Genomic DNA, 144,179 nt, shown 5'->3' with positions numbered 1-144,179 from the left:
GTAGACCCTAATGTAAAAGATAAAACTATAATATAAACCTCCTAGAATATAACATGGGAGAAAACCTAGATAATAACCTGAGTTTGAAGATGACATTTTAGATACAACACCAAAGGCATGATGTGTGAAAGAAATCATTGATAAGCTGGACTTCGTTAAAATTAAAAACTTCTGCTCTGTGAAAAACACGTCAAGAGAATGAGAAGACAAGCTACAGACTGAGAGAAAAAGAAATTGCAGAAGAGAAAGCTGATAAAAGACTGTAATCCAAAATATTCAAAGAACTCTTAAAACTCAACAATAAGAAAATAAACAACCAGATTAAAATGTGGGCAAAAGACTGAATAGACACCTCACTGAAGAAGATATACAGATGACAAATAAGCATATGGAGAGATACTCAACATCATATATCATTAGGGAATTGCTAATAAAAACAACAATGAGATGCCACTACATACCTATTAAAGTGGCCAAAATCCAGAACACTGACAACACCAATTGCCAGTGAGAATGTGGAGCAGCAGGAACTCCCATTCATTGCTGGCAGGAATGAGAAATGGTAGTCTCTTTGAAAGAGAGTTTGGCAGTTTCTTACAAAACTAAGCATACCCTTACCACAGGATCTAGCAATTGTGCTTTTTGATATCACCCAAATGAGTTTAAAACATGTCCACAAAAAGTCTGCACATAAATTTTTATAGCAGTTATATTTATAATTGCCAATATTTGGAAGCAACCAATATGTTCTCTTGAGCAAGTGAGTGGATAAACTATGGTACATCCAGTCAATGGAATATTATTCTGCACTGAAGAGAAATGAGCTGTCCAGCTGTGAAAAAGACATGAAGAAAACTTAAATGCATGTTACTAGTAAAAGAAGCCAATCTGTAAAGCCTACATATTATATGATTCCAATTATCTGACATTCCAGAAAAGGCAGAAACTTTGGAGTCGGTAAAAGAATCAGTGGCTGCCAGGGGTTAGTGAGGAGGGAGATATGACTAGGCAGAGCACAGAGGACTTTTCAGGGCAGTGAAACTATTCTGTGTGATACTATAATGGTGGATCCATCTCATTACAGATTAGTCCAAACCCACACTATGTATAACACCAAGAGCAAACCCTAATGTAAATTACGAACTTTGTGTGATTATAATATGTCAATGTGGGTTCATTGATTGTCACCAATGTACTACTCTGGTGCAGGATGTTGATAGTTGGGGAGGCTGCACATATGTAGGGGTAGAGAATAGAAGAAAAATGTCTGTACCTTCAATTTTGTTGTGAACCAGAAACTGTTCTTTAAAAAAAGTAATATTAAAATGACAGTAACAACAAAATGCTCCTAGCCTTCCACATAAAGAGTATTTTCCTAGCATGGTATGCCTGGCCCTTTTGGACCTGACCTTCAGGTATCTCTTATTTTATCTCCCACCACATCCCTCAATAACATCATTTGTCCATCCATCTATCTATGAAATATTCATTTATATTCTTTATGTGCCAGATATTGCAAGATGCTAAGGCAAAACAGTTAAGAGACAGACACTATTATAATATTAAAAAAAAATAAGTTGTAAACATTGATTTTTTTATTTTAAGATTTTGAATTCTTTGAGGATAGAAATTTTATCTTGCTTACCAAAAAGATAAGTACTCAGATAAAGCTTGTGGTTCAATATATAACTATATACATACATAAATAAAATTTTTCTTCATGACATTTTGAAATTTTGAGTTCAGTTTGCATATTTATATTTCCCTTTGAAAATTTTCCTCAAGTGGGCATTTATTGAAGTGTACATGCACCACTAAATTATTATCCTTACTGTTCAGTAGATCTGAGTTATAAGCCAGGAGGAAAGAGCATGCTCTATGTCACAGCAGAGCTGGCTGTTGCAGCCCAGTTTGTCTCCCTTTGGAATAGCGATAAAGTGCGTATTTTCTCTAACTGCTAGAGTTAACAGAGAAGTCTTGGAAGAGGAAATGGAGCTTCAGAAACAGAGCTTAGTTTTGATTTGTTTACCAATTAAAAGAACTAAGATATCTGAGTCAGTTCTATTTGAGATCATAATTGGCCTTTTTAAAAAACTTAAATAAGGATGGGTAAGGAAAGATATTAAAACAATCGTTAAGAAAAATCTTCAAAATATTTGTTAAACATTTAATTATAAAATTTAATTATAAAAATGTGAAACCCTTACTAGAGTTGAGAAAGTAAAATAGTGAATCTTCATGGACAAGCGCCCAGCTCTAATGATCATCAACTCATAGCCAAATTTGTTTCATCTATAGTCTCACCCACATCTCCTCTTTCTGTTAACCACCTAGATTGTTTCGAAGCAAACTCTATCTGTAAATATTTCAGTATAAAACTTTAAAATAACTCTTTTTTGGCCGGGCACGGTGGCTCATGCCTGTAATCCCAGCATTTTGGGAGGCCGAGGTGGGCGGATCACGAGGTCAGGAGTCCAATACCAGCCTGGCCAACATGGTAAAACCCCGTCTCTACTAAAAATACAAAAATTAGCCAGGCATGGTGGGGGGCGCCTGTAATCTCAGCTACTCAGGAGGCTGAGGCAGGAGAATTGCTTCAACCCAGGAGGTGGAGATTGCAGTGAGCCGAGATTGCACCACTGTACTCCAGCCTGGGCAACAGAGCAAGACTCCATTTGGGGAAAAAATAAAATAAAATAAAATAAAATAAAATAAAATAAAATAAAATAAAATAACTCTTTTTAAAAATGTAACTACAACATTATTATTACACCTACCCAAATTAATGATAATTGCTTGCTATCATCAAATATCCTGTTGGTGTTGAAATTTCTCCTTTTACCCATCATTTCTAAATGACTTAAATGTTTGAATCAGTATCAAATCAAGTTCATGTATTGCAATTGGTTGGTGTGTCTCAAATCCCATTTATTTCATAGGGGTATCTCCCTTTGTCTGTTCCCCTTGCAATTCATTTGCTGAAAATACCTTGGTTTGTGGTTTGTTTGTCTTGTAAAGTTTCTAGACTGTGCTGGTTCCATGCCAGTGGAATAGTTTAACATATTCCTCTATCCTATGTATCTCCTATAATTTGGTAGCTGGCTGCAGAGGCTGTTTGGATCAGGTTCAATTTTTGGCAGGAAGATTTTATGAACAGTGGTGTGTACTTCCATCAGGAGGCACATAATATATGATTGTCTCTCTTTTTGTGATGCTAGTAGCTCACGGTAATCATTCCCTAGATCCATTATTTCATTCAAGATTCCAAAGTGGTAACATTCTAAGTATATTATTCCTTCTATAACCATTCGTTAAAATTCTGTAAAAAGAAAGTTCCCCTCTTCAAACATTTGGTTATCCTGTGGTACAGTTCATTTTGGAAAACCAGAATGCTTGATTCTGTCCCTTTATTTAACAGTATCAAAATGATGAATTGATTCCCTGGCATCCTCCAAAGTTGACGAATGAGTATTTTTTTTCTAATGAGCTTTTGCCCCCCAACGTCATTATGAACTTAAGAACTTAAGTGTATTCGATATGCTTCAATTTGAGCATCACATATATTTCATAATCCACTGATTTCATCTTTGGGTGGGTGGATGCCTCCCCAAGTTGGCTCCTGAGTTTTTTTGACATGACTTCAATTGGCTTTAATAGCTTCCCAGCTTTCACATATGATATGCAAGGCTCGTCTTGCCCTTGACCTGAAATCGGCCATTTCTCCAACAAGCCCTATTTTGTTCTACTGGGAAATGGTTGCTTAGAGACCACTATCTGGCTGGTAGAGGAGTTTATTGGTATTGGATTGGTCACTTTCTAGGCTTTTTCAGTAGATAGAGCTAGTATATGAAATACATTTGTTTAAAAAATGTAAACAAATATGATGGTAAATGCCCTTCACCTATTTTACTTAAGATATTTAATTTATAGGACACAAATACTCTTGGAGTGACATTATTAAAGACTTCTGAACTTCAAACTACAATAGTAGGAGATCACACTTGAGAAGAGTTCCCCCTGGGAAATTGTTCTTCTGATATGAAGTCCCTTCTTTAAACAAAATGCTCCATTAAAATTTTACAAATGAATCTGTGAAGTGTAGGACTGTCCACAATATGAAATTATTTCAAAATCATCTTTAATATTAAAACAAGTATAAAATTATATTTTCTTTAAAAAAAGTAAAATATAGAAAATGCATATAGCATAAAATGATTTTGGCTAAATATAATGCCACAGAAAATAAATATACTTAAAACACTCTTGAATACTTAATTCAATATCCTTTGTAAGAAATATAAAATTCAGGAAGTATGTTAAGGTTTTTGTTCTAAAAGTTTTAACACGTGAAAAAATATATGTATATAAAATTCTAGTATGAATTTTCCTCTTAAAAAATTTGAATACCCATTTTGAAAAACAGTATTTCCAGAAAGGAAAAAGCTTTCTTTGCTATATTATACACCGTATCCTTAGCCTAACTAGTTTTTCTTCTAGAATAATAGGTGAATTAATTTATAATCTTATCAAATGTCCTGGTTATATCAGATTTCTATCAAGGAAAATATTTTTAGATGTTCTTGTTCATGTCTTTAAGATTCCGTTACATCATGTACATTAGGATTTCTGGGTCCATAATTTTTCAGCATTTTCGTTTGCACTAAATGGATGAGAGCAGAGAACAGCAGAAATAGCTTTACCCCAGAGTCAATTTCCCATACATTCTAATTCAGGAATGTGGAGGAGAGGCAAATTATGACGTCCCTATTTTTGTCACAGTCTCTTGCTCCCCACCATTACCTTCTCGCCTCTGAAAGCTTTTTATCATATCATTAAAAAGACTGCCAGCAATGTGTGCCTATATTCTGGCATTAAACTTATAACTACTGAGAACATGCACATACTTCCCCTCCAGCTAGATGATGAATAAATCCTTAAATGACATAAAAGGAGCCCAGTCACCAAGTTCAGTGCCAACCATTTCCATTTCTAAGTGCCTCTGATGCTACCTGCCTCCTGAGAATGCTGCTCAGCACTGCAATGGAACTAACCTTACACAAAGAGCAGCTGCCAGATGCCTGGACTGCAAGCCGCCTGCAAACCCAACCTGACATGGACAGCGAATGCCACACTGATAATGACACCTTGCTCCGGTGTGGTACTCAGGTTTTGTCACTCCACATTAAGTAGCATGGGGACAGACAGAGAAAGGGCCCAAACATATACATAATACAGAAAATGAATCTTGTGAGTAAAGATGAAAGTCATGTGGGTAATACAGTCTGGTAGGAAAAGGCAGGTTTTTGTTGATGCTACATATGGGCTGGGGCCTGAAGGTGGGAGGAACAGGAGGGAAGATAGCCTATGAAAAATAGATTGAAAGTCTAGTCCTTTGAGTTCTGGACTTTAATTTCTTCTCAGAAGACTTTCCTTCATTCCACTTAACCCATTAGTTTAACACAGATTCACTTCAATGCACAATTAAATTTCGCTATAGTGTGAAGGAGTTTAGAGATAAATGACATATAGTTGAGGGAGAAAACATTACAACTATAAGCTTAGGTTAATCAATTCTCTTGGCATGTCTAAAACAATAAATTCTTTCAAGTGGCCCCTGTTGACACTTCTCTTTCAGATGATAAGAACTCCATAAATGGGAAGTTTCATTTCTAATTCAGTGGCTTCTTGTTAGTTTCTTTGGCGAAGGGAGAAGGGGAAAAGAGGATAGAGTTATTGACCCCTTTGAGAATCTGATGCTTGCTAAAGATCTGATCTTCTCCCCACAGAGGCAGAGACACAGAGACACATGCATTTTTACACACAATTTCAGAGGCGCCTGGACCTCTCCTGTTTTACTTCATTTCTGCTTTCCAGTCCAAGGACAATTTCTTGCCTTTGAGCCCCTTTCTGCTCTGAAAGAATAAAGTCCAGATTGAACCCAGCAACAGAATGATTTATTTTGGCTTCCAAAAAAAAAATCATAATCTTTTCAGACCTGTCCTCACCCACCCCAGCAGTGGCTGTGGCCTCTGAGTCTACCCAGGACTTTCTCTCTAACCTGACCTTCTGTATTAGGCTGTCCTAGCACTGCTAAAAAGAAATACCTGAGGCTGGATAATTTATAAGAAATGAGGTTTCCTTGGCTCACAGTTCTGCAGGCTAAACAGGAAACACATCACTGGCATCTGCTTCTGGGGGCTTAGGAAGCTTAAAATCATGGCAGAAGGTGAAGTGGGAGCAGGCACATCACATGGCAAAGGCAGGAGCAAGAGAGAGAGTGGGGCAGGGGGGAGCCGCACACTTTTAAATGACCAAGTCTTACAAGAACTCACTATCTGGAGGCCAGCACCAAGGAAATGGTGCTAAACCATTCATAAGAAATCCACTCCCTTGATCCAAACACCTCCCACCAGGTCCCACCTGCAACATTGGGAATTGCATTTCAGCATGAGACTTGAGTGGGGACAAATATCCAAACTATTAATATATCACCTTCTAAAATGCTTTCCTGTGCTTGCTTCCTCACTTGCCATCTCTGGAATACCAGGCTCTTCTCTTAACTGCCTCAATGCTACAGGAAGTGTTCCTGGCACTTAGAAGTTCAGTTCAACCCTCCTTCCCCTTTACAATTGCTCCTGTGGGGAGCCACAGTAATGACAGGATAATGACAATTCCACAGTCTTTCCTAGCAAGCTTTAAAGCACTCAAGGCCGCTCCATTTACATTTTAACAGGAGAATCATTAGTCCCTTGATGGAGAGAGTTTAGCTCTTCAATTCACTGCAGCTTTTTTTAAGCAGTAGGGAACATTTTATCACAAACCCAGATAAAGAAGATAAAGTGTGACTTAATAGCTCCCTTCATGCATATATTTCATTAGAGACTACTCTGTTTTCATAGCTACCAAGAATCACATTATTTTCATAACTTGAAAATAAGTTAAATCAGCATATTTCTTATCCAACCATTTACTTTTTCCCACAAAAGTGACAGGATGTGAGAGTTAAGATTCTGCATATTAAAGTCCAAAGCACTCTTGGATTTTTCTTATTTTTATTGATAAATAATATAGAAAGATGATTAAAATTACATTGCATAAATATACCTTTATACATGGCATGCATAGAATACTTAATTACACATTTAACTATAAATATAAAAATCTTATTTTTCCAGAGGAGAAGTAACTTTGAACAATTCTAATTATTGATGATCTCATTTTAGGCTATATGTACCTTATTACCAAGCACATTTTGTGGTTATTTCCCTTTTTTGTGCTACTTTTTTTCTTTGTATGTCCCTTAAAGAATTATTAAGGATAATGATTACTGAAATGTGTGTCATGTTAAAAAAAAATTATTCTCACACTTTTGTTAAGAACAGTAAGGCAGACTTTACTCAGGATTCCTTCAATGGGGTTTTGCAGTAGAGGAGAGTAATTGGGCTTGTTCCAAATACAGCCAGGAAAAGTGGGAATTTACAGCCAATGAGCAGAGTTGGGGGGTTCCACGGATGGAACCTCACTAAAAGGGTAGTTATATTAATCTGTTTTCACACTGCTGTGAAGAACTGCCTGGGACTGGGTAATTTACAAAGCAAAAAGGTTTAATTGGCTCACAGTTCCACATGGAAGCCTCAGAAAACATAATCATGGTGGGAGGGAAAGCAGGCACGTCTTATATGGTGGCAAGAGAGAGAGCACATGAAGGAGGAACTGCCAAACGCTTATAAAACCACTGGATCTTGTGAGAACTCACTATCAGGAGAACAGCATGGGGGTACCATCCCCATGATCAAATCACCTCCCTCCAAGCCCCTCCCTCGACACATGGGAATTATGGGGATTACAATCTGAGATAAGATTTGGGTGGGGACACAGGGCCAAACCATATCAGTAGGGTAATTCTTCACTAAACTGACATAACAAGATTCTTCTGAAGGCAGGCCAGGGTGATTAGATGTCACCTGGGACATGGTGGAGGATGGGTACAGGTAATTTGATTAGATATGGAGGGTGGAAGACTCTGTGTAAATCGACTTGACAGGATTCTTGCCCAAACTGGACTCTACCGCAAGGATGGAGACAGAAGCCCAAGGTGGGTCTAGTCAAGCAGAGGGCTCAGAGGAGCCTTATTAAAATTTCGTCAAGGAGAAAATCTTTGTTAGTCAATACAAGATATGCCTTTTAATGTAGAACTATTCAAGAATTCCCTATGCTTTCTTCATTTGAATAAACAAATTTAAAAAGAGATTTTTGACAAGATATTTCCTCAGTAATTTCATCCAAATTTCTGGGAAACTAAACAGTTAGCTGCACTATTTCTCTTACCATGATAAAGCGTAGAAATGAAAGGAAATGAAGAGTGGAGACAGAGATAGTATTGCCAACTGGCTGACAGATCTTTGAGAATATGATTCTGATGGGGCTGAGGATATGCTATCCCCAAATATGGCACCTTGGTGTTTGAGAAAACTGCAGAAGCAGGAAGGTCTCTCTCTGACCTTCTCCCACCCTTCTCCCCTGAAGCAGGCTATTAGTTCTAGAAATGGAGTTTCTGACCTTCACCTGAATAGGCCATAAGACCTTCATGTGAGCTCTGAAGACCCAGAGAACAAACAGGCTTTGCTAAGTTCCTCCTGGTTTACCACCATTAGACCATACTTCTTTTACCCAGTCATACTTTTCCACAACTATCCATTTCTTCATCAAACTCAGGAATGAAAATACACAGGTTTCTCTGACTCTTTCGATCTTCATTTCTGAAGGCTACTGTGTCATGCAAGACTTATATTAAATAAGTTTGTATGCTTTTCTCCTATTAATCTATATCTGTCTTTTGTTATAGAAGCCTCAGCTATGAACCTAGCAATGGATAAGAAATCTTTTCTCCTCTATGGTTCTCATTGACAAGGATGATAAAGGCATTAATATTAAGTTTATTAGTGACACTTTGAATATCCCCAAACATAACAGCAAAGTTCTGAGGAGGAAAGGAGATGATCCAGGGGTCAAGTGCAGCACATCAAATCAAAGCTGTTTTCAGCAGGCAAGTGGGGAGATAGGATGCATCATAGCAACCACACTTCCCTATGGTGCTTTGAACACAGTTCTCATCAAGGGCTTATTTAATTCTCTAAGTCTCTACCTGCTTCCCTCTGGGACTGCCCAGTCAAAAGCATGGGTCTGAATACATTTTACTTGTTTTTGTGTCCCAGTGCCAGCTCCTTAATGGACAATCAGTATATACTTCCTAAATGTATATATAACATCAGTTCCCTGTGAACATTTTCTTAAGACTTTTAGTTGTTAGGTTATTTTAATTAACTCTCATATCATGGTTGCTCAATACCTACTGGGTGCCAACCTGATGGTACATGGTACATATTACTGATCCCTCTTCCTGGATTTCTCCTGAGGTGCTGTGCCTGATTAACATCTACTCACCCTTCAGTCTCAACTAAGACCCCACTTCCTTCCAAGCTCTCCCTAATCATGCTGAACCAGGTTCTTCCCTTCCAAGTATACCTGTAGCATCCTGTGCTTCCACTTTCCTTACCATGTGAAGAGACCAACAGCCCATCAAACTGGTATGGAGATACTTCAAAGTAAAGACATCTGAGCTGCAGAAGATTCAGAAAGAAATCTTTGAATTTCCTTCATCTGACAGTGTTTTATGAGAGTCAGCTGCCCCTGAAGCCCCTTTGGGGAGGTGTCCATTCAAGAAGGTAGTGGCCTTGCACAACAGGACAATCCAAAAAAATGGTGTGAATGAGCCCCATCAGAACCTTTCAACCTTTGAAACTCTAACTTCTGCCCTTCTTATTAGAGACTAATAGACTGTCTTACTAGACTAATAGTCTAAGAGACTCTAACTGTTCTGGGAGCTACTCTCTATATAAGGTACTCCTGCATGCCTAATATATTTTTCTCCTATTAATCTGTTTATTGTCACTTAATTCACAGGCCCCCAACCAGTAGGACCTGAGTTGGGAGAGGAGAAGTTTTTCCTCCCAGCACATGACACTGTTCATTACAAATTAATTTTAACATGAATATAAGCTCAGAGAGCAGAGACTGAGTTTGTCTTACACTCATTGAATCCTCTAGAAGTTTCCCTAAGCCCTTGCTTATCCTTGACTATTTTTTTTACTTCATTCACACATGAACAACAAATTAATGTACTACAGTATTTTTCAATATGGAATCCGTGTACTATAGTATTTTTTTTTCCAAAGCTAACTGAGTATTTCTCAATTGAACTAGTTATTTGATCCTTGATAAATATACTCCTTATTCTCCTTATTCAAGTCCTCACCCAGCCCTCCAAATCCATTCAATGTTTCTCTACCCTGCTGTGACCACTAGAAGGCTCACAGCTGTTTTCTGCCTCTGTTGGCCCCCTTGCCTGCTGGCCCCGGGCTGGGTTCAGGCAATGGAAAGTACCAGCAGGTGATCAGAGGGCAGGAGGGGAGAGAGAGGTCAGAACTTACCTTTTCCCCATTTCCCCTAGCCCAGTGCAGAATCTCTTAACAGCAGCTGTGTCCCTTTGTGATTTTAGAACACATACAGGGCCCCTGCTCTGCTAACTTTACTTCCTCTTCTTGTTTCTTTAGCCCAAGAGATATCAACAGGCTGTTGCTAGTCTCTGGGTGCCTCACCTTCCTGTTTGCTCTTTTAATCCTTTCGGTAAGTAGTGCCTTTATTAAAGTCTCTTCATGAAACCATCAGAGGTGGTTGCTGTTTCCTGCAGGAATCCTAACAGACACAGTAGATAACTTGGTGGGTTGTTGTTGGTTTTATTTTGTGTGCGTTGCGGGTGGCGGGGGCAGGAGTAGGGGGACAGGGTGGTGAAAATGTCTAGGATTTTTACGTTCTCTTAATGGTTGAGCATTGTCATTGTTTTGTTATGACAAAACAATGTGATTGGGAATGTTATTCACACTTTCAATGTCTAGATGTTTACACTGAGTTTCTCTGGATCTTTTCTTATCTTAACACTTTGATCTTTGTTTCTGGCCCAACAATTCAGTTGTCTCTTTTGGGAATTCTATATTCCTTGATTGAATCTCTGTGATCTTTTCCCCATATTTTTAAATCTCACTCATCACCTCAATCTTTTACCCATTTCTTCTGTGTTCTGGGAGAGTTTTGCAAATTCTTTTGTACTTCACTAACTGATTTTCTTCTATTGGCTGCTTCCATCTCTGTTTTAAATTTGGCTGTCATGATTTTCAAATTCAGGCAATCCTTAATTATTTTAGATGTTTATTCAAGTTATATAAATGCAATTCTCTCTTGAATCTTAATAAGAAGACAAATCAGTTGTTTTTTCAAAACAATCTACTGAAAATGGCTGTTCTCTGAGTTGGATCATCACCCTCATCCCCCACATTTTTTGGTTTAAAAATACATTTGTAGGCAACATGATTTTTCTGTTTACCTATTGTCCAAAGAATGCTATATGCTTGCCAGTTTTGCTTATAGTTAAGTAAAACTTGAGATGATCCCATCAAAAATATTGATATATTTGTACAAATCCTTTCAGAGGGGCATTAGGGGAAAAGCCTTCAGAATATAGTCAGTTCTTGGGTCCAGCATGGAGGCAATCAGAAATGACCTGGAGCTTGAGTTGCTGCCAGAAACCATGTTTTATTCCTTTTTGTATTTCTAGCACAATATCTGATAATGAAGATTTGATGGATAAACAAATGAATGAGTTCAAAGTTAAAGAGTTTTAAAAGTAGTCACTGGAATAAATTTTCCATATTAAGAAAAAAATTAAACTTTAAAATATTCATCATTTTAGCACACTGTCAACAAAATTGTGGGTTTAAAGAAAAGATTAATTTAATGCTTTTAAGGTCCAAAGTGTCATTTTTATTAAAATGCCATTGTTTTCTAAGTTCTGAACCAGTATTCTTCTTCTCTGTACTTAGACAGAACAAATATGCAGATGAGTCATCCAACTTGCAAAGAGGCCATGGGAGGCACGATGAGGTCAAGAAAAGAGCAAACTGACTTAGTGAGAGAGACCAAAGTTCCACTGCCATCTTCCAGCTGTATGACTTGCATATGCCATTTAAATGAAGTCTGGGTTTTTTTTAATCTGAAAAATTTGCCTTATCTACCTCAAAAGAAGGGGATGAAAATGCATCTTAAGCATGAAGTGTTATGCAAATCTTGGTTGTGGTTATTACTATAATTTCATGTATTGATTTTAAACAAAATGTACTTTGAGTTGGAAGGTAAAAAATATGAAAGACTCTAAGAATGGGGGCGGGGGGAACCAAATGATCTGTGGCCACACTGAAGGTAGAAAAAAAGGAAGTGAATTTGAACTAAAGAAGCAGAAGTTGAGAAAGTACCAAAGTCTTTGACTTTCAGAGTGACCGAACACCAGCATAGTTCACCAGAGAAGATCAGGAATGCCGTCTCTTCTGAAAGGGTACCAAAAAGAGAGTAAACAGATCATTCTATATTGATCAAGGAGTGGCAAACTGACATCTGCAGAACAAATCTGATCCCCAGATGAGCTCTATTTGTTCAACAAAGATGTTGTTGTCGTTGTTACTTTTTTTATTGAATTTGAGTGCTTTGGCGCACCTAGTCTTTCTGCCACTGTAGGTCCCACGACTTTCTGTTGCCTTATACTCAGCCCTTTAATTATTCAAGATACCTGCAGAGCCCTAGAGGCCTTTGAGGTTATCACTTCTACTGAAGGCCAATGCCCAAGGTTGCTGCCCTGCTATCTCTCCTCCTAAGTTTTCCTAAATGTGTTCTAGTGGTCACTATGCCTGCAGCCTGTCTTCTCTCCACTCCATCTAGCATATGATAAGATAAGTCCTTATGTCTAAACTTCTCAGCCCAATATATGATATCCTTTAAGAAAAGTTTTCAAACTTCCACTTTCAGTCTCATCTCCTGACTTATTTCCACACTTTTCCCTTTAAGTCCTCCAAACTTTCCATTTGCTAGAGACATCATCCTTATTTCTACTCTCAGCCTTACATTTGGTGTTTTCTATGACTTGAATGCTTTTTATTATTCAGGGCCAAGGTCAAATCTCATTCCTATGAGGCCTTTCCTAATTTTCTTTCACTACCCAAACACTCACTTTAGGAAGAATTAGTTACTCTTTTTTCTGTGTTTCCACATGAATCTATCCAATTCAAGGACTTCTTTGCATGTAAATCTCTATATCCATATTTCTCTACCACACTGTAAAATCTTCAAGGCCAAAGACTGCATCATATTTATTTTTGCATCTATCTCAGGTCCTAATACAATGGTTATACTATGATTGTAACTGAGTAAGAGTTATGGTGGATACACAATTTTCAGCAGATGTCCACAAAGGTAGATAAATGAAGAAACATAGGAAGAGTGCCTGTTATTTTCTGTTTCTTTTAGGATCAGTTAGTACTTTTATATAGGCCTTTGATTGGGCAGTGATATTTTGTGGGGTACATTGCCTACTACAGGAATGGAGAACCAGTCTTTTTTTTTTTTGAGATGAAGTCTTGCTCTGTAGCTCAGTCTGGAGTGCAGAGGCATGATCTTGGCTCACCGCAATGTCCGCCTCCCAGGTTCAAGTGATTCTCCTGCCTCAGCCTCCAGAGTAGCTGGGATTACAGGCGCATGCCATTGCACTTGGCTAATTTTTCATATTTTTAGTAGAGACAGAGTTTTACCATGTTGGCCAGGCTGGTCTTAAACTCCCGACCTCAGGTAATCCACCCCCCTCGGCCTCCCAAAGTGCTAGGATTACAGGCGTGAGCCACCGCGCCCAGCCAGACAACCAGTCTTTCAAACATGTGCCTTTGATGACACAGAGCAGGCTGGGAACAATGCTAAGTCATATCCCCCTTCTTTTGAAGTAGATAAGGCTGATTTTTCAGATTGCTACTTGCAATCTTCTTCCACACCTAAAACTGCAAAAACTACCAATTACAGCACAGACTGAAGGAAAATTGCCTGGCACACTCCAGGGCACACCAACTTTCAGCACATATATGCTCAAAGTTTGATGACCTATACCCCCAGAACGCTGCAATTCTATCTTAACAATGTCAATAAGCAGGACACTTGATTTTTCACATTGCTTTAAAAGAGAAACAAGAGTGATAGATTTGATTTGCAGACGAAACACTGAAAAAGAAAACAAACAAAACACAGTTTCGTCTTTTTTTTTTTTTTTTTTTTCCATTTTCTGGAGAACGGGGCCTCGCTATATTGCCCAGGCAGGTCTCGAACTCCTGGGCTCAAGCTATCCTCCTGCCTCTTGCCTCCCTGAGAGCTGGGATTACATGCGTGAGCCACCGCGCCCGGCCACAAAACACAGTTTCAAGAATGAAATGCCCTAAGAGGGATTTCATGATTTCTAGATGATACTCATTATACATAAGTCTGTGCGATATTCCTATGTTACAGCGATCCAGCACAATACTGGTTCTTCATGACACTGGAGTAAATTAGGAGATTAGGGTTCAACAAGGTTGTATAAAAAGGTTTGACTTTTGACGTTTGGAAGCACAGTTGCATGGGGAAATAAGAGGAATATTTGTCACAGCTCTGTAACTTAAAAAAAAAGGAAAGGATTCTTTACATAATGTCTGAATTTATTAATTCAATCAATATCATTGAGAACAGATTAGGTACTGTTCTACATGCTGGGACTAGAATGATGAACAAAACATGCAGAACCCTACACTCATAGAACTTGCATTCTGGATGAGGCTGACATTTTAGTGATGGATTCAGATTTCTTCTTTTTAAAATTTCAGAGTCTTGTAATTCCATAGGAAGTCAATATTTTGGAGAAAGGATTTTCATGTTATGTAAAACAAAGGTCAAAAAACAGTAATAAATCATTTTAGGAGAATAAGAGGGAGACTAAGAAATATCCTGAAATGCAACTAAATAATCTCTTACACTTGCACTCTCTCCTTCCATACCTACAACTGCAAAAAGCACTAGTTAGCATAGGCAGGGAGCGAGTATCTTCTTGTTTTCACTCCTCTCAGGCGTGCTTCATGGTCACTAGGTTGGTCAACTTGCTTTCTCCTAGGAACTGAGAGGAACTCTTCTGCCAACAACTTGCCTGTTCCTTTGGAGTGCACAAGGCAGAGTGGACCTGTGTTGGTCATGTTCTCTGAGACTGTGGTATAAGCTTGGAGTAACTCTTAACCTATGGGTTCTGGGGCATGGAGAAGGAGGTGAACACCTCAGGAGCCAGCCAAGTGGAATCAGAGAACCAGAGACCACATGAGCCAGCAGAGCACATCTGAACCAGGAAATGTGACTGCTCTCTGGAGCAGTGGGTTTCAACCTTGTCAGACGCAGCTTTTTTTTTTTTTTTTTTGAGATGGAGTTTTGCTCTTGTTGCCCAGGCTGCAGTGCAATGGCATGATCTGAGCTCACTGCAACCTCCAGCCCGCCAGGTTCAAGGGATTCTCCTGTCTCAGCCTCCCGAATAGCTGGGATTATAGGCTCATGCCAGCACATCTGGCTAATTTTTGTATTTTTAGAAGAGAAGGGGTTTCGCCCACTTTAGCCAGACTGGTCTCGAACCCCTGACCTCAGGTGATCCACCCGCCTCAGCCTCCCAAAGTGCTGGGATTACAGGCATCAGCCACTGTGCCCGGCCCAACACAGCTCCTTTTATAACAAATATTTTGTAATGTACCTTAAGTGAAATAAATAATATAATTTACTCCACACGTTTTTTTAAAAGTCAGTATAATGCTCTAAATATATAAGCTTAGGCATAGAGATTATACATAGAATCCCTGCAAATGCCCTAGTAGTGAATATAGACTGATAAAGATATGTTGGTCTATGGCTTAAATGCCACAGTGAGGCAATTTTCCATAATGTTTTAACTCTCAATTTACATGGTGGTTATATTCCTAAAAACTTCAATGTATATTAAAACCATGAACAACAACAACAGCAAAAACCAACTTTGAATTTATATGTAAAATGTAGTTAGGCTCTGGGCAGAATAATAAGCAGGTTCTTCACCAATATGAATGCCCACCAAAATATTTGTAAATTGTGTGGGACACAAGACAACGTTTAATTGTGTGGAACCGCCCTGTGCACTGCATCAAGCCTAATCTCCCAATCCCTTATTTTAACCTCCCAGTCATGGCGACAACAAAATACCTCTCCTCCTACAAATTTCCAAAGCCCTTGGGGTATGGAGTGCTACTGTCCCCTGGTCTACCATACTTGAGCTAGCCCAATGCTGTCCTAGAGATGGGGCCGGATGGGGTTTTCACTTGCATCCAGCCATGTGCCTAAATGAGTTGATCAAATCCATTTAAAGGGCTTGGTATGCAATTGGCATTTTCTTTCAACATTTGAAATGCACAAAACTTTGATTGGAAAATTCTACTTCTAGGGATTTGTCCTTTAACTCATCCAACCAACTGTATATACAAACAATGGCTAAAAGGCTATACATCACACTTAACAGCAAATTTCTCTGGGTAAGGAATTGAGAGATGGGAGTATGGGGTGGAGACTTTCACTTAAACTTTCTATGACCTAGTCTTTCTTTATAATGAGTATGTTTCAGTATTTATTAAAACAGTATTTTTAAATGCTATTTTTACTCAAAAATAATAAAGGGCTAAAAATTAGATGATGAACTTGAGTATGAACCCATGACTTGACTCAGTGACCCAATCAACTGAGTACATTAGTCCCAACATATTACGGCCATATCACCTAACGATGTCATCTTGACATCGTAGTATCTTTAAATCATTTTTTTAAATAAAATAAAAATAAATATCCACTCTGTTGCAATGTGCTCTAACTTTCAGAGATATTCTAGACCAGTCTTCTTCTCTGAGGTCTTTTAGAACAGAAATAAATTAGTCACGTGTCTGCCCTGGCAGAATATGTGAGGAATTCTCTAAAGTCAGACTCTTGGGGCTGCCGTGGGAAAGCTGAGCACCATTACCACTTCACAGCAGGCAAAGTGTCAGGGTACAAATGTCACATACCATCTCCAGTTTCTAATTTTTAGTATTTAAGGGACTCTAAGAGAGATAAATATTTCTGAAAAATCTTTATTTTCTCTTTTCCTGTAGTTTCTTTATTCCTTCAGTTCATTTTTCCTTTCCTTATCTCCACCCTGCCCCCAACAGGTTCCTTATTAAAACAAAGACAGCTATTAAAGGAAGAAAGAACTGCAGAAGGGGGAAAGAAAGGCTTCCTCTAGAAGGTGACAAAGGAGGGAAGATGTCAGAGGACTGAACGTGGCCTTGACATTAGGATGTTCCTCAAAACAGATCATGATATAAAGCTCAGAACTAAAGATTTTTTTTAAAACATTAACCAATGGTTCATCGTCCCCCTATATGCTCTTTGATAACTTTAACACTAGAGTTGTGCTGAGCTGATACATGAGATCATATCTGATAAATTATTAATAGCTCCTAAATTAACTTCTCGCATGGGATTTCTGCACTTACAGTTGTTCTTCTGATGCCTGAGAACCACACACAATACAGAGATAAAGTTATAATTATTTTACTCAATGCCTACTATAGGGAGAATATGCAGCCTGAACATTCAGCAACCCCAGTTTTGAGAAAAAGGATATTTTTAGAGGGTAATAAATTGCATGTTTTATAGATTTTTATGTATAAGGAAGCTATGTTCTCTTAAGTTGAAAAAGTAACCCCCAGTGGGCAACAGTTTGCAGCATGTAGTAGCAATAATCACAGGTAGATCAATGTCTTCATCCACTTGGGCTACTATAGCAAAAACCTGTAGAATTACTTGGTAATTTGGAAATAATAGAAATTTATTTCTCACGGTTCTGGAGGCTGGGAGGTTCAAGACCAAGCTGTGATGGAAGAGATGAATGCTGTGTCTTCTCACGGTGAAAGAGGCAAGGTAGCTCCCTTCAACCTGTTTTATAAGGGCACTAATCCCATTCATGAGAGGAGCCCTCATGACCTAATCTCCTCCCAAATCTTCCCACCTCTTAATACTATCATGTTGGGGGTTAAGTTTCAACATATGAACTTTAGAAGGACACTTAGACCACAGCAATCAGTTAATTCGCAGCTTAAAAATCATCGTGCCATGAACTAAAATTGCTTTCAATACTTATAATCATGCTTTACATTCATCTAGTATCCTGGCTTAAGAGTCTTTAACTTGGTTATTAACACATTACATCCTCTTTTATGGGCCTTCAATACAAAAATCAGTGCTGTCGAAGCTCTAAGATTCACAATTTATTTATTGTTCTTTCTTGAAATAAGAAGAATAATTAAAATATTCTATGTAATTTGATACAACTAAGAAATTAGTGGACCATTAAATCAAATAAATTATTGATAATAATTGTTTGAATTTTTCTTGAAGCTCTACCAATATATTTCTACCTTATTAGATACTCACAAAGACTGTATAAAGGAAATTAGAGATATTAGTGTTATTCCCATCACACAGAATAGAAAAATGAGGCCTAGAAATGGTGCACGATAGCCTGGGCCATCAGCACCAGAGCTGGGGGTAAAATCTATATCCCCAAATGTTCTCAAATCTCCACTACAGCCTGTCTAAATTAATGGTTCTTTAAACAAAAAAAATTCAAAAACAATCTGATCCTTTCAATTCTTCAATAAGGCCTAAACTGTACCAGTCTCTTTAACAATGTCTTAGATACAACAAGCCAGACAAGACATCCAAAGATAAACCGCACACCCCATTGGCTTTTGCCAATTCTCATTTGTACTGGCAGCTGCATTTCAATGAAAAGCTGGTGAACTGCAGGGAGCAGATAATGGTGGCTTCTCAAGGTATCAGTACATCTAGACCACTGTGCAAAGCAGATAATCTACAGCATCTGTTTAGAATGGGAGAGACAGCAAAGAAGTCACAGCTGAGCCCCAAGAAACCCTCAAAATGTGAGCACTTTGTTTATGAATCAGCTGCCTGCTCTATGGCTTGAGAATTAAAGAGCCTCAGCCAGGCTGTGGTCCTCTCCATACACTTAACACAGATGCAGCAACAGTGTAGCAGAAGTTGTGGGAGAAATGAAAACAGCAATCACTGATTGAGAGTCTAACTTCCAGGTACCAGCCTGGTTGTTTTATGTATATTGTTTCATTTAATCCTCATAGACCAAGATAGATGGTCATTTCTTTTTCTTTTTCCAAGTTTCTACCTGAAGTTGAAATAAACCATGAAGAACACCAAGAAGAGAGTTTACTCGGAAGGCCAAGTGATTAAGAAGTACATATCTTTTAGCAGTATGTTTCTATTCTTTGCTGTATTTTAGCATTATAATACTGCTGCTTGCCCTATTTTTTAAAAGTGAAATATTTAGACATATAATATTTATAGCCTTTTAATTGGAAAGTTTTGATGACTCGTTTGTAAGAGTTTAATCAAAGGGGAACAAAAGCTTTATTAACCTGCCTCCTCACCCCCCTTCTTTGCACGATGTGCTTGTTTATTATCTGTTGGAACATACTCCTCATATGGTTTGAAATGAAAGGATGATCCATCTCCTCATTACCAATCCTCTGCTTGGTGATGAAAAACAACAAAACATATGAACAAAGGAAAATGCCTTCCTGTCATTTCTCAGCCTTCCCTGTGCTGCTCAGCTGGGATGTTAAAGATCTGGATTTAATGAAAGAAGGTGAGAAGGTGAACGACAACAACAAAAAGCCCTAATGAGCGAATATTTAGTTATACGGGAAGATCACTGAGAAGTGGCAGCAATTTTCTTTGTACCTAATACAACGCAGTATCTCCCAAGATCAAAGAAGCCCATGGCCCTTCCTTCCTTACCCATTCATTGCCTACCCTGGCAACCCACTTCTCCACCTAGAGCAGGTCTCACAAAGTTTAATTTCTGACAGTTGAGTGAAAAAGAATCTCTTTTCCAACACCAACTTGTAGTTCTTGAGAAGCACGCAGAAGTGGTGCAGGAGTTTCTTTCAGTTGCTCGCATCGCTGGTGGAGCAACTCACGAGCAGGCATTTCAGACTTTACGCTGTGGATGGCAGAGCCCCAGCCCAGTCTGCAGGCTTACTGACACTTACCCTTTAGACTGGGAGTGAAGAAGCAGATTCCCATCTAGTAATGCAGAGCCACTGAAAAACAAAATGCTTCAAAGGAGAGCCAATAACAGCTGTCGAAACTCTAAAGCAATGCTCCGAATTAGAATGAAATCGTGTAGTCATAATATCATTCCTAAAATGTCCTTAATCAGTGAGCGTTCCAGCCCTGTAGTGTGAGCATCACACTGAAAATACCAAAGAAAACGTGAGGACCAAACTTGGACCGAACCCCCAAAACTCTAAAAGAGAGTGATGTCGCTTTCCAAACCAGGAAATCATGACTCATCATCCCCAACAGACCACCCATTTGGGGAGTGGGAGAGAAGCACGACAAACCATGGCAAGTTAAAAAAAATAAAATAAAACCAAAAACATCTTGAAGTAGAGCTCCTTTTGGATCCACAGCTATCTCACCAAAGCAGACATGTTTCCTTGATGCTCTATGGCCAGTAGAACTCTTAACACTTTGGCAGGCATAAATTGAGATCTTTCTTTGAAGTTGAAATATGCAGCCTTAACTGTGCTCTCATCCTCTACATTTCACTGAGTGAATAACCTAAATTACACATAACGGCAGTAAATTGGCTCATCATAGCCCTGTTCTAATTTTAAAAGGATAAGGATCTGAAAAACCAGGCAGCCTAGCACTGAAGGGACTACTGAAGCCTGTTCAGGGGCTGCCGGGGCATTTCCTCAGAAGGTCATGGATTCAAATTCAACCTGGGTTTGTGATGACCAAGAGCCATTCAGCACTTCATGTTAAATTTATGAGTGCTCTCAACATAATGTTCCTAATAGGGAGGCTGACAGCTTGCATTTGTCATTCTTGCTGACTGTCTCAGGAGTACAGTGGATGGCCAACCACATGTGGAAACTAAATCATTTCCTCCCACATAAAGGTGATCCTTGCAAAATGTGAACTCCAAGGTACCGGAGAGCATCTTTCCCTCGCACCGTCTGCTGTCTGATCTCTGCCCCTCTTCCAGTTGCCCCAATCCAAGGAAAAAGTACAGCAGCTCTCCTGTCTGTCAGTCTAATACCTTGACGAAAATTTAAAGATGCACATGAAGGCCCACAAGAACAGTATTTGCCAAGGAACATAACTCTCTTGGTTTTGACACAGCATTCACTTGTGGTGATAAAATGCCAGGTCATAAGTCAAATTTTGACTCCATTACTGATTATTATCCTTGAGCTCTAAATGGAAAGTCAGTACAATTCAGCTGTCAGGCTCCAGGTTTCCCCCAACCCTGAACAACAGAATAACAAACTAAACAGTTATCTCGGCTGGAGTCACTACTAGATGAGATTCTGAGTGATTGGCTCTGGCCACAGGTCACACTGGCCCATCAACGATCTTAGGTTTCTGCTTGGAATTTCATAGAATTCAGTGAAGAAACCCAACGTCAATCAGAAGATATTTGGGATGACTTAGAGACACAATAATCAGATTGTTCCTCTTTATGAAAAAGCAAAAGCTGGTGTGGCTGAGTTGAGATACAAGATTTCCATGGAATACCTTTCACAGGTTGATGCCGACCACCACGAAGGTATAGATCAACATGTGGGAATGTGCTCCTTATAGAAGGAGCACCACCAGAGTGTGTCAGTGTTGTTTAGCTGAGTGATGTTGAACAGCTCTGCCACTCCAACAGCTCACGCCCTCCAGCTACAGGGGAGGGTGGTAGCACCCAAGTGAAATCCTGTGGCCTGAAAGCATTCTAGGAGTCCAGCTCCCCCAGGTTTCTTGTGACTGAAGATGTCCTTATCACAGTCAGAGGAAGCGCTGCCTTGATCCTTTCTTTTAATTACTAGCAGTCATTTGAACCTGAGCTGCCAGGTGGAGGAGAGACTTAGAAGTTATTGTCATCTGGCCTCTTGGGAAATCAGAGTCTGCGAGGTCATAAGGAGAGAAAATTTTTGCAAATATTTCCTACTGCCAGGGGTGTGAGGTGAAGGGAAAATCTAACAACCACGACCCCTAAAAGAAAAAAGCAACAGATGTTGAAGCTTCCTCCCTTTGAATCTTGCGCTGGAGCTGTCTCTGCCATGGAGGTGGGCTAAAAATGCCTGTGAGTAGAGCCTTCCCCAAGCAGCAGGGTTAAGGCTCAGCACTAATCCCACATCTACTATCTATCTCCCAGTCATTCTTCCATCTATCGATGGGTCCATCAGACCTTTATTGATAACCTTTTCTAACCACCCACCTAGTAGGACTTAATCATTTCAGCGGTGGACTCTCTCTCTCAATGGAGTCAAATGGTCATTTGCTTGACGGAAATACTTCTAGTCTAAAGCAGTCTAGGGGGATTTTCAAAAACTGCACTAGTGCTCTGCGGGAAGCCTTTGTACGATTTGGCCTGACGTTTCCAAAACGGTTTTACAGCCTTCCCTCCTCCAGGACCTTGAACTCAACAATCTTCCTTCTTTCCCTGACAGGCTCGCTTTCACGGATTCTCACCACGTAGTTCGAATATAGGGTCCAGATATAGTACGGTTGCTGTTGGGGTCTGATCAGGGGCGGGAAGACCTGGAGGTCGGTAAAACGGAGCGGTGCGGGATGATGTCTGGGAACACCGGCAAGGTGTCATAAAATGAACGCCAAGGCGGCCACAAGAGGACGGCCGGGAACCGAACCCAGCGCCCAGCACGGGGCCCTTGTGGCCGACGTGACGTGGCTCCGTCAGGTGGAAACCGTGCGATCCTCTCCCGACCCAACTCACGAGAGATAAAGATGTCTAAATAACCACGACCGCCGCCGCACACCCTGCCGGGCCCCGGGGGCGGAGGGGAGGGGAGCGCCTCCTCGGCAGAAGCGGCGGCCCAGGCTTGTTTGGAGGTTCGCAATTCACCATGATAAATGTAAAGACCAATTAAGGTTTGATCCGTGCACACAGGAGGCAGACGGCGGCTGATAGTGGAAACAATTAACGAGCATGTCCCCTAATTCCTGCCGCGGCTGCTGAGCACACCGCGGCTCCCCAGGCGCCCGCCGCTGCCGCCCCCGAGTCCCAGAGCCCCCAGTCCGGCCCTGGAGTGGGGCGTCCTCCTCCAGCGAAAAGGTGCGAGGAGCGGGGCCCCGGGTGGCCGGGGAGGGGGCGCGCCGGGCCGGGAGGCGCGGAGCCAGCCGCCTACGGAGCCCAACTGTTTGCATCGGGGACCGGCGGGCGGGGCGCGCCCGAGTGGTCTCGCCGGGAAAGGGCGGCGGGCGCTGGAGAAGGCGCCTGGCGCGAAGCTGGGCGGCGCCCCGAGGGCGGAGGACAGGTGGCCGCGCGGCCGCAGCCAGGTAGCGAACGGCTCGGGGGCTGCGCAGCGCGGTCCCAAAGCTCTGCCCGGCCCCGGGCCCGGCTCGCTGCCGCCTGCCACGGGAGCGGCCTTGCTCGGAGGGAGGGGGCGCGAGACCGCACCCCCGGGCCTGGCGCGCCTCGGCCTCTGGGCTCCCGCTCCCCTTCCCCTTCCGGCTCAGCCCGCTGCCCCAGACGTGACCCCCGCGCAAGGTGTTGGCGATGCGCTCTGCCCGGGAGCGTGTGATTAATGGCCCCGAGGTCGTGGGCGGCGCAGGCACCAGCCCCTTCTTGGCCTGGTCAGGGTGTGAGGGTATCCGGGAGCACAGCGAGGTCATGGCAGCGGGGGCCTCCGGGAGCGCGGCGGCGGAGGAGGAGGAGGAAGAGGAGAAGTAGGTGACGCGGGCCGAAGAGGCTTGTCCCCTCTGGCCCCAGGGCTGGCGCCGCGGCGGGTCCCCCGCCCCAAGCAAAGTTTGGAGCTACGGGCGCTGCGCGCAGGTCCCTCCCCGCGCAGTTCCCTCGGCGGGGTCTGTGCCGCCGCCGCTGCCAGGGCAGGACAAAGGCTCATTAACACGTGATGGGACCGCGCTTCATAAATGGGACTGGAGCGAGAGGGAGCCAGAGACAGCGCGAGCGGAGGGAGCGGCAGGGACTGCGCGAGCGGGACGAGGCGACGGGCGCCCGGGCTGGCGGAGACGGGCGGCCCCACGCCGGGCCAGGCGGGGCTCGCGGGAGGACCCAGTGAAGAGCCTGGGAAGGGGCGAGGCTCGCCGGCGGTCGGAGCAGCGGGGCGCCAGTCCCGGTCGCTGTCGCGGGCGGGCGCTGGAGACCGGGACGCCGGCGCTCGGACGGACTGACTTGCTGACCGCCCGCCGGAGGCACACCCCACTCCACCCCACCCCGCCTCGCCAGCAGCCCGGCGCCGGCGCCGCCTCCCGCACGCTACTCCCTCTGCCACCCCTTCCTTCTCCACTTCTTTTCCGCCTCCGCCTCTTCTTGTCTCCCGCGGCGCCAGCGCCTTCCCTTGGCCCGGGCGGGGGCCTCGGCTCCCTGCAGAGCTCTCCGTAGTCAGTGGGGGACATTTCGTTCTAGCGGACAACCAGCCCCTGAGCTGGGCGAGAGGTGCCAAGGGAGCTTCTGTCCCGAGGACCAGGGGATGCGAAGGGTAAGACCTGGCAGAGTTGCGTTTGGAAATACTTTTTCCGCCTCCCGCCCCCTCGGGTACGACCAGTGTGGTCCCCAAGTGTCCTTCGTGGAGTTCTTATTCCGTGTGAGCGAATCGTGCGTCGGTGTTTACTTAGCTGTATGGCCCCAGCCTGTTAACTGTGATCTGTTCTACTTCTGGAGATTTCTACCATTTACTATTTATTGAATGTGTGTGCACCTGGCTCTGTATGCACTGATGTCTGTTTGTAGAAAATGGGTAATTGTGCATGTTTGAAAAACGGGCGCTTGAGTTGGTGCTGAATGCCTATAAACCATATTAGCTGCTAAGTCTTCCCAGGGAAATACATCGATCTCTGCTGCAAACCTAGAAACTGACTAATGTAAAATAGTAAATGTCATATAAAGAGATGTATGTCAAATAATAAACTTTTGATAAAAAGCTACAGGAACCACTTCTCTTTGAGGAAAAACAAATGTCCATGTAACTAATACCTAAAATTGAATGTCGATGGAACCATTTAACTCAGAACTAGCTGTTAGATGACTAAAGTTAATGTTGCATTTTTAAAAGACATTTCTTGTTAAGGCTTACAAATCATAAACGGATCACCTCTCAAATAAAAATATGTTTGCTGTAATAGACATGAGAAACTGTCATTTGGTCATTTGGAAGTTTAAAAGCAACATGCATGTTTCTGATTTTAATAGATTGTCTCTCAGATATTTAAAATTGAACAGATAAAAAAACAAAAGAAATGTTTAGTAACGTATTAATCATTTTGCCTCCCATCTTTTTTTATTTTCCTCCAAATAAGTGCTATTCTTGCCTTTGTTGTTGATTTCCTGATATAGTAAGCCTCCTCGGGCATGTAATCCAATAAGAGATTAGAACAGATTTACTGGTTTTAAAGGTGTTGAAAGATATCTCTGTGGGTCCCATAACTTCTCCTCATTTTTATTACCAAGTTAATATCTTTTGAACAATGGGGGAAATGCAATTTCTTAGAGGAAGCTTAGCGGACACTGAGTATTAGTGGGGTCACCACTGACATCAATTTATTTTGCAGAATATTGAGAAGCTAAGAGCAACCAACCTTTAAGGTTCCCATAGGACTTTATGTGATTTAAAGTGTTGCTTTTCTAATCCTACCCTACTGACAGTTTGCAAGGGAAGATACACTAATTGATTTTTCTCTGTCCTTTTTTTCCCTGGTACTCCTCCCCCTCCCCCGCTCTCTAACTCAGTTAAGAGCAATTTTATAAAAATAAAAGGCCATTTATAGTTTCTTAAGTGAGACAAATTACTTTCAGATTATATCCATACATGAGCAGAAGACATGCACCTCCAGAATTTTAAACATTGCATACTACAGGCACTTATTTGTAGGCACAATGGCAGTTACCATAGTGGGGCAAGAGACTTGATGTGGGACATGGTTTTAAAAAACTAATCCATTTTAGCTTATCAGGAGAACTTACTGTAAACCGACTCTTTTTGTTTCAAAGATGTCTCCCACTCCAGGCGAGGAGCGCTCTTGGCTGAGGTATGTATCAAGTGTCTGATGGGGAGAGGTCTCATTGTGTTTCTCAGTGTCCATGGGGGTACAATGATGCCACAAGGTGGAAATACCCAATTCTGGCCTTTCACAAATAAAATTACTGTGCGTGCATACTCGTTGTTAGGAAAGCAAATTAGATATTCATGCCCCTGAATTTTAATAACATTAATATATGTATGTAAAAAGAATGCTATGACTAGAACCTTAAATAAGCCATAAGTGATTATTATTTAGTGTGTAAAGTTTTAAATTCTGATGAACACCAGGTCTCACATTGAAGTAGTGCTTGGCTTTGTTTGTTATCCACTGTTTTCTGTCTTTTTCTGTTACCCATTTCCCAGTGGACCATGTTCCTCTCTGTCTTGCCTGTGAGATTGCTCTTCTCTAATAAGCCTAGCTGCAGGATCAGTGTGTTCTTTTTGGCATTTCAAAATGGTAAAATAGTGAAATTGTTAAATGTTACCAAGATGAAACTGCTGGGAATGAAATTCTCAAAAAGAACCACTGTATTTGTGGCATATTTCAGCCTCTTCCAAAAGAAAACTCTTTGATTCGGTTTACCTATTTTCCCAAGAAGGAAGCAGCCCCATTGATTGTGTTGATAAGTGTTTAGTATGCAGTGTCAGCTTATTAATTACTAAGGCAAAGCCTGAGAAACTGTTTCAAAACAGTCGTATAACACTGTTCTTTGCTTTGACTCAAAATTAACATTAACCACGGGGAAATTTAGACAGGCTTCATGGTTGTCTTGCATATTAGTGTTTGGAATTAGAAATCAAATACTTTGCTATGTAAGAATAAACTATTATGAGATGGAACTTCTAATAGCAGTTTATAGTTCACCACGCTTACCAAATGTTTCTTACCAGAAAACAGTTGGCCTAATAAGGGATTATTTCCCATAACAAGCTATCCAGGAATGCTGCAAAAACAAGAGTAACAAATTGAATTTGAAAATACCTAATGACACATAACTAGCAAAATGAAAGATTTGGTTATAGCTTCTTGAATTTATAAGAATTCTGGGTGACAGTTATTGTTTCTTTTATTCCAGGAAATATTGTGGAGAAGTCTGAATTGATCTATGTTATAGAGTTAATCCAGTCTAATCTAAGAATATACAGTGAATTAAATGCTAATTAAAGCAATTAAAGCATGATAACAGGCAGTAACCTAAAGGACAGGCTCCATCTTACTTACCAAATTCCATGTTAGCTCAGTTGCATAAAGAACATAGATGAGAGCTTTCATTCCCTGCTGAAAAGGATGCCATGCCTCCACCAGTGTAATTCTGTTTCTTCTATTTTTGTATTTATCATTTTCTAATTGAACTGACAAATAGTTAGAGTGAAACCAGGCTTTGGGTTTAAATTATTTATAATTCTGCTGTTGGCTCTAAAACAATCTGGACCCAACATTGTTTGAAACACTGTGCTAGGGCCAGGTTTACGTACTGCATATCTGTATTTTGAGAGGCAGCCTGCTTTGCTGATTTTTCTCTTATATACTGAAGACTAGTAGAGAAGTCAAAGAATAAGAGGAAATCAAAATCAGTTTATATACTTTGTGTTGCCAAAATTTTAACTTCATGTTTTCTTCCCTGAATCTCCAGTTCTTTCCTAATCTTATTCTCAGAGAAATGGTAACTTTATATTATGGCTGCATGAATGCTGCTTTTGGGGACTTGGGGGATTCAACTTTTTGCCACTGAATTGCTATTTAATACTTTGATAAGCATTTAATTCTCTGTATATTCTTAGATTAGATTGGATTGACTTTATAAATTCAGATTTCTCCAAAATGTTTCCTGGATTAAAAGAAACAGTAACTTCACCAGAATATATGTATAATATCAAAGTATATATTGCATAATTTTGGACAACTGGACATAGAAACACACTTTCATTTACATGTATAAACATTTTTATAGATGTAAATCATGACTGAAATAAAAATTTAAATATGTTGCCTTTATACATTTGAACATGTAATTCTGATTTTAAATAAATACTACAAATTTGGGGAAATGTCCGCATTCAAAGCAGCTGTGCAGATGGACACTGAAGAGTTAAAGCCGATATCCACCTTGAATGGAAACAAGGCCGTTCTTGTTTTCCAGGATAGGTGGAAATCCGTGCCAGTCCCATGCGTTCTAAGAATCTTGCAAGTATGCCAGGATGAACATCACCACATTTGATTATAATTTTATCATAAACACTGATGGGTTTAAAACAGTTTCTTTTTAGCCAATCCTTTTAGTTGTTTATTATTTTTTGGAAATTAGGGCTGTACAAGTTGGAGGAAAATACAGAAGGTTATTACCATATCTCAGAATGCATATTAAGATAGTTATATTTTTTATATATAACACATTACAACGTTACCACAAGTGAGTTAAAACTATAGCAAATTTGTTAGGGGGGCAGGTTTGTAAGGTGGGTGATTTTTAGTAGACCCTGTCACCTCTCTTGCTGCTTTTGAAATTGTTTGATGTTAGAGCAAGCAACTTCCATCTCAAACTTGCTCACATGGCATGTTTAATACATATTGCTAATAAGAGGTCAAAGTCATGACATAAAGTAGTGTAGTTATCTTTAGTTCTTATCAAAGTATTTACTAAAAGCTTTCCTGGGTTATATTTCTTGATTTAACAAGGCCCCATAATGAAAAAAAGTATATTTTTTATAATAGTTTAGAGGACAGTTAGTTGCATGTATATATTCTTGACCTAGTTTCCATTGATATTTTCCATATATTTGAAGTATTTTCCATATAGATGAAATAATAATGGCCAGCCTCTAAGTTTCACTTGGACAGGTTAAGCTAATAACTTAATCACTATGGAATTCTCGAGGTTCATAGTTTGTATGGGTTTTTGAGGGAAGAATTGTTTACTCCCAAAACCTGAGCAAATGGGCATGGCAGAGTCATTGCAGTTGTTCTGGGAATACTATGAATTCTATTTGAGCCCCAGCTGGAGAAATGTTCACACCTGCACTTTAAGAAAGCTTTGAAAGTTTTGCTTTCTTTGCTTTGTTTTCTTTTGTTTTTGAATATGTAGAGACTGGTTAGATGGAAATCATTATTTTTGAGCAAATTCTTTTTTAACCCATTGTGCTATTCCATAATATTCTATATTTTTGAATGTTTTCAAAAGTACATTTTGCATTTTTTTGAATGCAAGAATTTAGTTTGCCTTTTCTGTCAACACAAAAGGCAAATAATTTTTCCCTAAAATACAATATTTTACTACTTAATGTCTTATTTTTCCACTCTTATTTGGATTCTTAATTAATTAGGAAATTATGTTTTTCAAAATTTATGTTTAAATGAGAGGGTCCCCCTCTTTCCTTCACCATTTCTTTATTCATTCTTTTAGATCATAACTTTAGAGAAGAAAATTGAAATCAATATAAGTCCTGAAAATTGAGTGAAGTTTTAAGGAGTATTACATTCAAGCTGGCGATAAATTCTAATATGCTTTTGAAAAAACAAATTCTAGTCCAGGAGCGGTAGCTCACGCCTGCAATCCCAGCACTTTGGGAGGCCAAGGCAGGTGGATCACTTGAGGTCAGGAGTTCGAGGCCAGCCTGGCCAACGTGGTGAAACCCCTTCTCTACTAAAAACACAAAAATTAGCCGGGCATGGTGGCACGTGCCTGTAATCCCAGCTACTCGGGAGGTTGAAGTGGGAGAATTGCTTGAACCCAGGGGACAGAGGTTGCAGTGAGCCAAGATCACTCCACAGCACTCCAGCCTGGGTGACAGAGTGAGACTCTGCCTCAAAAAAAAAAAAAAAAAAAAAAAGAAAAAAAATTTTTAAAGTTTGTTTTAAATAAATTTCTACTTATATGGACGTTTGTACTAGGTAATTCATAACATTGATTTCTTCGGGTCAAAAAGCTAAAAATGATGTTTTTATTTATTTATTTTTAATTAATTTATTTTGAAATAGAGTCTCACTGTTGACCCAGGCTGGAGTGCAATGGCACAATCTCGGCTCACTGCAGCCTCCGCTTCCTGGGTTCAAGCGATTCTCATGCTACCATGCCCGGCTAATTTTTGTATTTTTCGTGCAGACGGGGTTTCACCATGTTGGCCACGCTGGTCTTGAACTCCTGATCTCAAGTGATCCGCCTGCCTCAGCCTCCCAAAGTGCTGGGATTACAGGCGTGTGCTACCGTGCCTGGCCTAAAAATGATGTTTTTAATATAGCAAGTTAACCAATATAATTGTTGATCTTTAAAAAAAAAGATCATTTAGGTACTAGACCTTTGTCACTTGTGTTTGCTTTTAACTCAGCTATATTTAAAAATTAATCAAATTTATTTATTCTTTATATGAGGGACTTAATGCCACTATGATCTGAGTATTTTGGTTTATTCCATGGCGTTTGGCTAAATGGATCCAATTTTCAGCTCATTGAAATGCATTGCTACCAGAATTTGCTAAATGTTTTCTTTAGCTTTTGTACAAGTTGTGAGCAGGCAGTATGCATGTGAAAAACGAAAGCTAGACAATTTAACATATAACTAAAACAAGTGCAAGATTGGCCAAAGAATTTTGTGTCTCTGCGTATGTGGGAATTTGACTTTGGAAGATACACAACTACTTTTGGAAATGAGATCTAATGTCTTATAAACAAAAAAGGAGAAATCTTTGAATTATTTTAGTCCTCAGCTAAAGTAACTAATTGTGAGTAATCTGTGATCCATTTTTATTGACGAAATAATTAAGAGAGAGAACAGTTTGCCCAGAGTCATATATTTAAGTGCCTTGGGATATATTTCTAAATATTTATAACTTTTAGGTATTTTTGAAATAAGTCCACTATGAAAAGTGTAAATTGCATAATTACCAGAGTAATTCTGTAAAATAATTTGCAGTAGATCCATATTACTTGGGCCTACAGCAAAATTTTCATTTTAGTTCGTTCTTTCCTGGGTTCATCTCTTAAGATGTAGTATTTTATGGTTTGGAGGAAAAGAAGAACAGAAACAAGTATTTCCAGCTTGAAAGAAATAAGCTGACATGTTAATTACTTTTACTTTTTTCTTGTTATGCTCAATAATCATGGGTTCCTTCACAGTAGTGGTGAAGGAAATGTCTTAGCAACCCTATAAAGCTTTGCATAGCCTTTGTAAATAGAATTAGGAGAAAATGGTGTGGAGTTCTTAATATATATCTGTGTATTATATCAGTACACATTACATTTTGAAGCCACTTTCCTTTGCTGGACAAAATACATAAAAAAGTTTCCTGAAAAAGTCCAGAGAAGCCCTGGATTGTAGACTAAAAAAACTGGAGAGGTTCTCCACTCTTTATTCTTATTTTCTGGCTAAATGACATTATTCTATTCCAAATAGGAATACCTCAGTTATAAAGATCTTCTGTGGGAGGTTATTTTATCTTGAGCTGGCTCCTGTAGCAATCTGTTTCAATGATCTAAAAACCTATACTTACAGAATATTCTTTCTTCTTATCTAACCTTAGTTCTTCTTAAAGGTTAAATCTACTTCACCTTCTCATTTAGTCCTTTTCATCTGTCTCCATAATCTTTCACAGTGGTTCTTAAACGTCAGAATGTGCTAGAGCCTCCTAAAGGCCTTGCTAAGAATGGAGATGCACCCCAACCCTAGAGTTTTTGTTTCCATAGATCTGATCTGGATCCTGAGAATTTGTGTTTTTCATAAGTTCCCAGATGCTGCTGATGCTTCTGGTTGGGAGACCACCCTTTGAGAGCCAATGACCTATAGACTAACCCTGCATGCACTTACAAACCATTGTGTAACTTCTCAGACTGGTCTTTCAGATGTATATTATAATTTTCAGCCCATTGGTACCTGTCTTATTTACTAATTCAATATGTTCACATCACTTTTTCTGAACACTTTTCAGTTCCTGGAATCTCTTAACTCTTAATTGTATCACACAAACCCTAAGAAGGGCTCGATCTGGAATGAATACAATAGAACAGCCTCATGGTTTCAATGGCATAAAAATTCTGCACTTGCATCCAATTTGCATACATACTTCTTAATCACAACTACATTTCCAGAGCATATTTTGCATTGCTACTGAAACCTCGTTCTTCCAGTTCTGTTTGTATGTAATTATTTACATCTTGAAAGCATATTTTTCTGTTTATGTCTTGCATTGTTAGCACACACTGAAAATTTCCTAAACATTTCGACTAAAGTAGGTGATACATAAGTACCTAGTTCTTAAAATAATGTCTGAAGGAAACCCCGGATTTACGCAATAATAAAAACTTATTTAAAATTATTTTAGTGAGAGAATGATAGGAAGGAAATTGAATTATTTAGAAAGTCACTATGTCCTCAATTTGTATGAATATTTGAACCAAGATTCATTTCTCTTGTTAAATATTCCATTTTAGTCCCTACAATAATAGAGATTAATTTTCTATTCTTTTTCATCACAGAGTTAGGACCAGTAGTGATGATTGCATATTTGGAAATTGGAAAGCTGAATGTTTTATAAAATAGAATGAGTTGGTTATTAATATTGATTGTGGGTTCCTGAGACCACCCCTCTTACTTTTAACATCTCTTGGTTTAAACATATTTGTTTTAAGTAGAACTCCTTTCCTTTTCTCATTCTTAATTACTTTCTTGAGGCAGAATTCCTGATATTCAAAATTAATTTTTATCAATATATTAAATTTTCTCAATGCCCTTTTGCCTCAGAAAAGTAATTAGAAATTTAGTTTTCATAGGCAGTAGTAATAACCCATTTTAACTCTCCGTAACATATTTTCCTATTTGTATTTTAATTAATTCAGTTGTAAAATACATAAAATGTTGTAGCAGGAGGAGAAGTTGCTCAACCAAAGCGAGAACTATGTCCACCAAATAGAATAACAAATTGATTGCTGAGGGCTTATAAAAGCCACTCCATCTAGTGGTTGAATTTTCACGTGACTTCTCTTGAGAAGTTTTGGAAACACACTCGCAAGTGGAGAAACCCATTTGGGAAACATCAATGCACAATAATGTGCATTTAGGGGAAGAAAAAAAGTCCATTATAATAGTAATTTCATATATTGTCTTTAAAGGTCTATCAACAGCATATAATTAAGATTCATTCAAGGTTGTGCATGTCACAAAAGACTCTTGATACGTCATTGCTAAGTGGCTGAACTTTGCAGTTCATAATATGTACTCAGGCTGAACAAGGATTGGAATAAAAAGTAAATACCTGATCTTTGCCCATAACTTCCACTTGCCATCAATATAATTTCTATGTGATACTGAAATAAGACATCCTGGGGTAAATAATTGATGGATTCAATATAATTTTCCCATTTGGACACTTTTTCAGATGGTTGTTTGTATGAGACCAAGATTCAGGTTTAATGCCCTCATGATCAGCTGGCTTTATGCCAGAAAAAACTATCCATGGTTAAAAGCTGTTCTGTTACGTTGGATCTTCCATGTTGCTGATGCATACCAACATTTACTTAGTAAACAGGTATTGAATACCTACTCTGTGCCAGGCACTGTGCCAGGCAGAGGACCTATAAGATAGTTCCCAGCTCTCAAGGTGTTCATGGTCTGAAGGGTTTAGACACAATAAAGACAACTACAGGATGGCTCAGCAATGCCCATCACCTCTCCTGGGAGAAAATCTCAAAGCATATAGAGAAAGAGAATTTACACAGCCCAGTACTATCTGATGATTAAATATATTCCCTTTATATGTTTTTATAACCTATTCCACCCTTTCAACTAGGAAAAGGAAGACAGAAGGGTGGGCTGTATTCGAGGTGGAGGGGTGGAGGGGAGAACCATTTTCCTTGCTTTCTTGACCTGACCCATGTCCCTTACATGGGTGTGAAGCATGGATATATTTTGGGGGTCATCTGTCACAGAAAAATGTTACATCTTGGAATATAATGTCCACAATCCTAGGCACAGACTGTATGCCCAATAAAAATGTGTTAAATCAAGCATTTGAAGGCCTGTAACTTTATATCTATTAGCCACATTGCTGTAGTAATGCAGTTTTACATCCATTGGGCACCAGGAGACGGTAACGGTCACTCATTTGTTGGAACAACAAATGGTACGTTTATATAATTTGTCTACCTTGATTCCAGCCAGGAACTTAGGAATGGGCCACAGAAAGTCTTCTTCTCCCTGGTCTAAGAAAACCTCATGGCTCATGGTGGGAAGTTGGGTGATTTTGAGTGTTTGAATTTCTCCATGTAGGGAATGGATGTTTGAAGCTTTCATTTACTAATAAGCATGTCTCATTCAGACCTAAAGAAGGTGCCCTATTCGTGTCTCACTGGCGTTGTGGAAAGTGTCATTACCATCTATATTCCTGACAATTGACTAATGAAGCAAAAAAACACCTTCCCTTACTTACAAAATAGTGGCAAAAATGACTTAGGTTTTATTTGCCAGTTACTGCCATTAGCACCAGTGACTGCAAACAAGGTACTAATGCAGAGTTAGGATTTATACCTTATAGTTAATTGGCATACTTTGTTGCTGAAGACCGTGGAGCAAGGATGACTTGCAAGTGCTTTGGGCAGCCCTTTTGCTGTCAACAGATCATTCCTTCAGATTTTAGTTGTTTACTGTATAAAATTATCATGTACACATTAGATAACGTGTACCTTCTCCCAAACCAACTCTTCTTCCCTGTAAATGAATGAAAGGGTGTCTTATTAAATGGTTCTTGGAACTCTGTGTTGAGAGCAGGGGCTTTGAATTATGCAGACCTGGATCAAATTTCCAGCTCTGCCCTGTCTAGTTAGAGACCTTGGGTAAAGCATTTTTCTCTCTGAGTGTGTGGAATAGAGATTGTAATAGCACCCACTTCATGTAAATATTAAGGAAAAATAATATATTTTTTCCATGACTGGCATATAATAAAAGTTTAAATGTTTCTTAAATGAAAATATTTGGAAATTAGGATTTTCTCTATTGTGCATTTACCCAAATTCTCTCAGATTTGAATCTGGAGAAATAAGACTTGGCTTTTAGTTGGAGTTAGTTAATTTGCATGATTACGGACTCAAAGAGAAAATATGCCTTCACTGATAGATGAAGAGAGAAGAAACTGTGAAAGATGTGCTGCGCAATTGGATATCATATAGCATACTTTTCACTGTTGCTATGGACTCCTTGATAATGAACTGCAAAAGTAAGAGCCTGTTTACTAGTTTCTACACATTTTGTGGACCAGAATAATATATCACCTTCCACTTTTAATGACCAAATCTCATATGCAAGATAAAGATAATTTTATAGAGTATTTTGAATATGGCCATGGCTTTTACTTAATTGAAAACTTTGTATGTTCTCTGTTAGTGGAAGGCTGCTTTAATAATTGCTTTCTGGGCGGGCACAGTGGCTCACGCCTGTAATCCCAGCACTTGTGGGAGGCTGAGGTGGGCGGATCACTTGAGGTCAGGTGTTCAAGGCCAGCCCAGCAAATATTGTGAAACACTGTCTCTACTAAAAATATATAAATTAACTAGGCGTGGTGGCATGCACCTGTAATCCAAGCTTCTTCGGAGGCTGAGGCAGGAGAATCACTTGAATTCGGGAGGTGGAGGTTGCAGTGAGCTGAGATCACACCACTGCACTCCAGCCTGGGTGACACAGCGAGACTCCATCTCAAAAAATAAAAAAATAAAAAAAATTGCTTTCTTTACCCAGTATGTAGAAAGATCTCTCTCTCAAGAAAAGTGCCAAGGCACTCTTAATTGGAGGAAACAGCTAAACAGAAGAGCAAAATTAAATAATAAATGGAATTTGTTATACAGATCAACAAATGATTTTATTTGTATCATTAATTCAAGAGGCTTTGTTTCTTAGCATCATCACCACGTAGTTGCTAACCCAATGAAGTTGCAAGACATCATTTTCTTGAGCCCTGAAATTGTTTTAACTAGTCTCTAAATGTGAAATCTTTGGCATATTTCACATTAAATTTGAACAGAAGTACAGTCTACTACACTCGTATAAGTCAATGTCCTAAGTTCATATCAATTGATATATGTTTATGAAAAACATAACACTCACATATAGTGTTAGTAAAGAATAGACTAGAGAAAATGGTGCATTAAATAACTTCTATTTTATGTTACAAAATATATGAAAAACTGAAGGTATGAGAGCCAATTGAGTGTTACCAATATAATGGAATTTTCTTTCATATGTAGGAAAAGGAGCTGACATTAATATAAGGAAAAAAGATTATGTATTTTTGCCTGAATTATCAGGATAATTAAGTCAATCAGTTATTTCACTTTGCTGTAGAAGATGAGGGAAAAGTGACCAAGCTTCTTTAATAATTCCAAAACTCTAATGATTAGGTAAGAGTTAGAAAAGACTCATTGCCCATTCAACTGGAGTGGAAACATCATTCATCAAGTTATGATGTTGGCCTATGGCATCTGCCGTGTATATTGACAGCATGACTTAGACATAATGCAGTTATAAGAGTCGACTAAAATTTTCCCTACTAACTTTAGAGAAATACATTAGCACAGTATTTTCTTGATCAAATTAGTAGAAAACAGACTTGTTCCCAGAAATGAATGGAAAATAACCAACAAATATATCCACTGGAAGCTGCATTCTCTTGAACTCTTCACAAGGTTCTTTTATGAGGCCAGCCAAGCGAACAACAGAACCAACAAAGTAGGAAAAACAACAAGTTAAGCAAGGGACTGGAACTTCTGCATTTGACATCCTGGACTCCTGTCAATGTAGACACTGTGCCAGGCATTGTCTCTTTAAAGCACTTAGAAACTTAGAATATCAGAGAAGGAGTATGTTGGGTTAAAGCAGTCTATAATATATCAGGGAGCACCAGTCCTTCCAATACTTCTACAGTGTTTTCAGCCTAGAACACATGGACATTTTAAACCTTTGGTGGTTATACGAATAAAAATAAAGACTCTGGATAAGCATTAAAAAAAAAAAAAAACTTTATGCAGCAGCCATACCCACAAAATTCCTTTGATGATACCATAGCTTGCTAGCTGTGATAGATATGGTTTTCTTGGAAGGAGGTAGTGGAGAGGCAGGTTTGCATACAGAAAAATAGACAAAAAGAATAGATGATAGTCTAAAAATTGAAGTGATTTTTTAAAAATAATGGATTTAATACATTAAGATATTTTTATCTTTACTATGAAGTCATGATTTATATAGCTTACACTGTTAGAATATGTTGGCTATATTTTTTAAAGCAGAATTCTAGGAAAATTCCCTTATATGTCATTCAATCATTCTTTTACTATAACTGTAATAAAAACCAACTGCTTCTTTAATAGGTGCATCTACACATCTTGCTAGAAATTTCCAATTATGATTTTCCTAGTAGCAAACAAAAACAAAATTAATGGCAGCTACATCCCCCAAAGCCTAAGCCATATTAGTAATGAACTCTCAAAGGAAGTTGTTGATGCAAAAAATAATAAGGTGGAAATTACTGTAATAATCCAAATGTAGAAATAAAGGAAAGAATTATCAAAATGCAGAGAGCAGTTTTCCTGCCATGATCCCATTAACTGTTAAAATAGCCTGTGCACAGTAGTATTTCGACATTACTGAGATCTTTGAACTACATAAAATCCATATATTATTAACTGTATTCTTTAATTCAATTGGCTTATATTGGACAGAAATTACTCTGTTATCGTATAACCACACCCATGCCCTAGCTTAGATTTTAACAAGCTAGTTTGTTTTAATGAAAGTGCTTGGTTGCATTAAAATGGGAAGCTGTGATCACACTTGCGGTGATCTTAATCTAAAGTAAGTCACAGAAACATGTTTTTTGCATTACTGGAATAAGATATGTGATCCTTTGTCTTCACTGAAGAAGCTTTATAGCTCTTCCAAGTAGTGACTAAATTTTAATCTTTAGGGCCATGCAAGTAGGTAGACTTACCTAGATGAGCTTTGATAGGAAATAGGGATTTAGTAGCAGGTAGTCTTAATTACTATTGGCAAAATGCCTTAATTTACATTTCTAAGAATCCAGAAGACTTAAATATAAGATGCAAAATGGCTTTTACCTAGTTACTGTTAATTCTGAAATCGTCACATAAAATCTAAAAACAGACTGTGGAGTCTGAGAAACTTCGATTCATCTGCAAATCCATCATATTCTAGGCAATTTACTTAACATCTCATGGCCTCCATTTCCTCATCTGTGAAATGGGGATTATAAATAAGCACCTGATAGGGTTGCCTTGACAATTTAATGATAGAATATATGTAAAGTTTCTCAAATGGCTGGATATAACAGACATTCAATAAAGGTTCCCCATCCCTTACCCATGTCTATATATATCTACTATTTGCTTCATGTTTTAAGTGCTGAGGCAAAAATAAGATTGAATAATTAAGGCAATGAGCATTCTTGAGATATAATTAGTATGTATTATATTATTATAATATATTCTTACAATATAATTAGTGTATAGTATATAGCAAAGAGCCATAATACTAAGTAATGATAATAATAATACCCATTGAAGACTTACTTTTGTGTCAGGCACTATGTTTTACATGCATTTAATTTCATCTAATTTCAGATCAGTTCTGCGATTTAGGCATTATTGTCATCATCGTCATCCCCATTTTACAGATGAAATACTGAGGCTTAGAAAGACTGATTGCCCAAGTACCATCTAACACCAATCTTGGTCTGCTAACTCCTAATTCCATTGACTAGGTGCTTTGACTGGTTGGAATCAGTGAAGAAAACAAGGAAGATGGTAATATCCCTGTCTTAGCTTAGAGAGATGGTGTATCAAAGAAAGCTACAAGCAAGGGCCCTAGACCTGCACTGTCCAGTATAGTAGCTACTAACCACATGGAGCTATTAAGGACTTGAAATGTGGCTCTCATCTGGGTGCAGTCCTTGCTCTACTACTTACTAGCTTTGCCTATAGCAACTTACTTACCCTCTGTGCCTTTCATCTGAAAATGGGGATAATAGCACCTACTTCATAGGGCCATTGTGAAATAAAGGAATTGATATATATGTAATAGGCTCAGTGTCACCAGTCCATAAGAAGCTCTCTCTATATGCTTAAAAGAGGAAAATCAGCAAGACTTAGTGGTCTACCTGATTGTAGAGGTCGAGAAAGAGGAGGTGTCATAGTAAGTCCGAGTTAGGAACTTAGGTGACTAGAAAGACTACTCACAATGCCATAAGAAATGTGAAAAAGTTCTCAGGAGTCAACTCTTGCTCCTTGCAAACTTACGTTTGCTAAACAACTCCATTTACATATGAAAGTTTTCATCCATAATCAAAGGGACACAGAAGACAGTCACAATATATGAGAGAGCTGTTCCTTACATGGTCCTGGCACATCCACAAACCTAGCTTTTGCCTTTCGACTCCCACCCATACTTAAACACCAGGCTTACTGGCCCTGAGTGACTTGCTGAGTGACCTGTGGTTGGATTCAATTTATTGCAGCATCCTTTCTAATAGCAAAAGATGATAACCTAAACCTCCATCAGTAGGAGGCTGGTCACATTCATCTAACAGATCCTTAAGGCAGCTGAATGAAGAGAGAGGTTTTATATACGAATATGGAACTGTTCACAATGTGTACTTCTAAGAAGAAAAGAAAGGTATGTATAATAATGTTAATTACTGTTTGCTAAAAAGAAAACAAAGCGGGGGTAAATACATATATTTGTTTGAATATGCATGGAGTATCTCTGGAAGGGGTAACAAGAAACTTATTCCTTGCCTTTGAGAAAAAAAACTAGGTGGCTGGGATATAGGGATGAGAGAGATTGACTTTTCTCTGTATGTCTTTCTGTACCTTTTGAATCTTAAATCTTGTGAATCTAATACATAAAGATAATCAAAATTTCTGATAAACTAGTTTCCAGTTGGAAAGTGTAAAGGGGGAGTTAGTGAATTGAGGGAAGATGGCATAAGGAATGGGAAGATGACTGGAATGGCTCGCAGGAGCTACTTGGAGATGGAGGCTCAAACTCTGGTTTTCAGGCTAAATGTCTATTGCATAAATTATTTTTTCTGTCCTCTAATTTTAAGAAAAAGGCAAATGCAAATCACTGTTTTAAGGTACCACCTAATAAAAATTCTACTGCCATTTTATTAGGTTCAGGTGAACATTTCTATGGGAACTCAGCTGTCTGCTCTCCTGCTATCATGCTATCAGGCTGGTAAACCACTTAAAAAAAAAAGATGCCATTCTGTGTTTGGAAATCTCATTCTAGTTATGGAAATAAATATGTGAACTCCTGATTATACGACGTGATGAGGCCTGTAATAGAGGGATGTGCTGGGGAACTAGTTATACCTAGTGGGAGGGGCACCTGGTCAGGAAGGTCTCAGACATGGAAGTAGCATTGGCACAGACCTGGAAAGATAAGTTTAGTAGGCAGAGAGCTTCTATCCAGATAAAAGAAGGGACAAGGTGAAGGAGGAAGGTGTGCAGGTATGATGGTGTATTCAAAGAGCAGCAAGTCACTCAGGGCCAGTAAGCCTGGTGTTTAAGTATGGGTGGGAGTCGAAAGGCAAAAGTTAGGTTTGTGGATGTGCCAGGACCATGTAAGGAACAGCTCTCACACATTGTGGCTGTCTTCTGTGTCCCTTTGATTATGGATGAAAACTTTCCATATGTAAATGGAGTTGTTAAGCAAACATAAGTTTGCAAAGAGCAAGAGTTGACTCCTGAGAAATAGCTGAATGTGGGACATATAGAGCATGTTCTAGAAGAGGTCAGGATATGAGAAAAGATATGACAGACAGACAGATGAACAGGGAACCTAAGGATACTAAGGATACTCGAGAGTTAACATTGGAGCCAGGCTGAGGGTAGGAACTCAGGAGGTATTTTAGATAAAGGAGCCCAGAAGCACTGGGCAACTGGCTTGGCTGTTGGTCTTTGGTCTTTTATTTCTGCATCCTTTATTTCTATAGCCACTAGCCTTTGCCCCTGAGACACTGCCTTGACTTGATTGGCGTTAGCAGACTGTACCAGCACACTGGGTGCCTCTGTGTGGCTTGTACCTTAGAGCTCCTGCCTCTGGTCCAGTAGGTGATGGCTCCCATCTGCTTTATTCTATGACAGTTGCAGGAGAGGTGTGCAGAACTGGTTCAGAAGCCCAGACTAAAAAAACCCTCAATTTTCTTAGTGATGATAGAAGTTACCCATGGGAGATTCGGGGCCCTCAGTTTGGCAGTGCCTCCTACTGCCATCACAGGCTACAGTGATCTTGTAAAAGGGTTACACAACCATGGAGGAGCTAAGGGAGCCTTCTGGCTTACCTGTCACATTAGTGCTGAGGGCTCTTTCTCTGTTCACCATTTGGTATGGCATTGCCAATATTCTTGTTTGCCTCTCTGTAGCCAAAGTTGCTTATTGCATATAGCTCATTCCATGAGAGTTTAGACTAGATAATTATATAGGCAGCTTCATTTAAAATGCTAATAACCTTACCTAAATAGAGCATATTTCTAGCACAATTGGATTGGGCGGCTTTCCAGGCTAGATCCCTTGATTCAAGTTACATGAACATTTTTTTTTTTTTATCAGCATTGGGAGAATCCTTCCCCTTCTTTGGGTAGAAAAGAGCTTCTTGTTTTTGTTCTATTTTGAAATACATATATCCAATCAACCAGCTTATTTAGAGCCTTCTTCTGTGTTTTAGGCATTCTACTAAATGCTGAGTAGATACTAAGATAAAGTCCCCAGTAAGATCTTCAGTGAACTTACTGTCTAGTGGGTGGGAGGAAGTAGTGGAACAGATGCAAACACAAAGAAGTATTAGAAAATCTGGTCAGTACCATGATAGAACTCTGTTTGGGTATTCTGGGAGCCCAGAAAGGGTGTTCATCGCCATGGGAAGCAGGGAGCTATGGCAAGAAGTGACATCAAAGTGATGGGGAGGAGTTGACCAGGCAGGAGTGTAAGGGGCAATGGGAGCAACAGCACTGAGGTGAGGAGCAGTCAATTTGCCGTGTTTATGGAACTAAAATTCATCTGGTGTAGCCCAAGTGGCAAGGCCAGGGCTGGCAAGAAGAAGATTGGAGAGGTGGGCGGGAGCTAGATCACAGGAAACTTTTTACTGGACTTCATCCTGCAGGTGGGAGATAGAAAGCCATCCTGTTTAGGGAGACAGGTTGTGGAGAGTATTAAGGACAAGAGCCTGAGGGTCAGAATTGGAAAGGAGCTCAGCTGGACGGAAACATAGAAGGCAGACGAGAGTTGCATGCATGTCTGGAGGGCCTGGGCCTGAAAAGGAAACTGCCCGAAAGTTTATATTTGGTTTTTAGGGCAAAGAGATTGAAAGAGGGGAGTCACATAATCAGCATACGTTTATGAAGATTACCCCCACAGCTGTGTGGCAAGTGATCAAAAAGGAACAGGACCAGAGAAGGGCAGGAAAACTGGTCAGAAAGCAGGCGCCCTAACCCTGGTGAGCAGTGATGAGATCCTGGAAGTGGAGGTGGCAGAATGTGGGAAGGTGGGCCACATGTAGCACTTTATGCCTGTTCCAAATTACTTTTCTTAAGAATCATGACACTAGGGTATTAAATAAAATTATTTTCATTGACTCTGTGTCCTGTCCCCACCTACACTGATGCTACCTATTCTTAGCATAAATATCTTTTCCTTGGGGAAACCTCCTTCAGCCCTCTAGACTGGGTGTCCCCAGAGCATCCTGTACGTCCCCAATTGTAGCTCTCCCCATGCTTTCTTTTAATTTCTGAGTCAGCTGCCTGCCTCCTCTGCTAGACCATATCCTTCATGCGGGCAAGGACTCTTTTTTTCACAGAATGTTGCTCTGTTGCCAGACTGGAGTGCAGTGGCATAATCTCGCCTCACTGCAACCTCCGCCTCCCGGGTTCAAGCGATTCTCCTGCCTCTGCCTCCTGAGTATCTGGGATTACAGGCATGTGCCACCATGCCCAGCTAATTTTTAAAAATTTTTTTTAAATTTCTTTTTATTTTTAGTAGAGACGGGGTTTCACCATGTTGGCCAGGATGGTCTCAATCTCTTGACTTCGTGATCTGCCCACCTCAGCCTCCCAAAGTGCTGGGATTACAGGCATGAACCACTGTGCCCGGCCAAGGGCAGGGACTCTTTCTTCATGCTGTCAACACTAGTGTCTAGTACAGTAGCTAGACATAATACAAGTGCATAGTGGATGCTCCATAATTTGTTAATACATGAATAAATGAATTATTAATTCAGATATTAGGGTCTCTGAATTAATAACTCATTTATTGTTTGTTCAACATTTTTAAAATTTGTTCTGAAATAGTGATTGTCTCTCCCCCAACCCCATACAGTGTGATATGTTTCAGGAACAACAAATGCCAATTAACAAGTAATATATTGTTTTAATTATTATTTTAATTGTTATAGATATCACTCTATACTTCTAATTTTTAAAAATAAACTAAAGAAATTAATAGCCCACATTTTAAACAAACATTTATAAATAGTAAGATCAGTTCTCTGGCTGTTTATTTTGAAACAAAACCAAATTGCTTAGCTTAGAATCGAAGAGCCTTAAAGTTTGGGCCTTTCCTCTTAGCTGTTCACATGGAAATCCTTGGACACTCTCCGGCCTGTCTCCTGTCACCAGGCACACTTGTGTCACCAACCTGCTCATGAGGGGGGCTGTCAGGAGGCCTCCTCCATATCCTGCTCCCCGCTGTGAAAAAGCTCAGTCTTGGCCGGGCACATTGGCTCACGCCTGTAATCCCAGCACTTTGGGAGGCCGAGGCAGGTGGATCACCTGAGGTCAAGAGTTTGAGACTAGCCCGACCAATATGGTGAAACCCTGTCTCTACTAAAAATACAAAAATTAGCCGGGCATGGTGGTGCGCACCTGTAGTCCCAGTACTCAAGAGGCTGAGGCAGGAGAATCACTTGAACTGGGGAGGCGGAGGCTGCAGTGAGCCCAGATCGTGCCACTGCACTCCAGCCTGGTGGCAGAGCAAGACTCTGTATCAAAAAAAAAAAAAAGAAAGAAAAAAAACTCTGTCTTCCTATACGCCTCATTGCAAGTTTTGTCTTTGTGACATTTTTCTTGGTTGATGTGGACATCCTAGAAGTCATGTCAGCCATGACTCCGTCCAGACCTCCCCTTCTCTGGGTGAAGAAACTTGTCTTGAGGAGCATCTCTCCCCACATGGCCTCAAGCTTCCTCAGTTCTCACTAGCTCCCTCCTCCCCCGCTACAAGTAACATACAGACCACACAACTCATCACTTGATTCTACACTGTCTTATTCTTTGGTTGTCTTTTACATTTAGTCTCGTTTGTCTGACAAGGTGAAGTCTCCAAGAGTAGGAGTCATGTGACACATCAGTGCTCTCGCCGGCCCCCACCAGCACTGGGATACCATGTGTATGTGATAGGAGAAGCCAGGCACTAAACACTTTTCTTAACGTGACTATGAAATGGACATTGTCCCCAAGAAACATTTCATTTAGTTCAGTCTTCTTGGCCCTGGAGGTCCTTCCTGGATTCACACACTGACTTCAATACAGAGGGTTTAAATAATGAAAAGGTGGTATGTTTCTGGCGTGTGCCATGCCATCCCCGAACTTTGGGGAGCTTTTCTCTGAGTGACTTACTCATTTTGTTGACTGAATCTGATGAGAACTTGACCTCCTACTGTTCAGAGACAGGAATGAGTTGCCATGACAGTACATTTGCCACATTTACAGTGTCTCTTTGTTTTTATTCTTCCTGTTTCTCACCATTCAGCTTATTTGTTTTCCCTCCTCTTAGGATTGCCCCCCTGCGGGTCTCTTTCTCAGTCATTTTGAGCTCAGCCTAATCAAAGACTGAGGTTATGAAGTCGATCCTAGATGGCCTTGCAGATACCACCTTCCGCACCATCACCACTGACCTCCTGTACGTGGGCTCAAATGACATTCAGTACGAAGACATCAAAGGTGACATGGCATCCAAATTAGGGTACTTCCCACAGAAATTCCCTTTAACTTCCTTTAGGGGAAGTCCCTTCCAAGAGAAGATGACTGCGGGAGACAACCCCCAGCTAGTCCCAGCAGACCAGGTGAACATTACAGAATTTTACAACAAGTCTCTCTCGTCCTTCAAGGAGAATGAGGAGAACATCCAGTGTGGGGAGAACTTCATGGACATAGAGTGTTTCATGGTCCTGAACCCCAGCCAGCAGCTGGCCATTGCAGTCCTGTCCCTCACGCTGGGCACCTTCACGGTCCTGGAGAACCTCCTGGTGCTGTGCGTCATCCTCCACTCCCGCAGCCTCCGCTGCAGGCCTTCCTACCACTTCATCGGCAGCCTGGCGGTGGCAGACCTCCTGGGGAGTGTCATTTTTGTCTACAGCTTCATTGACTTCCACGTGTTCCACCGCAAAGATAGCCGCAACGTGTTTCTGTTCAAACTGGGTGGGGTCACGGCCTCCTTCACTGCCTCCGTGGGCAGCCTGTTCCTCACGGCCATCGACAGGTACATATCCATTCACAGGCCCCTGGCCTATAAGAGGATTGTCACCAGGCCCAAGGCCGTGGTGGCGTTTTGCCTGATGTGGACCATAGCCATTGTGATCGCCGTGCTGCCTCTCCTGGGCTGGAACTGCGAGAAACTGCAATCCGTTTGCTCAGACATTTTCCCACACATTGATGAAACCTACCTGATGTTCTGGATCGGGGTCACCAGCGTACTGCTTCTGTTCATCGTGTATGCGTACATGTACATTCTCTGGAAGGCTCACAGCCACGCCGTCCGCATGATTCAGCGTGGCACCCAGAAGAGCATCATCATCCACACGTCTGAGGATGGGAAGGTACAGGTGACCCGGCCAGACCAAGCCCGCATGGACATTAGGTTAGCCAAGACCCTGGTCCTGATCCTGGTGGTGTTGATCATCTGCTGGGGCCCTCTGCTTGCAATCATGGTGTATGATGTCTTTGGGAAGATGAACAAGCTCATTAAGACGGTGTTTGCATTCTGCAGTATGCTCTGCCTGCTGAACTCCACCGTGAACCCCATCATCTATGCTCTGAGGAGTAAGGACCTGCGACACGCTTTCCGGAGCATGTTTCCCTCTTGTGAAGGCACCGCGCAGCCTCTGGATAACAGCATGGGGGACTCGGACTGCCTGCACAAACACGCAAACAACGCAGCCAGTGTTCACAGGGCCGCAGAAAGCTGCATCAAGAGCACGGTCAAGATTGCCAAGGTAACCATGTCTGTGTCCACAGACACGTCTGCCGAGGCTCTGTGAGCCTCATGCCTCCCTGGCAGCACAGGAAAAGAATTTTTTTTTTTTTTTAAGCTCAAAATCTAGAAGAGTCTGTTGTCTCCTCGGTTATATTTTTTTAAGTTTACCATGCTCAATGAAAAGGTGATTGTCACCATGATCACTTATCAGTTTGCTAATGTTTCCATAGTTTAGGTACTCAAACTCCATTCTCCAGGGGTTTACAGTGAAGAAAGCCTGTTGCTTAAGTGACTGAACGATCCTTCAAGTCTCAATGAAATAGGAGGGAAACCTTTGGCTACACAATTGGAAGTCTAAGAACCCATGGAAAAATGCCATCAAATGAATAATGCCTTTGTAACCACAACTTTCACTATAATGTGAAATGTAACTGTCCGTAGTATCAGAGATGTCCATTTTTACAAGTTATAGTACTAGAGTTATTTTGTAAAATGTATTATGTCCTGTGAGATGTGTATCAGTGTTTATGTGCTATTAATATTTGTTTAGTTCAGCAAAACTGAAAGGTAGACTTTTATGAGAACAATGGACAAGCAGTGGATACGTGTCAATGAGTGCACTTTTTTTCTATATTATTGCCCATGGTATAACTTTAGAAATAAACCTTAATATTTCTTCAAATATCTCTATTTAATTTTGACACTGAAATAACCGTAAAGGTTTATTTTTCTGTTACCTCAACAAGAAGAATTTGAAGACTTCAAAATATTGAGCAGAATTCATTCATACTTAAAAATTTATTAGCCCTGCATTTTCATAGGAAGACACATTATCTTCTGGACTATAGCTGTTCTAATGGATTATAATCAGAATGGAAGAGAGAAAGCATATTGACTTTTTTTGAGCGACATCTCTGACTTTCTTTAGTCTTTAGCTATTACTGGATCTCTTAAGACAGCATGTGTTAATCTTAATGTATATCGTTATCACTGTGCAGTTGCTGTTTACTTGAATAGTATTGTGTTCCTATATTCCAGGTTTAAGTAGATTTCATGCCTGGGTGGCCAAACAACAGTCTTCATTTTTTTTAATTGAAAAGAAGTAGTGTCTGGATCAGTAAAATTATACTGTGTGTGAGTGTGAATATAAATGTGTGTATGTGTGTTTCTGTCCTGTAACTGTTACAGTAATGTCATAAAGTGAGAAAACTGTGACCAAGTATAAACTTTTACCACTTGCTGCACTCTTGCACATGGATTCAGTTTCTAAAATTGAGTTCTTCCTGTAATCTTGTTGATAAAAATACTGACTCCAACCATTCAAAAATTTCACCCCATCCCTCCTTAAGAGATTGGATCAAGTATTACTAAATTGACCTTTAGGTATTACACAAGACCAGTGTTTAGCAAAAAATAATGACAGACATCCAAGTAAGGGATGTATTTGTAGTGTTATTGCCAGGAAAGGAGAGTACTTTGGTTTCTGAGCACCGAATATTGAGCAAGATGTCAGTCACTAAAAGGAAGACAGTTCTACAGAAAAACAAATGGTAACATTTTTCAATAGCGTGTGTAGGTAGTATGCACTATATACATCACGTTAAAGTAGGACTATCACACCCAGCCCATGTGGCTAAAAAAGCTGAATCAGACAGTGGATGAGACACAAAACGGCAGTGAAGAACCGACACACTTGGCATTGAGGTCTAGCTATGCTGTATCTGTGCTTTGCCCACATGCCCTTGGTGACAGCTGAGCACCCAGCTCTGTCTTGGTAGGTTTGGGCTAAGGAACAAATCTCTCCTTTGCTCGTGGTTAGCAAGATGCACTCAAGCATGAAGATAAACACAGCTGCTTTCTTCTTACACCCCGGTCTCATGCTCCTTAATGGCGCCATGGGTGCTTGTTGGGCCTTTTTCCAGTAAGGAATGATATTGCTGAAGAATCTACTTAACTCTGACAAATTTTAATTATAATCTCTTCTTATACAGATAAAACATGACTCCTACAAGGCCCCAAGGTCTACATAGTCTGAAGTGAAGTAGAGAGCTGGCATCTATCTGGTGATTTCTAGCTCTCGAGATACCCAAGCAGCCTGATGGGGCAGTTCCCCTTCTTACAGTTCACGCTCTAAGGCAGGATGTGGCTTGTGAGATACTTTGCATTGTCTGTCTGCACACCTTGAATCTGCCTGCTGGCTCCCTTACTTTACCTCTCTGTCATGTGCAGATGAAGGCTCAGGGTGCTAGAGGATTAGTAAGATCTCTTTCTAAAGACAGGAGAGATTATTTACAAGAAGAACTCACCAGGGTTTAGTTTGCATTTAAGAATTGCCAGTCTTTTGTCCTGCATCATCTTGAACATTAATCCACATGTTTCAGAGCTCACCAGGCAGTACCAATGCTCTTTTCACAGCTATGAAGAGCTAGAGAAATTCTTGTTATGGTAGAAAAATTTCACGATTCATTTTTGAAACTGCATTTGTGCGTATGCAGTGTAGATTTTATAGTGTGTTGTGCTTTCAAGATCTAAATCATATATAATAAATTAAGGGACAATGGGGCTGACAGCACTAAACTTGGTGCTTATTGATATTCTAAGAAATATCTGTGAAATATCATCACGTATGTTATACAACCTTCATTTAAAAAGGTTTAAAACTAGTTAGATTCACTTTGACACTTTTCATATCATTTCTTAACCCAAGTGACGAAAACATTGTCCCCAATGAATATACTCATTAGAATTACCATTTGTTAATATCACTCATTAATTAACCCCATAATTAGATCCATTAATTTAAATGATTTAAATTTAAGTAAGTTTTATAAGGTCTGACATCAGAGGTATCTTACTTTCCTCTGAGGATGATGTACTTGCCCTGACCATGCATTTTACCATCACACATGTCTTCAGAAAGGGCCAAATTCCCAACCTGCTCATTTTTTTTTTATCAGAGTCATGATGAATCAGTCCTAGAATGTTTCATTTGCACAAGTAGGGCTGCCTCCAAGAGGAACCTCTGATTTATTTTGTATGAAATATGTGTGAAAGGATATGAATCTGAGATGCTGTAGACATCTGTCCTACACTTGAGATGATTTCCAAGCCTCTCTAGCACTTTGAGTTAAGTCTATCTGGTATTAAATGCCAAGGACCTTTTGCTGCCTAAATCCACTCTGCAGGAAATAGGCCCAACCACCAGATGAGAATTAGGCCCTGGATGAGTAGCGCTGTAGTTACTGTCCTGTTAATTAATTTCTGCCATTTCATGTCCATAAAAGAGACCACCCATATCATGCACACAATTAGATTTCTCACACTCTAACTGTATATTTGTATGATATTTTAAAATCTCCTAAATGCTGGGCAATGGCTATTAACAATTAATTGTCTTGCACTGGCCTTCTGATGAAATGTTAACAATGCCTATTGTAATATAGAAAAAAACATTCTATCTACTGATTTGGGCTGAATGTATGTAAATAGGTTTCTAAAAAGTCAGATGTTTGAGCAGTGGCCTACAAATCAGTAATTTTCGGATGGGAGAGTTTCTTTACATTGCCGTGGCATCTTAAAAGCTATCTTCATGTAAATTGACTGTACTAGGCCTACTGGGGATCAGAGTTCCCAAGAAAGGAAACCTTTTCTTGTATCTGGATTCAAATTTATTTCCAATGTTTCAAGCGGGAAACATGACTCTTTATTGTCTGTAAATCTAACATTATTACTTTTCCTCTTAGAAGAATATTGTATTGTTAGATGTTTGTTGAGCTGGTAACATCGTTGCAACCACTGCAATATCTTCGTTAGTAATCTGTATAATACTTTGTATACAAGTACTGGTAAGATTGTTATTAAATGTAGCTTCAGTCATTAAATTACTATAGCAAAGTAGTACTTCTTCTGTAATATTTACAATGTATTAAGCCCACAGTATATTTTATTTCAATGATGTAATTAAACTGTTACTTATTCAAAGAGAAAACATCTCATCATGTCTATTGTCCAAAGTTACCTGGAATCAAATAAAAATTCTAGATTACCATGAAGAACATAAAATGCCTTTGAACTCTGCCTTATTTCACAGTCTGATGGCAAAATACTAAGGATTTAATTTCTAAAAGATTGCTGAACTAATTTATTCCTCAAAAAGCACTTATGACTACTTGAAAAGTGGGGACATATTGGATTAATCTATTTATTTTTAACATAGGAAAAACACACAAAAAGCTATTTTTTACACAATAAAGCAGAAAAGGCCACCACACCTTTAAAAAGCATTATTTCATTAAAGATTTTAACTGATTTTGCAGTAAATTAAAACAAACATACCATTCATAATGTGTAAATTGAGACTTAACAGACATAGTACAATATAAATTGAAAGAATTTATGAGCATTGTATATTTTGAACCACAGAAAAGAGATAAGTACTTTTCAACACAGTTTATAAAAACTCATAATTTCAATTTGAACAATAAGAGAAAATACCTTTAAATTTTATAACGAAGAAAGCATTACAATGAAGTTTAAATATTACTGTCTGAAATAATGTGTGTTTGCAGTCAATTTTGAAAGATTTTAATTTTTCAAGTAATTAACTATTTAAAAATAGATTATGTTGAAATATTGAGAGTAGATTATCTTTGCTTTTTAATGACTATAGTCAAAAATCGATCATTCTGCCTCTTTTAGTAAACTCTGGCTAGGTGCATAAGCTGAATGCTTCTTAACAAAAAGCAAATGATAGATATTCTTAGCTCTTAAATTTCATACTGAGACTTGATGAGAGAAAGATACTTATTCACTATCTTCATAGAGTATCTTAAGACTCAAAAACTAATCCACAATCAATATATGTTACTATCTATATTGGAATATACATTTGGGATAATGTAGAAACAAAATCAATTAAGACATGCAGAAACTCCAGTTTGCCTCAAGGATGGTTCCAACTGGAAAATTTCTGTACTCATCTCTAGAATATTCTGTAAGTTTTTCCTGGATTGAAGGTGATACATGTAAAGTTCTTGGCTCCATATTGGATTTTAGAAAATGAACAGTACACATCATCATTGTTCCTTTACTCCCTACCCCTGGAATGCTGATAGGAGAAATTTGGAGGGTATATATCTAGTTAGCTTAGGAGGTGAAATATGTAATGGGTTGGTCTCCGAACACCTCAGAAAAGCTGGTCATTAAGTACTGTCTTAACCACTTCAAAAGTTTCTGGGTAATAGTAAATAACAAATACCTGGGCTTATAGACTACAAAGTTCCCTGTGACATATCCAAAAAAAGGGGAAATGACCAAAAGAAATTGACAAATGGGAAGAGTGATTAAAATATTACAGTTGTAATCTTAGCTTAAGAGAAAAATCAGACACTGGGACTCCCAAGTGTTAAATGCAGCACCTCCTTCATTACTTTGAACATGCTCAAATATTTGTAGAGCAAACAAATAATTGTTCTCTTAACACTAAGAAATAGATGACTAATGCAGCACTTCACGTGTTTATTTTAATAATAATAGAATACAACTTTGGGTAAGCCTGATCTATTTGAAAATGTTCATATGTTCCTTACTGAGTACACAATCTTGTTGGCTAATATCAGAATCATGACAAATGTCAAAGATACCCAGTTTTGACCCAGGCAGCCACTGTGTTGGAAAGAACACTGGAGGAGGAATTACCGCTGTGTAGATGCAGACCCACTTGTAGCAGAAATGTAGAAGTGTGTGCTCACTTTCTAGCTGTTTAGACTCAAACAAGCCACAACCCCTGATTCGATTTTCTCATCTGTAAAAATGCCAGCTCTGAAAATAGCAGTAACATCAGATGGTATAAAGTGTTTTGAAGAGCTTTGAAACCTGCAAAAGGCTACAACAATGTAAAGTATTAGAATTAATCTGTGTTGGAATATTTCATTTTGGCTTATTCAGTTAATAATGTCTATACCAGTTCTTTAGCTAGTAATCAGGACAAAGACACTATATTTTATTGTGCCTACTGAGTGTCAGGCATTGTGCCAGCACTTTATATATTATTTAACCCTCACAGCATCCTTGTGATGTCTCTCTTATTAACTTCATGTTATAAGCGAAAGGAAAACTCTGTGAGGTAAAGACAAGGTAACTATGGTTAGAACCCAGGACTTCCTGATTCCAAAGCCCAAATTATTTTTATTAAGCAGTGCCTCCTTTTATTCACTTTTCTTTCAGTTAAAGCCATATATTCCACAAGTATTTATTGAAAATTTCCCATGTGCTAACAAATTTAAAGATGAAAACCACCACCTCTACCTACCAGAATGCCTAGTAAAAATAATGTAAAAATGTCTAATTCTACATATGTAGGCTCAAAGAGGCCAAGTATCTTGCCCAAGTTCACATGGGTAGTTAGTAAGTTGCTCTTGAATGCAAACCCAGGTCTTTTGTCTCTAAACTCTGGATCTTTCCATCACACCACATTGCAAGCGAGCATGGGTATGATGAGGTACATGTTTCTATTTCCTTTCCTTCCCTTTCCAGAGAGCAGCAATTCAAAAACTTTGTCAAATTTATTCTGGATGTCAAAATAAATTAAATTTGTGTTCTTTGTTACTTGGCCTCATATGAATCATCACACACCTTGGATAGCTGAAAGAGTGGCTGAGGGGAAGTTAGATTTATTTTATCTCCAGAGCCGGGCACTAAAATAATTCCTAGTCCCACCTACAGTAGCTAGTTTTCCAGCCCTTTGGCCACTTTCTTGTTTTGATTTTAACTCACTTATTTTAAAAAAAAAAAACTTCTCTTTTATTTTTAACTTGTACGTAGAATACATCATTGAGGAAATAATACTCTGATAGCCAGTGAAGTGTAAATTGTGAAAAATGTAAAATACAATTTAGCAAGTATTTACTGAGAACCTACCTCATACTTGGCATTGATAACAATGATTGGTATTTATCTCATTTAGTATGAGATGAATCATCTCATTTAATCTTCTCAGCCACTCTGTGAGGTATTAATGTTCCAGTTTGACAGACGGTAGCCTGCTGAAGATCACACAACTAGTAAGTGGTATAGCTCAGATTCACTCTTAACTATTAGGTTACTGAGACCCATAAGCCAATTTCTATATAAGTGAACTGTGCTGTGCATATATCCACCATGGTGAACCATCAAATTACTGAAGATCTAATGAAAGTAGGTGAGCACTTAAAAAGATAATTGCAACACAATGCAATCAATGCTAAAATGGAGGAGGCTATGGGAAACTAGAAAGGGCACAAATACCTGATTTAGGAAGAAGAGGTGATGCTTGAATAGAGCACTGAAGACAAAGTAGGAGCTAGCTATGAAAAGAATAAAGGGAAAAATGGGGATAAAGGAAGCTCCAAGGAGATAAATTATGGTGAGTTGGAGGTAAGAGGGGAGAGATGTAAGACAGTGTGATATGTCCAGTGAATGACACATAGTCTCATGTGTCTGGGACATGGTACCTGAAGGAGAGTAATGAGGATGAGGGCGGAGGGCCAGATAACCAAGGGTCATAGATGCTAAGGTGATTAATTATTCTTGATGCACCTGCATTGTGGTTTACAGAGGTCTGAGAAGATTCATAATATTAGTCAAAAAGGTCAAAGTTTAGATAGCTTTTTTCCTAGTTCTGCTAGTTCAGAGATTTTTTACAAAGCATTGCATGTATCTGTAAAAGTATCACTTCCTGCTTGCCCAGAAGAGAGTCCGGGGTGGGGGTGGGGACTGTATATCTTGTTTCTACATTAGCTGGCTGCGTATTTTCCCACTTGATGACATTACCATCATTGCTAGAAAGTGGATTATTCACTTGGAACAGAGGGACATCAATTAACTCCCCATACATAGCAGAGTCATCAGTCACAAAGTGTTCTTGGTCATTATTCACCTGGGCTGGGGCAAACCCTCTGATCTCAAGATGACAGGGACCATATTGAGCGCTAGCCCTTGGGATTTCCAGCCCTCTGCCCTCCTGCCCCCTTTGTAAATAAGATTATTGCTGCTGCTACTGCTTGGTTTGCCTGAAGGGATACAGAAATCCTTCAGGGAACAAACAGATAAGGGCTAAGAGGAGAATCTTTTTAAACTGTCCAAAGCAACCCAACCCTACACCTGACCCAAGTGTACTTATTTCATTCATATTGAGTAACACAGACTGCTTTTCAATTAAGAGTTTGAGTTTATAAAGGAAGGAAAAAACTGAAGACATCTTTGGATTACACTGCAAGGAGGGGAGTAAAGCTTTAAAATATTCTGGCATTAACCCTTTTCCAAATCAATTGCACATTTCACAGCTTTTATAAAGATTTTACCATACACATTTCACACAATTTTTTTATGTAAATTTTGTGTCTTTTTAAGGGAGAGGGAGCTTTGCCATGTATTTTTGGACACATTATATTACCAGCACTTACAAGCCTAATAACAATTTTTCTGGTTTGTGCTTCATTAACAATCTCTGATTATTCTACAAAGGGACACAGACCCTTTAACCATTCAATTCAGCCTCTGATTGCTTGTCATGTTAAATCCCAATCTTTCTAACCTGGGTGGCTATGAGCAATTTGTCTTATCCAGTAATCCAGTGTGAATACTTACAAGTGTTTGTACCCTCCCACTGATTGAAGAAAGCCTTAGAAAACATCCTCCAGTTCTTAAGACAGGGAAAACCCCTATGTATTTCATCATTATTTACCTAAATTAGATAGATCCAAATAGTCCTTGGTATGACCCAGAATAGGCCACACTCATGCAAAATGCCACTATCTCCCAGGGGGCCTCTCGAGAGATATGAGTGTGATGGACACGTCATCGTTGCAGCAAATATGGTTCAACAAAAATCTTGGTGCAGTTGCCCCTCCCAGAGAGCCCTCCAAGAAGATGGGGCTCCATGTGAATTGATTTCCTCCAGAGCCTCATTTCTCACAGCCATTATGATGTGCAAGTGGAGGGAAAACAACAGAGTTCCTACATGAAGGTAGGACTGTTGGTAGTGTTTTCTTTAGTGATGATTCTGATCAGTCCCAAAGCATGAGAACTCTTTGTTCTAATCATGTTATGTCCAAGTGGAGGAAAATAGGAAAAGAAATACTGATTCTTAGAAAATGATTATGAAAGTAAATTCTTTAACAAGGTGGCCTAAGGAGATGCCTGAAGTAAAGAAGCTTCTTGAGGCTTTGTGTGCATGCTAGTAGACTTCCCTTGGTGCTTAGGAACCAGAAACAAACAATACTATGGTTAAAACGTGGTGTCCACCAATGCAGTCAGCTTCCATGACTCTCCATTTCTAATTTCTCCTGCCCTGTCTTGTGGGATAGGTTACTAACTGATCACTTGCCTATAGAATTTTCATTTAGACCAGAAGAATCAGAATACACTCATTTTTGTTTATAAATGAACATATGCCTAAACAACCAAAAGAGCCTCCAGGTCTGCCTCTAAGGATGATTAGGCACGTGTGAGGGAAGTTGTCATTAACCAAAATAGGACTTCTCATCTCAGACGCAAAGATGAGAATGAATACCAAAGCCAAGGAAGAGCCATAAACCAAAAGACTTGGCAACAAGGCTCAATGCCATTGTTCTGGTTACTATCATCTCTGACTTTAAATAGTACAAAGCAATCTTAAAAGCAAATTCTTTCCTCCGTGTCCAGGGCTAGAATATTCCAAGTGTACCTAATGGATCTCAGGCAGTGAGCCAAGAGAAAGTCAAACAGTAGGCAAAAGCAGATTTACTATGTTTTAAACATTTTTTTTAAAAAAATCTGGCTTATTTTTATGGCACTATATGTTTGTGCTGGAACTCTGAAGCCGTCTGCACAAATGACAGCAAAGACAGAGCAATCATCTAGAAAATGGGAGCTAAAAACACAAGCTTTTGTTTAGGAGTAGAAGAGAAAAGATGAGGCATAAACAGCAGAAAAAGATGAAATTTATAAATGAAAATGAGCTTATTCTGATTCTTTGGATCTAAATGAAAATTCTGTAGGCAAATGATTAAAGTATTTGCAAAGATACAAGATTTAGAAACTTAATATACATAAATATTTAGAAACAAATATACATAAATACAATAACAAATAGATTTAACATTAAACAAAGCAAAAACTTCTAAACCTGACTATATGAACTGCTCTCCTTGCTTTTCTCCCATATGCGGAGAGTGAGTGTTCAAGAGGCGTAGAAACCTAATTAGGTGTGGCCCATTGAAAACTTTATGTTCAATTTACAATAAGCATTTCTCAGCTTTGAAAGTGTTTATAATATTTCCCTGGGAGAATGAGTTCCTTCATCTACCAGATATTCAGTGAAAAGCATCTTGGCAGATTTAGCTATACAGGTGTTTTAAGACAACTTGATATATTAAAATTCAAATTCATAAAAAAGATAAATGGGGAGGGAATTATTTCTTCACATAAATACTTTGCACCTGCAAAAGAGCTCATTGCACAGTGAGCCTTGAGTTGTCAACTCCTCTGGTCGATTAAAATGTAACTAAATGTTCATAAATCCATTTTACAAGAACTTTTTCTGAAACAGCTCTATTGTTCAAAGTGAGATGTTCCTACACTTTAAAACATTTTCACCTATCTTACCCTGTGATCCTACACAAGTGCTTCTTGCATATTTTTGTATTGTGCAACCCAGAATTCTTGGATAGGCATGACAAGCTGAACATGCTCAGCACTTCAGGGCATAGGAGCCCCTCTGCAGATTTGAAATTGTGTTAGGGATACAGGCAAAACCTCAGCTATTCACAATAACAGTGGATGGGAATTAAGTGTGTAACGAAATCCATAAATAATCCCTAGATCCCCGAATCCTTGATAGCCAAGTATGAAACATTCTGTCCTCATCAAAGATTTTGTCACTGATATTAACAAGTGGGGGAGAAGTTTGATTAAACTCTCATGGCTTCTCTTGCTGACCTCTGTCTACAGACAGAAATAACAGGCAGGCAAGTGGTCAGAGAGCAGCACAAGGCCTGGGAACAGAGACACTCTGCAGACTGTGTAATTAGTTCCTAAATAACAAGAAGATCATAAACAAGGCAAAGAACGCTGAGCAGATTTTACTGCCATTCAGCAATGTTTTGTTCATGTCTGTTGCATGCCCAGAAGACTAAGCACCTCAGCCTCCTATAGTGTGTTGCATCCTCTCCCAAGGCTCTCCAAAATGGCCATCATCACCAGCTACTTCCTCAGGCAATGGCTCCCTAAAGCTGCAGAGACTCAGTGAAGCTACTGTGCTGAAGCAGAAAGGATGCTAAGCCTGAGCTGAAAGCCTGACTTAGTAGCTCAGTTTAATGTTGGCTGTACTTCTTCCCTTACCCATTTATGAGGCCCCATTAAATCTTTCTCCTGGTTGCTTCAAAGGGAAAATAGGCTGGCATTGTGAGCAGACAGGATCACTTCTTTGGCCATACCCTAAGTCTGTAAGGTACCGTATTAATGAAAGTTTGTTTTGAGATGGAATCTCGCTCTGTCACCCAGGCTGGAGTGCAGTGGCACGATCTCGGCTCACTGCAACCTCCGCCTCCCAAGTTCAAGCGATTCTCCTGCCTCAGCCTCTGAGTGGCTGGGATTACAGGCGTGCGCCACCACACTCGGCTAATTTTTATGTTTTTAGTAGAGACAGGGTTTCACCATGTTGGTCAGGCTGGTCTTGAACTCCTGATCTGGTGATCCACCCACCTCGGCCTCCCAAAGTGCTGAGATTACAGGCGTGAGCCACCATGCCTGGCCTAATGAAAGGTTTTGATTGCAGGATTTGGACAATGAGATAGCAGTGGAGGTAACGTTAGATGGGCTGTTTCTTCCCAGAAGCCCCCAGTAGGTCCCAACTCTATTGTTGGATTTCACCCCAGCAGTTTGTTTGCATTCCTCCTTACCTTCCTCCAAGAGCACTGACAGCCAGAAGGGTTTGAGAGGAAAAGTGATAAACCTTTGCTATGTAGCTGAATTGCTGGGAGAATTCTTTTAAAAATATGATTCTGTCTTCTATGATCAAATTCAGTGCCACTTTGCTCTCTCCAAAGCCTCCTGGAGACTCAGTAGCAGTCAATCTATGTGCATAGAATTCATACATAATGTCAAACCCTGCAATGTATATTTTTTCCCAAAGGTTACATATATGCAAAGAATTAAAGGCACTGAAAGTTTAAAAAAAAAAAAAACAATAGTTGATTCCTAGTGGATTTAGAAATATACTTGAAATTTCTCCATGTTACTGATAGGTCTATTTCAGTCCTGATTTGAGATCTAATTTTGGGAATCAGTGCAACATAGATTGAAAAATCTAACTTGTATATTTGACTAATCAAGTTAACAGGATTGTACAATAATTCTCAACTCTCACATATTGTGTTATGATATTTTGGTAAAATTGCTTATTGCTACATTGTCTTTGACAGGCTAAAGCACTGTGCAAAGACCAGATTGCTTTACTCTATTCTTTGATGATATTTGGCATTAATCGACCAGAATTTATTTATTGATTTATATGTATAATTCCTTGATTTTAAATATCCACTATGGTTCTTGCCAACTTTCACTTCTTGCTCCAATGATGATTGTTTTTACCAAATCCTATGGGATATGAAATCACTTGTAAGGGTGTTAGGATAGAAAGTGTAGGTGACAGGATGCTTTCTACTATAAAACAACATCGATCTGTGCATTTTCTGCCTTATAGGACTAGTTTGCAAGGCATAAAATGCACAGATTGCAAGGGTTCATCACACAAGTTGTGATTTATCCAATTAGAAATTCATTCAGATTAACAAGATCCTTTATTAGTCAGCTAACACCCTCATGGTACATTGAACATATTAGTCATTTATACTTTAGTGTAAATTCTTTTAAATAATAGCTTCAATTATATGTGTTTTTTGATAAGCACTTTAACTTCACTCACCATGTGCTGGACACTGTTCCAAATGCTTCCTAAATTAGTATGAGCTAATCTTGTAATATTAATCAGAGTGTCTACCTGCTATACTCGGGACAGGTCTTCCAAGTTTAAAGTTCTTCCCTAACTTAAAAAAAAAAAAAAAAAGCAAAGTCACAGCATGCATAGAATATATTATTTCCATATTACACGAGAGTAAACTGCCAAAGCTGCATATGGCTGGAAACCACTGGCCTCAGGCCCTATGTAGCCACTCTAAGGACTGAGGAAAATAACTCAACCCTCCCAAAGCTGTTTTTTCACACATTGGTTTAGAATGTCTGACTTAGGAAACTGAGCTTTAATTTGGCAATTATATAGAATAGGGAATATTGGAGCATGAAGCATGTCTTGAGGGGAGTTAGAAAGCATTGAACAATGTGGAGCAAGAAGCCCATGGATTCTTCTAACCTGTCTGAACGTGAAACAAGAGGATTTTTCTTCATCAGTTCTTAGGATGCCATTAGGCAGATTTAAAGTTGATATGGTTCTGGTATTTAGGGAAGAGATACTGTAATCCATGTTGCTATATACATCTTCTGTGTTTAAATAATATCTGCTGTATAGATCCTGATCTATTGTCAACCTTTCCTTCAGATCTGACAGGCTCTTCTGGTAATTCTCCTGTGCACATCTTGATCTCATTTCTGAGAAGGTCTGTGGGCTGCGTTCACCACCTCAATCTAATGTCTTTTAAGTTTCCAGTTCTGTCAATCAATGAAATAAGTGCTTCTTCAGCTTTTTTTTTTTCATTTTTCTTTTTTTTTTCAGACAGATTCTCACCCTGTCACCCAGGCTGGAGTGCTGGCACCACCTCGGCTCACTGCAACCTCCACCTCCCAGGATCAAGAGATTCTCGTGCCTCAGACTCCTGAGTAGTTGGGATTACAGGTGTGCACCACCATACCTGGCTAATTTTTGTATTTTTGTTAAAGATGAGGTTTTACCACGTTGGCCAGGCTGGTCTTGAACTCCCAACTTCAGGTGATCTACCTGCCTCAGCCTTCCAAAGTGCTGAGATTACAGGCGTGAGCCACTGTGCCCAGCCTTTTTTTTTTTTTTTTTTTTTTTTTTTGAGATAGGATTTGGCTCTGTCACCCAAGCTGGCATGCAGTGGAGTGATCTCAGTTTACTGCAACCTCCACCCCCTGGATTCAAGTGATCCTCCCACCTCAGCATCCTATGTAGCTGAGACTTAAGGCATGTGCCACCACACAGCTAATTTTTGTATTTTTTTGTAGAGACAGGGTTTTGCCATGTTGCCCAGGCTGGTCTCGAATTCCTGGGCTCAAGTAATCCATCCACCTCAGCCTCTCGAAGTGCTGGGATTATAGACATGAGCAACAAGCCTAGCCAGGAATTTTAGTCTCTAAACAAAATATTATAGTAAGTCATTTTTCCAAACAAAAATGGTTAAAGGTGATTTTGATGGGCTGCAATGGGAGAAGTTCTATATTCTTTTAAAATTAGTAAGAATATTGTTGTTCATATACATGTCATTTTTTTCTACTTGAAAAGTGTTTTCCAATAATTTGTTACTTTCACTCAATTGAGTGTATTTGTTCTCCGATCTCCATGGTTCTTATTGTAGGCATGTTTTTCTATTTCCTAGTAATAACTGGTATTATGTCAGAACCTTTCACTTCTGATTTAATTGACGTAGTTCTTTGACCCAAGAAGCCAAACATCATTTACAAAATAATTGCTTTGTAAAAACCCATCAGGCAATAGCCATTACCTGCTATTTACAGCCTAGATACTGCCATTTACAAATGTAGATACTAGAATCACCTGAGAATTCCTTAGCTTTAAGGTCATATACAAACACATAGCAAATCTGGGAATTAAAACATTTTAGTCACTGTAACATCCTCCAAAGGCAATGCAGAGATGATGGGTTTGGAAAGCAACTGGAGACCAATGGGGAGGGAAATAACAATGGAAAATGCCCGAATTATTAAGTCAATGCATTGAAAATTTCCTCAGTCTCGCCGCATAACATCTGAATTTGCAGAATAAGTGAGGTTAAGTGCAAAGTTTAGAAAACAGAGGTTCTTCCACCTGTGGGAGGTTAGACTACAAAAGGCTGCTGCATTCTTTTGTCCATAAATCCAGAGAGACTAAGAGGCAGTTAAGTTTACAGGGGTTTAGGTGATTAAGAGCATACGCTCTGCAGCATGAGTGCCTGGCTTCAAAACCCAGTTCCACCACTTCATGACCTTGAGCAAGTTATTGAGCTTCTCTACCTCCAGTTTTCTCTGTTTGTACCTATCTCATAGTATAGTTTTGAGAGTTCATAAGAAATACACACAAATAGCAATGTAAGTCAACCATTTGAAGAATAAAAACTGACCAGGTATGGTGGCTCATGCTTGTAATCCCAGCACTTTGGGAGGCCGAGGTGGGCAGATCACAAGGTCAAGAGATGGAGACCATCCGGGCCAACATGGTGAAACCCCATCTCTACTAAAAATACAACAATTAGCTGGGCATGGTGGCGCATGCCTGTAATCCCAGCTACTTGGGAGGCTGAGGCAGGAGAATCGCTTGAACCCGGGAGGCGGAGGTTGCAGTGAGCCAAGATCACACCACTGCACTCCAGCCTGGTGACAGAGCGAGACTCCATCTCAAAAAAATAAAAAATACAATAAAATAATAACTAATTATTCTCACCTTTTCTTATTATCATGAACATCTGTTCTCCAAATAACCCATTTTCTAGAGTGAAAAATATGTTGAGGTAGGTGCCTTCCACTTTGATAACTTCTACCTGTATCATCAGGTATTACTCAGCTCTGTGGCAACCCATCCCTCCCCTTGTTGCCTGCACACATGGTCTGCCTTGGGCAGATACAAAGGTTGGGGTACTGGACCTATTGAATTTTTCCTCATTATGGCAAAGTTGCATCAGGAGCACTTTCATTGTGGTTTGGTTCTAAAAAAAACTCCAGGAATGCTTCTGAATTTACATTATAATATTTGGCATCTCATACTGGTTCCAATATTTTGGCCACACACACAAAATGTTTTCATTTGTCAATCACTTCCTTGTTGTTTAACTAAAGAACTATTAGGAATCTACTTTAGGACCACATTCTAATGCTGCCAAACAGCCCACCCCTGGGCTGTAAAATAACCTGGAATCCAACCCACCCCTCCACCTCCACCCACAAATCTAAATGCCTGCAGTCTCCAGGGCAGAACACTAAGAGGGGCCTTCTTATATCTGCTCTCAAGCATTTTCTTTCACTACACACATATAGAAGTATAAAAGAGCACTACACCCTTATTAAAGGAATCCATCTTCCTTTTTCTTTCACCCTTCTCCCAGCACAATCATGTGTCACAAAATGCTGCTTCTGTTAACCCTGCCATTAAGGGAAAGAGGTGTATTCTTTTTTATTATTATTATTATTATACTTTAAGTTTTAGGGTACAAGTGCACAACATGCAGGTTAGTTACATATGTATACATGTGCCATGTTGGTGTCCTGCATGTTCTCACTCATAGGTGGGAATTGAACAATGAGAACACGTGGACACAGGAAGGGGAACATCACACACCGAGATGTATTCTTTTTTATGTTTGTTTGTTTGTTTGTTTGTTGTTTTTGAGACGGAGTCTCCCTGCAACACCCAGGCTGGAGTGCAATGGCATGATCTTGGCTCACTGCAACCTCCACTTCCTGGGTTCAGCCTCCCGAGTAGCTGGGACTACAGGCACGTGCCACCACACCCGGCTAATTTTTGTATTTTTAGTAGAGACAGGGTTTCACCATATTGGCCAGGCTGGTCTCGAACTCCTGACCTCAAGTGATCTGCCCGCCTCGGCCTTCCAAAGTACTGGGATTACAGGCACGAGCCACTGTGCCCGGCCAAGAGAAGTATTCTTTGCATCCAAATGCATTCCTCCTTTTCCTTTATAGATACTGATTATGTCTAGTTAAAAGCACTATTAATACTATTCTGCAGGCAGAGTTTGGGTTGATCTGGTTGTCTAAGAACCATGAATAAAAAGATGTCTATAGGAAAACTTCCTCCAAACAATAACTTCCTCCTTACAAACAAGCCTTGGGAATGAAAGTTACCTCTAGACTAGCTTCAGCCTCAAAGATGCTGCCTTTACCTGTAACAGCTGTTAAACTTTAGTGAGGTCAGCTGCTTTCCTCTTGTTTGAGATGGGCTGTCTCGGAGAGTGAAGAACACAGCAACAGGCTATCTATCTCTTGACATGCTATGACATAGAGCTGTTGTTTGCACTGGCCTGAACTGGACCTGTGGCAGCTCTGGGCAGGTTAATCATTTGGCATCCCTTGGAATGGATTTTCATGAATGATTTTTTCAAGATGCATTTAAGATAAAAGTTGAGTGTTACTCTAAAGGAGACTCTAAGAGAAAAACCACCGGTAGTATTGTCAGAGGCGTTTAAACCAGGACGACTCCATCTTGAACTGGGGCTGGGTAAAATGAGGCTGAGACCTGATGGGCTGTATTGCCAGGAGATTAGGCATTCTTAGTCACAGGATGAGATAGGAAGTCAGCACAAGATACAGGTCACAATGACCCTGCTGATAAAACAGGATAAACAAAACCCACAAAAATACAAGATGGCAATGAAAGTGACTTCTGGCCATTCTCATTGTTCATTATACTATAATTATAATGGATTTACATACAAAAAGACAATCCCACCAGCACCATGACACTTTGCAAATGCCATGGCAGCATCCTGAAGTTATCCTACATCCCTACATCGTCTAAAAAGGGGAGGAACCCTCAGTTCCAGGAAATCCCTGTTTCTTTCCTAGAAAACTCATGTATACGCCATCCCTTGTTTAGCACATAATCAAGAAATAACCCTCCGTCTCAAAAAAAAAAAAAAAAAAAAAGAAATAACCATACATATACTCAATTGAGCAGCCAATGCCACTGCTCTGACTATGGACTAGCCAGTCTCTTGTTTCTTTACTTCTCTAATAAACTTGCTTTTATTTTACTGTATGGACTCACCCTGTTAAATACAGTGAACTCCATGTTGCTCTTCAAAGAATCAGTTTGTTAGTATGTTCAGCTCTCTTATTCTTTGTTCTCCATTTTAAAGTTTGACTTCCTGGTTCTCTTCACCCCCTTACTTCTTGTTTCAGTAAACAACTTTCCCACCAGTTCTAATCAGTAGTTCACATCTGTTCCCTGGTCACCTGGTCCATCCTGACTCATCCCAGTCATGTGCTCTGACCTGAATCATCATGAGTCACCTGTTCTGTAACCGTCCTTCCCGCCAAAGTACTCACCCCACCACTCCAGCTCGTACCCCTGCTCTCTTTAAAATAACCAATCAGAATTAGCTTAGACTGTGCGGTCCAACCCTAGCCAACAGGGCAATGACAGAGCAGTAGAGGCTACCTGCAACAGGAATAAGAACCCCTTCCCCTCCCTTGTTCAGGTGTGGTCTTGCCATTACTCCATCTGTGAGTCACACCCTTCTATAGAAGTAAAAATTGCCTTGCTGAGAAAATTAAATTTATGTTTGAGTGCTATTTCTTTTGCAGCACCAAAAATTTATTTATAACAGCCCTGAAAGCTTTCTTGTGTAAGATCCAAGAACCTTCTCTTGGAATCTGGATGGGGACTCTTTTCTAGTAACAGTATTGTCCCAATTTGTATGCCCCATCACAAAATAAAAGCCCTGCAGTTAACTGGACCTACTTTTTTTTTTTTTTTTTTAGACGGAGTCTCACTGTGTTGCCAGGCTGGTGTGCAGTGGCATGATCTCGGCTCACTGCAATCTCCACCTCCGGGTTCAAGCCATTCTCCTGCCTCAGCCTCCCGAGTAGCTTGGATTACAGGCACACACCACCACACACAGCTAATTTTTGTATTTTGAATAGAGACAGGGTTTCACCATGTTGGCCAGGATGGTCTTGATCTCTTGACCTCGTGATCCACGCACCTTGGCCTCCCAAATTGCTGAGATTACAGGCGTGAGCCACCACACCTGGCCTGGACCTACTTTCTTTAAAAGGTACTCTGTGATCTACCACCAAGCTACAATCCATTGGCTGTATTCTTGGTGATGTTAGCCTGGGTGTACAGCTGACCTTCACTTCCACTCCCGGTTAGAAAGCCTCATCTAGCAGTTGGGTGACTGTGGAGCCCCGTGCTAGAGACAGCAGGCCTATATTAAATTTCCACAGGGGGTAATGAAGAAGGGAAACCAAACAGACTATAATTAGCTATTGGTTTCTTTCTTAAAATTTTTATCAAGATTCAGTTGAAGAAACAGTCTTTTTAAACCTAAATTAGTCCTCAGAGAAACCCATGAAAATCTGAAGGCCCAATAAGAATACCTGGAGCCTAGTAATTCTCAGCAGTTCCATTCCAGGTTCTGTTAGGGTGTTTTAAACTACAATGAAGAGCTCTTTCCATTAAATTGAACAGTAAAAGCTTCACACAGTGCTCCTTAAGCATTCACTTGCATTGGAATCATCTTGAGTATTTGTTAAAACACAGATTGTGAATCCCCAAACCCAGAGTTTTCAATTCAGTAGCTCTGGAATAGGAACTGATAATTAGCGTTTGTAACAAAGTTTCTAGGTGCTGCTGATCAAGATAATGTATTTCTCTACCATTTTGGGTAACATCCATCACAATTGTAATTAAGTAAGATGATAATTAGCTGTTTAATATTTGTCTTCTCCTTCAGAATGTAAGTTTCTTGAGGGCAGGAATTGAGTCCATCTTGTTCACTACAATAATCCCACTTACTTCTATGGTGTCTCAAATATGTATTTGTTAAATGAATAAATGTAATATTTATTACTTTGCTGTCTGCTTCCATCTTTCTTAAAATCATATTTTTCTTAATAAGAATGGCAGTTATAATAACAAGAACTAATGATCATTAAGCACTTAAAACATACTAGAAATTATGCAAGTTTTGACAGCCATAGTCTCATTTAGTATCATAACAATCTTCTGAAGATTTTGTAGCATTGTTCCCTGTTTCACAGTTGAAGAAACTGAGATCCAGGGAAATGAAGTAACTTGAGACAGGTCCCATTACTGGGAGGTTACAGATCCAAGATTTAACCCAGGCAGTCTGACTCCAGGTTCTTAAGTACTGTATTACCGTGCTTCCTGTATACATCCTAGTAAAAATTACTATATGTTGTCCATGATCTGCCCCTGTTTACTTCTCAACTCTTTCCTTCACACTTACACCCAGTGGCCCAGCCATACCATGGTGCTGTATCATGCGTTTTTTACTTTTAATGTTTTTTCCCTCATTTTTGGTCTAGAAAACATCTACTTATCTTTCAAGACTCAAGCATCTTGTAACTGCCTAACAGGTTCTCCTTGCCCGCTGCCTAGACAGAGCTGATTTCTCAAGACAGGGAAATTGCAATAGAGAAAGAGTTTAATTCACACAGAGCCAGCTGTATGGGAGACTGAAGTTTTATCATTACTCAAGTCAGTCTCCTTGAAAATTCAGGCATTGAGGTTTTTAAGGATAATTTGGTGGGTAGCAGGTCAGGAAGAGGGGAGTGCTGATTGGTTGGATCAGAGATGAAATCATAGGGAGTTGAAGCTGTCCTTTTGTGCTAAGTCAGTTCCTGGGTGGGGCCACTGGACTAGATGAGCCAGTTTATCAATCTGGGCGGTGCCAGCTGATTCATCAAGTGCAGGGTCTGAAAAATATCTTGAGCATCAATCTTAGGTTTTACAATAACGACATTATCCATAGGAGCAATTGTGGAGGTTCAGAACCTTGTGGTTTCAGGCTGCCTGACTCCTAAACCATAATTTCTAATCTTGTGGATAATTTGTTACTCCTGCAAGGCAGTCTAGTCCCTAGCCAAGAAGGGGGTTTGTTTTGGAAAAGGGCTGTTATCATCTTTGTTTCAAAGTTTAACTATAAACTAAGTTTAACTATAAACAAAGTTAGTTTGGCCTATGCCAAGGAACGAACAAAGACAGGTTGGAGGTTAGAAGCAAGATGGAGTTGGTTATGTCAGATCTCTTTCACAGTCATAATTTTCTCAGTTATAATTTTTGCAAAGGCAGTTTCAACCTTAAACTCTATAAAGCTTTTTCTGACTGCCTTCTGCCTGACCCCATTAGATAGGCTTGATCACTTCCCTGTCTATACCCTCCCTGTGCCCTATTCATCTACAACATTTTATTGCCTTTTATTGCACTAGTGTTGGTCTGTTCTAGACCTTGCTCCACAAAGTCAGGGACTGGATAGGTCTTAATTGATTTTTGTATCTTCAGAACTTAATACAGATCTTCCTAGTGGGCATTAATAAATATTGCATACAATTCCCTTATTCTCATAATATTTATAATCTTTATATAAAATAAAAACATACCTCTTTCTGATATGTAACCTCTTATCACACTAAAACTTATCCCTTTTAGCGTTTTAAATTTTAATCTCTCTTGTTCTTATGTCTAGAGGTTCTATTTAGTTTTTTCAAAATCTACATAGTCTTTAATTTATTATGTTCAGATTTGGGTAGCTAATTTTGACTTATTTGTATGTCTTGATTCTCCTTCATGGTGATTCATTTCCTTGTGCAGTTTGTAATTTTTTAATTTGTGAACTCATCTTCTGCAGGGCTTATGTTTCCCTAGAGATCTTGATTGCTCTGGATGTGGGAGAGGAAAAAAACACTTTTGAGTCCTTTCAGATTTGTTTCCACTGGGGACGTCAAGTCATTGAATAGTGTAAAACCAGTGGAGGAGACATTCAGACCATAGCAACAGGTGAAAGATCAAATATCTACTAAAGAATTCTATGCCCATAATAGAAATTGAGCATCTTTTCTTTATTGATCTATATTTTTATACTCTAAGTTTTCCATGGGGTAAAACCATGTCCAAATGCAGCATGCTCTGAGATATCTGGGTGCCACGTAACAATAACAAAGCCCATGTATGAAAAGACGTTATATTGTCCACATGGAATGGGCCCCTCAACATATCCAGTCCAGGGACCATGGGTATCCTAAAAGAGCAAGAGTGAGAATCAAATCCCAAATAAGAGAATTCACATAGCTCACCTTCTTTCCACTGCTTGAAATCTTTTCTCTTATTGAATCCCTTTGGTTCTTGAAATGTTTGGTTTTGTCTATTGGCTTTTTTAAAATTTAGGCTTTTTAAAAAAAATTAATATATTGTCTCCAACTGTTTTGCTTAATTCTGACTATAATCCATTTGGGCACAGGTTCTGGAAATTTTTCATCACCTTGAAACCCTCAAGTGAGAATAAGCAACATTCTGTTAGCTAGACCCCAATGGGCCTCATCCCCAGTCTTCCTTATATGAAGGGAGATCAAACCCTTTAAATCCTTTAACATCAATGAAATACTGACAGAATGGATATTGCGAAGGTATATACAATTTCTACACCAAATATTTTATCTTCACACTAGATACAGGGAAAATCTACTCGCCTCTCCCTGCCCCCGCTGTGCAAAAAAAACAAAAACTAGAAAGTGTGACTAGTTTCAGATTTCATTACAATTGGGGGAAAATGCAAATATTTACAAATGGAAATCAGAAGCGTAAGCACTCCTGAGTATTAGCTTCAAAACATCTTGCTAATTAGGCAGCCTTTGTCATCTCCTTACCTTAAGTCAGTGTATGCAAGACCAATCTATGCAGAAGCACTTGTTTTTACGGGATTTTTTGTTAATAGTAAAAGATGTTTGTGTCAAAATGCAGTATTTAAGGTTATCTTCTCATTAAATATGACACTTGTCACAGCATGATTTCCAGCAACAAGGGAGAGTTAATGCAAATAGTTTAATATTACCATGTCTGTGATGTGTTCCATTAGTGTCACTGTGTGTTGGGTTAAATATACTACTAGCCTGTTATATCTCCATTGTCCCTTTATCCTCATGGGCTACTGCACCCAAAAGAATGAAAGTGTCACCCAGCTGTGATGTGAGTAAATGTAGGGATTGGAAACCATTCTTTTAACCTGTTATTATTTTTTTGACCAGTAAAAAGCACTCACAAAGCTTAGATTAAACAATTGACAATTCAACTGTTGACAACGCACCGTGTTCAGGGAGCAGAGGTGGCTTAGAGGATTCTACCATGCTGTCATAATCTTCCTGATGTTCTCACATGGCCCCGTTTGATGGAAGCTGCTAAAAACACCAGTTTGGAACATAAAAGTTGTTTGTCTTTCGTTTTGCCTCCTATCCAGGCTCCTATCCTTCTGATAATTTGGCTTCTTCTTTGGGGGCTCTCTGACTTTGGTCAGTAAGTGCAGTCTGAGAATCTGAAACATGTGTGGGGAGAGAAGTGGAAGGTCAGAGACCATGACAATCTCATCCAGCAGGAGTCCACTTCAGTGCATCTACTGGGGTCAGTGAAGGATGTTGATGAATGTTAGCATGGCTGCTCCTGAAACCAAATGCTTTCATTGGGATATAATATTGCTTTTTTTCCGTGACTCTGCAGGGTTTCTGTGGCATTGGGCTTTGTTTGAAAATTCAAAGAATTCTCCAATGGCAAGCTTGGCTGTTCTAAAAAATAATCAATTAAAAACCCAAGTGCTTTAGACACTATGAAAGCAAGTCACAAATGTTCCTAGTTTGCATTAGAAAAAAAAGAAGAGAGCATGAATGTTTTTTAGTACCAAGGACAGCGACAGCTGTCACCTAATGGGGTGAATTCCTCTCACAAAGAAACTCTAAGCAGTGGAAAATGCCAAGGTCTATCATTGTGTTAGCAGGTTAAACCAAAATATAATATGTTCTAAATATTTTATTGTATGATTGGTTTGATTTGATTGCTTTGTAGGAGCTGCAGAGATGTGGAGAGGTGACTGCCTTTCTTTAGGTGCTGTAGTCTTATCAGTTTTGTCACCATTTGATCCTACTGACTTCCGAGAAAGGTTTTCCCAAAGTGTAATATGTTTTGTTTTTATTTATGCATTGGGTATATCATCCTCATCTAGCTGTCTCATTCATCACTGCACCAACTTTATCAACACCTGGAAATAACATTATGCACACTGTACAGCTATATTTCTGTAGTCTTCTCTGGACGTGAATGGTGAGAAACATTCTTTCTGACAAATCTCTTCAGAAAACAAGCATGGAATATATCACCTTTGCCTAGAAGGTGAAAGAGGTTGGGAAGAGGGCCCTGAGCTGTATGTTCTAGTCAAGCTTTGCTCCTGCCATGGGAGGTGAGGATGCTGCAGAACCCTGGGAAAATAATGGCCCTTGCCTTGAGCAGAAAATGTGGCTCTAGCCCCAGAAAGCAGTCCCTCACCACACACTGCACCAGCTCTGCTTTCTCACAAGGCAGACAGGGAAGTCAACAATATTCATAATAGCTGACATTTATTGAGTATTTAGGATGTGCCAGGCACTCTAGTGTTTTGAGCATACTAACCCATTTAATCCTCACAACAACCTTTCTATAGATAGAGCAACTGAGGCATATAGAAGTTCAGACATGCATCCAAGGTTACAGAGCTGGTAACAGCAAAATGGACATTTGAATCCAAGCAGTCTGCTCCAAGCTGTTACTCTTCAAATCTTACTGCATCTGCATTGAATGTCATCATCAATGTGGAACATAGAGGTGCTAAAAAGAAAGGTCATGAATTAATCTAGTATTTTGAAAATACACATCAAGTACTAGATACATTAACAAATAATAGCACCTAAGAAAAACAATAAAGACCCTTGACCAACAGAACGAGCCAGCTAAAATAATATTGTCGTTGTTGTTGTGTGTGTATATGTATGTTTAAAAGAGAAAGATGTGGTTCAGTTCTTGTCACATTTGTTTTCCAGTATAGTCTCAGCTTTCCTTTACAATGGACCCTTAAGTAAGAGATGACAGCTGACATTCAATCAGTTTTATACTCATTGGGAGACCTTTCCCCTTTCCTTTCACTTCATTTTGCATATTTATTTGCATATATCTTCATAAGCAATTAATATGTGCCTTTTCCTTAGACCCAGTTATTTTCTTTTTTGTAAGACAGGTATTGCTCTGTTGCCCAGACTGGAGCACATTGACACAATCATGGCTCACTGCAGCCTTGACCTTCAGAGCTCAAGCTATCTTCCCACCTCAGCCTCCTAAGTAGCCGCAAGTACAGGCACACACCACCATGCACAGCTAATTTTTTTTTTTTTTTTTTTTTTGTAGAGACAGGGTTTTGCCACATTGCCCAGGCTGGTCTCGAACTCCTGAGCTAAAGAAATCCGCCTGCCATGGCTTCCCAAAATGCTGGGATTACAATTGTCAACCACTGTGCCCAACCAATGACCCAGTATTATTTTTATCTCTGTTTATTCTCTATCATTGAATCCCTTTCTTTTAAAGGGCTGATTCTTTATTTCTCCCACAGCTCACCTCTTGGTGGTTGCTTCTTCTAGGCATCATTTTAGTCACTGTCAGAAGATTTCTTTTCGGCTGTGTTGAACATTTGAACTCAGGCTTCAGGGCCAAAGGTTTTTGGATATTAATTTTAGTATCTCTACCATTGAATTATTGGGTTGTGCCATCCCCCAATCATCTGAGGATAAATTACTTGAGATAGAAGAGGGAGAGACAAAGTTCAGATTAGGAATGCTGAGAGAAGAAAAACAGAGGTCTAAGACCGGGGAGAAAAATGTGTTGGAGTGGAGGTCACCAAATGACCTAAGAGACTCAAAAGAGATTCAGTGGAGGTGAACAGGGTGGTGGAAAGTTTCTGCTGATGAGAGAAGCCTATTGCATCCTCCACCTCGATAATAGACACCAAGGAGCTAGTCCAACCCCTTTGACTACATGGGGTTCCAGGACCTACAAATATCAGTACTGTATTTGGTTTGGAAGGAAGAAGCAAACATCACCAGGGAAGCAGGACTGACTACATAACTTGTGGGTCCTGGTGCAAAATGAAAACGCAGGGATTCCTGTTTAAAGAAGTATTAAGAATTTCAAGATTACAACAACAGAGCATTACATCAAGCTTGGGCCCTTCTAAGCACAGGCCCTGTGAGACTGCACAGGTTGCAGGACCGTGAAGATGGGCTTGCTGGGAAGTTCCTATGCAAACAGAGCGATCTGTCTTTGCTGAAAAGTCTTTTATTTCACAATTAATAATTGAGTTTTGCCTGTGAGCCCAATAAGGGAGAATACACATGATGATGATAGAAACTCTGTTGAAAAACTTGAGGTAAAATATTAATTTTACAAGCAACTGTCAGAACACAAGAAAAATCATGTGATAAAGTTGTACAAGTAGTTAATAATCTTCCTAGCAGCAGAAAGCTATCATCTCTGTCTGTGTGTGTGTGTTTGGAGATAACTCCGAATTGAAAGATATCTCCCTTGAGGACACTGAGTTAAATTCCAGGGTAGAAAGAAAGAAAAAAAGGCAAGCATAATTTTGAGAGATTAAATGAAAAAGAGGAGTTGCTAGAGAAATGGGCAAGAAACGGTGTGTATGTCCTGGTATGTGCATGTGAGTTGTGTGAGAGAGGGAACAAGAAAAAAGAGAATTATAAAAAATGCAGCTATGTAAGCCAATGTAAAATTAGTATAGGTTAAGGAATCAAAACAAATGTTTAACTGCAAATGAAATTCTTAGGAAGAAAAATGTTTGATCTGTTGAGTGTATAGAAGCAGGGGTTGTGGGAAGGATGGGCTGGAAAGACTCTGATTAATTAGCTTGGAAATCCTCAAATTAGTAACTAATGAAAAACAAATTTGCTTTTTTCTCTCCTCATTAATTTGTATTATGTGAAGGAAATTACTTTGACAATAAACAGTTAAGAACTGAACATTTTGTTAAAACACAGGATACAACTGTATTATTAAATAAGTACACAGCAGTTCCTCTCAATTAGTTACTGTTTATAAAATGCAGTGAGACTCCTGGATGCAGAGTGCTCTGTAACTGTATATTATTATAGTTCTGATTGCGGTTAAAATGACCACGAATGAAAATAATACACATGCTACACAGGAATATGTGTATGGGAAAGCCACCGTGTACATTTAAAAAGGTGATAAAGATGATTGTTTCCTGGCTGAAAGTCTCCCCTGAGAGAATGACATATGAACATGCTAGTTCTGCACAATGCATCTCTATGGGCTGTGCTCTGGGGTCAGTTAGGGCCGATAGAGGTCAGAGAGAACTATTCTTTACAGTGTTACCTCCTGCTCAGCACCTGAATGAAACTGACAGGGATTCTGATAAATGCACCAGGAGGACAGGAAATCTGGTTAGCGTCACTGGGCTGCTGGTCACCTGGGGAGGCCAGAAAGGGAAACTACTGTAGACTCCTAGAATCTAGGCTTTGAAAAGCCCTGAAAAGAATCTGGAGTCTCCCTGGAAGGGCTCTAAGTATATCTCTAATAATAAAACACCAAGAGGATCAGGATGAGTGGGGTGCAGAAAAAAGATGCAGGCAGATGGGAGAGTCTGCAGGAGCACGTGGACACAAAGGTAATTTTGCCTTCGAAGAAAGGTATAATTTTGGAATTGTGCTCTCTCACTTTCTCACGTGCGCTCTCTTTCTCTCTCGGTCTCTCTCTCTCTTGCTCTCTCTCTCTCTGTGTATGTGTGTGTATAGTGTGTGTAGTATGAACTGTAGGTTTTGGCAAGAACTTGCCTTCTTTGGAAACTAGGCCTAAAGACAACATGAGGAGATTTGGCCTATTGGTTTCATAGGGATAAAAGGAAACAAACAAATGAAAGCATAAAGTTGAACGTAGGCAGAAGTAAGCTCGAGGCATTGTAGAGCAAGGAGTTCAGCAGTTGTCAGCAGTCAAGGCAAGGAACCGATAATCAGGACTTTTAAAAGGCCAAACAATTTTATGCCAATAGCTGCAGGATTACAAGGCAACATAAAATTATTGACTCACATGGTTGTCACCCAAACCCTTTTCCTTTGCATTTGGGTAAAAGGACTCCTTTTGAACTGGCCTGAGCCCATGCTGTTTTGCATTAGGAAACATGGTTGCAATGATCAAGGATGGTTTCATTTTGGATTAACACTGGCAGGGCTCTGAGCACAACAGTTGACACTGATGGGGCTTTTATCCACAACAGGTAGCTAAGTGAGGAGGCTGACTGCTCGCAGGTGGCCATTCCCCAGGGATCTGCACCTCCTTGTGGGCCAGCCTTGGGGTGTTCTCTAGTCAAAACAAGAAATATAAATGTATCCCTGCTGCAATCTAATGCTCAAGGTGAAAATGTAAAGGAGGAGGCTATAAAAAATGAAGCTGAGATTGGGAAGTCAGGTAAAAAAGTGATGGAAAGAAAACTAAAAGATCGATATGGGCTGTACAACCAGTTGCTCTCTAGATCTCTTCTACTCTGAGGTTTCATCATTCCATAATTTCCTGAGGTATACAGAGAAAAATATGCAAGTGTTTAAAAAGCAAAAAAATATAAGAAAAGTCAGAAATCTCTTTATTGATAACCCCACTGAAACAGGCTGGCTGGCTTCCTGTTGTGATCTGGTCTAGAGGAGAAGAACAAAAGCCCCTTACCGAAGCTCTAGCTTACCTAACTTTCAGCCAATCAGCAACAAAAGACCCTAGGAACTGTAAAACACGAGTTCCTGCTTCAGAAGTGTAGGGACTTTCCTGAAGCCCCAAACGCATACTTAGGACTCAAACTCAATCTATAAAGACATTTTCAAGATAGGGAGGATTTGTACATGTAAGAGGAAGAAAATGGAGCTAGGAAGAGAAAGGATGGTGGGTCACTCAAGTAGAAGGAAGTCAGCCAGAGCATGAAGGAATATACGGCGCTTTGAAAATAAGGGTCTGAATCCTCTGGGTCAACAGAATACGGAAAGAGCATGAGTGGAGAGATAGTGGACTGAATGTTTGTGTTCCCCCCAAGTTTATATGTTGAAACCCTAATGTTCAGTGTAATGATATTTAGAGATGGTGCGTTTGGGAGGGAGGGAGGTCATGAAGGTGGAACCCTTATGATGGGATTAGTGCTGTTATAATAAGAGACATTAGAGAACCTGCTTTCTCTCTTTCTCTTTCTGCCATGTGAGCACACAATGAGAAGATGGCCATCTATATTCCGGAAAGAGGACCTTCACCAGAACCTGACCATTCTGGACCCCTGATCTTAGACTTTCCAGCCTCCAGAACTATGAGAAATAATTTCCTGTTGTTTAAGCCATCCAGTCTTTGGCACTTTTGTTACAGCAGCCTGAGCAAACTAAGACAGATAGGTACTGCAGATCTGGCCTGTTTAGCCAATTATGACTGGACTTACACAAATTACACACTCTGGGAAAAAGAACTTCTACTACAGACATACATACATTAATTCATTAATTCATTCTCTCTCTCTCTCACACACACACACATATACACACCCCACCCCCATATACATATATCACACAAAGAGACCTGCTCCCACCAAAACTTTTATTTTTTATTTTGTTCTTTTTTATTTATTTTATTTTTTTTTTTTTTGAGATGGAGTCTTGCTCTGTTGCCCAGGCTGGAGTGCAGAGGCGCGATCTCGGCTTACTGCAAGCTCCGCCTCCCGGGTTCATGCCATTCTCCTGCCTCAGCCTCCCAAGTAGCTGGGACTACAGGCACCCACCACCATGCCCAGCTAATTTTTTGGATTGTTAGTAGAGACGGGGTTTCATCGTGTTAGCCAGGATGGTCTCGATCTCCTGACCTCGTGATCCACCCGCCTCAGCCTCCCAAAGTCCTGGGATTACGGACTTGAGCCACCACGCCCGGCCTAAAACTTTTAAAATAAAAGCTGTGCTTTGTTGGGCCAGGTGTGGTGGCTCACACCTGTAATCCCAGCACTTTGAGAGGCTGAGGCGGGCGGATCACAAGGTCAGGAGATCAAGACCAACATGGTGAAACCCTGTCTCTTCTAAAAATACAAAAATTAGCTGGGTGTGGCAGCACATGCCTGTAGTCCCAGTTCCTTGGGAGGCTGAGGAAGAAGAATTGCTTGAACCTGGGAGGCAGAGGCTGCAGTGAGCCAAGATTATGCCACTGCACTCCAGCCTCAAAACAAACAAACAGACTCTCAAAACAAAAAACAAAAAAACAAACAAACAAAAAGTTGTGCTTTGTCAACCTGTAGAAGATAGAAAATTAGATTTCTGGTTCTCTGGGTTTCCTTCATCTAAAGACATTGGTGTCAAAACCTCCCACTGGTATAAATGCCCCCTCACCGCTTCACTCTTGTCCTTCAGCACGATTAAAGTCCTAAGACACTGCCTTAGGAAATAAAGGAAGACTTGTCTTTCTCCTGCACCCCAGGGAGTGCAAAGCTAGTCTTGACCTGACATAAAGGAGAGGATCCAGTTCTTGAGATCTGACTAAGCTAGGTGCCCTCTCTCTAGTAAACACTATCTATGTGGCCACATCAAGATATACTAGAATTTTCACTAGAGGGGAGTTTATTGCTGTTGCAACTGTAGGGCCGTTTAAGTATTTATTCCACTCACAAATATGGCTGAGATAGGCTAGACTCTTTGGCAGATTTGAGTCTAGAGATCTAGAAAAAACAAATGGAGGCAGCCTACGGATATATGATAAAGGATATTCTGAGAATAAGGTGCCGTTTGGCAGAAAAGGCCAGGCAGGGAATGGAAAGGAGCTGTGAAGCAGATCTAGATTAGAATTCTGCTCTTTCAACTTGGTATTTGTATGCCTTGAGCCAATAACTTGCTTCCTTTATTCCTCAGTTTCCTCATTGATATAAAAAGATTAATAATGCCTGAAGAGTTGCCTGAGGCTTGGAAGGAAGAACATCTGGCACATAGTAGGTGCTCAATAATTATTGTGGAGAAAATGGAGCAGCCAATAAAAGGTGAAGGAACTGCAGTGAGGGAAAGGTGTCTTCAGTGAAATTCTGCTGGCTGAATCATGAAAACCAGAGGAAAGAAATATAATGTCCACACAATTTAGGTTGGGTAAACATGAATTTGATGTAGATGATAATACAAAAAAAAGTCAATGAAGTGCTCAGAGGAGTGGAAAAACATGCCCACAGATTGCCATAGCAGCAAGTACTAATGTATGATTGGAGGTTCTGAGAACTCTGGCTACATAGGTTTTAAATAATTTGTACGTTGTTAAATTATTTGCAAATGGCTGAGACATCAGAAGTGTTTTGGTGCTTGCATTCATGTGCTTTTGGCAATCTTTCCAAAACTTCCTGAAGAAGGGCAGATGCAGTCAGGGAGGGCTAAAGAGGAAAGGAGCAGTTACCAGATGTGTGGCTCCTAAGACACAAAAAGACAATGTAGCCATGAGCCATGGCAAGACAGGGAATAGAGTCACGTTGACTTGCATTGAAGAATCGATCTTGGCTGTGAGCCTTAAAGACCTCGGGAGACAATTAGTCACCACATACTATTTAATAATGCACAGAAAACTTGGAACAAAATCAATTCAGCCATGGAAACTGGCCAGTTACCTGGAGAATCATGAAGTGAGGCATGCTTCTTACTCAAAAAGCAGCTGATGTTATTCTCCAAAAGCCAGGCACAGGCAAGGAGAGGCAATTAAATTTTTCTATGCCCTCTGGAGACTGTTGCAAACTCTTTGGCTAACTTATTCCTATAATGTGCTGAAAGCATTGCTAATATATTTCATTTATAACTGACTCTATACATCATAGCTCCAACAGTGGGGGTTGCTTAAAACTCACACAGATACACAGGCACACAAACACATACCAGGTTACATACACACATGTATATCCTAGGTATGCTAGAAATACATTTTGGAAAGATAGAGAAGGGATTTAGAATACACAGAGGAGAAGAAACAGGAAATTTTTTTTTTCTTACCTCCTATCTCTTCTTTCCCATTTAAGTGGACTTCCCATCCTTCCCCTCATGTAACTTAGTGGAGTGTCTTGGTGAAGTGTGGAGATGTCTAGAGGATCTTCCTCCTTGAATTATTGCCAGGCATAGGGCTTGTGCCTGATTCTGGTGACCAGCCTACTCACACCAATATAGAAATTCTTCCAGCGAGAGAAATTCAGTCAACATCTGCCGCCACTGCCAGAAGCCACCACTTCTCAGACCCACCCTGACCACTTTTATGTTATGTTTACTGTTTGTCTCCCTAGCTAGAAGACAAATAAACTCCATTACAGCAGGAATCTTTGCTTTGTTTACTGATGTATTCAAATACCTAGATAGTCCCTGGCACATAGTAGGTGCTTAATAAATATTAGTTGAATAAATGAAAGTGCCTAATTAGTGCCAGGCACCGTTCAAAGAGCATTGTATTTATTTAAGCTTCACTATAACTTGTACTGGTATTATTCTGATTTTACAGACAAAGAAACTGAGGCATAGAGAGCCTAACTAACTAGCCCAAGGTTACTCAACTCCTGAGTAATTGACCCAGAATTCAAACCCATGCAATGTGATTCTACAGCCCACAATGAGCTACCTCTCAGGTGGCCCACCTAGGAGCCCGTGCCTAAAGGGAAAATGTTCTCTTCAAAAGAAGGGAGTATATTTTCTGGCTTGCTCCATAATAAAATGATCTTAGACATTCACAGAGATTCTGTTACTGCAAAGGGATTTTAATAATGCTTTCAGTGTCTTGTAGCTAGGATGAAGATTGAATATGCTAATAACTGTAAATAGCAATTCCATTTACTAAGCATATTAGGCAGTCTCTAAATTCAACAGGTATTAAAATATGCTAATATGGTTACTGAAGAAATTGTTGACCCCAAAGGATTCAATTTGGAGCAGCAAACCAATTATCTCAACCAAAAGTTACCTGCAATTGCCCTGGTTGCTTTTTGATATGTTGATGACTTAAAATGTGAACCATCCATTTATTAATTTCTGCTTGTTAAACTTGAAAAACCTGTGCCATACTTTTTTATTTACATCAATTAAAATGAGAGGCACTTACATAACATGGATGTCATTGTATGCTTGTAATTAATCAGATACTGAGAAAAAAGGCCACTAAGATATTAACATTATAAAGCACATCAGTAAATAAGTGAATATCATGGATTTTAAGGCTAGTATTATAAAACAATAAATATATTCACAAACATGATCACCTAACAATTCAGATCATGTTTAAGGGGGAAGAAAACCCAAATTAGCTCTTTCTTATTTTTTCCTATTATAGTATAAATTATTTCATTTTTCACTTATTAAATAGTTTATACTCTGGGTTGCATTTTATTGCCTCAGTAATGATACAGCACCAACACCGCAATACAAGGAATCCAAATGTATACTTTTGAGTCTGACTTCTTTTGCTCAACATAATTGCAAGATTCATCTGCATTGTTATGTTGTTGTTTATGTTTATGTTATTATGTTGTTATGTTCATTTTACTCATCCATTTTGAGGTATAGCATTCCATTGTGTGACTATACCACCATCTATTTATCATTTTATGTTTGATGTTCATTTGTGTTGTTTCTACCTTGGAGCATTATGAATATACTCCTATAGATATTTTTGTACACGTTATTTAGCATACATTTGTATATATTTCCATTGTAAATGTACTCAGGAGAGGAATTTCTGGGTCACAGGTTATTCATATGATTTGCTATAGTTGATGCTGCCTATGCTCAAGAAGCAGTCCCAAGACAAAGATTTGAATGTCGATAGTTTGTTTAGGCAGTGATTCCAGGATGCACTGGAAGTCGAAATGGAGACATAGAAAAATGAAAGAAAGCCCTTAAACAATGTATTATCCAACAAGTTACCACTGTGAGTAACGAGCTGAATAGAACATGTCTCAGTTATTGCAGCTGAGAGGTGAAGAAACTAAGGTATTCCTCTACCAAATCCCTGTCAATCAATGTCTGGGAAATGCACTAGGAGGGTGAGAGGGTGTATTCTTCAGCATTTCTAGCTTGCCTGCAGGATGATGTGCTCCACAGCCAACACAAACCTCTCAGGCAGAAAGCCAGAGGTGAGGGTTATAGGTAGCCTTTAGCAGGTAGAGCTAGTACTGCAAAGTCAGGGGCTGACAGCATCTACTATGGTAGCTGAGCTCAAAAAAAGAAAGGAAAATCCCCTGGGGCAAAAATGAAGAAAGAAATTTAAGACAGAGCCGTAATCAGGAGATGATACCACTGCTCAAATGAGCTTCAGATCAGATGTGGGCTCTGAAGGCCAGGGGCTGGGAACAAAAGACATGAGCTTGGGCTTGTGTGAGGTTGGAAATGAATTCCTTGTGTGAAACCTTGAGCCTGAAGAACTGCCTTATTCATAAAATGAAGGCTAAAAAACTTTGTCCATCAGAAACAAACAGAAGCTTGCTGTTTGTCCAAGGCTTTAGCTGAGGAGGGAGGCCAGTTGTCTATGACAAATTAAAGCCTCCAGGCCTGCACCATATATGGATATGGGTCCTGAACTAATACCATCTCTATGGCATAGGAATATTAAGCCAAAAATTAGCATGATAAATTGATGAAACTCCCTGGACCTCTGGCAGCAGTGAGTCTGAAATCACTTTATCATTATCAGACAGATTCCTTTTGCAGGCAACTGAGACTCAACCAAACTAGGAAACTCTGGGAGGCAGTACAGAACACACCTCAGTGTTGTCCCAACTGAAGGGTGAGGGGCTAGGATATTTACCTATTAACACCCATCAGTCACTGATTGAGGCCATCTCCTAGGGGATATTAACTCCCCACCTCTTTTGCTCTGCCCCATGTGCCGGACAAGCTAGTACTGGCACCTAAAGGAAGTCCTCACACAAAGTCACTAATATTTTTTCTGTTGGAAACTGCTGGGCTAGAGTGCGTGGAAGTGGTGAATGCTGAGAAGATACAGGCAGGGCACCAACAATGTCTCCTATACTACCAAACAGTCTACATTTTCACCAACTAGGTAAAAGTTCCATGGCTTCACAATTTTGTCAAAAATTGACATTGCTCCCTTTAAAACTTTGAAAAAATATTCTCAGCCGGGTGTGGTGGCTCACACCTGTAATCCCAGCACTTTGGGAGGCCAAGGCAGGTGGATCATGAGGTCAGGAGTTCAAGACCAGCCTGGCCAAGATGGTGAAACCCTGTCTCTACTAAAAAAAAGTACAAAAAATTGCCCAGGTGTGGTGGCGGGTGCCTGTAATCCCAGCTACTTGGGAGGCTGAGGCAAGAATTGCTTGAACCCAGGAGGCAGAGGTTGCAGTGAGCCGAGACCATGCCACTACACTCCAGGCTGCAACCAAGTGGGACTCCATCTATATATATATATAACTGTCTATATATATATATTTTATACATATATATATAATATATATATGATATATTCTGGTGAGTATTATTGATGGTGATGTATTATTGAGTCTCTATTTTGTATTTCCCTGATGATGACCAATAGGAGGATGGGCCGTTGGATATCCATGATTGTGAAATTGCAATGGAGTATACTAAGTCATTTTTCTTTGGAGTCATTCCTATGGACTTGACAGAATTTTTTATATTTTCAGGATATGAGTTCCTTTCAGCCATACTAATTGCAAATATCTCCACCTACTTCGTGGTTTATCCTCTCACTCTCTTAATGGTACCTTTGATGAACAGAAGTTCTTAATTTTAATTTATGCAGTAAATCAATTGTTTCCTTTACAGTGCATTCTGTATTCTGTTTAAGAAAGATGTGCTTACATAAAGTCATGAAAATATTTCCCTTTGATATTTAGATCTGTAACCCACCTGGAAGTGATTTTTTTATATATGGTATGCAGGGAGGGGTCAAAATTTACTCTTTTCATTGTAGGTATCCAGTTGGCCCAGCACCACTTATGATGTCATTCTTCTTCCACTGCACTCACCTATAGCTTAAGGAATTCTGATTGGCAGTTATTTTCTTTCAGCACATAACCAATATTTTTTCCATTGTCTCCTGGATTTTATCTCTCCTATTGGAAAGTCAGTGGTAAGTCTTATAGTTGTACTTTTCAAGGTAATGCGTCTTTTTTTATTGTAGCTGTTTTTAAGATTTTTCTCTGTCCTTGGTTTTCAGTAATCTTATTATGATGTGCCTAAATGTAGTTTTCTTTGTATTTACTTTGTATTGATGCTGCAAATCTAAATGATATCTACATCTGAAAAGGATTTTCCTTAGCATCTGGTAGGCAATTAGAGAGGAGACAATCACCTTAATCCAATCAGGGACTGAGCTAATTCATAAGGTCTGGTCTATTTCCAATTTGACCATACTCATAAGTCATACTCCTTCAGGGTCAGTGAAAGTCTGGGCGTTTTCTAGGGCTTCTTTACTTAGCTAGCCTTGAATTCTAATTGTTATCTTCTCAGTCCTGTTAAACTGCTGAAAGTTCTACTTGTATTCTCTGGTCCTTAACAGCTTCTTTCTTTCTTTCTTTCTTTCTTTTTTTTTGAGCCAGAGTCTTGCCCTGTTCCCCAGGCTGGAGTGCAGTGACAACATGATCTCGGCTCACTGCAAATTCCTCCTTCCAGTTCAAGCAATTCTGGTACCTCAGCCTCCCGAGTAGCTAGGACTACAGGCATGTGCCACCACACACAGCTAATGTTTGTATTTTTTTGTAGAGATGGGGTTTCACCATGTTGGCCAGGCTGGTCTTGAACTCCTGACCTCAAGTGATCCACCCGTCTTGACCTCTCAAAGTGCTGGGATTACAGGCGTGAGCCGCCGCGCCCAGCCTTAACAGCTCCTTTCCACTTGTCTTTTCATTCCCTTCACTAATGCCATTTATGAATCAGCAAATCTCTCAAGGAGAAAAAAATGCAGAACACTGAATTCACTTTGTGCTTCCCTTTTCTTCATAATCTGTAACCCTAAGTCCTGACTACCTTAGTAACTTTCTGGTGGCCTTCAGTGTGTGTGTGTGTGTGTGTGTGTATTTTATCCAGCTTTTCTACTTGTTCTTGGTGGAAGAATTGATCTGCTGCAAGCTAGTTCCTTATGGCCAGAAGCAAAACTCTCACTGGTATTTCATGCAGTAAACTTTGTTAAGAGATGTTTTTAACCAGCACTGCCATGCAATTTCAATATAATAGCTGATGTTCCTGATACCAACCTTATGACATTCTGATCCTAATGTATCTTCTGAATCATCAAAGATTAAATTAAAATCAGAATAATTTTAGTGTTTAAAACATGTAATGAGTTTTAATCCATTTCACAGGTAATCTATAAATAGCGTATATGAGAATTTGCCTTCAAAATATCTCTGTCAAAGTCATCTCTCATCTGTCTTACGTGGCACAACCCTGAAGAATCAATTCTGCCATATGAGCATTTCAGTGAGTTTAAAGCTACTTCTTAAAGGATGTCTTGGTCCTTTTCTCTGCACTCCAGAACCTTTATGTACAAGAGGGATATTTTCCATCTGGTTAAGCAAAAACTCATGGCAGGCTATTTAGTTTTTATACAAAAATATCATCTTTGCTAGCAAGATGCTTGGAATCTGAAGTGTATGACTCACCTAGTCATGAATTGTTTGCTTTAGAGCTCTTGTTCAAAACCCAGCTGAGACAACTGATATTCAGGAGGAATTGTCTGGGGACACGCCAATCGTTTATTTCTAGCTGTATGATAGAATTACTTGAAGAATACACACACACACACACACACACACGTGTATATGTACATACACACATATCTGGGACCCTCCCCAGACTAACTGAATTAGCACAGCTTGGAATTTTTCAGAAGCACTTGCAGTGATTCTAATGGGAAGTCAGGTATTTTAAAATACTTTTTAGATCTCCCTAGAAAACTGCATATCTAAATTATATTAGTTTTGCTCCTGGGAGAAATATCTTTACACAGCTACAATTTAATGTTCTATTACCATCTGTTATTGAAGGTGAATTTAAGAATATAAATGTGACCAACAGTTTAAATCACCTGTAAAGCACTTTTGGCAATATTATCCACCATGTATTTCAGTATTCCTTATATGAAGGACAGTTTGGATTCACCCAGAGTCACTCACATGGCTTCAGCTACCACCTATATATTGATGCCCCTTAAATGCGTATCTTGGCTCAGGCCTCAGTCCTGAGCCTATGGCACACCTCTACATGGTTGTTCTACAGGCACTGCATGCCTGACGTGTACAAATGGAGATCACTGTTAATCAGTGTTAAAGATCCCACTCCCATGAGGATCTGTTGTCCCTTTTGATTAATTCAGTGAATGGCATCTCCAACTACCTGGGAAGCATTAACACTTTCCACACTCTCACCCCCACAACCAATCTTGTGTCTAAGTTTTGCCTCTTTGATGTCTCTCACATCCACCCCTTTCTCTAAACCCTTCTATCTTCTGAGTTTGAGCTCATTATTTCTTACCTAGATCCGTGCAAAAGACTTCTAAATGGATTTTTACGGTCATACTCTTTTTAATCCATTTCCAAAATCAGCTTTCTAAAGCAAAAACCTGATTATGTCATTCTCTTGTGACCTTCCAATGGCTCCTCCCATGTTTTCAGGGTAAAATTTAAGCTTTTCAGGTTACATGAAAAGCTCTTTATAATCTGCTTCCTGCCTACTTCCTCATCCTCATCTCACGTCTTGCTTTTGCCACACTCTAGAATAAGCCACATGCTTAAATCCAGGCCTTCCCACCTAAGCTTTCCTACTTTGAAAGCTCTTTCCTTCATGCTTTGCCTGGAAAATGTAGTTGGTCATTTATAATTCAACTCAGGAATCACCTGTTCCTGAAACCTTCCCTGATTGCTATAGGATGGCCGATGGCCTCCTCTTCCATGTTCCCAGAACAGCAGTGCTTGCCTGATCACACTATTATATCCATATTGTCTGTTTACAAAGCTATCTTTCGCTTAATCTGTAAGTTCTTGGAAAGCAGGACACTTGATCTTATTATTTATATCCCCACTGCCCCTCAAAATAATAGGCATGGTACATGCTCACACAAAAAGTGTTTGAACAAACGAAATTTTTAGTATGCTTTTTTTTTCAATGAAATAGAGCTACTCTTCAAAAAAAATTATGATTCTTTTTTTTTTTTTTTTTTTAGACAGAGTTTCACTCTTGTCACCCAGGCTGGAGTGCAGTGGCATGATCTCAGCTCACCGCAACCTCCGCCTCCTGGGTTCAAGCTACTCTCCTGCATCAGCCTCCTGAGTAGCTGGGATTACAGGTGAATGCCACCACGCCCAGCTAATTTTTTGTATTTTTAGTAGAGATGGGGTTTCACCATGTTGGGCAGGCTAGTCTCGAACTCCTGACCTCAGGTGATCTGCCTGCCTTTGCCTCCCAAAGTGCTGGGATTACAGGCATGAGCCACCATGCCCGGCCATGATCCCTTTTTGACTTCATTGCCAGGAAGTTTAGAATTAAGGTCTGTTTCATTGCAGTACCTAGACTTGGACCATAGTTTTTTGTTGTTTTTGTTTGTTTTTCATTTTTTCTTTTTTTTGAGAAAGAGTCTCATTCTGCCGCCCAGGCCGGAGGGCAGTGGTGCAATCTCGGCTCACTGCAACCTGTGTCTCCTGGGTTCAAGAAATTCTTCTGCCTCAGACTCCTAAGTAGTGTGCCACCATGCCCGGCTAATATTTGTATTTTTAGTAGAAGCAGGGTTTTGCCATGTTGACCAGGCTGATCTTGAACTCCTGACCTCAGGTGATATGCCCACTCTGGCCTCCCAAACTGTTAGGATTAGAGGTATGAGCCACTGTGCCCGGCTGAACCACAGTTTTTAACCACATATCCCATTGTATCCCCAACAATTTCATCACTAGCCTCCTGTTCTTCAACCCTGGCAGAACTCACTTGCAGCCTGCTATTTTATGCATTTCTCTGTGGCAATTGGAAGCAGCATAGTATGGACTTTGCAATCAAACAGACTTTGGATTTGAGTTCTAGCCCTATTCTTCATTAGCTGTGTGATGTTACATAAGTTATTAAACATCTCTCAGCCTCAGTTACCTATTTGAAAAGTGGAGAAAATAATAGCACTTACTTTACGGGGGGAGGTGTCATGATTAAATAATACATAGTGCTTACCTCAATGCCATAATAAAAGTTTAGTAAATATCAATTATAATTATCGTTATCAACGTTACTAACACAAGGGTCAGAATAACATTGTTTTGGAGCAGCTGGGACAAAGCTTATGCAATTGGAGCAGAGGAAGCCCCTGGAGATGTGGGTGGGGAAGCAGGATGGTAGAAATAAAGCAGAGGCACAGAGAGAAATTGAGTCAAAATTCTTTGTGGCCTCAAAGAGAGAGAAGGGAAGAGAGTAACCTAATTTTTATCTTTGCAGCCCCCAATTGCAATCTCTTGCTTGAATGAGTTTCCAAACTGCAATCTAGTAATTCCGGTATTCCCTCATGAAGGGAAATATTTTAATACAAAAGTGAAAGGGTCAGACATTAAACTTTTTACTTTTTATATTTCTACTGACTGTTATCATTTGTATCTATTAGGCTTAAATCTGTGGACCAATTTTATTTTAACTGACCTCAAATATAGTGACTATGTATCCTTCTACCATACTTTCCAGCACACCTCCCATGGTTGATGTGAGGCTATTTAAGAAAATAATGAATAATAAACAGAAAAATGAGTTAAGCTTATTTTTGCCATAACACAAACATTACTGCAGTACATTTTAACATATTAATCATAAGGCAGGTTCTGATTATTTAGTATTTCCCAGAAGCAATCCAAAGCATTTATTATTTCATTTTTCAAACTCTCTTTTTTCATTCTATTGAGATTTTTGTTGATATTTTAAAGAAGTCAGAATTACATACATAAATGTTTTCATAAATGATGCACAATTTTGATTGGGATGTGATTTCCACATATTCTTTTGTTTTGTTTTGTTTTGTTCAAGATGGAGTCTCGCTCTGTCTTCCAGGCTGGATTGCAGCGGCACGGTCTCTGCTCACTGCAACCTCTGCCTCCCGGGCTCAAGTGATTCTCTTGCCTCAGCCTCCCTAGTAGCTGGGATTACTGGCACCCACCAGCACCCCCAGCTAATTTTTGTATTTTTAATAGAGATGGGGTTTCACCATGTTGGCCAGGCTGCTTTTGAACTCCTGACCTCAAATGATCCGCCTGCCTTGGCCTCCCAAAGTGCTGGGATTACAGGCATGAGCCACTGCGCCTAGCCTGATTTCCATGTATTCTTAACCACATATTTTATTTGTATGTCGCCATTTACAATGTTCACAATTATAGAGGAGAAAATGATACATGTATCACAGATACATATTCAAACAGATAATGACCAATCCTTTTGAAAAGAATTCCTAAAAATGATCCATAGGTCAAAAACAAAAGTCATTATGCATTATAAAGAGATAATTAAAGAAAAATACATAAGCCAAATTAATGACAATATTTTCAATGACTCTGTATCAGATATTTGAACATAATTTAGTTTTATTATGTGCCTTTCATGGCTTCCAATACCATGAATACTACAGAAAGTATATCATCTCTTTCCTCATAGTATTTATTGTATTGTTAGAGAAACAAGGCTAACACATAAGAAATAATTGAGGAAAATGTAGCACTGCATTCTTGTGCTATTAGGTCTAGGAATCTACACAAGATTTGATGGTTTCCAGAGAAAGAGTAAAAGAAAATAAGACATAAAAATAATAATTCTCTCATGGCGTGAACCTGAGAGGTGGAGCTTGCAGTGAGAGAAGATTGTGCCACTGCACTCCAGCCTGGGTGACAGAGTGAGACTTCATCTTAAAAAGTAATAATAATAATAATTATCTCATAAGAAAATTAGCAAACCCTGAGAACTCTTCCAGTATAACTTAAGTCTTGTGTTTCAGACTTGCGTTGTGTCTTAACAACCAGCTGGATTATTGTCTGAGTCAAATGTGCATCCCATCTCCATCTCCTCTTCAATATTTGAATAACAAACATAAAATAAAAGAACAACAATAACATTAACAAAATAAATTTACTTAAGACATTGCTACTATGGATCTAAGTTTAATTAACAGAGTTTTATCCATTAGTATTAAGTTTATCTACATGAAGCAGGGACTGAAAATGACAGTGGTTTTAACCCACTTCAATTTAAAATTGAAGTTAGTTTCACCCTAAACCAAAAGTCTGAAGATTTGAGGGTATATGAATCTGCTTCATAAGATTTTCAGAGACCCAAGCTGTCTCCAGTTTTGTAGTCCATCACCTCCATGGGGACTCTATCCCCATGGTCCAAGCAGTTATAAGTCTAGCCCAGTTTCAAAGAGTTTGAGAACAAGATCCACCTCTTGGTGAGTAGATTGACAAAGAATTTACAGCCATATTTACTCTACCATAAGTGAAAGAAGACTAAATACAGGAACAAGTTGAGTCTTACAGATATTGTTCATGAAAACCAAAAAGTCTTTTTAAAGTTGTTCTTGGACCAAGAAGATGAAGTAAGACATTATTTCACTAAGGTGGATTAGTGGCATGAATAACAGAAAGAAAATAAAATGTCTCAACTCCTATTTTGCTTCCATATTCTCTGTAAAGAAGATATGCCAATCCGATGGGAAAGGGCAAAATTAACATTGATACTGAGGCAGGAGAATAGGGGGTTGGGGCAGGGAACCTAAGGACATCATAGAACTAAATCAAACGGAAACTTTGTAAGACCAAGCTTTCTAAGACCAAGCAAATAATTTTATAACTCTACTTCAGCTATGACAGGAAACATCCTCTTCATTTGGATAGGGTGTACACCAAGTAAATAACTTTGTAATCTCACTTTGTCCTCTTCATTTACATAGGGCATACACCAAGTAACCAATGTGAAACCTTTGGAGGATACTTCCCCAGAATATTCTGTAACCGGACCCTTGAGCCGCTTGCTCTGGCCCGTTCTCACCCTGTGGAGTGTGCTTTCATTTTCAATACATCTCTGCTCTTGTTGCTTCATTCTTTCCTTGCCTTGTTTATGCATTTTATCCAATTCTTTTTTCAAAACACTAAGAACCTAGACACGCTCCACAAGCAACAATATGAAGTTATTGCAGCCCAAAATAAGCAAACAGGCACAAAGAAGGGAAGAATGTAAGTGCTGTAAGTGATATTTTCCCGTCACAAATGACTCAACTTTTGGGGTTTGTATACAAACACCTAACATTTATTGAGCACATAATGTATGTCTGGTGCATTCATAGATACTATAGATTTATCAAAAAGAGAGCAATAGGGAGCACCATCCCTGACCTCTGCAATATTATGGGTTAATAGATACTAAGAGAACATGCCAATTTGCTGAGCTGTCAGTGTATTTGATGTCTGAGGGCTTACAAATAATAGGAACCAACCTTAGCTAGTGTGCTAGGAGATTGAGTTGGTCTTAACAGAGAAATTATGGAGTCTATTGAAGAGGATGAAATTCAATAGGAATAAATTAACTTCAAAGGCACGAGTATAGGATATAAGAGAAATACTAAAAAACTACATGTGTGAGAAAGGGCAAAAGGTTTTAGCTTATTTTAATTGCCATGTGATTCATGATATGACAAGATAGCTTTAAAAAGGAGTAATGAAATCTTAAATTACATTTATACATAACTAGAATCTGGAATATGGAGGAGGACAATCCCACTCTGCTTGGATATCAGAACAGACCTATAGCATTGAGTTCAATGTCAAGGCTTTACTTTAAGTTTACTGCCAATAACCTGAAGGGATCCCCAGAGGAGTATCTAGAAAAAAATGAGGAGTTTAGGAAAACGGACATAAGGAGAGGATAATCTTTTTTTTTGTTTTTTGTTTTTTGAAACGGAGTCTTGCTCTGTCACCCAGGCTGGGGTGCAGTGACACGATCTTGGCTCACAGCAAGCTCCTCCTCCCGGGTTCAGGCCATTCTCCAGCCTCAGCCTCCCGAATAGCTGGGACTACAGGTGCCCGCCACCACGACCAGCTAATTTTTTGTATTTTTAGTAGAGACAGGGTTTCACCATGTTAGCCAGGATGGTCTCGATCTCCTGACCTCATGATCCACCTGCCTCGGCCTCCCAAAGTGCTGGGATTACAGGCATGAGCCACCGCGCCCGGCCAAGGAAAGGATAATCTTTCAGCCTCAGAACAAGAAAGCTGTTGATCGGCTATGATAATTTTCTTCAAACCTTTAAAAGGTTTTCATGTGACTCTGATAATAGGAAGAATTTTGTAATACTTAGAGATAATAGATGAATAAATGTATTTATTTATTTAGAAATTCTATAGGTTTTTTAAGTCTTATGATTTGGATGTTTGGTAGTGTTGATAAAAAAAAGTCAAACTCTGTAAAATATTTGAAGTGATTTATTCTGAGCCAAATATGAGCAACCATGGCCCATGACACAGCCCCAGATATCCTGAGAACATGGGCCCAAGGTGGTCAGGCTGCAGTTTGGTTTTATACGTTTTAGGGAGACATGAGACTTCAATCAAATACAGTTAAGAAATACATTGGTTGGCTCCAGAAAGGTGGAACGACTGGAAGATGTAAGGTCTTCCAGGTTATAGGTAGATTTAAAAATGTCCTAGTTGACGGTTGGTTGAGTTTATCTAAAGACCTGGGATCAATAGAAAGAAAATGTCTGGTTTAGGTAAAGGATTGTGGAAACCAAGGTTCTTATTGTGCAGATGAAGCCTTTGGGTAGCAGGCTTCACAGAGACTAGACTGTAAATGTTTCTTATCAGACTTAAGGTCCGTGTTGATGTTAATACCAGAGAGGTATACTGAGGCATGTCTGACCTCCACTTCCCATCATGGTCCCAACCAGTCTTTCAGGTTCAGCTCAAGAGCTCCCTGGCTGAGGAGGAAGTCCATTCAGATGGTTGAGGGGTGCTTAGAATTCTATTTTTGGTTTCCAGTAGGTTTTTACACAAATAATAAATTTGATGGGTAGAGAAATGGAAGATTTTTTAAAAACCCAAATGAAAATTGTAGAGATGAAAAATATAGTCTCAGAAAATACACTTGATAGGATAAATGCTACAGATTAGACACTGCTGAAGACTCGATCAGTGACATATATGCACATATATATGAATATTACATCTATAACAATAGAAATTATCTGACATAAAGCACACAGAAAAAATATAAATTTTTAAAAATATGAAAATATATCAGTGACCCTTATAAGGCAAAATCAAGCGGTAAAATAACATGCAATTGGAGTTGCAAAAAAGGCAAGAGCCAGATACAGGGGTAGAAAAAATATTTGAAGCAATAATGGTTGAAAAGTTTTCGAATGTCTTGAAAACAGTAAACCATAAGATTGAAAAGCCAATAAATCTCAAAAAGAAGAAATGTATAGAAAACCACACTAAGGTGCATCAGAATGAAATCAGTACTAAAGAGAAAGACTTAAACACTGACCCAGAAAAAAGACACACTCTGTACAGAGGAGCAAAGTTAAGAAAAACAATAGATGCCTTATCAGAAGCTACTTAAATTAGAAGAAAATGTAGCAACGTCTTTAAAGTATTAAAACAAAAACCCTGTCAACTGACAATTTTATATCCAATGAATATATCTTTCAAAAATGAGAGTAAAATAAAGACTTTTTCAGGCAAAATCTGACAGAATTCATTGGAACTAAATATGTATTATAAAAAATGATAAAGGAACTTATTCAGTCAGAAGGAAAATGACACAAGGTAGAAATTTGAATCTATACAAAGGAATGGTAAATAAATGGGTAAATATGAGACTTTAAAAAAATACATGCAGCTCACAGAGGCCGGGAGTGGTGGCTCACGCCTGTAATCCCAGCACTTTGGGAGGCTGAGGTGGGCAGATCACCTGAAGTCAGGAGTTCGAGACCAGCGTGGCCAACACGGCGAAACCCCGCCTCTACTAAAAATACAAAAATTAGCCAGGTGTGGTGGTGGGCACCTGTAGTCCCAGCTACTTGGGGGGCTGAGGCAGGAGAATCACTTGAACCCTGGAGGCAGAGGTTGCAGTGAGCTGACATCGTGCCATTGCATTCCAGCCTGGGCAACAAGAGTGAAACTCCAACTAAAAAAAAAAAAAAAAAGCAACTGTTGATTGTTTAAAATACAAAAGTTAACAATGTGTTGTAAAGTTTATAACATATATATAAGAAAATATGACCAAAAAAAAAAAACGCACAAAGGATGGGAGGAGAACTGAAAGTATATGGTTGTAAGGCTCTTTATTGTTTGTTTTTTTTTTGAGACAGAGTCTCACTCTGTCACCCAGGCTGGAGTGCAATGGCATGGTCTCGGCTCACTGCAGCCTCCACCTCCTGGGTTCAAGCGATTCTCCTGCCTCAGCCTCTCAAGTAGCTGGGACTACAGGTGTGTGCCACCATACCCAGCTAATATTTGTATTTTTAGTAGAGATGGGGTTTCACTATATTGGCCAGGCTGGTCTTGAACTCCTGACCTCGTGATCCGCCCACCTTGGCCTCCCAAAGTGCTGGGATTACAGGCGTGAGCCACTATGTCCGGCCAGTTGTAAGACTCTTTCACTGTATGCTAAATAATACTATATTATTTGAATAAAAATTACATTAAGTTAAATATGTATATTGTAAAGCCTAAGGTGACAATGAAAAACTTGAAACAAGAGTTATGGATAATAGGCAATAAAGGAGAAAACATAAATCATAAGAAAGTTCACTTAATCCAAGAAAAGACAGGAAATTTAAAAACCTATGAGGCAAATAAAAAACAAATACGAAGATGATTGATTCAAACTCAATCATAAAATAATTACCTTAGATGTAAATGGTCTAAATATTCTGATTAAAAACCAGAGATTGTAATGTTAGATAAAAAATTAAGACTTTACTATAAGCTATCAGCTTAACTTATAAATAGATAAAATTAATGTAAGAAAATAGAAAAAGATATATTGTGAAAACACTAACCAAAAGAAAGAAGTGACTGTATCGACATATAAATTAGATTTCAAAAAAGAAATATGAGTGATTTTTTAAAACTCACAATGATGAAGGTGTCAATTCATCAAGAGAACATAAAAATCCTAACCGTATACACCTAATAACAAGATTTCAAAGTACATGAACCAAAAAACTTGTAGAACGGAAAGGAAAAATAGAAAAATCTACAAATAAAGTTGGATATTTCAATACTTCCGTCTCAGTAATTGATAGAATAGCCAGACAGAAAATTATTTAAAATGTAGAAGACTTTAGCAACATCAACCAACCTGACCTAGTGATTGGCTTTTGAATGTTAAACCTACCTTACATTCCTGGAATAAACCCTACTTTCTTGAGATGTAGTATCTTACTTACATATTGTTGGATTTGATTTGCTAGTATTTTCTTAACGATTTCTACTGTACCCAACAACGGAATGATACACATTCTTTCCAACAGGATATGGAACACACCAGTGTTCTGTTGTGTAACAGAATGATACACATTATGTCCCCCACCCTGTACCCATAAAAACTCCAATAGTACGCCCCCATTCTGTACCATAAAAGCTCCAATAGACCCAGTATTTTCTTGCCTCCTGTCTATCACTTCTATTTACGCTGGGTTTAATTTGTTTTTCTTATTCTAGTTTAAGTTGAAATTTATATAATCAGTTTAGTGTTTCTTATTTTCTAATATAAGCATTTAAAGCTATAAATTTTTTTCTAAGCACTACTTTAGCTACATGCAACACATTTTGTTATGTTGTGTTTTTATGTTCATTCAGTTAAAAAGTATTTCTTAATTTTCCTTGGCATTTCTTTTTTGACCTAAGAATTATTTAGAAGTTTGTTGTTTCATTTCCAAAGATTTGGGGTGTTTTTAAGGTATTTTCTGTTACTGTTTTCTAGTTTAATTCCTTTATGGTGGAATACATACTGCCTTTGTGGAGGAAAAGTTAAATATTAAATATGAACTAAATTGAATGTGGACACAAATGATGGTCACCAGGTACCGGAACAGGTTGCATGAACCCCAAGTGCCGGAACAGGTTGCATGAGCCCCAAGTCCTGGAACAGGTTGCATGAGCCCCTTGAGGCATTCATTCAGCACTGTTTTGGAAAAATCTCTGTTTCAACCTATTCCTATACGTTAGCTATTAAAAAACAACAGACAATTGCAAAAACAAGTTGACCTTTTTGTGTTCCTTGAGCCCAGTCACAAGGTGCCCTCATGACTGAGTCTCGTGCCAAACAACTCATTACAAAAAGGGCTAGGGTCCCAGACGGTGCTGAAGCTTCATGAGCTCTCTCCTGTGCACTGACAAGTGGCCGACTCTGGAGCCCAGGCTGTTGCTTCCCAGTCTGGTGATGAATCCTCCATAGTCTGGTGAGTGTAAATATATATATATATCTTTTCCCTTCTCCCCTTCCCATTGCAATTTGCTTATTATATAATTTGCTTATATTAATTTGCATATTATAAAATTTGCTTATTATATCTGCATTGGCATTTATGTGGGGTAAAGGTTGTTTACCCTTGAAGGTATTGTGTGTGTCTTTTCTTCTCCCCTTGCACATCTCCCACACAGAACACTAATCTACTATCATTTCAATACTTTTAAATTTATTGACTTGCTTTATTCCCTAGAACACACCTTGTACCCTTAAAATGTGGGTACGCCATTTCCACCCCTGGAATCAAAAGATGGATCTTTGGAAAGATCAATAAAATTGCTAACTTCTAATCAGAATTATTAACACATACACACATAAGAAAGAGAGAAAAGGCATGAATTCCAAGGTCAGGAATAAAAGAGGGACCATCACTAAAGTTTATACAGACATTTAAAAATAATAAGAAAATGTTATGAACAACCTTATCCTTGTAAATTCAATATCTTATGTGAAATGAACAAATTATTTGAAAGACACAAACTAGCCAAGCTAATTTAAGAGAAAACAGATAACCTCAATAGCTCTATATCTATTAAATAACTGAATTCACAGTTTAAAACCTCTAGACAAATTAAATTTAACAAAGTTTAATTGAGCAAAAAACAATTTGTGAATCAGGCAGCCCTCAGAACCCGAATAGGTTCAGAGAGACTCCAGGGCTGCCACATGGTCTGATAATATTGATAATATTTATGGACTAAAAAAGGCAAGTGATGTATAGGAAACAAAAGTGAGACACAGAAACAGCTGGGTTGGTTACATCTGGATGTCTGCCTTATTTGAACCTGCTTTGGACAGTTGGCTGCATATGGTTAGTTATGATTCCATTACTCTTGTTACAAGAGTAGATTATAGCTGAGTGCAGTGGCTCACACCTGCAATCCCAGCACTTTGGGAGGCCGAGGTGGGTGGATTACCTCAGGTCAGGAGTTTGAGACCAGCCTGGCCAACGTGGTGAAACCCCGTTTCTACTAAAAATGCAAAAAATTAGCTGGGTGTGGTGGTGCATGCCTGTAATCCCAGCTACTCAGGAGGCTGAGGCAGGAGAATCACTTGAACCCGGGAGGCAGAGGTTGCAGTGAGCAGAGATCATGTCATTGCACTCCAGCCTGGGCAACAAGAGCAAAACTCTGTCTCAAAAAAAAAAAAAAAAAAAAAAAAGTAGGTTACAATTTGTTTACTCATTATTAGTTTATAGTGCAACATGTATAGAGAAACCTTTAGGCAAAACTAAAAATATGTTCAGAGGCAGCTTTAGGCCAAACTTAATTTAACGCCTTCCTACAAAGAAAACTTCTGGCTCAGAGGGCTTCATAGGTCCATTCTATGGAAAGTGTATCAGTGGTTGCTAGGAGCGGGGAGAGATTCTAGGGAACAAACTATAATACAAAGTGAAACAGGAGAATTTCCTGACCCTGCCTCGCAGGATGTGTGACAGGAGTGTGGCTCATTTATATGGCTACCATACATGCTCAAATCCCTTATGGGATGGGGAGCACACAGACAGACAGGTGCAGGAGCCACGGTGAGTGCCCCTGGGCTCCGGCCCCATGGCAACATCCAGAGGTGGGATCCTGCGACTTCTGAAGCCCAAGAGGGCACATGTTACAGTGCACTCTTTTAGCCTTGCTGTCCATAGATGGCTTAAGTGTTAAACAGCCCAGTGCCCTCTTGGTACCCAGGTCCTTGTCCAGCATCCAGGAAGAATCAGGTCACACACAGACTTGAAGGATGAATGCCGGTGTTTTATTGACCGGTGGAGGTGGTTCTCAGTGGGTTGGATGGGAAGCTGGAAGAAGGAAGTAGCGGGAAGACGATCTTCCCCTGGAGTTTGGCCATCCAGCAGCTAATCTCCTCTCTGACTTTCCCCAGCTGAACTCCTCTCGGCATACGGACTCTCCTTCTTGTCTCTCTGCCACGCCATTCTGCTGTTCTGCTCTTCTGTTCTTCTTGTCTCCTCGTGGAGCCTGGGGTTTGGGGTTTATATGGGTACAGGACAGGGGGCGTGGTGGGCCAAAAGGCAACTTTTGCCTTTTTTCATTTAGAGCCATTTTCACTTAGGGCCCATTTTCATTTAGGGCTGTGGATTTCCAGGCTTGGGGGGAACCTTTGCCAGGGAACTGCCCTCTTCTACCCAATATTTCCCTGTCTCCTGTCTGTATCGTCTGTATCAAAAGGAGCAGAGAGAATTGGGGAAATTATAAAAACATCCTCTGTCACAATTTTTATGGTGGGCATATGACTGCATTTGTTTGTCAAAACTCATCAAATAGTATACTTAAAATTAGCAACGTTTATTATATAAAGATTACACATCAATAAAGTAAGTTTAAACACCCATTGCATATTATGCCCTCCTCCCATGAGAGCCAGAGTTTATTTCAGGCCCCTTTACTCAGTGAAATAGCTTAAAATCCATTAGATGCCATATTTTTGCTAAAATATTTCTAAGCAAAATTATCACATACATATTATTTGGGTTTTGTTTTTATTTTTGATGCAGTTTTTTTAGTTTGGATAATGTAACATATTGACGTTTTTTAAAAAGCCAATACAATATCAACCACAAAAGAATAAAAGATCATTTATCAGGGATGTTATAGAAGAAATTCACGCACAAGGGAGAAGATTGAGCTAGATCAGCTCTTCTCCATCCTGACTGCACTTCAGAGTCATCTAGGCAGCTCCTTACAAACACCAAAACCTAGACCCCACCTCCAGGGGCTCCAATAGTTTGATTCTATTGGACTAAACCAGAAAAATTCAAAGGTGACTTCTAATATAAACATTGAAATTTCATTGCCTTTGGTTTTTCTTTTTTAAAGTTTAAATGGAGCTTGATTGTTCCCAACCTCATCCAGCCACCTGGTTGCCTTGCCAAGTGTATTTTCAAAACCATTAAGCAATATGCTGAATAGTTCAGCAATTATAACTTTAAGATGTAAGTTATAGAGGAATAGAAACACTTTAGACTACAGTTGAGACACAGTATCTCAAGAACATATGTGAGATTCCTAGATGTCCTAATCCCCCAAGGAACCATATGTAGACATATACTTATAAAACATCAGAAAGCCCTGAAAATTAATCAGTCTTCACAAAAAGAGACAGAGAGACAGAGAGAGAGAGAGAGACTGTGCATGTGTTTGTGTGTATATCAGTGTGTATCTAATGGGTTTTTATTATTCAATATACTTCCTTAAAATCTTATTTTCTATGCCTTAATGATGGTCTGGAGACCAAAATATTTTACAGATTGTCTTATTAGACTCACCATGTGACTTTGAGGAACTAAATCTTTCTCCTAATATAAGTGGGAAGTTGAGGGACTGTTTTCTCTAAAGTTATATGTCAAAAAGACTGAATTTTAAAGTCAAAGAATATGTAAACAGGAAAGTTAAAAGATACTTCAGTGGGTTGGTTTTTCTTAATTTACCTTTTCTAATGTAAATATCTTCTCTTAGTTCTTGTTTCTCCAGTCCCTCCTCAAATTCTTTTCATTTTCTTCATTAATCACAGAGTTTCAATGATATATAACCTACAGAAAATCCACTCTCTGAGGTCTGACATTGTTGAGCCAGATTTTTGGTATGGCAGCCAGATGAGTCTTTGTGTTTTTCTACTTGATTCATTGTTTGTGTCTTAGCTACTTAAGTATATTTTATGTTTCTTATATTCTTATATCATTTGATGCAATGCAGGGCACTGAATTAATAACATAGGTTTTGGATTCTAAAAAACATATTTTTTTTACATTTTAACATTTCTGAAATAAGAATATACCTATGCTTCATTTATTCATTTAATGTAATATTCTTAACATTTTCTAAGAAAATGAATTAAATGGAATATCTTAGAATTAAAGAAAGATGGCATTTTTTGGCTGATTATTTGTATCCTATGCAGAATATGTAGACTTTATCCTTGTATCAGGTCAACAACTTTACATCTATGTTCTTTACTAAAAAGACCTAAGTAGAAATAGTACATAGAACTAGTAGTAGTAAGGAATATGTACATTCCCATTATGTTAGGCAACTTCTCTTCTCCCTTCCTACCTGTCCAGCTCTATCTTTCCTTCCATACCCAAAGTCACAAAATGACATAACCAGGTTTTGCCTAATTTTCCTATGGAGCTGAACAACTCTAGATGCTTGCCAGTCCAGTCACCAACTTCACATGATGAAAACATGGACAAACTGAGAAGTTACTTAACAAATCAAAATATTTGAAATCTACCCTAAATAATAAGTAAAAACAGATCTAGAGCCCACATTTCCGATATTCCCGATATTCTTCTGTCTACTACAGTATGCCATGAATATATCCTGCCAGTGACACTAGTGTGGGCTAATAGTATTGCTTCAGAACTAGAAGGATCTTATTCAAAACTGAATATGCAGATGAATCTCATGTTTATAAAGCCAGAGTATTTGCAAAACTGTCATGCACAACACAACAACTTAAGGACAGCAGATTTTCAGCCCATCAAACTGTTTTTCTGTGTGTTTAATTATAGTTTTACATGTTATCACTGTGGAAAACTTTATATGAGAGAGAAGAAAATCATAAGAATGGCTGGGGGAAATGTTGTTTAGTATCAGAAAAGAAATCAGGCTTGTCTAATCATCTGTCTTACTGCCAGAATCATACCGTGCAACTATATACTTAAAAATTAGATATTTATTTCTTTCCCTTCTTCTCAGTTCTTTTTACACTTCAGTTTTAATATCCAAGGTGATCTCCATTGAAATCAGTATGTTAAACCACAGTAGTGTCAACTGAAGAAAGAGGAAGTTCATAAATTTGGAAAGGTGTTTTATTTCCCATAAAAGACTGCAGCCTGCAGGGTGGCTGTTCTGACAGGCTGGGAAGCATAGCTACCAGCCAGAAGCTGGAAACAGACATTTCAAGGGAGGGTCAAAGGGAACAGAAATTTATGCTGCACAGGGTGGCCAAATACACATATTCAGTAAGCTATAGGAGAAGTCATGACTATTTATGAAAGGAGAAGCATGTGCATGCACAACTGAGCTTCATGTTCCTTCATGGGTCTCTTGTACAAAAATTGGTGGTGTTAGCATGATCCAAGGGTGGAGTTTTCTGCACTCTGGCATCAAAAGGTAAAGCAGAGGACATGAAAACCCTCCCTGCACATTCTCCTTAGTCTGGCCAGAACCACTCTGTGGTCAGTGGTCTTCTATGAGGCACAAAAGAAAGGGCAGTGTCAGGCCGTTGGTTGGTATCTGTGGTGGAGTCTTTTGGAAGGGCTGCTATCTGTTTAGCTCCGAAAGACAAAACCCTCGTAGCGGTTAGTGGGGGAGGGGGTATTCAAAGTGTGTCTGACCTCCCATCCAGTCCTGGCCAAGACTCAGTTTTCAAGGTTACTCTGGGGTCTACTTGGCCAAGAGAGGGTTCATTCAGTCAGTTAGGGGACTTAGAATTTTGTTTTTATTTCTCAGTAGCTCCTCACCATTGCCATGATTTAAACAGCAAATACACATTTTGGTTTTCGTTTTTTCCTCTAGTATCTATATGTTGCTTTTCAGACCAAGTCACGGTGACATTTTTGAGCATTACTACATGGATTCCTCTTTGTTGCTATTTGCATTCACATTGGGCAAAAGTCATCAAGATGCAGTCCATAAAAAACACCAGAGTAGAGCAAAAGGTTGGCAATATCCAATCTGAAGGTGACCTTCAATCTGCCTTTTATGTCACTAGGACTTGTTACTCCTCCTGTTTCACCTCAAGTTCCTTGCTTTGGCTGAGTTTGATACGGGAAGAGGACAGAGTGTTGTCTTCTGGGTATTCAATTAAATAGATGTTACATTTTCAAGATACTCCTGTTTTCTTTTATTTAATGTAAATATAAAAGCCAATTTAAGGAAATACACATTTGCATACATTTTTAGTTTGGAATTTTTTCAAATTTCAGATGTTACAGATGTCACAGGAAACTGGAAGAAAAATAAGCCATACATCATTATTGAAATAATAAATGCCTTATAGGGGTTTCCTACTTGGGGTGATTTTGAAAACAACTCACTTAAATATTAACGGATATTGAGGAAAGGAAAGACAGAGAGAGAGAAAAAAGAGATTTCTAGGTTCCATCTGGTATAAATGAAGATGGCTTGTTTGTCCTTTGATGAAAAACCCAGCAGCTGTCTGGGAAAGGGGATCTTCCAGAACACAGGGGGGATTCGGGTGGTGGTAGGGAGAGACTCTGACACACAGGCAGAGGAAAGATGGAAACGGCCTCTTTCAGGGAACCATCCTTATCACTTCCATCAGAAGCTGCAGTGGAAACAATCACCTTCTCTGGCAGCAGCTCTGATGGAGGCACCCCCCAGAATCAGAAACAGGCAGACTAGGCGTTTGAGAGCATCCTCTGGAGACAAGAACTGGAAAAGGAAAATAGAGGGATGAGGAGGCTGAGAGTTCCTGTCATTGGTGATGACGAGGAATGAAAGTTCCCTGAAAGGAAAGTGACATTCCTGGTGGGGCAGTCCCTTGCTTTAAGGCTACTTCTTTTGACATTGTCTTGGCCAGGAAAATAATTAAGAAAAATAAAACAGTTTTCTCCATTTTTCAGAAAAGTATTTGGCATTTTCAGAAGGTTATTGTGATTAGAAGCATTTGTGCCCAATCTTGTATCATTACTAGAAATGAGGCTTGCCCTTCCCTTCCCTGCCTCCATTTTTCCATAAGGCTGCATGTGACACTGCATACCTGAAAGAAAAAAGATGTCCTGTAGATCTAAGCCACATTTCCTCCCTTCTGCAGGTTCTCCTGGCAAAGATTCGGCTGGCAGTGATGAGGTGGTAGTAGCCAAATCAGGGTGGTGAGAGGGCTGTGGGCAGTTTATCTCGGGCCTTATAAGGACAGTGGGAAACACTTGGACCCTGAGGTCCACCTGCTTTTGGTTTTCTTAAGACTCAGAGTTGAGTTCCTGAGAGAAAATAGTGACGCAGGGACAGACTGAGTGTTATTAGGCTGGACTGCAAGTAGGTACTATTCATTAGAGAACTGGGCTAGGAACACACTAGCATGGACTCTCTAGGTCCAGCCAGACCCAGTCTTGCTTCCCTTCCCTTTATTGGTCCCAACTTTCCAGAGTAGAGCCCACTGAGCTGTTCATCTCCCCTTTTCGCCCTTCTCCTGCAATTCCCATCCGATTCAGCACCTGCTGCTGAATTTAAGACAAGAAGAATTTTGCAGCCTAAGCCTCATTCCCCACAGGCTATGGGTTCATCCAGGGATGCTTCTGTGTAAAGCCACTCCATCAAATCACTTGCTCCCACACAGTTTCCCAAATTAGGTCTCTTCTTCCTTTGGCCTCAAGTCACAGAACTGGATCCAAATTTTGTTCCACTCAACTTGCTTAAGCTCCCACCACCTTCATTTAAATAATCCAATATTTAGCTTTTACCCAAAAACTGATCGAGAGAATGATTTTGTAAGGAAAATAATGTGAGGGATATCATTTGCTCTATTAACAGGCTAAATTAAGTTAGGTCCTGGGGAGGCCATCCACTTGGACCTAATTCCTATACTCATTTACATAAATATCTTCTCTAAGTATCATTCTAATGTAACACTTTGGTCTTGTCTTTGTTTATGCCCTACCTATTTCTAGAAATTAATTGAGTTCATTCACAAAGATGATTACTGCAAAATATTAACAACATGAAAATAAAAGTAGAGAACCATAGGTTATGAGGAGCAAAACAGCTGTCAAAGCCTCTACCATTACTGAGAAAGAACATAAAGCCTAGTCTTAAGTTTCTTGGCAGCAAAAACTAGGAAGGCAATATAATATTTGGAAGAAGGAAGCATACAAATTCTTCATAAGAGATAAGGTTTATTCTCCTATCTAATTCAGGGAGATTTTGTTCACAGTCATTGTCTAGGAGGCAGGGAATTGTTCAATGGATAATGTCCTTAGCCAAAGCTTTACAGAATATGAAAGGCCGGATGCCGCGAATTCAACATTAGCTGGAGTGTAATTTGCCCAGGTAGAAACAAAAACTGGGGATCTCCCTGAATTAAAAGCATAAAGTTCTGAATGTCAATCTTGTATTCAAGGAAGCATCAAAAGTCTGACAGTGTTGGGCAAGGACATAAGGAGCACAAGAAGATAGGGTAGTATAGGACCAGGGTAGACATCTAGGGCTCCCTGCCTTTGGTAAACACGCTCCAAGTTTGCATGAACTATGAACTGTGGCATCTGTGGCTTTTACAGCTCCATAGATTATTCTTTTACTATTCCTAAGCCTTTGCTCAAATCAAAATCAAAAGTCAGATCCATGGTGCTTCACACACATAGCGGAAGATGTGAGCATCTTTCTGTGTGCAGTCAGTCTAGCTGGCAGGATAGAGGTGCTCTTTGGTTTGTATTCCATAGGCTTTCAGACAAACTTAAAGTTTTCTTACTGGTCTCTACATCAAACGGTTGATGAGAAATGGGGAAGAGGACATCTGTTAGTGAAATTAGGTTCCCTGGGGCCACAGGTAGTCAAAATTTAGTCACTCAGCGTAACAGAGATTCCCAGAGACAGCCTGAAGGTGCTGAAGGTGAAATAAATGGTCCCAGGGCAATGAGCCTCTTGAGCTGCAACTAGGAAGTTGGGGAGCCCCTAATTTGAAAGTCAGGCAAGTGTGTTCTGTATGGATCCTAATTAGGAGACTACCTTCATCAATGACCTCTTGAGACCTACTAACAGGATGGAAACAGCTCTGTGTCAGAACACCTCATGGTAGGAAAGGGCCTACACTTAATGGCAACTCCTGTGTGGTTTTGTTATTGGAGTTGGTTCTGCATATGCCCAGAATTATTAAGCATTTGAAAATCACATCTTAGTAGAAGAGACTGGAAAATATGACAGCAGAGTGAGGCATTAATTCCCAGAAGCAAAGCTGCCTCTCCTCTTGTCCCTAATTTCACAGGAGTGAGAAATGATGCAAGATTTTGGGCTCAGCCACGAAGAAGGCAAATTCAGCACTCCAATGAAAGCATTCTTGGGCTATCCTGAGCTCTAATTCTACATTCCTTTTGTGAGTTTTCATTTTCAGTAGAAAAATCTGGGGCTAGGACTGAAAATTCTGTAACAGCATATAATCATCATCTAAAACGGCTTGGCATTGTGACTTGTGAGTGATGGCTCTAACTACTTCTCCAGGGTGAAATTCCTGCAAATCACTTATTGATGAATCGATGCCCCAAATGCCAGTCACCATTACAAGATGTTACCAAGAGATATGCTAATTCCTCTCCAGAACACTATTGCTTTATGTCCATTGCTAATCGTGGGAGGAAAAGCTGTGCAAGTTTCTAAGATAAAAATAATCCACAAGCTAGATATATAATAATCTTTGCCCTGTAAATTCCATTCTAACAGTCACTTGTGTTCATGACAATAGAGTTTGAAGACCTATTCTAACCTGCCAAAGAGAATTCCAAACCGCATGGATAAATATGAACTAAATATTATGAGCTTTTTCCTAAATTTGTCAGTCACCTTTTGAAGCAGAAATAACACTTTTAGATCCCTGATGTTTGAATACAACATCGCAGCCTTAATTTAATGACTAGAACTGGAGTGACCCTAAGAAATGAATATATCCTCCAAATTTATGTAAGAGTAAAGTTCTGCAATAGGAATGTTAAGTTGATAACATCTGTCAATATAAGCAGTAACTCAAACCACTGTTATTTCCATTTGCTAAAAACAAATGCAAATGTCTTAGTCTAGTTTTACTTGGACAGGGAAATGGCTCTCTGCATCATATTACGTGAGGGTTGTTTTCTTCAAATTTTTTTCTTTACTCTCCATCATCACTGAGAATTAAAACATGGTATCCAAGAAGTTCTTACAAATAAAGATATCCTTGAGAGAGTGAACACAGTAAAGCATCAACACGATAGCTTAAATTTGCAGGCAATACAACAGTTACCATTTTCACCTTTGGGTTCCTTTTGGGTTCCTAACTATGCTGTTGTCTTTGTTACCATCTAAATGGTTGTATTTTTGTGTGTCTGTGTCTGCAGAGGCTAGGAGTGCCTCAGGGTCCGGGAATCTCCTTATTCATCCCCATGTCCTCTTGTCCTTTCTTCCCCTCAGCCCCCTAGTATCTGGCAAAGTGGCAGGCAAATAGTGCTCAATAGATAGCTATTGAACAAAAGAATTTATAATTAAATTTAACAATACAGCTAGGTGATTAAAAAATTCAGGGGTGAAACTGCAAGAAAGTTATCTTCTTTTTATTATGGAAAAAATAAACTTTATTTTAAATTAAATTATTTTATTTAAAGCAAAATTAACTCTCAATAAATGTTAGCTGCAATGGAAGGGAATGAATTGGAAAGACCAAGCTGTAAAGATTCTATTTTAGCCACATGTGGTCCATCCTATCACTCTTCAACCATTTAACAATTCCCAAATATCTCTATCACACACCTTCACTTCCACTGAACATTTTCAGAAGGAAGACAAGCACTACATTCAGTACGATTCAGTACGTTGTTTTGTACTTTATCATGAAGGCCCTGAGTCTGGACATATTATTTTTCTTAGGCAGAATAATCACAGCCATCACTAAAAATCACAGAAGTAGAGCCAATGAGGGCATTGATCTATGATTATTTTGCTTATAATTGTCACAAGAAAAAAACATAAAAATTTCACTGGGACATTTCAGTGCACATAACCTAGTCCAAGACATTCAAGATAAGCTTGGCACTTGTTACCACTATGGTCACATGAACTGCTTTGACGTATTTCTAAGTGAACTTACTACTGAGGTGGAGCACCAGTAACACAACACATGCCCAGTGAAAGCAGAACAAGAACCATATTGCTGTATTTTTTTTTAGCTAGGACGGCTTTAACTCAACATGTTTAAACAATAAGGAAATGTTTTGGCATTGGCTAGATCTGCTGGAAGTCCAGAGGAAGGGCAGCTTGAAGGTTAGCATCACTTTGTTAACACAATTCTTTTCCTTCTGGTTCCTTATCTCTGGTTACACCGTATGTTAGTCTCATCCTTAAGATGAAGTCAAGATGGTCACAGTTCTTCTAGACCTCACATCTATATAAGACATTAACAGAGGGAAAAAAAAGCTATTCTTTCCTGTGCTCTCTTGTAAGATGGAGAAAATATTTCTCGGAAGTTTTGCAAACTTTATCTTGTACCTCACATGCTCACTCCTGAACCAAGCTCATACTTAGGGATATGCCAGGCCCAGAAACCGATATTATTCCTCCAATCAGATGACTTCTACACAAAGTGGGGGCATGAAGTGGGAGTCAAGGAGACAACAACCATTCCCAAACACACCATCACTGTACCAGGACTATATAGTACACTTTTAAAAACAACTCTGATACTTTTAGCTAGAGATGAAACTTCTTTCTTTCGAAACCTGCCCAAAATAACAAAATGGTTATAATGAAGAAGGGAGTAAGAATCCTAAATCACAATATTAGAAAATATCTGTCAAACATTATGAAATTTGGGTCAACATAAAAAGGGCATTGAAAGATAACATGTGCTTTGTCAGACCTCAGACAAAATATAGATGAGCTAAAATAAATGTCCCTGTCCAAAAAGGCACATGCAAGGATGTTGCGATTAGAAGAGCAATAGTTGGCTGTATGGCAGGCAGCAGGGGTGGCTATAGGAAAAGCAGGTAATGTGATTTGACAGAGGCTGATAGATGTAAGACCAGATCCAATAGGATCTCTGAATAGAGTTTCTGAAGAATAGAACAGAAAACATGAAAAAAAGAAAAGTATTCAGCAATACAATAAAAGAAAACTCTTCTGGAATAATCGACAGAATTGAACTTACAAGTTGAAAGAACTCAACTTTAACCCAGAAAAAAAATGATACAGAATAATCAACACCAAGCTATGTCCTGAAAAAAATTATAAATCTTCAAGAACAAAGAAAAAAGTGAATCTTAAGTCCACCCACACATAGAAAAATAAGTTTCCTAAAAAGCAGAAATAATCAGGTCTACCTCAGAGACTTCTCTTCCGTAACAATGCCATAAATAGTGGATCCGTGTCTACATATTTCTAAAGGAAAAAGAGTATATTCGAGAATTTGGGGAGGTTTTAAGGAAGTGGGACTTTTCTTTGGATTGAATGCTATTAGGAAGTAGCAATAGTTTTGTGACTGGGTACCCTAGTAATTCCTGTCTAAAAGGTGAGAAGAATGAAGCATAACTAAAGTTGCGATTGGTAGAGAATCAGCAATTACACATATTATACATAATATGGGGATGTTTGATCATTTTTTGGGGTTTGGACAAGGTTGTTTTTGTATCTGAAAATGGTTTTCTATTAAATTATTTATGTTCAACAGGAGGACACCACTGTCTAGCTGCAAATGCCAGGTCTGCTCCTGGCCATCAGGGACTGCCATCCTCTTACTCAATTTTCTGTAGTAGAAAGTTACTGTATTAGTCTGTTTTCATGCTGCTGATAAAGACATACCTGAGACTGGGCAATTTATAAAAAGAAGAGGTTTAATGGACTCACAGTTCCACGTGGCTAGGGAGGCCTCACAATGATGGTGGAAGGTGAAAGGCACATCTTGCATGGCAGCAGGCAAGACAGAATGAGAGCCAACTGAAAGGGGAAACCCTGTGTAAAACCATCAGATCTTGTGAGACTTATTTACTACCATAAGAACAGTATGGAGGAAACTGCCCCCATGATTCATTTATCTCCCACTGGGTCCCTCCCACAACATGTGGGAATTATGGGAACTACAATTCAAGATGAGATTTGGGTGGGGACACAGCCAAACTATATTTGTATGTCTTGGGAATTTTGGTATTCTTCAGGAAATCTTAAACTTTGCAAACTAAATTGATACTTAAAAGTTGCTATAATGGGCAAATTTAGTTCCAAGCCTTCATTATGTTATGTTTCTGCTGTTCTAATTTTTTGAGTGTGAAGGGCTTGTGCTGCAACAGTTAAAAAACTATTTCAATAGTCATCATAATAACAATGGCCATTTATCGTGTCTAATATGTACCAGACAGCATTTCAGGTGCTGTATATTTGGATTCTTTATTACCTCTCCCGAAACCCAATGAGGTAGATATGATTACAGAAAATGAAAGAGAAGCCCTGAGACTGTACATAATTTCCTCACAGTCACACACAAAATAGGTGGCAGAGACACAATACATTTTTACATCTCTCTAACCTCAAATCCCACATCATTTCTATTGATAATTGTTAATAAGTTTTCAGAAACCTATTATTTTCTATTATCAAAATAAAATAGGAAATGCTAAAAAGCAGCAGCAGTAGCAACAATAAAATAGAAAGTAAATTTTTATTAAAAAGCTTTTGAGATTGCCTCCTTACCCAATGTAAGGGTTTTTTTTTAACCTTAAATGTAGTGGATTATCTGATACTTGCATAATATTCTTCCTGTCATACTCTTGTTCCTTCAGCTGATCCCAACTAACTGGTTAAAAATAAGCTTCTGCTTGCTGCTTTCTAAAGAAGAGTGGCTTAGAATGGATTCCTTTCTGTGCTTTGGAGAAACTTATTACTGGTAGGTAAAACTTAGGTAACAAATTTCTCCATAGCACAGTAAGGAACCTATCTATGATTATATAAACCACAGATTATCTTAGAGAACAAAGTCCTGACCTGGATAGCATCAGAAAGTCCCCCTTTTAAGGTCCCTTCTGGTACATGGACTGATGAGCTGGGGAGGCCAGTGAAATATAGTGACATTTTTGGCTAACAATTATTTTACATTTTCCATTCTGGAGTTGCCCTTGAACTAGAATATTGCATGAAAGATGCCACCTAGCCAATAAAATTTCCCAAGAATCAGCTCACCAAGAAGGCTTTATCTTTTACAAAGTTTACCACAGGTTCCCAAAAAGGGCCATGACTACTAAAAGAGGTGTTGAGTCTTTAAAGTTATAACACTTTCCCATGCTTCCTTCTCTGAGCTATAAATCTCTGATTACCTTCTAGAATGTTGAAGAAATGGCAGAGGCGACATATTTGATTAGGGGTTGGGGTAAAGAGATAACCTTGCTTCAGAGGTCTCAACCTTCCAAGTGTCTGTTCAACCAAAGGTGAAGATGCTCCAGGCTACAGATGGCAGTCTGACTCCGGCCAATGCCTGATAAGTCCCTTGGTTTGTACAGAGCAGAATAAGGAAAAGGGATGGGAGAGGAGCTATCTCAAGACTTTGTGTGAACTACTCAGCAGGAGAAAATAATTATTAATATTTATTTACTTGACCACTGGACCTGATATTGATGTGTAAAAATTTGTACAGAGGGGCAAAAGTTTTGGGATTTTTTTTTGTCAAGTTATTAACACAGTTGTCGCTTACCCCTCTGTGTTTCAGTGAACCTAGGAGGAATGCTTGCAAGTTCCACACTCCTGTCTGGCTGTACTCTGTCACCTTCTGGCCCTTTGATGACCCCTGTGCCTCCTCACACTGTTGCTCCCTTCCTCTCACCCTTTTCCCCAAGTGTGGGCACAGATCTGTCTCCCAATTCTCCAAAACACAGCTAAGACCAGACAACTGTATTAAACCAAATCTTACTCTTGGCTTAAGAATTGCGAAAGGGAATTAAAGCATAGAAAACTTTCAAAATTGGTAGAAAGCTTAAATGTGCTCAAGGTCCCCATGCCTAGCAGAGTCCCATGTTACTGTCTCCCTCCTTAGGTCATGGCGTTCTTCCCAGGGGCCATTGCCAGCCTGGCCTTGTCTCCACTCCCCAGCCCAAGTCCTCAACTCCTCAAAGGCTTCCTCTCACTCCCAGGCTCAGAGCAGCTTCTGCTGGGATATGATTCCTCTCACAAGGAGACAAACTTGTGACTGAGCTGTAGAGCCCATCACCCCTACCACTTAAAAAAATTATTTTTTGCTTCATCTTTGCTTAACCAGAGAGCTAAAATAGATGTTTTCCCAATATACAAAAAAAGACAATTTTATCTTAAAGTAGAATTCATATCATATCTCTACCTCTAATAGAAGTTTCAGACCCTTACCCCAATTCTATCAAAAAATATAGGAGGTCTAATCTTGGGCAAAGCACCCTGTTGAATGAGACATAGATAATATATTGTTGACATTATCACATGTGTTATCATCTCTATTGACAAAACAAAAACCAGTTGTTCCTGTCTCTCATATTTAACAAAATAATTGTGGCTGTATTTCTTTCAATATCCTCCTTTCTGGAAAGAAAATTTCCGTGGAGCTCCCTTGGACCAGAATAATATCAAATTTCTAACATTATTATGGAATTAATTAATAAGGTAATATGCAATTTAATAGCATAAAGGCACTTACTTTTTTTTCCTAGTGAAAACACTGACACACTTTAACCTATCTTTAGCCATGCAGTGGGAGGCTTTGTATACTCCCATTGACACAGTGGGGACCCACTGGTGTTTCCTCAGTGACATGAGAACCACCTAAAGCCATGGTCCTTTAAAATTTCCACCTAAAAAACTTTTGTAACCCAGCCCCATCTGACACCTCCATTTTGCCAGAAGCCTGTAAGTTATTAAGCAATTATCTCTGTAACTCATGTTTCTTCACGAAATGAGCTTCTTTATGTAATGAGCTTCGAGCTGGGTTCTGCCAATTTCATTCAGTGTGGCTGTGTTTAATAGTGATGTAAGTGACTTCTTGGCCATCTGTAGTAAGTTATTTTCTCATGTTCCTTGTTTCCATTTCCCTTGTTGAGAAGGTCATTTCCTTGTATTTACATGACTTCTTTCACAAACTCCCTAGCCTTTCTCTGTAGGGTTTTGCACCCTGATTCAGTCTTTTACACAAGGTCACAGCCCCCTGACTATTCCCATGGATTCTGTTCTTTCTTTTTCTTCCGATATTGTCCCACCTTCACCCCACTCCCCTGGCTACTTCGCGCTGCTTATTATAGCTTTTCTGATAGTTGACAGAGTCATCATATTGGTCTGAAATTTATCTATAGCAATATAGCATCTAGAGTTATGACCTTCAGACTTCTGGAGTAACCAGGAGATATTACTCCATTTGCATTAAGATGCTACAGCATGGCTTCTGTTAGGTCTCCCCCAATTTTCAACCTAGGAGTACAGTTGGCTGTATGATTTCATTAAGATCCATAGGTTTGCCTATTAAATTCTGCCTTCCCTTTTTATATCTATCTATGTTCAGAATTTCTGGTTACTTTATTGCCATCTTATGCATATCATGCTCATAAATTGGTAGTATGTGGGAAGGGCACTGGACTTTTAGGTCAGAAAAGCGGGTGTTAACTATCACTCAGCACTCACACAATACTGTGATGGTGAGTTCTTCAACTTCTTCTAAGCCTCAGTTTCCTCATATTTAAAAGGAGGCTAACATTGACCTCATACAGATATAAAGATTCAAGGAGATCATGAGCCAAGCAAAAACTTCTCAGCTCTATTGATTATAATTATACTCAAGATCATCTCACATGGCATTAGGAAGGTTAGCTGAATGCCATCAAAGCACTTTTAAGTAAAAGGTATAATATGTGTACCATAGCAATAGCATATGCATTTTTTTTTTTTGAGACGGAGTCTCGCTGTCAGCCCGGCTGGAGTGCAGTGGCGCTATCTGCTTCCTGGGTTCAAGTGATTCTCGTGCCTCAGCCTCCCGAGTAGCTGGGATTACAGGCATGCACCACCACACCTGACTAATTTTTGTAGTTTTAATAAAGATGGGGTTTCACCATGGTGGCCAGGCTAGTCTTGAACTCCTGCCCTCAAGTGATCTGCCCACCTTGGCCTGCCAAAGTGCTAGAATTACAGGTGTGAGCCACCACGCCCAACCTATGCACTCTTGAGCCCTGTAGTTGGTAACCGTTTCAACTAACATGTCTTAGTGTACTGTTCAGAGTAGGTTCTTCTCTCCCAGCTTGTGTCACAAATTCCAATTATGTTTGATTCCAAAATGCATCATCATCATTATAGTTTGTAAAATGATAATTTTTTTTTTTTTGGAAATGAAGTCTTGTTCTGTTGCCCAGGCTGGAGTGCTGTGGCACAATCTCGGCTCACTGCAAGCTCCGCCTCCCAGGTTCACGCCATTCTCCTGCCTCAGCCTCCTGAGTAGCTGGGACTACAGGTGCCCGCCACCACGCCTGGCTAATTTTGTTTTTGTATTTTTAGTAGAGATGGGGTTTCACCGTGTTAGCCAGGCTGGTCTCCATCTCCTGACCTCGTGATCCACCCACCTCGGCCTCCCAAGGTGCTGTTGGGATAATTTTTACACACCCACTATGTACCAGGTGCTGTGCTAGGTGCTCAAAGATTTTATCATACAGTTGGAGTCCTCAAGGAGCTTATATGTTAGGTAGAGAGGTAATAAAAATGTAAAAGAATAAAGCAAAGGAATGTAAATTTAATGGAAGCAGGTAAGTACAGAAAATTAGAGGAAATAGAGATCCTTGTGGGGTTTTGTAATTGTGGCACAGGGTGCTAGCTAATTCCCTCTCCCCTCTCCTTAGCACTCTCCCTGCCTTCCACACAGAGCATTTCTCCTTCTCCCTTTTAGTAATAAAACTCTGAATTGTAGCTAGGCTCAGACTCCCAGATACAGACTACATTTTCCACCCTCCTTTGCAGCTAGGTGTGGTCATATGACTAAGTACTGCCCCATGAGATGCGAGGGGTAAGTGATGTGTGCAACTTCCGTTATACCCTTCAAAGGAAGCTGCTTTGTTCTCAATTTTCTCTTTTGCCTTACTGCAGGCTGAAATGTGGACCTGTGCCTTTGCCCTTACTGAAGCTGCCAACATGTAAATAAGTAGCTCTACTAGAAGATCTCGGAATAATCTCATAGATAAGAGTGGGCTACCCATCCCCAACTGCCTGCTTACCTATAGTAACTATTTGGATGGGGTAAGGTTTTGAGTGTGGATAACTAGAGAACAGTGATACCACAGAGGAGGTACTATAAAACTACATACAAAGAAAACCAGTTCTATATATGAGGTGATAGCAGTGCATCTATTAGGAAATATCCATCCAGCAGAAATGCAAAATTAAAGCTCTGGGGAGCTTCAGCTTTGAGATATATATATATGTGTGTGCATATATATATATATATATGTATGTATATATGAAGCATCTGAAAGAAAAGTTGAAACCCTGGGGAAAAGGATAACAGAGAGGTAAATGGAAAATAGGAAAACAGTGCTATTGAAGGTCAAGGGAAGAGCTTTGACAAAATAGGGTTCACTCAACATGGGAGTAGATGAGAGTAAAGGTAACTATAAAAAGAGATTAAACTTGGTTCCTAAGTTCATGTTCTCTTTATCTGTATGTCCTCATTTCTAGCTTTACTTAAAATATTTTTCCCTAAAATCTGATCTTTTTGATTTCTCTGTGCTGCCAAGACACTCATCACATCCTGCCTTGATTTACACAAACTCCTTCTCACTGGCCTCTTTCTCATCAATTTCCTACTCCAGTCTTTGCCAAATGTTATTGCCAAGTCCATTTTCCTTTCCTGCTGTTCAGACTATGCTTCTCCCACTCTGCTTTGGCTTCTCTTCACCTTCCAGCCTCCCCATGACTCTGCACCTGCTTACAACTTTTCCTCATCCTTCCTACAGCCCCATCCCACACCCCACCTCCACTCCTTCCTCTGGCCCTTTCATCTCTTCTGGCACCTTTAACCACCAAATTCAGGCAGTCATAACTTCAGGCCAACACCCTACATTATCCTCCTCAGCAGATCCTATTCCTGCTGCAAAGAAACCCAGTGTATCCACTTCCTGTATGAAGCTTGCTAGCGCTAATAATGATATGCTGTGTGCTGCATTCACCCAGAGTATACAAAAGAGTATTGCTTGGACTGTACTCTTTCCTGTCCCTATTACCTCTAGGGCCTTGTATTGTTTGTTCTGGAAGAACATGATTTCATTACTGTCAGATAATTTCTGTTTTTTGTAAAGTACTTATTGGTGTTACCTTGGAGTACTACATAAATAATACAAATCTCACAATGCCTCTCTGATGAGAGGGCCTAAACCCAACCAGTTTGTCCAAAGGTACCTAGAGTTTTTTTCTCAGTAGTGCCTGGTAAAAAAGCTTATCTGTCAAGAAAAGGGAGAAAATTAATGTACAGAAAGAAAGGTATGATGTTTCTATTGTCCTCAACAAATAACGCTCATGGGGAAAAAAAAGACATATTTGAGTGAATCAGAAATTCAATGAGCATTATAGGTAGCTCAGCAAAAACTCCTTTCCAGCTATGGAACATTCCTCAAGGACATATCTTACTGTTATCACAGAAAGCAATGATTTGCCTTGCCACCTCTGAACCTTTGCTCATGCCCGTTTCTCTTAGCATATATACTAATGTACTACATTTTAGTGAAAATACTCACTATGAAACCTAAAGAACTAAGATGTATATTTATAAGCACATAGGCAAGTATGGAGAATAAACTTGTATATATGTCTTCTAGGAGCATGATTTAAATAATTGTTGCTTAATGCTAGGTTTTCTTCTCAACAAGAAAAAACTTGAATACTTATCATTAATTTAAATGCACTTGATATTTTCACAAAATGTAGAAACTGAATAATAAAGAAAGGTTTGGTTTTTTGCATTTATTTTACATGATGAAAAAAGCCCTTGAAATTCAGCACAGCGGTTTCATTTTCAATAAGAATCAGAAAACTGTCAAAGACAAACTGTTTTCCATCAGACAAATGACTTGATCACAGATAATAAAATTGCACAAACCTCAAAGCCTAAATAACCATGTAAATGGGTTCTATGATTTTTGAGACAGATGGTGAATCACAACAGTGATGGGTTATGAATTCCAAAAAGATTGTCCTTCAGAATATAACAAAAAATGACTGAGGAATCAGATTTAAAATATAGTTAAAGTAAAACCAAAATAGAAGAATCACATCAATTTTTAAAAGATCAAGAAGACAGAAACAGAGAACATATAGATTATATTAGAACCACTCTACAAAGAAAATCCTTTTAAATTGAAACATTATGCTTATGTTAACAGAAGGAAATTGGAATGTATTTCAACAAGATGAGTAATGTTATCTGCTTCATTCCATGTCATGTCCAAGATTGTAGAAATTGCAGCCTACTATGTCTATCAACCTGCTTATCACTTGCTGCTGGCCTAGAGGTGTGCCCAGCAACCATGGTCACTGTCGGGAACTCTTAATCTCCTTATCTAGTTCTTAGCTGCATAACATGAGAGTGAAGTAGGAGCCATTATGGAAGATAATTAAATTCTCATTAATAAGATCTTGTATTCCCAGTACCACTCAAAGGGACCCAGGTTAGATTAAATCACAGACAACCCTATCTAGGTAAGGATTGATAGTCATAGTTTGTCAATTTTGGCCAACAATAAGTGAACCCTAGGAAGGCATAAGCAAATATGGTGGAGAAAAATAATCAAGAGTGCTAACCTCAGCCCTGACTCCTGGATATGTATTCTTGGGCCATTTAGGCATATTATTTTGTATATTTATATTAACTAATAATATATATGATAAAATACATAGCATGTATAATTAAATATCTATAATATCACTTACCTCTGTTTACATTCCTTGACTCATCTCTCAACATTCTTTTCTACTTTCTCTATTCTTTTCTCTTTTCTCTATTCTTCAGCTCTGCTGCCATTCTCTCAGGATGCATCATGCTTCTTCCGGACAGCCTTTATACCTGTTCTTCCCTCTGCCTAGGCCTTTCTCCCCTTTAGCCAAGGTAGTTCCTATTTAGGCTTTAAGTCCCCTTTAAATGTCATTTTCCCTACCACTGCTTCACAGAAACTTGTAGGTTTTCTTCAATGTATTCACCCTAGTTCTGGTTAATTGTAATGTCTGCCTTAAGTAAATGATAAACTTCAAGACAAGAGAGCGTCTACCTTTCCTTTTTTTTTTCCTCCACAGACTGTATTTCCAGTGCTTAGTGAATAAGCTCAGGAATAGCTCTGTCAGTGTTTGTTGAATGAACAACGAATGAAGGATTCTGTTGGTGAATAGTGTGTTACTCTGAACATTTCATAACATCTTGCTGTTGCACATGCAGAGACAAATGACTTGGTGCCCAAAAAGAAGGTCTCTTTTTGATACATTATGGCTTGGCTTTATTTACCTGGATCCAGATGAAAACTTCAAAATTTTCCCTAAGAACATTTTGGTGACCAAGAAAATTGAACAGGAAAAGTTCTAGCCTGGAACTTAGGAGAAAATAGGCGCTAGAAGATTCCTCTCATCTTATCTTCCTGGAGAGGGAAGAGACTGGCCCCACTGACATTCAGTGGTATGCAATGGAGATTCAAAGACTGTGTGTGGCAAGGAGGGATCCCCCCTGCCCCACCCCACAGACTCTAATCAAATGGCAAATGACAGCAGGCTTTAATGAGACTGGAGTGATTTCATGAAGACCTGGAGCATATTATATTATAATCTACTTTACAAATAAGGCTGGTTGATTAATTTGGTGTGGTCATAGTACTTAAGATAGGAGCCCTTAGTTTTGGAAGCAATTGGTTTCAGAAAAGCCATAGCGGTGGGTCTGCAACAGTAGAAGTTCGAAGTAACACCCAGAGATGAAATGTTACTATTGTCAAGGTGTATTGCTGATTTGCTGTGTGTTATACATTAAGAAATATAAGCTCACTGAACCCTACTCATGGACAAACCCATCAGGGACAGTCCTCAAAAGTGTATTTCTGAGTTGGTACAGTATTCATATTCATTTATGTTTTCATTTTTGTTTCATAGACCACCAATAAATTTGGGAAATAACGCATCTACATATCCCTTCTTGGACAGTCACAATGTATATGGCACATTGATGACTTTGAGAAGTCCTGCACTAAAGGTTATTCACCTCCTTTGACCACTAATACTTCTTATTCATAAAAAAACTTATTTGTCAATAAAGATAGTCTCAGCAAAGCTGATGTATTAAAAAACTTCTAAGCTTCAGTGGCTTAAAATAGCAAGGTTTATTTATCGCTCATGCTATATATCCATTGTTGGTTGACTGGAAATCTTACACCACAGTCTTTACTCTGAGATCCAAAGTGTCAGAGCCACCATCATCTGAGCATTCCTTGTTGCTCTGGAAGAGAGAAGGTGAGCTCTGGGTGTTTAACAGGTAAATATTGCAGCTTGAAAGTGATTCATAACTGTGGAATTTTGGCTCAGAACTCATTGGTCAGAAGTAGTCACATGGGCTCACTCAAACATGAGGGGCTCAGAAAGTACCATCCTACCATGTGTCTAAAATGTAGACAGCCAGAAATATTCAGTGGACAGCACTAATGACAACTAACCCAGTCAACCTGGCTAAACACTAATGTTCATTAAAGTATAGCTGGGACCCACTGCTGTTCATGGTTTTAAAAACAAGGATTGGGGACTTCCAGTTTTAAAATGACAGCATAGAAGCAAACTGGCTTCACTCCCTCCCACTCCCTCCCTCCCCCAAAACAAATATACAGCACTGAGATTTTCACCAGCAACAACCTGTAACTCAAATATGAGGATGAAATAGTTCCCAAGGCCACAGGGAAGTGTAAAAACTCTGAGCAGATGGTAAGAGAAGCAGACTTCCACATCTGTGATGCCTCTCCCTCCCCATTCATTCTGACAACAAGTACATGGAAAATCTTCCCCATGTAGAAACTCATGGTATCTACACTGGAAAAAATGAAATTGAGGTGGTAAACTAACTTTCCTACTATCTTGGGTTCCCTGGAAGGAAACTTTCTTGCCTTAACCCAAAGGAACTATTGTGACTGCCTAAAGAAGGAAATATCCCTGAGGAAAGACAGAGACAAGGGAGGTTGGTGGAATCACCATCCCCAGCCCTGGAAACTGCTTGTAAGTTGGTCAAAGGAGATGTCAAATCAGAGCGGCTACTCAGCAGCACTATGCTATAGGAAGTATGTTCCATAGGTCCCCTGGGCACAAACTCCTCGCCAGTCTTCACACACCTCCAGGATAATGTCTTTGGGACCCCTCCCATTTGGGACAGACAGCACTCCCACCATTTACTAGAGCAAGGCAAACCTGGGCTTAAAATGGCATCTGGAGCCAAAAAGGAGACAGCAACTTAGTGGTAAGGATTTGCTAAGCAAATATATATATATATATATTTAAAGCCAGGAAGAGAAAATGGAAATAACTAATCCTTCAATGCAAAGACATAGGTATATACCTACTAGAAACAGGAGCAAATAGGGAACCATGATCTCCTCAGAAGGACAAAGCAAAAATCCAGTGACTGAGCCTAACAAGATGATGATTTGTGAGCTCTCCAACCAAGAATTCAAAACAGCAATTTTAAAGAAACTCAGTGATCTCCAAGATAACATAGAAGTGCAATTCAGAAATTTATCAGAGAAATTTAACAAAGAGATTGAAGTGATTAAAAAAATTAAACAGAAATCTTGGAATTGGAGAAATACATTTACTGAATTGAAGAACTAATTAAAGGCTCTCAACAGCAGGATGGACCAAGCAGAGGAAAGAATCAGTGAGCTCAAAGACCAAGTATTTGAAAACACACAGTCAGAGGAGAAGAAAAGAAAAAGATAAAAAAAAAAAAAAAAAAAAGAACACAAAAACCTATGAGATACAGAAAATTTCCTTAAAGGACCAAATCTAAGAATTATTGGTGTCCAAGGGGGAGCTAAGGAAGAGCAAGAGGTAGAAAGGTTATTCAAAGGAATAACTGAAAACTTTCCAAAACATGAGAAAGATATAAGTATCCAGGTACAGGAAAGTTTGAGAACACCAAATAGATTCAACCCAAATAAGACTACCCCAAGGTATATAGTAATCAAACTCTCAAAGGTCAGGGACAAAGAGAAAATTCCAAAAGCAGTAAGATAAAGCAAATAAGATACAAGAGAGCTCCAATTCATCTGGCAACCAACTTCTCAATGGAAACAAAATAGGCCAGGAAGAAGTGGAATGACATTTTCAAAGGACTTAAGGAAAAAAAATACCATCCAGAATACTATATCCAGAAAAATTATCCTTCAAATATGAAGGAGAGAGAAAGTCTTTCTCAAACAAAAGCTGAGAGAATTCAGCACCACAAGAACCATTTTTCATGAAGTACTAAAGAGAGTTATTTAATCTGAAAGAAAAAAACCACTAATGCACAAAAGGAAAACTTTTCAAGCTATAAAACCTGCTGGTAAAATTAAATACATAGACAAACCCAGAATACTCTATTGCTTTAATTGTGGTGTACAACCAATTCAAAACTTTAGTATGAAGCCCAAAATACAAATCTATCAAAAACAATGATAGCTACAGCAACCTGTTAAGAGATAAGTAATATAAAAATATGTAAATTGAGACAACTAGAAGTCCAAATGTCAGGGGAGTGGAGTTAAAATGTAAATATTTTGTGTGTTCCTTTTTTGCCTTTGTTTCTAGTCTTTAATTTGTGATAAGTCATCACCTCTTTTAAAGTAACTTGTTATATCTATAAAATGTTTTTTGTAATCCTCATGGTAACCACACTGCAAAAATCTATAATAGATTCACTAAAAATAAAAACAACTAATCAAAACATACTATCAGAGAAAATCACTTAATCACAAATGAAGATAGTAAGAAAGGAGAAAATGAAGAGAGAGGTCTCATAACAACCAGAAAACAGATAACAAATTGGCATTAGTAAGTTCTTAATTATCAATAATAAAACAGAATGTAAATGGTCTCAATTCTCCAAGTAAAAGGCATACAGTGGCTGAATGGATAAAAAAACAAGACTCAACTATATGCTGCCTTCAAGAAACCCACTTCACCTATAAAGACAGACTGAAAGTGAGGGGTGGAAAAAATATTCCATGCAACTGGAAACCAAAATAGAGCAGGAGTAGCTATACTTTTATCACATAAAATAGACTACAAATTTAAGATTATAAAAAGAGACAAAGGACACTATATAAGGATAAAGGAGTCTATTAAGCAAAATGATATAACAATTATAAATATCTATGCGCCCAACACTGGAGCTCCCAAATATTTAATGCAAACATTAATAGATATAAAGAGAGATATCTACTGAAATACAATAATAGTAGGGGAGTTTAACAACCTGTTCTCAACAGTGGACAGTTTATCCAGACAGAAAATCAACAGAAAAACAGGGGAGTTAAACTACATACTAGATATAACAGGCCTAGCTGACATTTACAGAACATTTTACCCAACTGCAGCAGAATACACATGCTTTAGCATATGAACATTCTCCAGAAGAGACCATATCTTATGCCACAAAACTCGTCTAAACAAAATTTAAAAATCCAGGAATCATATCAATTATCTTTTCTCACCACAATGGAATAAAACTAGAAATCAATAACAAGAGGCAACTCAGATAATACACAAACACATGCAAATGAAACAACATCCTCCTGAACAACCAATGGTCAATGAAGAAATTAACAAGAAAATTAAAAAATTTCTTGAAACAAATGAAAATGGAAATAGAACATAACGTAATTTATGGGATAAAGCAAAAGCAGTACTAAGAGGGAAGTTTATAGCAATAAATGTCTATATCAAAAAAGGAGAAAGACTTCAAATAACCTAATGATGCACCTCAAAGAACTAAAAAGGCAAGAACAAACTAAACCCATTTGTAGAAGGAAAGACATAATAAATATCAGAGCAGAAATAAATGAAATTGAGATTTAAAAAATTACAGAAGATCAACAAAACAAAAAGCTGGTATCTTGAAAAGGTAAACAGAATTGACAAACCTTTAGCTAGACTAATAAAAAGAAGAGAGAATCAAATAAATAACATCAGAAATCAAAAAGAAGACACAACTGAGATCTCAGAAATATAAAGTATCATTAGAGACTATCATGAACAATAATAAACCAACAAATTGGAAAATTTAGAAGAAATAAATTCCTTGATACACGCAATCTACCAAGATTAAACACCACGAAGAAATAGAAAACTTCAACAAACCAATAATGAGTAGCAAGATCAAAGCCATAATAAAAAGTCTCCCATCAAAGAAAGGCTCAGGGGCAGAAAAGCCCAAGATAAGACCCACTGGCTTGGAATTCCAGCCAGCTACCATGAACAACATTGCACCTCCCTAAGAAGGAGCTCCCAGGGGGAAGGGCAGGCCATATCTTTGCTGTTTGGGTGCCATAGCCATTCCAGCCTTCAGGCTTTGGAGAGTCTGAATTGACTCGTGGTGGAAGGGATCTCCCAGCACAGCACAGCTGCTCTACCAAAATGTGGCCAACTGCTGCTTTAAGCGGATGCCTGATCCCACTCCTCCTCACTGGGCAGAACCTCCCAACTGAGACCTCCAGCCACCTCTGTGCAAGCTCTCCAACCCACAGAGATCTGAATTCCCCCTGGGATGGCTCTCCCAGAGGGAGGGGGCAGGCTGCCATCTTTGCTGTTACGGTGACTTAGCTGTTCCAGCCTTTGGGCTTTGGAGAGTGGAAGCCAACCCAGGGCAGAAGGGATCCTCCAGCACAGCATAGCTGCCCTGCCAAAATGTGGCCAGACTGCTGCTTTAAGTGGGTACCTGATTCTGTTCCTCCTCACCGGGCAGGACCCTCCAACCAGGGGCTCCAGCAACCCGTGCCCATGTTCTCCAACCGACAGAGATGTGAATTTCCTCTGGGACAGAGCTCCCATGGGGAGGGGCAGGCTGCCATCTTTGCTGTTAGGGTGACTTAGCTGCTCCAGCCTTTGGGTTTCGGAGTGTCTGAGGTGACTGGAGGCAGAAGTGGACCCCCAGCGCAGCACAGCTGCTCTACCAAAACGTGGCCAGACTGCTTTTTGCCTGATCCCGTTCCTTCTCACGGGGTGGGCGGGACTTCCCAATTGGGGTCTCTAATCATTTCCTACAGATGCCTTTGGGTGGGCAACAAGTCCATGACTCCTTGGGACAAAGCTCTCAGAGAGAGGGGCAGGCTGCCATTTTTGCTGTTTCATAGCCTTCACTGGGGACACCAGTTCTGGAAAATCTGAGGTGATGAGGGACTGGAGTGGGCCCCAAGCAAACCACAGCAGCCCTACAGAAAAGCGGCCAGATTGTTATGTGGGTGCCTGTTCCCATATCTCCTCACTGGACAGGTCCTCCAGGCCTGGGCCTCAAGCCATCGCCCCCCACACCCCCCACTCCCGCCACCCCCGCCATCCCCACCATCCCCCATCACCCCTGCCACCGCCACCCCCGCCAGAGCTACTGAGCCAGCACCAAGTGAGCAACTCCCCAGACAGAACCTCTGGGGGCAACAAAAAATAATTCTTTTGGAAAATTTTATGAAAACAATTTTTTTCACTTAAAGTCCTCAGTGGATTTCCTACAATAGATAACAAAATCATTTTCCAGCCAATTCCTCACTGCTTTTCTCAAATACAAATGCTATGTCTAACAGAAAACATGAATAATTCTACAACACAGCTTATTTCTTGGGTACTAGAGGGAGGTGTACCATAAATGCCCATTTACAATGTCTTCTGCACAGGTGTGCAAAGAGTTAATGGTATCAGATAAATCCCATAATAATAGAAATAAAGTTGGCATAGAATTCATATAAACATTAAAAAGTATGTATTTTGTGCTACCATGATAACCTCTGAAAATTCATTTCTGATGAAGTCTACTGAATCAAATTAATGTCTTGGTACCTTGTTTGATAGTTGGCCATAACAGTATCACACAATTACACAGAACAAAAAGGAAGTGATAATGTTCAAAAATAAGTACCTTGGTTCTGAGATGTTACCTGTATACCAAGAACAATGAAGGTACTTATCAGTGGTCATTCAAAAGTCCTTAACTCACTGCTTCTCTGAGAAATACAGGACGTGTTAAATTCATGTCATTTCCTCAGGCACCTCCAAGTTCCTCTCCAGTTCTTCCTTACATATTTCCTATTTAATATGACTTAATCATATTTAAGTCACCTAATATATGGAAAATAGGTTGAGCAATGCTTGGCACATAGTAGTCACTAAGTATTTATTGTTATCATTATCGTTATTACTTCATGTCTTACAAACTTTGTATGTCACATTCCCTGCAGAGATTCTAAAGTATGATTTGCTTTAGCAAGTTCAACCCAGTGCTTCCAGGGGAGAGAAAGTCTAATATGTAAAGCATTTCTATATTACATTGTTCTTATTTAAGACAAAACAGGCAAATCACCTAAGAAGTTATCAAAGTGATCAAAAATGCACTTAGAAGATTTGTTGGGGGTACCTTTAGATAAATATCCCCAAGCTATTACCTGAAATAAGTGTTGAGAACAAATTAAAAGTAATATTTGATAACTGTACTGAAAAAATGCACTGATAAAACAGTCCTATCCCCACCCTGCATTTCCTTCACACTGTGGCAATCCATTGCAACATTATTAAAGTATTTCAATGTATATTTTATTTTTGTAATAATGAATCTAATATTCTGTAATATCCTTTGGTTTGTTATATATCATTCCAACATCATTCATTCCATTCACTTAAAGCATCATCTTCACCAGGCATTTCTGTTGGTAATTGGTCAAGAGAAGTTGAATCTTTGTATCTCACAGAACTCTGCTCAGATTGTACCTCAGGTGTAGAGGATTTTGCCCCCCAGAAAGCCTTGACTGCTGCCCTGGAAGAAAAAACAAAAACCAAAACCATCATATGAAGTGAAAACTAAAACTGAATAGATTTCTATATTTTCTATGTATAGAAATATATATATGTGTGTGTGTGTGTGTGTGTATTTCCTGTATGTATATATTATATATGGTACAAATATATATAACCTGTACATATACAAATATATATAACCTGTATACATATTTGTACCTGTTTATGTATTACAGGTATATTACATTACAGCTATATTACAGGTATATTATAAAGGAAAGAGAATATAAATGTATTTATGACTACTGAACTGTATACTTTAAAATGGTAAAAATCATAAATTTCGTATTCAAATTTTTTCTCAATAAATAAAATTTTAAAAAATTATAATGATAAAAATTACCATTCAAAAATGTTCAGCATCTACACTAAGGTTACATGACTATACCTACTCAGGAAAAAAAATTGGAAGGCTGATTTTTAAAAATACTTTTACAGGGGTAGGGGGTCTGGGACATACTCAAAAAAATAATTCTTTTGGAAAACTTTATGAAAACAATTGTTTTCACTTAAAGTCCTCAGTGAATTTCCTACAATACATAACAAAATCATTTTCCAGCCAATTCATTGTGATGATGCATCCAGCTGATGCATCATAAACTAAAAATGAATAATGAATAAAAAGGCACTTCTCAAAGAAGAGGTAATATATAATATATATGTAAATATAGTATATATATTATATGTGTACATATAGTATATATGTATATATGGTATACATATTATATATGTAAATATAGTATATATACTGTATACAGGTCATATGTACTATATGTATATATAATATATATGTGTATATAATATATATGTTATGTATGTATTATATATACATCCATGTAAATATAATATATATTACCTCTTCTCTAATAAGCATTTTTCATTCATTATTTTTAGTCTGTGATACATATATATTACATACATGTGTCTATATATGTATACACATACATACATATATGTATATGTATGTATATACATAATACACGTTTGTATACATATACGGTTCAAATATATGTGTGCATACACGGTAGAAATATACATATGTAATATATATGATGATATTTATAATAGTTACATGAGCATTACACCCTGGTAAGCCTGAGGGCTCATATACATACATACTACATATATATGTGATGTATGTAGTATGTATACATCATATGTAATATATATGCATCACAAACAAAATAATAAAGACACTTCTTAGATATGAGGTTATATATGTTATACATACATATATCTACATATATATTATATAACCCATATATTATATACTCATGTATATTATATATTATATATAAATAATATATACTATATACATATTTGGTACACATATATGACCTATATATGATATATGTATATTGTATATACATTATATGTACATAGAAGATATACATATATTGTATATACAATATATGTACATATATATGTACATATATATAAAACATATATATTACCTCTTCTCTAAGAAGTGCCTTTGTATTCATTATTCATTTTTAGTTTGTGATGCATCAGCTACAAATCGATAGTATATGAGCCCTCAGACTTACCAGGGTGTACTACTCATGTAGGTATTATAAATATTGTCATACAAATGAATTAGTAGGTTACAATAACCAAGTTTTAGAGTTGAGAGAACCACAACTGGACAACACAAATATTCACTAAATAAAACTTTTTAAAGCAATTACCGTGTAAAATTGTAAAAATTGCATTTAAAAGCTCTCTCATAGTTGGAGAAGCAAGTCATGAGATTGTTTTAAAAAGCATCTACATAAAGAGACGGGGTAGCCTGAACTAGGGCAGTCACAGGAGTAATGAAAGGAGATGGACAGTTTCAAGGCAACATGTAGGAGACATCACGGACAGGGCTTTGCAATTCACTGGATGAGGAGGGGGAAGAAGAGGATGTCAATCAAGGGTGATGATGCATTCCACTATTCACCTACCAATTTATGATTATGAAGATCAATAAGAAAATTATAAATACACAGATAATGACTCCTATGGTCAGCACAAAAATTAGGGCTGCATCAGTGGCTGGTAGGCTTGATCTTCTCATCTGCAATTCTAGAGAAAACACACAAACCTAATGAGTATTACTACTGAGGAAAAGGAAATGAATATCTAACTTAAAAGTTTATATTTGAAAAACAACTCTAGAAACATAAAGAAATGCTTAGTGCAGAGAAAATTATTAATGATCTTGCTCTGCATGTTTGAAATGTCCTTTTCAAACATGAAAAAAGTTAAAAGAATTTGACAACGAACAGCCTGTATTACCACCATCTAAATACTACCATTAATATTTTAAAATTCATCTATCCATTCCTCTATCAATTCATTAATCCATCTTATTTTTTATGCATTTCAATATAATTCGCAAATGTCAGTACACTTCCCCAAAAATTTTTCAGCAAGCATATCGTTAACTGGAGTTTAATATTAGTTTTTTCTTTGAAATAAAATTTTCACACAAAGAATTGCACAAAGATCTTAAATGTACATTTGCTTAGTTTTGACAAAGGCAAACTCATATATGTAACTAAATGCTAGTCAAGATATAGAATATTACTATACCCCAGAAAGTTCCCTTGAGCCTCTTCCTAATTAACTCCTTCCTCATCCTCCAGAGGCAACAAGTATCCTGATTTTCTTTTCCACCATAGATTAGCTCTGACTATTCTAGAACTACATTTAAATTGAAACACACACTAGGTAATCTCTTGTGTAAAGATTTGTTTACTTAGAATAATGTTTTAGAAATTCACCCATACTGTTATATGCAACTATCATTTTTTTATTATTACTAGGTATACTCCACAATTTGTTTACTCATCCTCCTACTGATGGATATCTAGGCTGTTCCAGTTGTGAGATACTATAAATAAAGCTGCCATGAACATTCTTATACAAGTCATTTTGTGAATATATATCTTAATTTTTGGCTAAATGTCTAATAATAGAATTGCTGGGTCGTAGGGTAGACAGATGTGTGTTTAGCTGTCTAAGAAACCATGAGAACTTTCTCAAACTGATTGTACTGACTGTACAGGTTTTATAAATGTTTTCTACCAGATTTTGGCTTGCCTATTCATTATCCTCATGATTTTTGTTAATGAGCTGAAGTTTTTAATTTTGATGCAGTCTGATTTATTCAGTATTTCCTTTTATGGTGATTGTTTTCTGAATTATGTCTAAGAAACGTTTGCCTACTCCTGAATCATGCAAATAGTCTCCTATATTTCTTTCCTAAAATTTATGGGTTTAGCTTTTACACTTAAGACTATGATACCTCTATAATTTTTATATTTGCTGTAAGAAAGGAATTGAAGCTCATTGTTTTCTATACACATATCCACATACCCCGACCCCTCTCTCTTTAGGAAATGGGGTCTTGCTATATTGCCCAGGCTGGCCTTGAACTCCTGGGCTCAAGTGATCCTCCCACCTCAGCCTCCCAAGTAGCTAGTATTATAGGCACACACCACTGTACCCACCTCATGCACCACTCTTACCTCAAGCATTCTCTCCCATATCTCTCTGCTCTTTCAGCAAATAAGGTTATCAAAGAGACAAAGCCAATCTACCATATGTATTATAGTATTGCTACATTGTAAACTGGTAAAAAGCCAATTAACATAGAATATTACTTACTTTGTGAATTATATAGCTTTATTGTAGCTCTTTTATGACCCCAAATTCTGGAATCATAAAAGATTCATGGAAGAAAGAACTACAGAGATCATCTGATCCAACTATTGCATTATACAGATAAGTAAACCAAGGTCCAGGGAGGTTTAATTTGTACAAGGTATATTTTGACTATTTAAATACTTTGATTGTGATAAGTACCACTCTGTCAGAACTAGTCTTCTATATGAGCAATCTCAACTGCTTATTTTTCTGGATTTGTTTCCCTATCTGTTAGACATCATGGAGAATAAGTTTCCATTTTGCCTAGTAATTCTAGAGCTATAAACTCAAGTTAGGGATCTCGCTAAATAGTTCCAAGTATGCTAGAGAAAATACATCTATATTTACGTTCCAACATTGTTGGATTTTTAAAAATCTTTTTATTTCAAAATAACTTTAGATTTACACAAGTGGTGGCATTTTGGAAACTTAAATAAAAAACACCTTTCAGAACTGAAACCTGACAAGGAGAAACGCAAATTTCATTTATCCATTACTCTGCAATGTTAGCTGAGAGAGGGTGGAGAGTGAGGGGCATGAAGATTTTATTTATTACAACAGTAGTCTTGCAAGGGTCACCTAGACTATTTTTACAGGTAATGAAAAAAATAGGCTCAATTTCCTATTGAAGTATTTAATGAAAAATAGGCTAAATTTGATGCTGTCACCTTTTAGATAAACTAAGCTTATGTACTTATTAGTTTCCTAGGACCACCATAACAAAGTACCACAAACTGGGTGACTTGAAAACAACAGAAATGTATTGTCTCGCAGTTTGGAGGCTAGAAGCCTGAAAACAATGTGTTGGCCGAGCCATGCTCTCACTGAAGTTTCTTGGGGAGGATCCTTCCTTGTCTCTTACAGCTTCTCAGCTTCTGGTAGGCTCAGACATTCCTTGGATTCTGGTAGCATAACTCCAATTTTTGTCTCCATTTTCACATGGCTGTCTTCTCCCTATGTCTGTTTCTCTGTGTCTTCACCTGGCATTCCGCGCCCCACTTTCTGTCTGTGTTTGTGTGTGTGTGTGTGTGTGCGCGCACAAGCATGCCCAAATATTCCTCTTCTTATGAGGGCACCAGTTATATTGGATTAAAGGCCCACTCTGCTCTAGTACAACCTCATCTTAACTAATTACATCTGCAAAAAGTCCTATTTCCAAATAGAGTCACATTCTGAGTACTTCAAAGTGTCTTTTTTAACAATGCCTAATTACAAAAGACAACTATTGTGGGAGTGAAAAATCTGATATTTAAGTGAATGGATGAGAATTTTTCACTAGGGAAACCATATTTACCCTAAAAATATCTCAATTACATATTTGTTTCATGCTAGTACCATATTGTGTAGACATTTCTAGCCAAAACATTTGTTTGATTTCTAATCAGCCAAAGGGGTCTGTTGCAGTGGTGTACCCAATTGTCATGTTTAAAGAAATTAATAGATACTGGAGTGTTTTTAAAATGTTTTGTCATTCAATCAGTGCACGTACTGAGATGGCAGAGCTATCCCACCATTCCTGGACTGCTGCTATGAGAGAGAGAAGTTAACTTTGTCTCAATAAAGGCCTGATATTTTAGGGTCTGTGCTCCAGCCTTTAACATATACATTACCAAATGCATGCTCCCTTCTAATTATGAGAGGAGCTAACCACACTGAATTGTCCTAACAGGGACGAGATAGTAGGACAAAGACTGAGAATGGCTCCACACACCTTTAATATCATGAACGAGGGCTAGTTGAGATATTTTTTAGCTTAATGATGTTTTTATTCTCTTGCCTTTTTTAGAGCTTTATTGAAAATGATCCTTTTAACGACACCTGATATCCCAATAGAGGAATAAGATTATTAGCTTTCACCATGAAGATGTTTCTAAACTCATTAAACAGCATATCAAAGAAAGTTTAAATAGTAGTTTATTTTTTAAAATCACCCTAAAATATTTTAACCTGTTTTCATTTCAATAAAATGGTTACGTTGTGCGGTATCTTTAAACTACAGCAGAAGCTCTTTGTGTTCAGAAATAGCTTCAAGAAGTCCAAAAACTCCTTTAAAGTTACATGCAACTTTTGGCATATTTGTGTATGTGGACATTTTTCTGGAAAAAGGATCCTGAGCCTTGATAGGATTCTGAAAAGAACTTGTGACCAAGTCCCCACATCCCTAACAACAAAGTTGATAACAACAATTAAAACAGTTAAGAGCAGCTGAACAAAAGGAAATAATTACCTGGATATGTAAGCCATCATAGATTAAATTGAATATAGGCAAATGGATCTATCTCACAAGGAAAATATGGTTTCTAATACGTAAAATGACATTCAGGAAACATTTGCATTTTGTGTATATACATTTTTGAGAACTGTATTAGTGCTTCTTCAAAAAACATTTGTTTCAAATATATAATTTTTAAAGAGACATACTTTGACATCGTATTTCTTAATTTTATTTACTTTACTGAATGAAAATTTTCATAAGCATCCATGAGAATTCCATTTATCCATTTTCACTTTTATAATGAAAGTAAAAGCAAGAATATAATTCAAGTTAGAGGACTGTTCTCTGAAAACACTTAAGAAATACACCAGTTTCCCAAAGTGAGGAAATTGTGACTACTTTGTGAAAAAGAAATTAAGTAGTATCTTTTAGAAAAGTCTAAATGATGTAAACCAGTGGTTCTCAAAGTATGGTCTCTGGACCAGCAGCAACAGGGAAACTTGTTAGAAATGGAAATTCTTGTTCCAGTCCCATCCCAGATCTACTGAATCAGAAACTCTGGGGGTAGGGCTAGAGACTGGTGTTTTAACAAACCTCTAAGTGATTTTAATGCTCTTTAAAGTTTGGCATATAAGCAAACCAAGACATTGCTGGACACTTACCACTGCTCGTATAGACTGTGAATTTAATAGTTGCTACTATTTCGTTATTATCCAGTGTGTCACACTCGAAAGCCAAGGGGTGACTTTCCCTGCGTACTTCTATGATTGCTGAATCATTTACAAGTACAATGGATTGCTATTTAAAAAGAAAAAAATAACAAAGTATCAACATTCTTCATGTACACTTACCAGGAAACAATTTATTTCCCTTAAGGAAAGGAGGGTTACTGTCTCTCTTAGCCTAGTTGAGTAATTAATGATCTACATGGATTTTCAGTCACACAGTCCAGACTTCAAATCCCAACCCTACCACTTCCTGCCTGTGTGACTGTGGACAAGTTAGTTACTTACTTGTAAAAATGGGTATAATGATAGTGATTACCTCACAGAATTGTTATATGGATGAAAAAAGGCTCTAAAACTCAGTGTCATGTCTGGCACTTAATAAACCCTTACTTAATGTTAGCCACTGCTATCATTATACAACTCCTATACAAGCCAATGAAAACCTTCCTTCCGAAATGGAATACTTTGTAGAAAATGGACGTTTTAAAGTTCTGATTATAGCTGGCCCTTAGACTTATGTAAAGTTTAGTCCTAGTAAATAATGAAAATTTTAAAATTCCAAAATAATAAAGTTGTATAATTCTTAACTTCATTTTGGCAAACTGCTTTTAAAAAGAAAGTTTTCTGAAAGCCATCAGAACTGAGAAACAAATTTTATCACTCACTAGAAAGCACCAGGTTATATCCATTCATTACTCACTTGGTCTGGTCTTAGAAGTTTCCACATATATTTGAAACGATTTAAGGGAGATGTGTGAATACATGCCAATCTAACACTTTCAAGACTTTCTGAAATTGGTTTACCCCCTGAAAAAAAATTAAGCACATAAATACCACTGGGCATTATAAATTGCTTTATACACGAAATTACTTTTTTTTTTTCCTGAGACAGGATCTGGTTCTGTCGCCAGGCTGGAGTAGAGTGGCATGATCTTGGCTCACTGCAACCTCTGCCTCCTGGGCTCAAGCCATCCTCCCACCTCAGCCTCTCAAGTGGCTGGGACTACATGCACATGCCACTGTGCCTGGCTAATTAAAAAAAAAATTTGTAGAGATGGAGGTTTCACCATGTTGCCCAGCCTGGTCTCAAACTCCTGAGCTCAAGTGCTCCTCCTGCCTCGGCCTCCCAAAGTGCTAAGATTACAGGTGTCACAATACTACTTTAAAAAGCAACCTCCAGTTTTAAAAATCAACTATATGCTGGAAGTTATCAAACATAATTAGGAGTTTGAGTGTAGAGGAACAGAAGACTGATAGGTACAAAGATAAAGTCACCAAAAGAAGCAGGTGAGGAGACACCATGGCTCTCTGCTCCTTATGCAGAATAAGTTGTAATTGACCTACTGATCTGTTAGACTAAACTATGAGATCTATTAGTGGCTTCCAATGTACTGGTTAGGGACTCCCATTAGAGATACTGAAATTTCAGAACAGCGTAATGTGATATGGAACAGCTGTCAAAGTTCCCATTTTAAAGTCTACCAATCTACTGACAAAATGCCATGACGAAAGCATCAAAAGCATTTCGCCACAGGACAGCCTCAACTATAGAACCTATATACAGTAAGCCTCCAGTGTATTATAGAGAATATATGTTCGATTTTAGATGTCTCTGAAAAAATGTGAAGCAAAATCAGAAAGTTGCTCAGAACTATAACTGTTTGAAGAAGTGGAATTTAAAATTTTATGATTTCCTTTGAGTATGTCAACTGGTTGCCTCCTTCTACTCAGTGGCAACCTGAGGTGAAAAATATTTCCCCAGAGTAAACTCTTGCCCACAGTCTCCCTCCAATACATAATTCAACTCACAGCCACAATCTATCGGTCCACGGCATTCTTCTACCCGTACAACACACTTGGATTCACCACCAGGGCATCCATTTGTTAACATAACTTCTCTAACACCAATACCTTTGGTTTAAAATTTAAAAAGGCAAATGTTAAGAAAAAAACTGATTCCAGAGTGTCTTCACTTTCCCACCTAGGTCTTTTCTTAAGACTTTTCTTCTAATTTCAGAAATTAAGTTTCTAAATTCAGAACGATAACACTTAAAATTTTTTTGGCTCTTCATTTTGAATTATTTCCTAAAACAGCATTTTCTGGAGTGAGTTACATGAAACACTAGTTCCTCTGGTTACCATAAGAAAAAGGATTCCATGATCATACACATTTGAAAATGTTACATCAAATGAAATTAAAGGGACCGCTTTACTACGGAATTTTGAGGGAACTTTTAATACGCTAGTAAATTAACATGCTATTGTGTACATTCGCATTGATCTAAGATGTAAAAACATTTTAACATCTTTAAAATCAGAATACATTTACAATTGATAACATGTCATAAATTGGCAGTATTTTTCCTTTTTAGAGTACATAAAATGTACTTCTTACAGTCCATAAATTCGTGGATTTGATGGAATACAGTGGTATACAATATTTCCCAAATTTATTTGACCATGGAACTTTTTGGGGAAGCATGGGGAAAGTTTCTGGAGGAAAATAAAAAATCACATTTTAGCATAAATGATGCCTTTAAATATTTAGATTCATAAAATGTCTGTATTAAATATAGAGAGGAGAACATATTACTGACCAAATCTCCATTTCCAACAAGATGCTCTCTTTAGATTGTCACTTTTTGTAACAAGAACTTAACTCTCCTAACTGATCTCAGAATTCCAGAGTTGGCCTCACATCACCACAATTGAGAGAAATAACAAAACATGGGATTAGCTACATGTTGAACCGTGTCCCATGTTAAGACAGGCTAAGAAAGAGTCCATTTTTATTTCCTTAACTACCAGATTTCCTCTTCCAGCCCCTCTACGATGTTATCTTAGAGGGCAAAGGGAAGTTGATGACTAGAGGTGTCTTATAACTGCTTCTCCAACTTGACAGTGCATGCAAGTTACCTGGAGATCTTACTAAAATGCAAATTTTGATTCAGCTGTTCTTGAATGGGTTTGAGATTCTGCATTTCTAACAAGCTCCCAGGTGATACTGATGCAGTCTGTGGACCACACGTTGAATATTAAGGGAGAAGGCTACATACGAAACAAGAAAATGGAAGGATGGAAGGAAGAAGGTCTTTGGTTAAGAGAGATGATGGCTGAGAATGGCTGAAGTATGGCTCCACTTGAATTTATCAAAGTTTTTTTTTTTTTTTTTTTTTTTTTTGAGACAGAGTCTTGCTCTGTTGCAGAGGCTAGAGTGCAGTGGCGCGATCTCAGCTCACTGCAACCTCCGCCTCCCAGGTTCAAGCAATTCTCCTGCCTCAGCCTCCTGAATAGCTGGGATTACAGGCGTGTGCCACTACTCCCAGCTAATTTTTGTATTTTTAGTAGAGACAGGGTTTCACCATGGTGGTCAGGCTGGTCTCGAACTCCTGACCTGGTGATCCGCCAGCCTCAGCCTCCCAAAGTGCTGGGATTACAGGCATGAGCCACCATGGCCAACCTGAAAGCGTCTTTAGAAGCACAGCCTTAATTCCGAAGTAATTAACATGCTATTGTTAATATTTTTAAAGCAGGTTTTTTGTTGTTGTTTGTTTTGTTTTGTTTTTGAGATGGAGTCTCGCTTTGTCGCCAGGCTGGAGTGCAGTGGTGCCATCTCAGTTCACGCAACCTCCACCTCCCGGCTTCAAGCAATTCTCCTGCCTTAGCCTCCCAAGTAGCTGGGACTACAGGTATGTGCCACCGCGCCCAGCTAATTTTTCTGTATTTTTAGTAGAGATGGGGTTTCACCGTGTTGGCCAGGATGGCCTCGATATCTGGACCTCGTGATCCACCCGCCTCGGCCTCCCAAAGTGCTGGGATTACAGGCATGAGCCACCGCGCCCGGCTTAAAGCAGGTATTTTATGTATTTATTTATTTAGCTAAATACAGTTCACTGAGATGCATGTAGGTGTGGGATTTTCTGTAATACCAAGTAACACCTAAAAATCTGCCTGGATATAAAAGAAAACTTTTTGACTGCTAAAATATTGTTTCAGAAGTTTAACAGAATTTTCATCAAGGCATTTTTCTCTTCTAGTTCTAAATTGGAAGGTTTTTAACATTTTCGGCACGAAATATTGCTTTTCCTAGTTAATTTTTTTCCTTATAACTTATTACCATCTGATACATTACATGTTTTACATATTATGTGTCTGCTGTTACTAAACTATACATTGCTTGGGGGCAGAGAGTTTTGTCTGCTTTGTCTGCTCATATCCCTAGCATCTATAACGATGCCTGGCACATAGTAGGCAAATAATTTAAAAAAAATAATCATTTGAGTGAATACAATTTCTAAACTTGTCTTTAAATAATAGAAAGCAATGGCAATTACTTGAACTGTCATAAAAATAATTCTCTACCTGTGAAAATTTCCGAAGTTAGCAGCTAAACAAAGATGTAAACCACAAATAAGTAATTGCAGGCTTACTACATGGATTTTTCTCATTTTATGACTCTTGACTTACTAAGAAATTAAGGTTAAAAAAAAAAACAGGTTAAAACAATTTTAAGAGATAGAAACAATAGTGGTTGCCAGGAGCTGGGAGGAGGGGGGAACGGGAAGTTAGTGTTTAATGGGCATTTTAGTTTGACATAATAAAAAAGTTCTCGAGATGGGCGGTTGTGATGGTTGCACAAGAATATGAATATGCTTAAGTCAACGGACTTGTACGTTTAAAAACGGCTAAAATGGTAAGTTTTATGTTGGGTATACTGTACCACAATTTTAAAAAGCTTCTCCAAATAAAAACAATTCAGGTGTAATTTTTGACACTGCCACCCCTGCAAAATTCATTCTGATCTAGATCTGAATGGATTTTGTCTTCTTATCCTCTGATAATTGTCCCCTTTTCCCTCTCATCACTATTTTCTTTCCAAGGCAGATTCTATTTAGAAGAAATTTAATTTGATTGTGAATTATCTATGGTCTTCTCAGTACCCTGGTCTACAGCATTGTTTCTCAAAGGATAGTCCTCTAACTAGCAGCATCAACTTCATTGTAAACTTGTTAGAGAAATTTTATGTCCAATTTCTACCCATGGAATGATCAGACTAAGTCATATTCTTTGAATATTATCCTCCCCACAAAGCCAATACATCTTTTCTCCAAAACATGACACGCAAATTGGAGAAATGTAGAATTTAGAATGGACTATTACAAATAAGCAAATTCTTGATAAATTTGCCAACACAATATGTGGGAAGACATCTGTGAGATGCATTGGAAAATCTTTTATCTTCTGAACATCTGTGAGATAGAGAAAATTTTACTTTAGTGAAGGCAGTTTATGTGCCAAAAAAAAAAAATACGGAGCTGGCTTAAAATAAGATTTAGAGATTATAAACTGAAAATATCTTACAGTTTAAAGCAATCACCCTGAGTTTTGTGTATACATTATAGTTATTAGAAATAAAAATCCATGAGAGATGCATGAAAGTACACAAGTTACAAAGTTGCACACTATCTGCTTTTACCTTTCCTCCCCCGCAAATTACAACATGGTTTATTCATCTGCTCCAAGCTACTTACCACATGTAACGGTGCACATTCCGAATTCTACTTCTTTGACGACATTCCTATTTGGAACTAAACATAAAGGGTAAAGATACATTATTTAATTATATGAAAACTTTTCTAAGTGAAACACCTCTTGCTTGGAGATGAAAGACGTGTATGATATGGGCAGCAGACATTTTTTAAGTTTTCCATTTAAATCAGAAAACAATGCCATTCTGAGTACTGTTATTGTCTAACTCAAAAGAGTCTCAAACCTCTAAAGAAGTCCATTAAATTAGGAAATAACCTAATAGGAAGGTTTATATTTAAACTTTGTATATACCTTAAAAATGCTTTTCATCAGTTGATATATAGTGAGTCAAAACTTGATAGAGGGTCTCAGAAAAACACACAAAGCCCTATCTGTTGTAAAAACCAATGTTTTCTATTCTCTATTTTCCAAAATTAAGTGTATAATTTCCATTCAAAAAGAAGCCCTTAACCAGTGTTCATTAAAATGATAAAAGTTATAGATTAGTTCTACTCATTTCCCAGGTTAAGATGGTAAATTTAAATATTTCTAAGAATTTATTTCAACACTTTACAAGGTTAGTATAGGAATATATCACTATTTAAGAAATTAAGTGTTGTTGGTTCTAAATCATATGTTTCTCTTTTTCTAATCATTTGAAGTTTGGCATAGAATTCCACTAGCTATAGTATATAAGCAATTCTTCAGCTCAAATTAGGACGAAAATCTCAATAGAAAAAATATAAAGTGAGATGTTAGAAGATGACTTTCAAAAGGCATTGTACCCTAGGACAACAAATCGCATGGAAAACACATTGAACTGGAGTCCAAAGAGCTGCTTCTATCACTAATTAGCTGTTTGCATTTGAGCAAATTTAATTAAATGCTGTCAGGCTTAGTTAACCCTTCTGCAAAATTTGGAAAGGAAAATCCTTCTCATTTGATTGCTGTAAGAATTAAATAAGGATAATGTGTGCGAAAGCATTCTATAAATTGTTTAGTACTACAAACATACTTAAGATATAATTACCCAATTTAAACTCATTTTGTACTTATTAATTTAATGGTTTTTTCCCCTATTTTGATAACTGTAAAATCTCAAAATAGCTTCATAAACACTACTATTCTGTACTTAAGAGCACCACATATAGTTTTTTGTTTCTGTTTTTCCAAGAGAGTCTTGCTCTGTTGCCCAGGCTGGAGTGCAGTGGCATGATCCCGGCTCACTGCAACCTCCGCCTCCCAGGCACAAGTGATTCTTCTGCTTCAGCCTCCTGAGTAGCTGGGACTACAGGCACATGCCACCACGCCCACCTAATTTTTGTATTTTCAGTAGAGACGGAGTTTCACCATGTTGGCCAGGCTGGTCTCAAACTCCTGACCTCAAGTGATCCACCAGCCTCAGTCTCCCAAAGTGCTGGGATTACAGGAATAAGCCACCGTGCCCCGGCCCCAGTATAGTATCTTGCATACTCAGTAAGCACCCAATGCACATAAGTAAATCAATACTGACTTTAAGTCATTTCTTTAACGAAAATAAATGATTTAGACTATCATGATGATCCATTTTGAATTGTGGAATGCTTAGATACCTTCTACAGACACATTATGAGACACAAATTAAAAGCCAAATACTGAACATAGAAAACACGGCTAAGAGAATGAGTGCTGCACTACTTTTAAATATAAGCCTTTTTCAAAAACCATTAGTCAATCACTAGGCATTCTACTTTGGGAGAGTTGTTCAATTTCTTCCAACTTGTTTCCTTAAAGAAAAAAAAATGAGACTAAATAAGAAAGTCTCTAAAGTCCCTTTCAGCTTTAACATTCTATGATGTATTGAGTGTCCATTAGTTTACTCAGTAACTTTTTTTAAAAATGGGAATCCTACAATGGTGGGTCAGTGGAATTGTATGTAACTGGACTTCAGTTTGGCATTTGTCAAAATTTCTTGTTATAAACCTATGAGTGGTAAAAAAATATATGGTCTGAATGTCAGTAGTTTTATGTGAAACTGTTTAAACTCTAAGACCACAGTTGTTAATTAACCAGTTGGTGTCAACATGGTAGGAGTGATGTGTCACAGGGCTCTGTCCTGTTCAACATTTTTATTAATGACCTGGAAAAAGATGCTGTTATCATGCTGACTGAATCCAGAATTCTGCAAAGCTAGAAAGGATAGCAAATATATTTGATGATACATCTGGATCTAAAAGATGACAGGATGAAATAATGGGCAAATCTAACAAAATGAAACCTTGTAGGAATAAAAAGTCCTTCACATACAGCTAAAAAGCCAACTGTCCAAAACTATTTTATGGGTGGTCTTAATTTGATAGGACAGTTAAAAACGAATGGAGAGTTCAATAGTGAATTCAATAGGAATCAAAGATGTGCAGAGGCTTCCCTAAAAATCTACTGGGTCTTAGACTACACTAACAAAAGCCTGGCATCCACAGTGATAAGGAAAATGATCTTGCTCTTTTAGTTGTGGCCAGATCCTGAAATGTTCTCTTCAGTTCAGGACAGCACATGGTAACTTTTGGTATATATCATCAGAGTGCAATTTTAGTTTTTCAGTTTCTGACAGTTGATTTGAAAGGTTAATATTTTATGACTTCTGTTCTTCCTTAGAAGTATTCCAAGACAAAAATAACATATAGTTACATTTGTATAGGATAAAACCCATTGTATAGACTACAACTTTCTATTTTGCAATTACTATGTAGGTCTATTGGCCCCTTTTTATAAATGTAAGGGTATACTTGTATAAAAGATATGATATATTTAAAAGGTATATTAAATGGTATACAAGGTATAACAAAAGTATAAGGATATAAATCTATTATCTTTTTTTTTTTTAAGACAGAGTCTCGCTCTGTTGCCCAGGCTGGAGTGCAGTGGCGTAATCTCGGCTCACTGCAAGCTCCACCTCCTGGGTTCACGCCATTCTCCTGCCTCAGCCTCCCGAGTAGCTGGAACTACAGGCACATGCAACCACGCCCGGCTAATTTTTTGTATTTTTAGTAGAGATGGGGTTTCACCGTGTTAGCCAGGATGCTCTCGATCTCCACCTTGTGATCTGCCCGCCTCGGCCTTCCGAAGCACTGGGATTACAGGCGTGAGCCACCGCCCCTGGCCATAAATCTAATATCTTAATGATTTTTCTTTATCTTGAAACATTGTGATATTTCATCATCCATAATGAAGGTATTGCTCATTATTTTCAACTACATTTTTAAATGACTAAAATTCAAAAATGAAAGAATGATTGGAATTGCCTACAAAAATAATGTAATGGTGAAAGAATTACACTAACACAAGCTATTTTACAACATCCCATGTTTTCATATTGCTTTGCCCAAGATATTGCATCATCTTTCAAGAAGATACAAAAGAAGTCTAGAGGTATCCTCCTTGTAGTCTATTTTTGGCTTTTATTGAACACAGTTGAGATTTCACAATTTTTCATTTTTTGCCAATAATGGCAAAGAGAAGAAAACTGACAGAGAAAAACATTTCACAATTATTGAACGAATCAGAAGATGAAAAGAGACAGATAACAGCACTTTGGATGCTAATGATGATGATGAAATTGATTGTATAAGCAAAATCTCAATGAGAGATGATGATTATCTTGGATGAATATACTAGATGAATTTTCTCTAACTTAAGAATTGATGAGTAAACATTATATTTCTGGGGATGAAAAGAATATATGGTATTATCATGTAGTTAGCCTGACAACAGGAAAGATTTAATCCTGAAATATACTGTGACAATAACTTGTGCCATACTGTTTCGCTAAAAGGATGTGGACAGTATTCTTTCCCTTTTTATAACATTTATGCACCAACATTTATTTGCCAAGGTTTGTAAATGAACATATTGTGATGAAAGATATGTATATAAAAGTGACTGAAAGAAAAGATTATGTAGAAATGAGTAAAATTCATTGGACCAATCATTCTAATTGGTGTTTATAAATCTAAAGATGAAAATATTTTCCAATTATGAAGAAAAGAAGATGGCTTTCTCTTCAACAAAATATATGCCTTTGTAGTTTTCAAAAGTGTTGGGTTTTTTTGACAATACAAGTGCAAAAAGAACCAAGATTAATGATAAGCTAGAATTTATTAACGATGCACTCAAAATCTGGAATCAGTATTAACATGATGAATGCATTCCAGGTTCATGCTTAACAGTTGAGCACTTAGTTGCATTCAAAGTACTTTGCCCAGTTAGAGTACATACACCTTCAAAACTAGGATATATGGAATAAAAATTTGAATTTTTCCATGTTTAAATTCTTCTTGAAATTTCTAACACAGTTGTTTTCACTATCCCTTTATTCTTATTTGTAAATTATTTTTAAATGACTAAAAAAAATTAAAGGTCCACTGGATAGTAAATGGGGATAACTGTTTCTACTGATCCACTGAGGGTTAAGGGGACAGTGCAAATTTCAATAATGGTTCTGGAAATTTTCAGACGTATAACACCTCAGATTGTTTAAAGTTTTGGATTCTCTCGCTCCCCAAGAAAAAGCACTTATGCATGAAATAGTATGTATTAAAATCCCAGAAAGTACATGGATTCCTTGAAGTCTGTAGATGAGGAAACTGTGACTCAGAGAATAAGTAACTAACCTACATTTTAATTTGAAGGTAAGACATTATAACTTTATTGCCTGAGTTTAGCCTAAATAATATTTAGCATTTTATAGCTAGAAGTATTTCTTGGCCAGTTTAATACTAAAATTGTTAATTCAATTACTTTAAAGAAGAGAATGAAGCAATAGCTACTATGCTTTAGAACGTGTTCTCTTCTTTCCTAGTCATCTTTTTCACATTTCCGAAATCAAGGATCTTTTTAAGCTCTCTGTAGTATAATGTTACAAGGCCGTGCAAACCTCGATCCCACTGTTAACCTCAGACAGTTCATTTCTTTCTGCTGGTGCTGAGGATCACTATCAGGAAATGAAAGAAAGGCTGGTAGACACAGCAGTCACTCGATATGTATAGACTGAAGAGATATGAGAATGCAAACAATATTAAAAGAATTGCAGCTGGGTCATTTAGAAGGGAAAGGAATAATCTTTCTTGAGAAGGCAGCAAACCTGCTGCTGACCTTCTACCTGCTAGAATGTGAGTTACTAATCAATATGACATGTACAACAGCCTGTCAAGTTTTATTGCTTAATGAGCCAGCAGAAAAAAAGCAAATGTATGTACCAAGCGGGGGGCTCATTGTTCCTTGGTTAATATGTAGCATCTAACAAAGCCACTAGCTGGATCCCTTGACAGGTGTTTTCTACTGCTCCATTCCTTTGTCCGAGGCTGCACATACCAATCAAACACCACAATAGAGAGGTGCTCAAGGCTAGGAGCTGCAGGAAGCTGCCATGGGGCTTCTGGGCAGTTTTGTCGGCATACTGGTCTACCTGGGTGTATCGTCATAAAGGGGGATTCTGAATTCCATTGCAACCCCAAGTGCAAATGTGGAAATCAAGCAACTTGGAACTTGAAAAAAAAAATCTACTATGAGAAGGGAAAGTGACTGCAAGAGGAGTCAAAATGATTCCTCTTGTTGGAAGGCTACCTCCCACCCTGAAAAAAAATCTTTTTCCTTGTCCAAAGCAATATTTAGAAGTGTTTCTATAGCAATTTCTATATACGTGCTTATCTGTGTATCTTGCTGTGACCTGGGAGAATGAGCACATTCTTCTTCAAGGCCACAGGATGCAAGAAAGGGACAAACTCGGGGCTGAAGTATGAGAGAGAGCTCTCCTGACGTTAACACACATAATTATGGTTCTCAGGCAAAGAGCAGGCCTTTGCTCCGTCAACAGGGGCCTCCGCGTGCCCCCCAAGGGAGCTCCCGCCCTCACCATCCTCGGTTTCAGGCGGGGCGTAGTTCTCCGCGGTCTCGCTGTCGTTGTTTTCGGTCTCCTCCTCGCCCTCGCCTTCGTGGGCCAGGCCGGCATCCTGGACGGCAGCGGTGACGTTGGTCCCGCGCGCGGACTGGAGGCCCGCAAGGAGCAGCCAGCCGACAGTCATCAGCAGCCCGGCAGAGCAGCCCGTGCCCCTGGGGCTCATGGTTCTCGGCCCCGACGGCCGTCCGAGGCGCAGTCGCCGCCGCGGCTCCTGAGGACAGGTACGTCGAAGAGAGCTGCGACACCCCGCCCGTAGCCGCCCGGCTCCGAATCCCGTGACGAACCGTGACGCCTCAATGGTTGCCGGGGCGCTGCTCCGGGGCTGAGCGCCTGGAACTCGCGCGGAGCTGGGCTGCGAGGCGTGCAAGGCGGAACGCGACGAGAAGCCGCGTGCGACAAGTCCCTAGGAGAGGACGCCGCCCTTCCCCGCAACCGGAAGTTCCCTGCCCAGGGCGCCTCCTTGAGCGTTCCGGGTGCGGTAGGCGTTGCTGTCGGCTGCTCCTTCTGCCTCAGTTTATGGAGCGACTCTTCAGCCTCCTCGCTCACCCTGCCTGCTTTCTTCTAAGACATTTCTTTTTCGTACATAATGTTTACCCTTCCCCAAACTAGACTTCTTATCCCTCACATACTCTTCGTGTGACTTGGTTTCAAAATTTCTTATCCAGAATATCCAATGTGGGATGTATTGAGAAGGATTCGATTTCTTCTTTGGGATCAGAATAATAGACTTTGAGTAAGAAGAAATTTAGAAATCATCTGATACTCCAAGTCCCTCATTTTTAAGTGAAGAGATTAAGAATCAGAGAGATGAAATGACTCGCCCCAAAAATCCAGAAATTATTTACAAAGCTGGATCTCACAGTCATATCTCCCGAACACTTACTTACTCGATGATCAGTGATTCTTATGATTCAAGGTTAACGAAGAAGCCTTTAGTGGGGGTGATTGGGAGTTCAAGTGCTGAAAAGTTAGGGTTGACTTTTTTGATTCTGTTATTACAAATTTTACCTCATCTAGTAGTCACAATGTGGTTGTTTGTTGTTGTTTTTGAAAAGACATATAGGGTGCCATACTTTGAGGCTTAATGTTTAAATTCCTATGACAAGTGAGATGAAAGTGAACTTGCATACACTCTGGCTTTTGGAATATTTGAATACCTAGTCTCAGCAGACTAACAGATAAGGGGGGTAACAGAAAAGTATTAAGAGGTTCTTCAGAAACACTTATTTGTAACAAAATAGGTTGTTTGAAGCAGAAGTTGAAATTTTGTATTTGAATATTTTCTCCTGCAAAGGCTTCTAGTTTTGAAAACACAAGGACTGCTAAACACCTTCAGTGTTAAAGTTCAAATTGGTATTGGTGAGAAGTCTCTGGGAACATTTATGTCAATTAAAATACCTTAAAATATAGCGCTTGACAAGATGATGAGGGACGTTAACATGGAAAACTTAGATATGATCTTGAGAAGTAAAGGCCTTTGTTTCATGGCCAAATGAGTCAAAATTTTTCTTTTTTGAATCCTGAGAGAAATAAGTCAAAAATTATGCCGTCAAACACAAACTTTAAAAAGATGATATACAGTATTGTTGCTGGCAAATTGTTGAGTGTTTCAAAGTCAATTTTAGGATCCATTGCTTCCTGAAGATAGTATCCTTTTTTAGCAGAGGAAGTCCCATAAACTCTAAAATATGTAATTTGACTCAAGGAAACATTAATAATCTAATAAATAATCATCTCCAAAGGGAGCCAGATGGGTCTCAAAGAGGACCTGAAAGATTTAACTCTGAAATAAAGACTATTAATATCTCTAATAGCAGCATTATAAATCACCTATAAAATACCGTGTTACTCATGTAAGTTATAAGAAAAAGTATAGTATCTGTCCTCAACAAACTTTTACTGTCTCTCTAGTACTCTCTGTAGCCACAAATAAATGAAAGATAAGTGTTTAGCCAGAAGGGCAGGGCACAGAATCTAGAGGGACTGACCCTACCCTGACCTGCAGATACTAAGGAGCAGGAATTCCACCCTCAATCCCTGATATGCTCCTCTGACCCACCTCATCCTGCCTGGAACTAAGCATCTCCACCCCCATCTCCAATTTCCAAGAGGTGGGGATTAGAGCCCAAACTCCTCTGCCCCACTCTGCCCGAACATAGCTCACCTATCTTGGTCTGACCTTACCTTGCTTGGCCTCATTTGGCATGTGGGAAAATCATTCCTCTATCCAGTCTCTGCACTACCTACCCTTGAAGACCAATTTGTATTCTGAAAAGGAAGACCAATTTGTGTATGTGTGATATAAGCACAAGATAATCAAGGCCTAAATAAAGGATTACCATAAAAATGAAAAGAGAAATGAATGTGAGAGAAATAACAAAGGAAGGATTAACAAAATGGAATGACTGGCTGCCTAAGCAGGATAAGGGAGTGAGGGAGGGAGCAAATAAAGGGAATTAGGAAAGTCAGTGGACATTTTGTTTAAAGGTTAAGTTGGAGGTATCAACAGAAGTCAAGTGAAAACATTCATTGGGCAGCTTGAGATGACCACATACCAAAAAAGAAGATGAAAATCACTGATACACGCTACAAGCATGAAAAAATACACACACACACCCATTCAGTTAATACAATGTTCTAAGTACTGCTATAACATTAGAAACTTTACAGTGATATTTGTGAAAATAATTATCTGTGAGATAAAATTGATT

General features: G+C 38.9%; 2 protein-coding genes and 2 long non-coding RNA genes across 9 annotated transcripts; 3 read left to right on the top strand and 1 right to left on the bottom strand.

Annotated features, from left to right (window-relative positions):
• Positions 1 to 10,508: 10,508 nt before the first annotated feature.
• LOC134810210 (uncharacterized) lies at positions 10,509 to 14,602 on the top strand. The gene is made up of 2 exons (XR_010157738.1): positions 10,509 to 10,686; positions 11,937 to 14,602. It is a non-coding gene; the product is annotated as an uncharacterized LOC134810210 (long non-coding RNA).
• Positions 14,603 to 22,829: 8,227 nt separating this feature from the next.
• Positions 22,830 to 50,382, top strand: CNR1 (cannabinoid receptor 1). 5 transcript variants are annotated; one of them, XM_009451530.5, is made up of 3 exons: positions 24,279 to 24,548; positions 26,057 to 26,094; positions 44,902 to 50,382. In XM_009451530.5, the coding sequence occupies exon 3, from the start codon at positions 44,966 to 44,968 to the stop codon at positions 46,382 to 46,384; it is 1,419 nt and encodes a 472-aa protein (XP_009449805.1). In that variant the 5' UTR covers positions 24,279 to 24,548; positions 26,057 to 26,094; positions 44,902 to 44,965; the 3' UTR covers positions 46,385 to 50,382.
• A 44,088-nt stretch (positions 50,383 to 94,470) lies between these two features.
• On the top strand, positions 94,471 to 118,294 carry LOC134810335 (uncharacterized). The gene is made up of 2 exons (XR_010158105.1): positions 94,471 to 94,567; positions 115,605 to 118,294. It is a non-coding gene; the product is annotated as an uncharacterized LOC134810335 (long non-coding RNA).
• Positions 118,295 to 123,082: 4,788 nt separating this feature from the next.
• On the bottom strand, positions 123,083 to 143,804 carry SPACA1 (sperm acrosome associated 1). Of its 2 annotated transcripts, none has more exons than XM_518632.7 (7): positions 141,424 to 143,804; positions 135,536 to 135,592; positions 131,814 to 131,915; positions 130,705 to 130,811; positions 129,939 to 130,074; positions 125,315 to 125,435; positions 123,083 to 123,327 (listed from the first exon to the last, which is right to left on the bottom strand). In XM_518632.7, the coding sequence occupies exons 1-7, from the start codon at positions 141,629 to 141,631 to the stop codon at positions 123,174 to 123,176; spliced, it is 885 nt and encodes a 294-aa protein (XP_518632.2). In that variant the 5' UTR covers positions 141,632 to 143,804; the 3' UTR covers positions 123,083 to 123,173. The 2 variants fall into 2 exon arrangements, with proteins under 2 accessions (XP_518632.2, XP_016811479.1); XM_016955990.3 differs by lacking the exon at positions 141,424 to 143,804 and adding an exon at positions 140,768 to 140,861.
• Between the last annotated feature and the right edge of the window lie 375 nt (positions 143,805 to 144,179).

This window comes from Pan troglodytes, chromosome 5, assembly GCF_028858775.2.
Source record: "Pan troglodytes isolate AG18354 chromosome 5, NHGRI_mPanTro3-v2.0_pri, whole genome shotgun sequence".
Lineage (NCBI taxonomy): Eukaryota > Metazoa > Chordata > Mammalia > Primates > Hominidae > Pan > Pan troglodytes.
Note: the sequence above shows the minus strand (reverse complement) of the source record. Positions and strands in the feature narration are given on the sequence as shown.

What these genes read in the sequence shown, in the direction of transcription:
- CNR1 (XM_009451531.5), top strand. Translation starts at nt 44,966, where the DNA reads ATGAAGTCGATCCTAGATGGCCTTGCAGATACCACCTTCCGCACCATC.
- SPACA1 (XM_518632.7), bottom strand. Translation starts at nt 141,631, where the DNA reads ATGAGCCCCAGGGGCACGGGCTGCTCTGCCGGGCTGCTGATGACTGTC. An exon ending in CCCGCCTGAAACCGAGGATG is followed by an intron (nt 135,593 to 141,423) that starts GTGAGGGCGGGA and finishes CTTTATGTTTAG; the next exon opens with TTCCAAATAGGAATGTCGTC. An exon ending in ATCTTCATAATCATAAATTG is followed by an intron (nt 123,328 to 125,314) that starts GTAGGTGAATAG and finishes TTTTTCTTCCAG; the next exon opens with GGCAGCAGTCAAGGCTTTCT.